We start from the raw sequence: 144,179 nt of genomic DNA, 5'->3' as shown, positions 1-144,179 counted from the left end.
ATAACCCATCTATAGTACCTGGTGGTGATGACCTGGGTCTAAATATTCATCACAAATCATTTCATCTGTATGAGTAAATCCACATGACTTTGCCATTTGTTAAATGCATTTTTGCTGACATATTATTGACTGAGTTCATGTGAATATAATCTATGAAGGGACTTTTGATTTCATTGCTGAATCTTAGATATTTCATATACTCCATCCAGAGATCACACACGTTTCTTTATGCTAACAAATGCAATGTTGTGGAACTGTTACTAGCTTTTTCTATTGCTCAGAGAAGTGATGTCCACTTATTACAAAACTATTTGTAGGTTTTTTTGTTCATCACATTCTCTAAGAATGTTTATCAATTTTTGTGATCCTTCATAATAAGGAAGTGTTAATCTTTTGATAGCTGCTTTAGAGTGATGGGAACTATGTCTCATCTATTTTGTATAGGTTTTTGTTAGAATACTTTCCAGTTATGTCATAGTTTACTTTATAATTCTGAAGGTATACATTAAGACTATTATAAAATATACATATTATATATAATATATATAAATATGTGTGTGTATATGTGTGTGTGTATATATATATATATATATATATATATATATATATATATATATATATATCTGTATATATATTGCTTTAAATGTGTTCTTTCCATTCAGTTTTGATTCCAGAATGCTAGTAAGTCTCAATATATTCAGCCACAGACTTCTTTTTGATCAATATTTATGTTGTGGTGAATCTTACCTAGAAGATACCTTTCACTACCAACAATCCAATGGGATCCTCAGTTGAGAATCTAGAAATATCTCAGTATTATTAAAATCATCTTCATACATTGGTTCAACGTGGCCTCCTAATTCACCTTGACACCTTTATTGTCTATTTTTCCTTGACATATGGTAAGAATTTTACATTTTTTGAATCCAAGTGACATTTTAATACCATTGGAGAAAGATTCAATGAAGTGAAGAGTTATTTAATTTCTTTCCTTCAGTGGATCCATACAGCTTGATGTTATCCATCTACGTTAGGTGGTAAAGAGATATTTTGTTTGGAATCACTCAAATTAGAAGTCATATTTTGCTCTATTTAGGACATATGATCATGTATTTAATGTTAGGCAGAGGTGGAATGGGTTTGAAACATCTCTGAAAAATATCCCATCTTGTATAAATTGTCCTTGAAAATATTGTGTAGGTGGCACATTTATAACAGGGAACAGTTTTCTATGTGGACGACAGATGTTCTAGCATTCTCACTAGACTTGGGTCTATCATTCACTGACAAGCCATGAAAATAGGACTGGATTCTCAACTGAGGATCCATTGGATTGTTGGTAGTGAATTTTTTCCCTAAAAGAAAAAAAAAATCAAGGCACATAACCATTTCCACTTTGCTCCTTCTGGCATGAAGGCCAAATGGCATACTCAGTTGTATAATTCCCCAAGTCTGTGTTACATGAGAAAAGTTTTATTTTAGGAGGGGAAAGCAATGTTTGGTTTACTGTTATTTTTAATATAGGTATCCTAAGTGGGCAAAGTCCTTTTCTCTGTAATTGTAGTTATTTGAGAAAGTCACTTGTTAAATACTGTCATTAAATTGGAGAGTAGCAAGCCTTGATCCAATAAAGATTCTATTTTATGTTTCCTACTTTTTAAAAAATCCAAGCCAAATCTTCAGTCTGTGGCTCTGCACTTCAATAGTCATGAGACCTAAAAGGAGACTCAGTCTTTTATTTTAAGTTATTTTATGTCTTCTTAGGTATTTGGCTTATGTATTTAGGGTTCATTAATATACGCTCTAGTCATATTCCTATCAATGCAATGTCTATTCTAATATATCCTCACACACATATGTGAAGCTTATGGTGGTAGAAAAAACACCAACTCTGGGGTCCAAAGAGCTGGGTTCAAATATTGACTTTGTGCTTGCTTTATGTGAGACTTTGAGAAAATCACTTATTATCTTTGCTCATCAATTAGCTCACCTCTCATATGAAGGGTTTGTACAAGATAACCTTTGAGGTCCCTTTTAGCTTTGAGTTTATAATTCTATGTAATTTTTTTTCTATTTTACCTGTGAGTTCATTGGTTTAGGAGATTCTTGATAAGAAATCTCCCTCTATAGATGTAGATAAGTACCTGCTCTGCAGCTTATAGTTTCATGGAGTCATCTGGAGGCACTGTGAGGTTAAGTGATTTGTCCCCAGTGGTAGCAACAGGAAAGGCAGGCGTTGAGACTAGGTCTTCCTGCCTCAAAGCTGGATATCTACCCACTATGTCCTGCTGCCTCTTATATGCCAAATGAGTGGTGCATTTGACCACCTCAGCTATCTGTAGTTTAGCTCCAAATCTGAAATGGTGTGGGCCAGTATAGGATTGGTACTAGTAGTGGAATAGAGAAACTGAGCTCATGAACAAAAAGATAGAGGGATAGGGTAAGCATAAAGGAATGGGAAAAACAAACTTCCTATTCCATTATGTAAGGGTCTTTGTGGGTGACGCCAACCCTTGGATAGACTCTGTTTTGGTGCTAGCTAGATCTTCCACATAGTCAATAATCAATAAAACATATACCTCAAGGAGCTTACAATCTAATGCGGAAAGAACTGACAAAAGGAAGTTGAAAAGGAAGAGGATGGGGGAGGGAAAGTACTTGGCAAGAGAACATGATGGAGTCCAGTCCAAAAGAATGGAGCCTGGTGGGAAATGAAAAGATAATTGGTCTCATAGCCTTATTTGAATGTAGGCTTTAGGCAGAACTCTTTGCTCTGTGTTTGTGTGAGTTTGAATATGCACACATCTCTCTCTCTATATATATATATATCTTTGTTTCTCTATCTATATCTACTATTGTATTGCATTATTAAGTTGGTTTGGAAAATACTCCTTTCTCTAGCAAGTTTGTAGGTGCAAAAACAGTCACTTGGGAGGGAAGAATTATGAAACTTTTGGCTTCAAGTATGTGTTTGTGTGAGTTTAAGAGGGGGAGGTAGAGCTGACAGCTTTGTTGAGAAGGAAAGGGCCTTCATGAAATTCTAGACCATGTGGAATTGTGGATTTAGTACTCTTTTGAATCTGTAATTTTAAGGTGGTTTTTAAAAATTTATATTATAAAGTTTACTTGACTAAGCTTTTTATGAATGGTCTATGTAGAATGTTTCATTCCTAAATTAATTTTGAGTGACTACATGGATTTTGAAAATGTATGCATCTGAATAGACTAAACATTTTTTTTTTGTTTTAGGCAATTGGGGTTAAGTGACTTGCCCAGGGTCACATAGCTAGTAAGTGTCAAGTGTTTGGTCTGAGGCGAGATTTGAACTCAGGTCCTCTTGACTTCAGGGCTGGTTGCTGTATACACTGTGCCACCTAGCTGCCCCCAGAGTGCCTACTACTTGCCAGAGACTCTATTACATGCTGGAAACTTGTCTATGTGAAAATTTTATTTCTATATAAGAATAAAAGCTATCTGAGTCCTGGTTTTAGTTGGGAAAATGGTAATTATATACTCATAAACTAGGAATTGATTTGGTTCTAAAACATTCATCTTTTTAAAAAATAGCTTTTATTAATATGTTTTTTTTTTGTAAGGCAATCAGGATGAAGTGACTTGCCCAGGGTCACACAACTAGTAAATATTAAGTGCCTGAGGTAAGATTTGAACTCAAGTCCTCCTGACTCCAGGGCCAGGGCTCTATCCACTGCACCACCTAGCTGCTCCATATGTTTTGTTTTTACAGCACTTAGATTGTCCCTGTATCCCTTCTCATCTCCCAGAAAGCCATACTTTATAACAGATAATTTTTAAAAATGTAAAAAAAGAAAGAAAAGGAAAATAAATGACAAAACTGATCAATACAACAAAAACACCTAAATTTCATTAATGTGCTCAACCAATTGATTCCTTTCCTAATGCAAAAGGTATCTTTGCATAGCTCATCTTTGGGGCTGAATGTTATTTCTAATTTTGCAATACTCCCCTTTACTAGATTTCTGGTTGATGCTTTATCTGTTGACATTTATGTAGTTATCCTGTTTATTATTTCCCAGGCTCCACTTACCTTCCTCTGCATCAGTTCATGTAGAATTTCCCATGTTTCTATGCATTCACGATATTCATTGTTTCTCCAAGAACAGTTATATTCCACGACATTCATGTGCCACAAATTGGTCAGCCCTCTTACAATTGCTGGACATCTCCTTTGTTTCAGTTGTTTGTTACAAGAGAAAGAGCTGCTATAAATACGATGGCGTATGGGGAGCCTTTCTTTTTGATGATGACCTCCTTGGGGTATACCACCTATCAGCAGAATCTCTGAATCAGATCAAAGCCTTTGTCTTCTAACGATTTGTTTGGAAGGGTGATAGTGAGGTCCTGCTTTGAGGATACCAAGAAAAGAGAATAAGACCTAGGAAAACTCTTGGAAAGATGCAGATCACAAGAACTGGGCAAAGCTGGGATATAAAAATGAAGTGGCTGTGCAGTGTTTAGAAGCTGTTGGTACCGACACTAAAATTGAAATGTGGCTGTTGATTGCTGCCACTGGTGATATTTTTGCTATCCAAAGGAAGCTTCCTGCGCTGCAGACTGAAATATGAACCATGACAACAATAGCTTATTTTTATACAGCCCTTTAAGCATTGCAAAGTGTTTTCAATACATTATTCCATTTGATGTTTACAACAACCCTGTGAAGCAAGAGCTATTGATGTCTCTATCTACATTGTACAGATGAAGAACTGAAGCCTATAGAGAGGTGCAGTGACTTGACCAAGATCACATAGCTAGTAAATGCCTGAGTTGGGATTTAAACTCAGATCTCTCCCTCCCCCCTCCCTCCCCTCCTCTTTCTTTCTTTCTCTTTCCCTCTCTTGATCTCTTTCTCTCTCTCCCTCCTACTTCCCTTTTTCATTTTAGCCTCAATCTGTCTCTCTGTCTTTCTCTGTGTCTCTCTTTTTACCTCTGTGTCTCTTCCTCCTCCTCCTTCTTCTCCTCTTTCTCCTCTTTTCTCTCTGTCTCTCTCCCTCCCTCCCTCTCTCTTAATTTCAATCTGTCTCTGTCTTTTTTCCCTCTCCCTCTTTCTCTCTTTTACTGTTTCTCTCCATCTCTGTGTCTGTCTCTTCCTCCCTTCCTGTCTCCTTTCTCTCTCTGACCACATATTTGTATATATGTACACACATATGAACATATATCTATACCTATAAGTATATATGTATATGTGTATATGTGTATACAATACTGTTGCTCCCCTGCATGACAAGAGTCATTTTTTTTTTCTTAGCTGAAGTCAGTGTCAAAATACATTGAATTTTGGGAGAACTGACATTAACAATTAGCACTTATATGATGCTGTGAAATTTGTGTAACATACTTCATATATATTATCTTTTTGGTGCCTCAAAAACACCCTGCTTTGTCTCTCTGAGTCTCTCTTTTTACCTCTTTATCTGTTCCTCCTTCTCCCCCTCCCTTTTCTCCTCCTCTCTCTCTGTCTCTTTCTCTTTCCCTCCAATGCTCTCTCTCTATTTCTTTTCTTTTTTTGGGGGGGAGCTAGGCAATGGGATTAAGTGACTTGCCCAGGGTCACATAGCTAGTAAGTGTTATGTGTCTAAGGCCGGATTTGAACTCAGTCCTCCTTAATCCAGGGCCAGTGCTCTATCCACTGCATCACCTAGCTGTCCCCCCATCTCTATTTCAGTCTGGCTCTTGTCTTCCTCCCTCTCTATCTCCTTTCTCTCTTTGACCACAAAAATGAAATGAAAAGGGTGAATTTGCCACCAATGAAGAGGAAATTAAAGTAATAATTAGGAAATATGTTGCCCATTGTATGCCAATAAATATAATAATCTGAGTGAAATTGATGAATATTTATGAAAATATAAATTACTCAGATTAAAAGAAGAGAAATAGAATACTCAACTCCATTTTAGAAAAAGAAATTGAACAAGCTATCAATGTACTCCCTAAGAAAAGAATCCCCAGGGCCAGATGGGTTCACAAGCAAATTCTACCGAACATTTAAAGAAAAATTAATTCCAAATTCTGTATAAACTATTTGGAAAAATAGGTGAAAGAGTCCTACCAAATTCCTTTTATTACACAAACATGGTGCTGATACCTTAACCAGAAAGAGCTAAAAGAGAGAAAGAAAATTATAGACCAATTTCCCTATTCAATATTGACGCAAAAAATTTAAGTAAAATACTGGCAAGGATGTTACAGAAAAAATATCACAAGGATCATACACTATGACCTGATGGGATTTAAGCCAGGAATGAAGGGCTGGATCAATATTAGGAAAGCTATCAGCATAATTAACCATATCAATAAGAAAACCAACAGAAATCTTATGATTTATTATGTCAATAGATGCAGAAAAAGATTTTGACAAAATACAACAACAATTCCTATTAAAAACACTAGAGAACATAGGAATAAATGGAGCTTTCCTTAAAATACTTAGAAGCAGTATCTCTTAAAAACCATCATCAAGCATTACCTGTAAGGAGGATAATCTAGAAAACTTCCTAACAAGATCAAGGGTGAAGCAAGGATTCCTATTATCACCATTATTATTTAGTATTGTACTAGGAATGCTAGTGATAGCAATAAGAGAAATAAAGGAACTGAAGGAATTAGAATATGCAATGAGGAAACAAAACCATTACACTTTGCAGATGATATGATGTGGTGCACTTAGAGAATCCTAGAGAATCAACTAAAAAACTACTTGAAATAATTAACAGCTTTAGCAAATTTGCAAGATGCAAAATAAACCCACATAAATCATTATCTTTTCTATGTGTTATCAACAAAGCCTGACAGCAAGAGAAAAAAGAAGAAATTCCATTTAAAATAACTCTAGAAAATATAAAGTATGCAGAAATTTTCCTGTTCAGACAAATCCAGAAACTATGTGAATACAATTAGGGAACACTTCACACAAATAAAGGCAGATCTAAACAATTGAAAAATATCAATTGCTCATGGATAGGTAGAGTCAATGTAATAAAAAGGGCAATTCTACCTAAATTTATTTACTCATTTAGTGCCATACTAATCAAACTATCAAAAATTATTTTCCAGCACTACAAAAAATAAATGAAAATTCATCTGGAAGAACCAAAGGTCAAGAATATCAAGGAATTAATGGAAAAAATGTGAAGAAAGGTAGACTAGCTGTACAAGATCTCAAACTTTATTATAAAATGATAATCATCAAAACTATCTTGTGCTAGCTAAGAAGTAGAGTAGTGGATCAGTGGAATAAATTAGGTACACAAGACACAGTAGGAAGTGACTGTAGTAACCTAGTATTAAAAAAAATCCAAAGATTCTGTTTTCTGGGACAGGAACTCACTATTTGACAAAAATTTCTGGGAAAGCTGGAACATATCAGAAACTAGGTATAGACCAACATCTTACACTGTATGCCAAGATAAGGTCAAAATGGATACATAATTTAGACATGAAGGGTGATATAAGCAAATTAGAAGAGCAAGGAGTAGTTAGTTTTCAGATCTGTGGAGAAGGGGAGAATTTATGACCAAACAAGGGATGGAAAGCATTATGAAATGTAAAATGAATTATTTTGACTAAATTTAATTAAAAAGGTTTTGCACAAACAAAACCAATGCAACCAAGATTAGAAAGAAAGCAGAAAACTGGGAAATATTTATTTTATTTTATTTTTTATTATGTTATTTTTAGTTTTCAACATTCACTTCCATAAGCTTTTGAGTTTTAAATTTTCTCCTCCTCCCTCCCCACATCTCTCCCCAAAATGGCACGCAATCTGATATAGGCTCTACATCTACATTCCTATTAAACATATTTTCACATTAGTCATGTTTTAAAGAAGAATTAGAGCCAATAGGAGGAATCACAAGAAAGAAGAGACAAAACAAAACAGAAGAAAAAAAAAGGTGAATAGTATGCTTCTATCTTCATTCCAAATCCACAATTCTTTCTCTGGATGTGGATAGCATTTTCCATCATGAAACCTTTGGAGATGTTTTAGATCCTTGCATTGCTGGGAAGAGCCAAGTCTATGAAAGTTAGTCATCACACAATGTGGCTGTTACTGTGTACAACATTCTCCTGGTTCTGTGCACTTCACTCAGCATCAGTCCATACAAGTCTTTCTAGGTTTTTCTGAAGTCCACTTCCTCATCATTTCTTATAGCACAATAGTATTCCATTACTTTCATATGCCACAACTTATCCAGCCATTCCCCAATTGATGGGCATCCCCTCAATTTCCAATTCTTTGCCACCACAAAAAGAGCTGCTATAAATATTTTGTACATGTGGGTCCTTGTCCCATTTTGGTGATTTCTTTGGGATACAGCCCTAGAAATGCTATTGCTGGGTCAAAGGGTATGCACATTTTTACTAGCTCTTTGGACATAGTTCTAAATTGCTCCCCAGAGTGGTTGGATCAGTTCACAACTCCACCAACAATGCATTAATGTTCCAATTTTCTCACATCTCCAACACTTATCATTTTCCTTTTTTTTTTATCATGTTAGCCAATCTGATAAGTATGATGTGAAAATATTCTTTATAGCAAGTATCTCTCATAGAAACCTCATTTGCCAAATATACAGAAAACTGAGTCAAATTTATAAGAATACAAACCCTTCCCCAATTGACAAATGGTCAAAGGATATGAGCAAGCAGTTTTCAGATTAAGAAAGCGAATCTTTCTATAGTGATATGAAGAAATGTTCTAAACCACATTGATTAGAGAAATGCAAATTAAAACAGCTCTGAGGTACCACCTCACACCTATCAGATTGGCTAATACAACAGAAAAGAAAAATAATAAATGTTGGAGAGGTTGTGGTAAAATTGGGACACTAATGCACTGTTGGAGGAGTTGTGAAAGGATCCAGCCATGCTGGAGGAACTATTTGGATCTATGCCCAAAGGGAAATCAAACTGTACATACCCTGGCAATACCACTACTAGGTCGGTGTTCCAAAAAGATCACAAAAAAGGGAAAAAGACCTGCATGTACAAAAATATTTATAGCAACTCTTTTTGTGGTGGCTAAGAATTAGAAATTGAAGGGATACCCATCAGTTGAGGAATAGCTGAAGAAATTGTGGTATATGAATGAAATGGGATACTATTGTGCTATAAAAATGATAAGCAGACAGATGTCAGGAAAACCTTGAAAGACTTGCATGAACTGATGCAAAGTGAAGTCAGCAGAATCAGGAGAACATTGTACACAGTATCAGCAACATTGTATGATGATCAATTATGAATGACTTAGCTCTTCTCAGTAATACAATGATCCAAGACAATTCCAAAGGACTCATGATGGAAAATGTGATCCTCATCCAGAGAAAGAATTGATGGAGTCTGAATGCATGTTGAAGAACACTATTTTTACTTTAAAAATTTTTTTTACAGTTCTTTTTTCTAGACCTGTTTCTTCTTTCACAACATAACTAATATGTAAATGTGTTTTATATGATAGCACATATGTAACATAAATAAAATTGCTTACCATCTTAAGAAGAGGGTGGTGAGGGAGGGAGAGAAAGAGAAAATTTGGAGCTCAATTTTTTTAAATCAATGACAATAATTGTCTTCACATGTAATTGGAAGAAATAAAATACTATTTCAAACAAAGTATTATTTAATTTGATCCTGGGAGATAGGTGATATTATTATCCCAATTTTATAATTCAGGCAATTAAGGAAGATATAGGTTAAGTGACTTGCCCAGGGTCACACAGCTAGTAAATTTCTGAGGTCAGGTTGGAGCTAGTCTTCCTAACTTTCAAACCAATACTCTAGCTACTGCACTATCTAGTGAGCTCGAAGAGTGAGCATCCCCAGTGACTGGACGCTGTATCTGACTAAGGAGGGTTCTTGCATCTTGGCCTAAGTCAGGAATTTAGGTAAGACCTCTGGGAAATAGCTTCCACTCTCTCCTTCACTTGTCGGTGGCTCCTGCTGATTCTCTCCTCTCCTCTTTTCCTTCCTCTTCCTTCTTTCCCCCTCCTCCCTGCTCCTTCCTCCTTTCCTTTTCTCTCAGGTTCTTCCTCATCCTCTCTTCTCTTCTTTCCTCTGCAGTGGGTGAAATTCACTTTCCCACCTCTGGAATTAGTTGTGCATTTATTCAGTATTTATTTAGCGGTGTTCCCTCCCCATCCCACTCACTTCCACTTGGAATGCAGGGTTTATTTTGTTTTGTTCTTGTGTTCACAGGGCCCAAGAAAAGGCCTAGCAACAAAAAGATGCCTAAATTAAGTGCTTGCTAAATTGAGGTGAAGTCATAGCAGTACTTTCTGTAGCAGCAAAGCATTGAAAATAAAGTAGATGATCGTCGATGGGGAAATGATGGAGAAGTTATGGTGCAATGTAATATAAGGGATAAAGACCTGACCTGTGATTTCATTAACTTAGGGAACTCCCTTAGGGAACTTTTTTTTTTTTTTACCAATGCAGGTGGGCACTCTCTCTGTAATTGACTAGTCTTAGATGAAGGCCTACAGCACTGAGAGATTAAGTGATTTGCTGAGGGTCACACACTCAGTATGTGTCAAAGGGGGATTTGGACCCAGGCCTTTCTGGACCTTGGGGGTCAAATCTACCAATTTCTTTTAATTTTTCTTTGTTGAAAATTTTAAAAAAAAGTTTTTTAAAAAATGTGTTTTGTTTTTAGAATACAAAAATTTCTAGACTACCCACATAATTCCTAATTGCTTTGCAGAATGGTTGTGACTATTTACTGGTCCCCCAACTGTGCATTGATGGGCTTACTTTCCTGTAGGACCTGAAAACGCTGATAGTTTTGAGTTTTGGGGGTAATTTTTGCCAGTCTGACACGTGTGAAGTGGACTCTCAGAAGTGCTTTGATTTTTTTTTAATTATTAGTGGTTTGGAGCCTTTTTGACATCTTATTAATTTTCTTCCTGATTTTCTTCCCTTGACAGCTGCTGGTTCATCTCCAGAGACCATTTTTCCATTCTCCATGCAGATAAATATGAAGATTCAGTGATGTATGAGGAGACTTGTATGAACTGATGCAGAGTGAAGTAAACAGAGACAGGGAAGTCATAAATAGAGTGAATTAAATCATGTAAATGGAAATAACAAAAAAACTGAAACAGGGTTGTGCAACGCTAACCACCAAGTCTGTCCAAGAAGAAATGAGAAAACACGCCTTCCTCCCTTTCTTGCAGAGGTAGGGGACAATAGCTATGGGACATTTTCCAGAATGTAGGATGTTAATGAAGTATTGTCTGGCTTTTCTGAAAATTCCATATCTTCTTTTTTGTTGTTGTCATTGTGCATGACTTGGTAGGAGGGATGGTTATATTTGGAAATGAAAATTATGTAGAAGCAAAAGAAATTTAAAAAAAATTAGCAAGAAAAAAAACTTGCTCCCTCCCTGAATAACACCTACTTAGGAGAGAGAGAAGTCAGAAAGCGTATGGAAGTCAGTATGGAAACAAAGAAATCTTTAAGGTTTTCAGCCATTTTGCATTTAGTACAGTATCCTAGTTGTCTTCTGCTAGAAGCCTTAAGAACAGTTCTCTTTGGATTCAGGAGGGTGGCCTAGATGACCCTGGACATCCATGAAAATTCCCTCCAAGGATTTTCAGGGAAAAAAGGGGAGGCCAGGGATCTCACACAGAATTCAGTCACCTATTAGAATACCACACATAGAGACCAGAGTTGAGGCAAAAAAGAAGTTCACTCTGCACTTTATCTCTACTCCAAGCCCTGAAGGTTTCTCCCAGGCAACCTTTGGAGAGAGAGGTTCAATAATACACTTAATGTCTTTCCAAAATGTTATCCTGCCCAGAGGCAGAAGACAGAAGAGATGACCTCAAATAGCTCTTGCTATCTTAGGAGGTTGTTTTTAGAATGACAACCTATCTCTAGCCTTCAGCTGGACATCCATGAAGACAGCTTCCAGGATATACTATTCTTAGCCATGAAGGCTTGTCTCAGCCAGATATCAGAATGCATGTCTGTGCCATTGTATCTATGTGTGTATGTATGGGGCGGGGAGAGTGAAGTCTAAGTTAAACAAATTATGTCTCAGGATTTATAACATACTACCTTCCCTTAAGAAAGAATCAAGATTGAATCCTTGCTCAAGTAAGAATCCTGTGGTGGTAAAGAATTGGAATGCCTTCTGAAGCAACTACATAATTAAGAAGACTTGTTTGTAAATGTAACATTTCTTATTTTCCCCTTCTGTAATCAAGCAACACATGGGAGTAAATAATAGGGGACAAAATAAAAATAGGAGGCTAATGTGGGAAATAGTCCCATATAGTGTGTGAGAATGGGAATATGGTGAAGAGGGGGCTATTCTGAATGGTTAAAGTTATAGAATGAGATCTGCCATGTTAACCCTAGGTTGCTTTAAGATGTTTAATCTTATTTTTATTCATCAAAACATTTTATTTTATTGTTTCTTAAATCAGACCATAATTATTTTGGACTATCACTCAAATGTCACATTTGCAAATCGCATGGAAAGAAGATTTCCCTGAGTTTATAATAGATTTGGGGAGATCCTTTGAATATCAAGTGTTTTTTTGTTTTTGGCCAGGCAACAGGGTTAAGTGACTTGCCCATGGTCACACAGCTAGTAAGTGTTATATGTTTGAGTCCAGATTTGAACTCAGGTCCTCTTGAATCCAGGGCCAGTGCTCTATCCCTTGCTCCATCTAGATGCCCCTTGAATATTCCTTTAAGACATTAGTGAAGAAGCTTTTTTTCCTTCTCACGACTTTGGAGGCTGCTTTGCTGTGCTCAGTGGAGCCTGAAAGAGGGGTTGGGGTTGGGAATAGAGAAGTCAGACTATTATATGTTAGGATGAACTGGATTGGTAAAACTTTAAAATGGACCACTTCTTCCCATTATGAATAATTTCTCCTTTAATAAGAAGAATGGTCTGTTCTGTCAAAATTAGTATCACAGAGAGATGAACTGGAGAGCAGCCAGAGAGGACAATCATGTTGGAAAAGCACCTTGAGTTCGGGCCATAAGAGGATTGGTTGAAGGAACCTGTAATGCTTTGCCTGGAAAAGAGAAAATTGACTCTGGGGTGGGGCATGACAGATGTCTCTAAGTACTTGAGAGACTGTCATGTAGAAAAGAAAATAGACTTGTTCTCTTTGATTCCAGAGGAGAAATAGATGGAAGTTGAAAAGAAATTAATTGAGGCTTGATGTCAGGAACAAATTCCCACTAATCTGAACTGTCAAAAAGTGGAAAGGGTTGGCTTAGGGGATACTGGGCACCCTCTCATTGGTGGTTTCCAAGTAGGGGTCAGATGACCACTTGTTGGGGATGGTGTGGGAATTTTTGTTGTAGAATGTGCTGCAGTGGGAACCTTGTGAAATCCATTTAAATTCTGAAATTCTTTGAGAGAGAGAGAGAGAGAGAGAGAGAGAGAGAGAGAGATTTGGATGTGGGATCCTAATGAGAGATATTTAAACATCATTAATAATGAACAAATGATATGTGGTCTTTAAGGAAAGAGAACATGAAGATGACATTAAAATATCTCTTGTCCCTGAGGTTACAGTAAAATTGAAGAGTTTGGGAACTGAAGAACCAGGGGATCCCAAATAGAGTTCTTAGGAGTTTTCTGAAAGAGTTTACTCTAAAGCAGATTCCTTTTTATTTTTTGGGAGGAGGGAGGCAATGAGGGTTAAGTGACTTGCCTAGGGTTACACAGGTAGCAAGTATCTGTGGCTGGATTTGAACTCAGGTCCTCCTGACTCAGTTCTTTATCCACTGTGTCACCTAGCTGCCCTTAAAGTGAAGGTTATTAGTCTTGTTGATGTTATTGGCCCATTTGGCCACCTGGGGAAGCCAATAGGTCCTTTCTCAGAATAGTATTTTAATGCAAAAAATTAAATAATGGGATTTTAGTAGAAGCCAATTATGTTAAAATAGCTATTAAATATACATAAAAAAATAAGTTCATGCACCCCAGGTCTTAAGAATATATGTTTTGGAAGTATAGTAATTGATATAGTTTAACTACCAGAAAGTAAACAGGAAGCCACATAGACTTTTCTAGCAATAAATTAGGGAAAGGTATCGCACAAAGAAGGAAGGCTAAGTGCCAAAGAAATACAATTAAAAAACAGAATTGAGCCTCAAGGCACTAGGCAGTTGGGGTTGAATTTTTTCCCCTGCATCTGGAACCTTTGCAAAGAATCTCATTCTGGAAAGGAAAGCCCCTTCTAGACAAGGTTGTGATAAAAACATGATGACTTCTAAAATGAGGAAAAAACAACAACCAGAAAAAAGATTCTCCTTAGGGTGTGTTCTTTTCTAGTCTAATGGCTGGGTATGTTAAGGGCTTCTGATTTCTTAAAGAATGGTAATAAGGAATGCATTTGCTTAAAACTAAAATTATATAACTGAATCTACTCATCCTCCTATGAGGAAGGGAGAGCGCTTCATCTAAAAAGTCTAGTGGTGAAACTACATCCTGCTAAAAGGCACTATAGACAATGAAGTAATATCATTACTAAACATATATGTACCAAATGGTGTAGCATTCAGATTCTTACAGGAGAAGTTCAGGGAGTTACAGGAAGAAATAGACAGCAAAACTATACTAGTGGGGGACCTGAACTTCCCCCCTCTCTGCACTACATAAATCTAAACACAAAATAAACAAGAAAGAAGTTAAGGAGGTGAATAGAATATTAGAAAAGCTAGATATGATAGGCCTCTGGAGAAAACTGAATAGGGATAGGAAGGAATATACTTTTTTCTAGGCAGTACATGGCACATAACACAAAAATTTACCATGAACTAGGGCATAAAAACCTCACAATCCAATGCAGAAAGGCAGAAATATTAAATGCATCCTTTTCAGATCATGATGCAATAAAAATTATATGTAATAAAGGGCCATGGAAAGATAGACTAAAAAATAATTGGAAACTAAGTAATCTAATCCTAAAAAATGATTGGGTTAAACAACAAATCATAGAAACAATCAATAATTCCATTCAAGAGAATGACAATAATGAGACAACATACCAAAACTTATGGGATACAGCGAAAGCAGTTCTTAGGGGAAGTTTTATATCTCTAAATGCTTACATAAATAAAATAGAAAAAGAGGAGATTAATGAATGGGGCATACAACTAAAAAAAACTAGAAAAGAACAAATTAAAAATCCTCAACTAAACACCAAATTAGAAATATTGAAAACCAAAGGAAAAATTAATAAAATTGAAATTAAGAAAACTATTGAACTAATAAATAAAACTAAGAGCTGGTTTTATGAAAAAACCAATAAAATAGATAAACCTTTGGTTAATTTAATTAAAAAAAGAAAGAAAACCAAATTACTAGTATCAAGAATGAAAAGGGGAAGCTACCACCAAGGAAGAGGAAATTAAAACAATAATTAGGAATTATTTTGCCCAACTATATGCCAACAAATTTGACAATCTTAGTGAAATGGATACATATTTACAAAAATATAAATTGCCCAGATTAACCGAAGAGGAAGTAAAATACTTAAATAACCCCATCTCAGAAAAAGAAATTGAACAAGCCATTGATGAACTCCCTAGGAAAAAATCTCCAGGGCCAGATGGATTTACATGCAATTCTATCAAACATTTAAAGAACAATTAATTCCAATACTATATATAGACTATTTGGGAAAATAGGTGAAGAAGGAGTCTTACCAAATTCTTTTTATGATACAAATACGGTGTTGATACCTAAACCAGGAAGAGTCAAAATAGAGAAAGAAAATTATAGACCAATTTCTCTAATGAATATAGATGCAAAAATTTTAAACAAAATACTAGCAAATAGATTGCAGCAACTTATCACAAGAATAATACACTATGACCAGGTAGGATTTATACCAGGAATGCAGGGTTGGTTCAATATTAGGAAAACTATCAGCATCATTGAGCATATCAACACAAAACCAACAGAAACCACATGATCATCTCAATAGATGCAGAAAAAGCTTTTGATAAAATACAACACCCATTCCTATTAAAAACACTAGAAAGCATAGGTATAAATGGAGTCTTCCTTAAAATAATAAATAGCATTATCTAAAACTTCAGCAAGCATTATATGTAATGGGGACAGGCTAGAAGCATTTCCAATAAGATCGGGGTGAAACAAGGATGTCCATTATCACCACTGTTATTCAATATTGTACTGGAAATGTTAGCTTTAGCAATAAGAGAAGAAAAAGAAATTGAAGGCATTAGAATAGGCAAAGAAGAAACAAAGCTATCACTCTTTGCAGATGACATGATGATATACTTAGAGAATCCTAGAGAATCAAGTAAAAAACTACTTGAAATAATAAACAACTTTAGCAAAGTTGCAGGCTATAAAATAAACCCACATAAATCATCAGCATTTCTATATATTACCAACAAAGCCCAACAGCAAGAGATAGAAAGAGAAATCCCATTTAAACTTACTGTAGACATTATAAAATATTTAGGAGTCTACCTACCGAAACAAACCCAGGAACTCTATGAACACAATTACAAAACACTTTTCACACAAATAAAATCAGATCTAAATAATTGGAAAAACATCAGTTGCTCATGGGTAGGCCAGCTAATATAATAAAAATGACAATCCTACCTAAGCTAATTTACTTATTCAGTGCCATACCAATCAAACTACCAAAAATTATTTTATAGAGTTAGAAAAAATAATAACAAGATTCATTTGGAAAAACAAAAGGTCCAGAATATCAAAGGAACTAATGAAAAGAAATGCAGGGGAAGGTGGCCTAGCAATTCCAGATCTTAAATTGTATTATAAAGCAGCAATCAAAACTGCTTGGTACTGGCTAAGAAATAGGGAGGTGGATCAGTGGAATAGGTTAAATATGCAAGACACAGTAGTCAATGACTATAGTAATCTATTATTTGATAAACCCAAAGACCCCAGCTTCTGGGATAAGAACCCACTCTTTGAAAAAACTGCTGGGAAAACTGGAAAAGAGTATGGCAGAAACTAGGCATAGACCCAAATCTCACACCATATACCAAAATAAAGTCAAAATGGGTTCATGACTTAGATATAAAGGCTGATACCATAAGTAAACTGGGAGAACAAGGAATAGTTTACCTATCAGATCTATGGAGAACAGAAGAATTCATGACCAAACAGGAGATAGAGAACATTATGAAAAGCAAAATGGATAATTTTGATTACATTAAATTGAAAAGTTTTTGCACAAACAAAGCCAATGCAACTAAGATTAGAAGGAAGGTAGAAAATTGGGAAAGAATTTTTACAACCAGTCTCTTGATAAAGGCCTCATCTCTAAAATATATAGAGAATTAAGACAAATTTATGAGAATGCAATTGATAAATGGTCAAAGGATATGAACAGACACTTCTCAGATGAAGAAATTAAAGCCATCTCTAGTCATATGAAAAAATGCTCTAAATCGTTATTGATTAGAGAAATGCAAATCAAAACAACTCTGAGGTACCACATCACACCTATCAGATTGGCCAACATGACAAAATGGGAAAATGATAAATGTTGGAGAAGATGTGGGAAAATTGGAACACTAATGCATTGTTGGTGGAGTTGTGAAATGATCCAACTATTTTGTAGAACAATTTGGAATTATGCCCAAAGGGCTATAAAAATGGGCATACCCTTTGATACAGCAACAGCACTTCTAGGGCTATATCGCAAAGAGATCATACAAATGGGAAAAGGACACACATGTACAAAAATATTCGTAACAGCTCTTTTTGTGGTGGCAAAGAATTGGAAATTGAGAGGATGCCCATCAACTGGGGAATGGCTGAGCAAGTTGTGGTATATGAATGTAATGGAATACTATTGTGCTATAAGAAATGATGAACAGACTGACTTCAGAAAAACCTGGAAAGACTTATATGGTCTGATGCTGAGTGAAGTGAGCAGAACCAAGAACACTTTTTAGACAATAACAGCCACGTTATGCGATGACTAATATTGTTAAACTGAACACTTCTCAGCATTACAAGGATCTAAGACATCTCCAGAGGTCTTGTGATAGAAAATGCTGTCCACACTAAAGAAAGAACTATGGAAGTTGAATTGCTATCATTTTTTCCCCTTCTGTTGAGTTTTGTTTCCTCTTTCTGATGGTTCCTCCTATTGGCTATAATTTTTACTTGCAGCTTCATTAATGTGAAAATATGTTTAATAGGAATGTAAATGTATAGCCTATATCAGATTGTGTGCCATCTTGGGGAGGGTAGAGGGGAGGAAGGGGGAGAAAAATTTTCAACTCAAAAGCATATGGAAGTGATTGTTGATAAATCAAAATAAATTAATTTTAAAAAAAGAGTCTAGCTCCATCCACAAGCTGAAAACTGAGAGAAATTTCACAGCTACTTGCCCAGTGGAGGTAACATTGACTAATAGCAACTATTGGACCAATGGATGAATATTGGGTTGCAGCCATGAGAGACTTGGGTGGGGAAAGCAAAGCCTGTAACTAAGTGTTCATCAGAGACTACACATCCTGTGGAAACTACATATCTAGAAGGTGCTTCACCCCACAAGAAACCTGCCAGGGGCACGTTAGACAAAAACAATGTGATGATAACATCATTAGAGATGAAAGTTGCCCCTTCTGTGCATGTACTGAGGGTACATGTGTTGCTCATTTATTAATTCCTCTAAATATGTACTCTTGTCTCATTTATTCATATCATATATGTACTTCCATGTGTGAATCCTTGCCAGAGCTCCACATAAAACTTGACCATATGTATTCCCTACAAATACAATTTTCCTCAGTAATGGAGTATGTATTTGTGGGAGAAGTTACCCACTTGGACGTGGGAAAGGATCATGGATCTTTTTCATACTATGTTATTTCATTAAATGTCTTTGCTTTAAACTCATTGTGTCCTCTGAATCCCTAGTGAAGATAAATATATCAATGGGGGGCTCATAAGCTATGACTTTGGAAAATGTAGAACTACAGAGTCTTTTGCATTTGGGTTAAGGTTATCTTATAAACCCATAAATAAAGTAGGCATTTCCATAGGCACCACATTTTAGGAGTTTGTGCTAGATCCATATCTTGTATACCTTAGTATGGCAGGAATGTATTGGGGAAAAATCATATTTTCTTTCTCTTTTATTTTCATGCTATAAGACAATAAGCGTTTCTACTGTGTTTCCTTTTCAAATAAGACTTTTTTATATGTAATCCTTTTTCAAATTAATTAATTAATTAAATTTTAGTTTTCAATATTCATTTCCACAAGATTTTGAGTTCCAAATTTTCTCCCCACCTCACTTCTCCCCCACCCCAAGACAGCATGCATTCTGAATATCCCTTCCCCTAATCTGACCTCCCTTCTATCACCTTCCCCTTCTATTTTCCTGCAGGGCAGGATATATTTCTATACCCCATTGCCTGTATATCTTATTTCCCAATTGCATGTAAAAACAATGTTTAACATTTGTTTTTAAAACTTTGAGTTCCAAATTCTCTCCCTTCCTCCCTCCCCATCCACCCTCATTGAGATGGCAAGCAACTCGATACAGGTTATACATGTGTAGTCATACAAAACATTTTTATAATAGTCATGTTGTGAAAAACTTCATCCTATCCTATCCCTCCCTTTTATTCTATCCTCTCTTTTGACCCTGTCCCTCCTCTGAAGTGTTTGCTTCTGATTACCCCTCCCCCAATCTGCCCTCCCTTCTATCATCCCTCAAGTAAGGCTTTAAAGATAACTTTGGCATATATTTGTGTGAGTACTATTATTTGTTGTATTACTGTGTATATTGAGAATAAAGTTAGGTAATTGGTTGCTGAATCTCAGGGAACCAGTGTAAAATGATATCCTTGGATCTACCCAGAGGACTTTTAGTTGGTGACTGCCTTATGACCTAGTAGATAAGGATATTGACAAGGCTATGTGAGATGCTATAGATAATCTGGGGAACTAGGAAATATTTACTAAATGATACAAAGAGACAAATGAATTTTTTTGGTAAATTATTTGGACAAGTTCATTATTTTAAAAATCTCTGGGTTAAAAAAAGCAGTCTTCAGAGAGAGCTTGAAAATTGATCAGTAGGTTTCTCACTGAGGATAAGAAGACATTATATGGAGCTAAAGTTGTTAATTATAGAAAGAGTATCCAAAGACTGATGGCCTAGATCAGGGATGGGGAATCTGTGGCTTTGAGGCCAGATGTGGTCTTTGGCTGCAGCCTTTTGACTGAGTCCAAGTTTTACAGAACAAATCCTTTTATTAAGGGAATTTGTCCTGTGAAGTTTGGATTGAATCAAAGGGTCCCACTTGAGAATCTAGAGGGCCATGTGTGGCCTCAAGACCGCAGGTTCCCAATCCCTGGTTTAAATTCAAGAAGTAGGAATACATATTTGTTAAGGGCAGACTATGTAACAGGTACTGTTTCAAGTGCCTTACAAATATAAACTAATTTGATCCTCACAATAACTATGTGAAGTAGTTGCTATTAGGATCTCCATTTATAGTCAAGGAAACTGAGGCAGACAGACATTAAGTAACTTGCCCTGGAATAGATATCTGAGTATCTGAGACTGGATTTGAACTCAGGTCTTCCTGACTCCAGGCCCAGCCCTCTATCCACTGTACACCTGCCTGCCTGAGGCCCATGTTTTACTGGCATTTTATTTTTAAATATTTCACTTTATTGTGATTTTATACCAAATGCTTATTTTAATCAAACCAGCTTCTGGGCCTGTAGGCCAGAGGACATCTAGTCAGGGTCATCTTTTAGATGTAAGTTTTCCTTGAGCTTTTCCTGGAGCTGGGAGATACCTAGTTACTCTTCTGGAGGAATTCTGTGAAAGGATGAAGCTTGAGGCTGGGGAGGGCCTATACTGACTTGTACTGATTTGTGTTGGGTTGTGCTGGTTTTTTTTTTTTAAGGGGATGTGAACTATTGGGATTACCTGGATTTGTAACTGTTAAAAAATAATGAAAATTAGCATTTCCTTCCCATTTCAGATCATGGCTTGTTCAAAAAAGCATTGTTTTTATTTTCTATCGATTGGAAGCAATAGAAAAACAAAAGACAAGGATGACAAGATGTAAGGAGACAAAATAACATTCTCTCCCCACTATGTATCATTTAAGGAATTCTTCCCTGGCAAAGATGATCTTTGGGTGATAGCATAATGCACCTTTCTCCCAAAATAGAATTAAAAATTTCATTTCAAAAATTGTTTTTCTAGTTCTATTGCTGTATTCCAGGAATCTAGAGCTGATGAATATTTTTCTTTTTCTGACCAGCCTGTCCTTGAAATCTGATGTTTCTGAATTTAAGAATGTGTAGAGAAGAGAGAAATGAAGGAGCTGAGCCAGTCTCTACCTGTGCCCTCAACAATATTCCTTCTTTTGTTACAAAAGTTTTTTTGATTATCAATATAAGTTTTCTGACAAGATACAGCATATATTATTATTAAAAATACTAGAAAGGTGAGGAATCAAAGGATCTTTCTTTAATATGATTACTAATATTTCTCTAAATCCAAAAAGCTAGTCTTTTACATTATTGTGATAAATTATAGTCCTTTCCAATAAGATCAGGGTTAAAACATATGTCCATTACTATTCAATATAGTGTTAGAAATGCTAGTTATATCAATGACATGAAGAAGAAATTGAAGGTATAAGTATAGGCAAAGAGGAAATAAAAATTTTCACTTTTTGCCAATGATATGATGATTTACTTAGAGAACTCTAGTGAATCAACCAAAAAAACTGAAGCAATTAAAAACTGCAGCCAAGTTCTTAGACATAAAATAAACAAAAACAAATCATTAGCATTTCTGTATATTAACAACAAAATCCAGCAGGAAGAAATAGAAATAAAAATTCTATTTAAAATAGCTATAAATAGCATAAAATACATGGGAGTTTTCTTGCCAAGACACACAGGAAATATAAGCACAATTAAAACACTCTTTAGATAAATAAAGAGATCTAAATAATCATAGAAATATTAATAGTTCATCAGTAATCTAAGCCAATATAATAACTAGGTATCTCACTGTCTAGACAGCAGCTCACACTGCATCACATGCAAGCTTCAAATTGGTAGATGATTTATGCAAAAAGGGTGTCAGCATAAACAAAGTATTGAAGCATGGAAGAAATTACCTATCAGATCTATGGACAGGGAAGGAGTTCATGAAAAAAAAACCAAGAGATAGGGAAGTTCACAGGAGGTAAAATAGATAATTTTGAGTACATAAAATTAAAAGTTTTGCAAAAACAAAACTAATATGGCTAAAATTAAAAGAGAAAAATGAAATTGGGAAAATTATTCCATCAAGTTTCTCTGATAACTATCTTATATCTAACATATATGGAGAACTGATTGAGATTTTTAAAGGATAAAAGCCATTTTCTGTTTGATAAGCAAAGGATATAAATAGGTATTTCCTAGAGGAAGAAATCCAAGTTATCAATAGCCATATATAAAAAATGTTCAGAATAGCTAAAAATTAGAGAAATCTAATTTAAAATGGCTCTGAGGTACCACATGATACCCATTATGTTGGCAATGTTGATAAAAAAGGAAAATGACAAATGCTGGAGGGCCTGTGGGAAAACAAGCACATTAATGCACTATTTGTAGAACTGTGAGCTGGTCTAGCCATTCTGGAAAGTAATTTGGGCCTATGCCCCCAAAGCTATAAAAATGTGCATACTTTTTGACCAAGAGATACTGCTACTAGGTCTATACCTCAGAAAGATCAAAAAAAAGAGGAAAAGGACCCATATGTTCAAACATATTAGTAGTACTTTGCATGATGGCAAATAATTAGAAACTAAGAAGCTGCCATCAATTTTGGAACAGCTGAACAAGTTATTTCATATGTGTGTGATGGAATGCTATTGTGCTATAAGAAAATATACAAAGAGTTTGAGAAACCTGGGGAATCTTGTATGAATGGATGCAAAGGGAAGTGAGCAGAATCAGAATAATTTAGTCAATAACAATATAAAGACAAACTATTTTGAAAGACCTAGAAAGTGTCATCAACACAATGAACAATCACAAGTCCAGAGAAGTCATGATGAAGCATAGTAGCCATCCCCACATAGAGCAGGGATGGGCTTAGAGGGCAAATTGTGGCCTTTCTTTAATGATTAATCCAGGAATTTGTTTTGCCAGAATTTGTGTTCGTAATAGATTTTGTTTTTGTTTTTGTTAAGAGAACAAGGATTAACTTTTTGAAATATCAGTCCAGTTGAGATAAGATAATTCGATAGCATGAATTTGTGGTAGACCAAGTCAATAGAATTCTAAGACTTCTTCCAGTTTTATTTAACTACCTGAGCAGAAGAAAAAAGAGGTGAGTGGTAGAAGTGATCCAAGAGTAGGGTTTGTCAAGGAAGGCAATAAGACAACAGGGCAAGGGATTCAAGGGTGGAGGGAGAGGAAGGAAGAAGGAAATTAGGAGGTAAAAATATAATAATATTAAATTTTTAAAAATCATCAACATAGGAAGTAAAATGCTCTTTGGATTGAAACACATTTATTACTAATAGGAATATAATTCCTTCTCTACCCAAAAGGGAAAAAAAAAGAAGTTCTGGGAATTCAAATTCTGAAGTAACAGATATTTATTTATTTACAATTTCATGAAAGAGGAAGCTTTGATCCCATCCATTCTCATCTTCACCAAAAAATTGTCCCAACTATCATCCCTTCTCTCTCTTTGCTCTTCAATCTTTTCCAATCTTATTTCTTCCTTGCTGCCTGCACACTCTCCTAAGTCTTTCTCAGCTTTGAAAAAGTTCATCTGATCTTACCTTGCCTGATAACTATTATACTATACCTTCCTTTTATTTCTCAGCTATATTTCTTGAAAAAATCATTTAAATTCCATTCCCCATCTCCTAGCCTCTCTCTTCTAAACACTTCAATCTGGCTTCTTATCTCATTATTTAATTAAAATTGCCCCCACCTCCCACATTGGTCACCAATGATCTTATAAATGTCAAATCTAAGGATATTTTCTCACTCTTCACCCTTCTTGACCTCTCTGCAACATTTAACACTGTTATTCACCTCCTCCTGGATACTCTCTTTCCTCTTGGTTTTCATTTCTCTTGTCTCTTGGTTACATTCCTATCTGTGTAACTGCTCCTTTTTCAGGTTTGTTCTTTATCCATGTCAGGCCTACTGACTGTGGATGTACCTAAAGGCTCCATCCTTGATTTTCTTCTATTTTTCTTCGATATTCTATCACTTGACGATCTCATCATCTACCACAGGTTCAACTATCATAGCTATGCAGATATTTCCCAGATATATATGTATCCAGCCCTAGCTCCTCTTAGATAACCTCACATCACCAACTCTCTCTTTGACATCTAGAACAAGATGTACCTTAGACACCTCAAATTCAAAAGGTCTGAAGCAGAACTCATTATCTTTTCTCCCAAATTGACCCCTTTTCCTAATTTCCCTATTACTGTCATCAACATCATCATCTCTCCAGTCGCTCAAGTTTGAAAACTTGTTTTCAACCTTGTCTCCCTTACCTTGTTCATCCCACATATTTAATCAGTTGTCAAATCTTGTAATTTCTTTTTTCACTGCATCTTGTAATTTTTTTCCCTTTTCTCTACTCATACAGTCATCCCCTTAGCTCATTCCCTATTCACTTCTTTCCTGAACAATTGTGATGGCCCTCAGTTTGGTGTTTCTGATTCAGATCTCAGGTCCTGTCTCCAATGTATCCTTCACATAGCTGCCAAAGTAATTTTTCTTAAAGCATGGGTCTGACCATGCCATTCTCTCACTCCCACATGGCTTCCACATGGATTACTACATAAACTTTCAATGGCTTTCCATAAGCATTCACTTAGTCAAGAGGCAAATATTTAATAAGCACTGACTATGTTCCAGGAACTGTGCTGGATTCAGGGGATATAAGCAGAAAGAATGAAACAATACTTACTCCCAAGAAGCTTACATTTGAATGCAGGAGAGAATAAGTACATTCATAAATATAAATATATAATATATATCTCAGATATTTAAAGTGAATGAATATTTACAATATTTACAAAATATTTCCAAAAATATTTATAATATTTACAAAATAGTTAAATATTACATTGTTTGGGGTGAAGGGCACTAGCAGCCTGTACTTCATTTAAGTAGTATCTGGCTGCATCTTGAAAGAAGAAAGGCACTCTGTGAGACAAAGATAAGGAGTGAGTAGATTCCAGGCATGTGGAACAGCCAAGCCAAAGGTGTGGAGATGGGGAATGGAGTGTCCTATGTGATGAACAGGGATGGCCATTTTGGTTGGATTTCAAAGTACAGAAGAAAATAATGTCCTCCAGAGGGAGTAAGGAACCACTGGAGTTGACTAAATAGAAGAGTTATATGGTCAGACCTGCAGTTAAGGAAATGTATCTTGGTTATAGTCTGTAGGATGGCTTTGAAGCAGGGAGACCATTTATGAGGTTGTTTCAATGATCTAGGCCAGAGATGATGAGGGGCAACTGTGTGAACAGGGTAGAGTTGGATATAAACTCCTTTGTTTGGAATTTAAAATACTTTATAACGACCTATTTCTAGCTTTATAGTCTTCTTACATGTAACTTAACAAATGTGTATTGATCAATTGATTGAGTCTACCCCTTCCAAGACCACCCTTCCAGTCTGAAAGTTCTAGAATCTGAGGTGATTCTTCCAAGTAAAGTGTAATGCATGGAGAAGGAAATGATTTATTTTCTCTCTTAGAGGAACATTTCTTCTCCATTAACTGAAATTAAATCCCCATAGGAAAGGAAATCTTGTCTGAATTGCAAGAATTAATTCTAACAGAAATGTAGTTCTTTTTCCATCAGAGTAAAATTCTCAAGCTTCTATGATTAAGGAAGGCTGGACTTTTGAGTCAGGAAAGACTTGGATTTGAATCCTGTCTTCCACATTTATTAATTGTATGAACATCGGCAAGTCACTTAATTTAGGATTGTAGGATCACAGATTTAGGGCTGGAAGGTGGGCTAGAGGCCATCTAGCCCAATCCCCTCATTTTACAGATGGGTGGGAGGAATAAAGGGAGGCCATAGGGTTTGCCTCTCACCAGGAGTCCCTTGCTCCCACTCCAGGCCTTGGGAGAGAGACAAAAATCTCCGTGGGTGAGAACCTCTGATGGAAAGAACCATTAGATAAGAGTTTCTCTCCTTTGAAAAAAAAGCCAAAGCTAGAATTAAAAAGAAAGCATTTTCTGTAATTCCTTCAAGGAAAAAGATAAGAAAAATATTAAATTAAGATGGAAAACATTCCCACATTCACTAGGCAGGAATGAAAGGGGCAATTTGAAATGTTTTAAGTGAGAGAATGGATGTTAGCCTACTAGTGTTGGCCTCCCACATGTGCTTTATTTATTTAAAAGCTATTTAGCTTTATTATTGCTCCATTCTCGGTAGACTTACTTCAATTCTCCCAATCTTCTGTCTTGTGTAGGTTGGTGATCATCCAGGCACAATCCCATGGAGGAATCCTTCCCTCAGTTTACCCTAGAATTGGAGAAGAGTTCTTTCTCCTGCAGGAATTCAGTGTAGGGAGAATTTTTTCTTGTCTTATCAAGGCTATGTTCAGAACTCTGTTTTCCTATGTTCTGTACTTCTTAAAGGAGAGATTCAGGATTGTTGGGATAGGGTGGCAAAATTTGCTGCAGGGATTAACTGTAATTTTAGTTGTTAGGATATTGAAAATGCCCAATAAAAATAACAATCTCATTCATTTGGTGAAACTTTCTTGTAAACTCAAATGGAATTTCTGCAGAGAAATCAACACGTGGGCTACAAATAGCATAGCAGTCTAGAACCCAGTGGAGGAATTCCTGAACAAGAATGCTGGCCAGGAACATCAAGGGACTGAGCCCCATTGTGGAAGAATAAAAGCCTTCACTGGTATTATGAGTAATGAGGACCATGTAAGTCCTGAAGAAAAATGCTCCCTACCAAAGGAGAATGTCGCTAGACTTTCCAGCATTACTTTACCTGTTTTGAGGGGGTGGTAGTATGACATCACTCAAGTCTAGGAAGATAACTGTATAGGCCCTTGGAAGATGTGGAGCTCACCATACGCATGGTTTATTAGACTCCTTAGACTCCTTAAGCCCTTTCTTGATTGAAATTTCCTCAATTTCAGGGCAACACCATAAGTCTGGAGCATTCTATAGTTCATTGGTAGAGGAGAAGTTCACCATAAATAAATAGCTTACCTCCCCATCATTCTCATGGCTCTTTTTCTGATTGAGGCTATAGGCATCGACTCTAGGGTGGAATAAATCTGGGGCCAATCTTTTGCCAATAATGGCAAAAGGAAGTCATGTAATATCAAGGGCTTTCCTTTTGCATAAGTGAGAATGATGCTTCTATGCAAGGGTAGCATTAGAAATCTGAATGACTATACAAATTCCTGGGGGATTTGGAGGCTCATTGGAGAGGAAGGAGAATTGTCTTGAATATTTATGGGTTTGTGTGTGAGTCCTTTGCATTTTTTGTCAGGCTAAATAAAACTTTTCTTTTATTTGATGTCTTATTAGCTTGGGTGGCTGAAGATGGCCCTTTTCCTTTTCTCGAGGGTGACACAGATATTAGCCAAATTTGGATGTTCCAAGAGGCAACTCTGAACATGGTCATGATTCAAGGAAAGTGAGGTGAAGGACACTTTTAACTTTAAACATGATCCACGAAAATTCAAAATTGATTTTTTATGGTTCTGAGCCATGTGCTATAACAGTCATTTGAAAATCCACTATCTTTGTGCAGTCAAATCTTAAACTAGTAAGAGAAAAAAGGTCAAAATTAACACCAAATTTAAAAATATAGAGGAAAAAAAGATAGCACATGCAATCATAATAGCTTCTACTAGGTATATTCAAACAAGTTGTTGACTCTGAAAAATGGGAAATGGATAAAAATAGACATTGGTTATAATTATTAACACTTTTAAGAGAAATTTAGATGATGCAAAACATAATCCCTATGATTAAGTAGTTTAAAGAGTCCAGAAACAAATTTGGCCGTAGTAGATTTGATCTTTCTAGGCAGAGGCATGATAACCCATAGGTAATACTGGTTTAGAATACAAGGGTTTTTTTTTTTGAAATTTGGAAATAAAACATTTAATTTCCTCTGGGGTTTATTTTCAAGATATATTTTATTTCAAGATACTCAAAAGAAGGGAAAGTTTCAAACGAATGTAAAATAAATTATAATCAACATGATTTTCTGAAAAGGGTAGTTGACTTACCTATATGCCTATGTTCTTATCTCTCGAAAATTTGTGTGAGAATGATCTGCACAAGTACGCAGGACCTGTACAGTGCACTTAACTCACAGTACCAATGAAGGGCTTTAATCATGCGTGGTGTGATTTAGCTCATTTGGGCAAGAATGATCTTCGTAAGCATCCAGGAGATGACTGCTAAAAATTTGTGAAGGAGACAAGCAGGCTTTTGTTTATAATTTTCTTTAGAAGATCACGTCTCTTGTCAGGTACTTGAAGAGATATCAAGAACTGGAGATCCCACTTGGCTGTTTGAAGGTTACCCAATGGCCTTTGATTCAGTAGACTAAAACACAATGTTAAATGCTTGTCCCCAAGGAAGTGTTCTCCTTGAATATGAAGATGGAGATAGGTTTGACTCTGCTGAGGTAGAGTGAGTCACCCCAAAATGTAGAGGATCTATTGAAGTATATTCATGGGGACAGGAGCTGGAGTTGGGGTCTTACTGGTGTAGGGAAATCCCACATGAGGAACTCTTTCATGAGGATTATATTCACTGCAAGTCAGTGAAGTGTATAGAGTGCCTGGCCTCCAGTCAGAAAGACTCATCTTCCTGAGTTCAAGTCTGCACTCAGACATTTACTAGCTGTGTGACGCTGGACAAACCACTTCACCCTGTTTGCCTCAGTTTCCTCATCTGTAAAATGAGCTGGAGAAGGAAATGGCAAACACGCCAGTATCTTTGCCAAGAAAACCCCAAATGGGTCCCTAGAGTGTTGGGCAGGACTTAAAAAAATGACTGAATGACAACAAAGCTAAGTCAGGAGTCAAACCTAGGTCATTGGCTTCAACGTTCTTTCCATTCCACCTTTGCTAAACCTATACTTTAAACATTTCAGCTTGTTCTATGAAGGCCTACAATTTCCCAGGGTCCTCTTCATGGCAGAATAAGGCAGCTGCAAAGGACCTTGACAATCATCCCCCTCATTTTGTAGTTGAAGAAACTGAGACCCAGAGAGGTTAAGTACCTACCTAAAGTCACAAGATATTAATCATTAGAAGTGGGATTTGAATCCAGTTTTTCTGATACCGGAACTAGCATGCCACCTAAATTTTATTGGAATTATATCTCCTGAATCTGAACAAAGGGAAAAAGAAAGTTTTTAAAAAGTTTATATGTCTAAGATTAAATTTGGACTTTACCATTATTATATTCATTTGGAAGAAAAATCTTAAATGTCATTGGAGAATACATTTCTTATTTCAGTCTTATTCTTTAATTAAAGTCTTCCCAGGAAGATTATCTCTGATCTTGTTTCATGTCCCTGACAAGATGACTTTTAACTTAAGTACAATTTGGTGTCACTTTCTCCCACTGTGGGATAGTAGAGGAACATTTAGAGATGGACGAAAGATGTCGATGACACTAAACAGGCCAGAAGCTTTCTGGCAGCTTGTCAGCTTAGAGTACTGTGAGCTCTTGAAATTTCTGCCGGTATCACCTTTACCACTCTTTTCCTCTAATAAGTTCCCAGGCAGATTCATACCTTTAACTGGGTCAAGGGAGAGTCAACAAAAGTCTGTATTTATCCTAGAATTACAGAATGAATTATTCATGGCAGGAGAGCATCTTTGGAAAGCAAATAGCCAATGTCAACGTCAGAAGCTCTAGCAGCTTTTTTTTTTTAAATTCATATCCTTACCAAGTGGTGTTACTCTTGACACTGGCTGTGTTTATCCTGGTTAAAGGAGGCAGTGAGTATCATGTATTTTAGAATCATAGACAACAAAGAAAGTCTTGTAATCAGAGTGTGAAGTAAGTGTCCTAGTAGCAAAGATCACAAAGCAAAGGGGTATCACTGTAGAGGAGGAAGGGATCTCAGACTCCCTTGAAATCTCCCCCTCTAGTGACTCAGAACTCCTGCCTGCCACTTACTCATCCCATCTACCTGCTCCCTCATTCCCATCTTTCTCAATCCTCTTCCTTCCCCAATGTCCCACTCCAGATCTGACCTCTCCTTCTGTCCTCTTTAGAATGCCTGCTTCATTGAACACACTTGCTTTTATCTTAACATTTTTCCTTCCTAACTCTATCCATTTTCTGGCACTCATTGAGACCTGACTTCCTCCTGATTATATGGCATCCCTGGCCACCCCTTCTGGTATTGTTTACATTTACATTCATATCCCTCATCTTACCTACAATACTCTTTGATCCCCACTGCAACTTCTAGGTTCTTTCTCTACCTCTATTGTCTATTTCTTCTCTTTTGAGATTCATGGCCTCAAAATTTATCAGCCAATCCTGATCCTAGTGGTCATTTTCTATTGACCCCTGAGGACATTCTTCTTCTTTCTTTAAAGAGTTAAATGCCTTGTTCATTGTCTTTCCTTTCTCCCCTTACCAAGACACTTCAGCATGCATACTAGTGTTCCCACAAGTACCCTAACCTCATCCACTAAGTTCCTGTGACCTTCCTCTCCTCTCCCCCTGACCCAGAGATGGTCATACCCTTGATTTTGCCATCTCCCACAACGGTACCATTTCCATTTCATTAACTCTGAAATTTGCTTTTCTGAGCATCTTTTATCTTTCTATCTTTCTATCCTGCCTCTTACAACTGCTATTCTTTATCTTCACTTTGACCACCAGTCCCTCCGCCCTTCATTTCTTTCCAAGGCTATCACCTTTGCACTGGTGAAGATCTCCTGCTTTCACTATCTTGACTTCTTTATGATTATGGCAATTCTACACTATACTCTGCCCTTGAATCTCTTGACCCCTTATTGTTCTGCCTATCATGCAGATATCAAACTCCCACCTTGAATGTCTCCCACTATTTGCCTTCTTCATGCCTTTCCAAACTCCAACCTTGAATTTCTCCTACTGTGTGCCTACTTCTTCCATTTACAACACTGCCAAATTGAGCTGGAAGAAATCACAAAACATATGCTAAATAATCTTACTTGGGCCCTCACTGCAAGACAGTCCTTTTATACATCATTATTTAATTCCATACCCCAAATCCAACAGTGGCTATTCCAAATCGTTCCATCCCTACTCAAACTTCCAACATCACTCCCTCTCTTTTAGATTCTTAGCTGAAGATCTCACCTTACATACTTCACTGAAAAATTTGAGGCCATTCCCCAAGATATCCCTTCCTCTTCTCCCATCCTCTTCACCTTATATCATTCAGACATCTTTCCCTTCTATTTCCTCTTTCATTCCTATCTCTCATGAAGATATGATCTTTCTTGCCAAAGCAAACTCTTGTACGTGAAACCTTGGTCCCCTCCCCTCCTGTCATCTCTGGCAGCCTACTCTCACTATCATCCCCATTCTCTCTAATTTTCAGACTCTGTTTAGCTACTTGTTTCTGCCCGGATAACCCTCATTGCTGGTTCTTTCCCTCTAAGGTTACCTTCCACTTACAATTCTATATCTTGCACGTCCATTGTGATTTCCATATGTATCCTCCATTAGAATGAGGCTCTTTGAGGGTAGGTACTGCATGCCTGCCTTTTGTTCTATCTCATTGAGCACAATGCCTCTTCTATAGTAAGCACGTATTAAATGTGTATTGATGGTCTAGTCCAACTGCTTCATTTTATTTATTTTTCTATTTTGTAAATAAGTTTTTACTATTATTTTCTGTTTCTTGAATCATTGTAGTTATCCCAAGTAATCCTCTACATCCCCTTCCCAGAGAGCCATCACATTGAATAAATAGTATTTTTTTAGAGAAAAAAAAATAAGTGCAACTGATCAATGCGTTGAAAAAGTCTGAAAACACGCATAATGTACATGTTCTCACAACCTCCCACCCCCACAAGGGAGCAGGTTGGGGGTGTCCTCTAATCTCTCTTCACTTGAGTCCTGCTGGATCTTTATAATTTTGTTACATTTACTTTGGCCTTTTTGGTTTGCGGCTGGTCTTTCAATGTAGATTGTTGTAATTACTGTGTATGTTGCTCTCTTGGCCCAGTTTATTTCACCTTGAGTCAGTTCATATAGATTCCATCTTTCTCCATTCGTTATCCACATCATTTCTCACAGCCCAGTAATATTCCTTGGCATTCATGTACCACAATTTGTTTAGCCATTCCCCAATTGATGGGCATTTACTTTATTTCCAATTCTTAACTATTACAAAAAGTGCAGCTATAAATATTTTAGAGTGTGTGGGGCCTCTCTTCTTGATGACTTTCTTGGGGGTGGAAACCCAGCAATGGAGTATCTGGGGACATTTTTGTCCCTTTATGTGGATAATTCCTATTTGCTTTCCAAAATGGTTGTATCATTGCACAGCTCCACCAACAATGTATTAGTGTGCCTATCAGCTCACAATTCCTCCAACACTGATTATTGCCATTTTTGCCAATTTGCAGGGTGTGAGGTGAAACCTCAGAGTTTTTTTGATTTACATTTCTCTTATATTAGTGACTTAGAGCATTTTTCATGTGGTTGTGAATAATAACCTCCTCATTTTAAAGATGAACAAATTGAAACCCAGGGAGTTTAAATGAAAATGCCCAAGATCACACAAGTCGTAATCATCAGAGGCATGATTTGAACCCAGGCTCTTTGATTATAGAGCACCATATCATGTACCTTCTGCTATCTCCTGCCTCTCTCAAGCCTAAGTGGGAGAAACTTTGTATTTTCATTTGTTTACAGGCACATAAAGTGCAGCTTAACTTTCGACTTCTACATGAGTCCTTTCCTTCTTCACTCTGCTAATGCTCTTTGCCATTTGAACTAAGTTTGCATTGGGATCACAGGATTTAGATTTGGAATTGGAATGGACTTTAGGGGTAATTTTGAATGAACCCCTTTATTTTCCAGAGGAAGCAATGGAGTCTCAGACAGGTTATGAGATTTGGTCAAGATCATGCCGTAAATCCCAGAGCTAGGATTTAAACCCAAGTCCTTTGATCTCCATTTACTTCTCCCACAGCTGTTTCTTATTCTTTGTAAAATACATTTTGTATTGACTTGCTGAGTATCTCCTTTATTCCACTCTTGTAGTAGAATGAAAACTCCTTGAGGGAAGGGACTACATTCCTTTTAATCTTTGTACCCCCATAGTATAGAACTATGATATACACAAACTAGACACTTACTCAAATGTCGAATTTAATGATTAGAAACTAGCGATGTCTTTCAGACTTAGGGAGAGAACACTGCTAAGGCCACCTTGCTGTGCCCCTCGAAACCGTATCTGAGTTTTATGGGATCAAAGGTTAGTCACTGGGCTGAGTGCTCCTGTGTATGTACTATTATGAGTAGGAAGTTGGGAAGTATTTATAAGCAGAGTGAAAGGGGCCATAGGTCTGGAGTCAGAAGGCATGGCTTATAACCTCAGCTCTGCTGTTTATCAGCTCTGTGACCATGGGCAAATCACTCCTCTGGGCCTCGGTTTTCTCACTTAAAAATGAGAGCATTGGACTAGATGGTCTCTAGGGTCCCTTCCAGTTCTAAATCTCTGGTGCTTTTGGAATTGTTTTTTAAAGGTTATATTGTTCAGATGGCCCCTGGCAAAATTGCAATTAGAACAACACTCCTTTAGTGTTCTCTCTCTTACCATTTCAGCCCATTTCTGTCCTCCGAGTGAACCTTTCTATCTCCCAAAACACTCAGTCCTTCTCCCCATCCCCTACTCCATTGCCTAAGCCTAGCTCTGTAAGCTTATTTTATTTTCTAAAGTAGTTGATGACTCCATTTCAGTAGCATTGGTTTCCTTTTCCACCCTATGTATTTTTAATGCATTTAAAATGGATTTTATTTAATGCATTTAAATTTATGCATTATTTTAAGGAATGGCCCATTGGTTTCACCAGGCTTCCCAAGGGATTCAGAACCTGGGGTCTGGAAGTTAGCCATCTGTGGTTATAGATTAGAACTAGGAGGAACCTGAAAGCATCAAGTCATAGGATTATGGACCCAGAACTGGAAAGGATCATTTATTCCAATGCCACTCATTTTATAGAATAATAATAATAATAATAGTAAAAAAAATCTAAGTTTGGATACAAGTGGTTTGCTCAAAGTCACACTGGTTGAAAGTGATAGAATCTGAATTTGAACTCAGGTCTTCTGACTTCAGAGCTCCTTTCATCCTGCCATACACTTTCCTTAAATCTGAGATGCAAATGCTATGGATGCCACCTCCATTTTATAGATGAGACAGGGGAGGTTAGGAGAGAGTCAATACTTTGCCTGAGGTCACTCAGCCAGGGAGTGTCAAAGGGAATTTGAACATTACTCTTCCTGCCTCCAGGACCAGGGCACCATCCACTATACAATGCCTTTTGTCCAACTCCCCTCATTTGATGCTGAAGAGACCCCGTTCTGAAGAAGTGAAATGACTTAATCAGAGGAAGCTAGGGGGTGCCAAAGTGCACAGAACCCTCAGCCTAGAATTAGCAAAACCTGAAATCAAATGCAGCCTCAGACACTTACTAGCTGTGCGACCCTGGACGATTCACTTAATTGCCTTTTATTTCAGTGTCCTCATCTGTAAAATGTTGATAATAACAACGTCTACCTCCTAGGTCTGTTGTGAGGATCAAATGAGATAGTTGATGTGCTTAGTAGAATGCCTGCTACATAGTAGGTGCTATATAAATGTTAGCTATTATTAAATGAGACAATAATTACAAAGCACCTAGCAGAGTGCCTGGCACATAGTAGGTACGATATAAATGGTAGCTACTATTAAACGAGATAATAATTGTAAAGCACTTAGTAGAGAGCTTGGCACATAGCAGGTGGTATATAAATGTTAGCTACTGCTGCTGGCTGTACAGGCAGAAAGTAGCAGAGCCAAGACTTAAACTGAGGTCTTCAAGCTCCATAACCAGCATTCTTTCCATTTCATTCTGTGCTAAAATGTCCCCTCCTACAGGTAGTCTATCCCAATCTCTCTTAATCTGTGCAGTACATAAAGTTTGTTTGGGCCCAGTTATTCGCATGTCATCTACCCTAATAGACTGTGAGCTCCTTGAAAGCAAGGGTTGTCTTTTTCCTTTCTTTGTATCCCTTATGCTTAGCACAAATAGTAGGCACTTAATGTTTGTTGACTGACTGCTAGGTTCTGGGTGGGTGGGGGGATGAAGGGATATGTAAGACACAGTAATACACTCTTAAAGAATTTAAAACCTACTTGTAGAAAGAACATATGCATGTGCACACACAGATACGCATATCAAGATCAATGACAATTCATGAAAGCCAATGGGAAGTAACCATGCTGTTGTCGTCATTGTTTGTCCTTCGTTCTTGAAGAGGACCATGACATCAGGGGGGTGATGCCATGACATTCAAGTGAATTGGAGTTAAGTAAAGGCTGGCTATGCAAAGTCACCAGCCTCACTTTCTCCTTCAGAGCCATCTGGGTCCACTGGCCAAATGTAGATCACAATACTACAGTACCAATTTAAGGAGATAGGTTTGGCTTCTGAGCCGGCATGATTAGGGACTTGTTCTAGATCACCTGTGCGGAAGAATCTCAGATTATTCTAATGGGGAGGAGAAGAGAGTGAATGAAGACAGAACCAGAAAATACTAAAGTAGACACAGGGGCAGCTTTGAGTTGACCAGCATGGCTGGAGCAGAGTTGGTATAGGGAACAGTGATTGAAATACATTTTTGTTCACAGCCATTTAGGGAAATTGTTTTGTTTGACTAAGCAAAATTTGTTAGAAGAGGTTTATTTTTCTTTTCTTCTTCCAATTGGGTGAGGGATGGTACAGAAAAAAATAGATTTCTTTTATTTCCAAAAAATGGAGAAGTGAAGGAGGTGCTGCTCCAGATTTCAGATGAGGTCACTGTTTTATTAGTTTTACTTAATTGTTTTGCTTTGTTACAAGAGAGCTCTCACAAAGTGGGATTAATCTATAAATGTTTGCAATGCAAAAACAGGACACATCAATAAAGCTTAAAAATAGAAATAGTTGGAAAATTAGACTAGAACAGCCTCCAGAAGGCCTTGGGTTCCAGGATCAGGAGTTTGCACTTCATCTTCTAGGTAATGGGGAGCTGTGAAATGTGTATGAGTAGGGGAAGGACCTAAGCTTCCTGAAACCTTCTTTGGAAGATTAGGCTTTCAGTAATGTGTGGTACGAACTGGAGAATGAAAGACAGGATTTGGGAGGCCATTTGTAGGAAGTTATGTCAATCTGCCCAGGAGGTGGTGGTAAGTTAAAGGTAGGACTTGGAAACAGGAGTGAAAAGGAAATGATGGTTGTGAAAGACACCAAGAAGGAAGGATCAGTTGCATTTGGCATCTGGCTCCTATTTCTGTCACAAAACTAGTCCAGGCCACAGTTCCCCTAGTACAAAATGCAGAGGTCATTTGAAGCAAATCAATATAGCTTAATGTTTTAATAATAGACTAATGGTATATTTCTCCCAGGGGCATTTGTGTACCACATAGACTTTGGCCCACACTTCCAGATTCAGGAAAGCTATTGCTGCCTCTCAGGCTTACATGGTATACAGTGATTTACAGGCTGGCTCTTTTCTCTATTGCCATCAGCTATATCCCACCCCCTCTACTCTTTACAGTGAGGTACCACTGACTAGTGCCCTAGTTCCATTTTACACTTAAATTTAATTACATTTTACAAAGAGTTATTTACGTTAAAGATATAGGAAGTGAGAATAAATGTATGAATATTTCCTCCGATTACCTTAGGCACCACACTGTCCACTACACCACCATGGTCTCTGAACTTAGCTCAGTTCCTAGATAGTATTGGCCCTACCAAGTTCATGTCCTCAACTTTCTTTGGCATGGGACTCGAAAGTCATTCCTGAAGGTCCCTACTTGCTCTTCAGACCTGGGCTAGAGGCAAAATTGAACTTGGACCATGATTCTTACATCCTTATGACTTGCTTTTTTGACCTTTAAAAATTCACAATGTCAGAGACTCTACTCCTTCCACCTAGAATAGAAAGGAACAAAAGAAGAGACCAAATATGGAGGACCATTTCTCAGGGCCTCTATGGGAGAAGGCCTCAAGGCCTTTCCCCTTTTAGCTATCTCTTACCAGACACTGAGTGTAAGAGTCTGACTAGAAACAAAAGGGCAAAAATGGCTATGGCAAGAAAGACACTATAGAAACCGACAAAGACCTTTGGAATGTCTCTACAGACAATTAAAGTCTTCTACTCATCATACGATTGGGGAATTAGAAGCAGGTGCAGAATATCCACACATATTCTATGGCCCCTTCTCTTATACTTCATCATGTCTTCCATGAAAGAACTCATCAGCTTTTCCACATGGGGAACTTACATGACCTAAGCAAAATGAAGCACTTTGCACCTGGCCAGACCCTTCCTATGTGTGCACAATCAATCAATCGATAAGCACTTATTAAGTGCTTACTATATGCTATGATGATATAGCAACAAAGATGAAATTATCTGTTCGCTCAAAGAGGTGACATCCTATTGAGATTACAATAGATGACTCCTTGGCATGGCAGCTAGGTTGCTCAGTAGGTAGAGTTCTGGGCTTGGGGTCAAGGAGACTCATCTTTATGAGTTCAAACCCACCCTCAGACACTTACTAACTGTGTGACTCTGGACAAGTCACTCAATCCTGTTTGCCTCCTTATCTGTAAAATGAGCTGGAGAAGGAAATAGCAAACCACTCCAGTATCTCTGCCAAGAAAGCCCCAAATGGGATCAAGAAGTCAGACACAACTCAATCACAAAGAAAACCGTGGTCTTAACCCAAAGAATTATCTTTAATGATTCCATTTTTATTACCATTCTAGGTAGGGAAGACATGTTTTCCCCCAGAGAATGGAGGTGACCCAGCAATCATATCACATGGGAGACAATGTGAGGTACTGGAAGGGATATCACCTTTGATTTGGCAATGGGTGTTTTTCCTGGCTTTGGCACCCACCATCTATGTCGTCATGAGAAAGTTCGTGTGTCTCAGTTTCCTCATCTATAAAACAAGTCTGTTAAGTTATTATATTAACTACCTCACAGTAAGAAAATCACTTTATAAACTTGAAATGTTATAGCAATCAAAAACTTTCAGTTGAATGTGATCTGTAGGACTATCGAGGCCAAGCCATACCTGTCTGTCAAGGCAGTCTATTGTATTTTGGGACAACTCTTATAGTTGGTAAATATTTCTCTTATAAATCTAAATTTATTTCTGAAACTTTCACACCTTGTTCCTAGTTCTTCTCTCTAGGGTAACACTGAACAGTTTAATTCTTCTTTTTTTTTTTTCCAGTGAGGGTTTAGTGACTTGCCCAGAGTCACACATCTAGGAAGTATTATGTGTCTGAGGCTGGATTTGAACTCAGGTTCTCCTGACTCCAGGGCCGGTGCTTTATCCACTGTGCCACCTAGTTGCCCCTGAACAGTTTAATTCTTCCATGTACTCTTCACATACTAGAATAGGAGGTATTGTCATAAGTGATTGTTTGTGTAATAGGTCAGCTCTTGTGGGACTGGCTAGCAACTTCTAGGTAACACAGTGTGGCAGGGGCCACCCACCTGATCAATGAAAATAGAATGATTTCCCTTTCTGGCTCAAAAATCCTGAAACCCTATGGGAATTGAGGTTGGCAGGTATGAGTATGCCTTAGATAGAAAATTTTTACCCTAATGTAAAAAAGACCCTTGGTCAGGTGAAAACACTTTCTGTTTTAAGCATGTTAATATTTTTGTTTTCCTGGCATATCCCACCCCTAAATGAATAGAGCTTTGGTCTGCATTAAGAGGAAGTCCTACTCTACTTTGCCCTGATCATAGCATATACAAAGTATTGTAGCAGTGTCCTGATAGGTTGATAAGAATCCAAAAGACAGCAAAAGGAATGAACACAAGGGTGGGTTTAAGCCAGTGTGAACCCACTCAAAAGAATCCAATGCTAAATTTTCAACGTGAGCATTTACACCTCAGAAATTAGCAAATGCTATGAATCAGGGCTTGAGTTATTATTTTGTTGACTGTCTAGATTTAAGAAAGTGACAGAGAAATTATTAATAACACAGATTAAACTTAAATGTGTGTGTGTTTTTTTTTTCAGAGAGATGCCTGAAGTCCATATATAATATGAGTATTGGTTGAAGGACCTGGTTATGTTTAGGCTGGAGAAGAGAAGATTCAATAGGTGGCTCATGGCCTTTAGCATCAAATATAAAATCCTCTGTTTAATGTTCAAAGCCTTTCATAACCTAGCTTCCTCCTACCTTTCTAGTTTTCATGTATAGCTCATTCCCCATCACACTCTTTTGTCTAGCTCATGGCTGTTCCACAAGCTAGACCCTCTGTGTCTCAGCTGTGAGCACTTTCTCTGGCCATGCCTAATGCTTGGCATGCTCTCCCTCCTCAGGTCCCCCTTGTGATCTCCCTGGCTTCCTTCAAGTACCCACTAAAATCCCATCTTTTACAGGAAGCTTTCCCCAACTCCCCTTAATTGTAGTACCTTCCCATCATTATTTCCTATTTACCCCATATATAGCTTGCATTGTGTATATTTGTTTGCTTGTCTCTCCCATTAGACCATAAGCTCTTTTAGGCAGGGACTGTCTTTGGCACAGTGCCTGGCACAGTGTAGAAGTTTAATAAATGTTTATGGACTGACTGATGGGTGGGTGGGGGACATGATAGCTGTCTTCAAATATTTATTCTGTCATGTGGAATAGGGATGAGTCTTGTTCTGTTTGGCAAAACCAGGAGCAGTTGGTAAAAATTTCAAAGAGGCATATCTAGCTTTGATATGAGAATGTTTCCTAAGAATGAGAGCTATCTGTCCCTTCAATGCACGGCTATGGGAGACTCATGGAGGTCTTCAAGCAAAGTCTGAATAACCACTTGTCAGGTATGCTGTGCTGGGAGCTCCTTTATGCAGAGGTTCTCTACGTGGGACTTGTGAAAGTATTTTTTAAAACATTTTTATAAATGTATTTCAATATTATTGATTTCTTTTCTAACCTGATGTATTTTATTTTATGCATTTAAAAACATTCTTCTAAGAAGGAGCTCATAGGCTTCATCAGACTGCCAAAGTAGTCCATGACATAAAAAAAGTTAAGAACTCTTGATTCTGGGGTATGAGTTCGACTAAGTGGCTGATGATGCAAAATTCCATTCCTTTGCTCCTGAGCATATCTAGCCTCCAACCATCAATTAAATCAATGAATTCAACCTTACTTTTGTTTCTGTCAAGAGTGTTATAATCCATTGTCCTATAATTCTGCTCAAAATACCAGCAATTCAGAATTATAGGCTGCTTAGTCTCATCAGAAGTGGTTCCATCCGCTAACCACTACTTACTGCTTCCTCATATCCATCCATGTCAGCCCCTTCCCTCCAGGGTCCCTAGCCCACTCTACTCCACTGTGACACTCCACTGTGCCCTTTGGAACTCCTGTTCTATTGTTAACAAACTTCTCTCTATATTAGAGTTATATCTTCCCTCTAGGAAAGTACTTTGTATATATTTTGAATTTAATTTTCTCTGTATGTGTTGTTTTCTCCCTACCGATCAGATGCGAACTTCTTAAAGGCTGGAGCTATTGTTTTGTCTTTGTTTCAATGTCATTGTCCCCCATGACAAGTTCAGTGTTTGGTAAATGATAGTCTCCTAATACTTGATGAACTGAATTAAAATTAATAAATGGAGGGTGATTTGGAGGAATACCCTATTTCTGTAAGAGGGGGCTGTAATAATGCAAATAATAATAAGTGACATTCACATAGTGCCTACTGTGTGCCAGGCACTGTGCTAAGCACTTTACAAATTATTATCTCATTTGATCCTCTCAACAACCCTGGAAGGTAGGTGCTCTTATTATCTCTATTTGACAGATGAGAAACTGAGATGGATAGAAATGAAGTGACTTGCCCAGGGTCACACAGCTTGCAAGCCAAATTTGAACTCAGATCTTTCTACTCCAGGCCTGGTGCTTTATACACTATACCACCTAGCTGCCTTGATAGTAGTAATCTTACCTGAACTAGATTACTATTATAATCCTTTAACTGGTCTTTCTGCCTCTAGTCTAGCTCCTTGACAAGCTATTATATTAAGTATAATATTATTGAATTACCTTAATTAGCCTGAATTACCTTCCTAATGTGCCATTTTAATTACATCACTCTTCTACTCCAACAAACCCAGCAATCAATTTAACAACAAGCATTTATTAAATGTCTATTATGTGCCAAGCACTGTATTAAGTGCTAGAGATAAAAATAAAAAAAGAGATACTTCTTGCCCTCAAGGAAGTTATAGTCTATAAGGGGAGACAATGCATACATATATATAACTAGATACAGAATATACACAAGAGGTATACTTGTCCATTTGGGAAGGAAGGCTACTAATAGCATTAGCAAGGGGATAAGGGATTAGGGTTAGGGTTAGGAACAGGTAGTCAATAGTCATACTCTGTTCTGCCCTTGTCAGTCCTCATCTGAGTAGTAAGTTCAATTCTGGGTGCCATGGTTTAAGAAGGACATTGATAAGCTAGAAAGGAGCTAGTAGAGTGTATCCCAGATGGAGAAGGGCCTTAAGTCTCTCACATATGAGCATTGGTTGTAGGGAATGAGCATGTTTAGGGTAGAGAATAGATAATTTGGGTGGGGCATGAGAATTGTGTTCAAGTATTTGACTTGGGTAGTTTTAGTGTCAGAAGAGAGAAGGGGGCATGTAAAAGGTGCATTGGAGGCAAACTGAAAAGACTTTTCAACAGATTAGATATGGAGCTGAGGATGCCACCAAGGTAAGCCTGGGTGACTAGAGGATGGTGCTGGCTTTGACAAGGAAACTCAGAAAAGGGAGTTTAGGAAGTGGACAGAACTGGGAAGGTGAGATAATGAGTTCTGTTTTGGACACGTTGAGATTAAGATGTCTATGGGACATCTAGTTTGAGATGTCTACCAGGCGGTTGGAGATGCAAGTCTGAAGGTTAGGAGAAAGGTTAGGGCTATGTAAGTTGATTTAAGAATCATCAGCAGAGGGATTATAGTTGAATCAGTGGGAGTTAATGAAATCACCAAGTGCAATAGCATAGACTAGGGAGAAGAGAAGAGGGCCTATGGCATAGCCCGGGTGGGGGGATACCCCACTATTATTGAGTGTGTCCAGGATGAAGATTCAGCAATGGAGACTGGAAGGAGTGGTCAGACATGAAGAAGAAGCAGGATAGAGAAATATCACAGAAACCTAGAGAGAAGAAATTATCAAGGAGAAGAGGGTGACTGGGAAGTCGAGAAGGATGAGCACTGGGAAAGTCCATTAGATTTGACAGTCAAGAGATCATTAGTAATTATGGAGAGAGTAGTTTCAATTGAGGGCAGCAAGGTAGTACAGTGGATAGCATGGCAGGCCAGGAGTCAGGAAGACTCATTTTCCTAAGTTCAAATACGGCCTCAGAAGTGTGACCCTGGGCAAGTCACTTAACCCTGTTTGCCTCAGTTTCCTCATCAGCATAATGAGCTGAAGAAGGAAATGGCAGACCACTTCACTATCTTTGCCAAGAAGAGTCAGACATGACTGGAACTACTGAACAACAACAACAACAATGTTTCAGTTGAATGATGAGATTAGAAGCCAGACTGTAGAGACTTCAGAGGAGAATGAGAGGAAAAGAAGTGGAGACATCAATTACAGATGGCCTTCTCAAGGAGGTTGGCCAAAAAGAAACAAGAAAAAAAAAAGGATGAGCTCATCACTTTCAATCTATCATCTGGAAGTCTGTTCAGCTTTGATAGTCAATACCTCAGCACCCTCAATTGCCTCTCGGCTCTGATTGGAAGGCTGGAGAGTGGAGTAACGAACTCTTCCCAAGGCCTTCCATTCTAGAGATCTCAGCTAACTTTATTTACCATTAGCTGCCCTGCTTAGTTTCAATGCTGCAAATTATACCATGTCTCCCGTCCCCTCTCCCCAACACACCTTTCTGATATGTATCCTTTGGTGGTGGTTGTGGGGAGGGAGGTCCCACTCCTTTCCCTTTTGTTTCCTTTTGTGTTTGCGGAACAGTCTTTCTGATTTGTATTCTAGTGCTTAGCACATAATAGGCACCTCGTCATCATCATCATCATCATCATCATCATCATCATCAACATTTATGGATCACATACAGTGTGTCTACACTGTGCAAATCACTTTACAATCACTATCTCGCCTGGGAGCTGGGTGCTATTATTACCCCCATTTTACAACTGAAGCAAACAAACAGTGGTTAAATGACTTGCTCAGGGTCACCTAGCTAGGAAGTGTTTAAGGCTGGATTTGAATTCAGTTCTTCCTGATTCTAAGCCCAGCACTCTACCTACTGTGCCACCTAGTTGCCCCTAGCTAACTTAATAAATATTCATTGACAGATTGACTGAAAAAGGAGAGATATAGGATGAGGAACAATGGAAATGGACTATCAGGTGAATTAAAAATGCCATGGCAAGCCGAGTATTGGAAAATTAGAGTACATTTACTTATCTGTCTCCTCCTACCTTCCCTTAGCGGAACTGAAGTTCCTCAGGGACTGATACTGATTCATTTTTGTCTTTGCATCCCAAGTACTGGGCTCATAGACACTGTAATAAATGCTTGTGGAATGGTATTGAATATCAAATTCTTGTAGGAAAGCAATAGCTATTGTTCCTTAGTCTGTCCATCCATGGTATGTCAAGAAAGTTGCTAGTGAGTCTGCCACACCTCAAATCTGCTGAAGAGCAGGGCTTGTGGGATATTGGTCAATAAAGTATACTAAACCCCATTGAATAAACTCATATTCTTGAATCTCTCTCTCTTCTTCCATCTTTCCATCTTTGTCTCTCTTTGTCTCTGTCTGTCTCTGTCTCTCTTTGTCTCTGTCTGTCTCTGTCTCTCTGTTTCTCTCTCTCTCTCTCTCTCTAGCTTATATGATATTTAAAAGGGACCAGGAAGCCCAGGGGGCACAGGAGAAAATTCCTAACTTTGTACAAACATAAAAATTTATAAAAATGACTCCTCTATAATTAAATTAGAACTTTCAACAATAATCTTAAAATATAAAAATCATAATTGTTCCCAAGAAGAAAATAGAAATGATTAACAAATGATACTTGCTTTATACCCAGTGGTATTTTCCATGCAGTCCCCTGAAAAGGATGGAATTGAATGCTCCTTAGACTGCCACCATGAAGGGATGAGAGAAGAGCCAATATTTTTCTCTCTTAGTCAAACACAAGAGAAAGAAACAAAGTGCTTCCAAAAAATACAAAACAAAAACAAAAACAAAAAAAACTGTATCGTGAAGTCCCACCAAGTACTTCCAGCCAAATCAAGTCACATACTAGGATCCACACCTCCATCTTAAGAGTTAGAGGTACATTATCTTATGCACCCTGAATTCTGCCAGATTTGAAGGCAAATAGGAATATTGCCCACTTTTTCCAAAGATTATATCCATTCAGAATCAAATGGTTCTTGCCCTTTTCATAACAGAAAGCTTCTTTGTCAGTCAGACTTATTGGGGACCACCTCCTGACTGAAGTTGAGTTTAAGAATTCGATTTAATTGGGGGCAGAGCCAAGATGGCGGAGTGAAAGCAGTGACTTGCTTGAGCTCTTCCCCAAACCCCTCCAAATACTCATAAAAAATGGCTCTAAATAAATTCTGAAGCAGCAGAACCCACAAAAAGACAGAGTGAAACAAATTTCCAGCCCAAGACACCTGGATGATTGATCAGAAAGGTGTATTGTGCCGGGCTGGGAGCGCAGCTGGGTGCACAGGCCGCAGCGTGGGCGTGCAGGCTGCAGCAAATCTGGAGCAGGCCTCAGAGGACTGAATTGCGGGCAGCTGTGGAGGTTTCCAGACTCCTCAATCCACAAATGCCAAAGACAACTTAGAAGGTCGGTGGGAAAAGTCTGTTTCTGTAGGTGCTGAGACAGGAAGGCAGGGTTTCAGCTCCATTCCCCAAAAGCGTGGCCCTGGGGGGGGGCAGCTGCTTCCCAAGCTTCAGGCCCACAGACTGAGGGGGAATCCAGTGGCTGATCAGAGAGGGACTGCAGGGATCTGTTTGCCAGTGCTGAGGCAGGAATCTCTTGCTTTGCCCATGTGTGGATCTGGGTCACAGTTCTGGGCGGCAGTGCTGGGGTGAGGAGGAACTCTGGCGTGGTGGAGCTTGTAGTGGCTGTAGAGAGGAACCTCTCCTCACAGTTACGGGACAGAAAGGAATACTTGTGGTCACAGGCCAGGAAAGGAGTAAACATCACCCCTTTTCATACCACCTTGGAAGAACTGAAAATTTACAGGTCCCTACAAGTATCTCTGAAAACAGCTACACAAACCCCTGAAGCTTGGGACAGTATACTCTCCACATTGGAAGCAGACTCTTACCTTAACAAACAGTTTAAAACTCAAGTAATTGGCTGGGATCATGAGCAAGCAGCGCAAAAAGAGTCAGACTATATTATCTTACTTTGGTGAAAAAGAAGATCAAAATATACAACCAGAAGAAGACAACAAAGTCAAAGCTCCTACATCCAAAGCCTCCAAGAAAAATATGAATCAGTCCCAGGCCTTGGAAGAGCTCAAAAGGGATTTTGAGAAGCAAGTAAGGGAAGTAGAGGAAAAACTGGGAAGAGAAATGAGAGTGATGCAAGAAAATCATGAAAAACAAGTCAACAGCTTGCTAAAGGAGACCCAAAAAAATACTGAAGAAAATAACACCTTAAAAACTAACCCAAATGGCAAAAGAGGTCCAAAAAGCCAATGAGGAGAAAAATGCCCTAAAAAGAAAAATTGGCCAAATGGAAAAGGAAGTCCAAAAGATTACTGAAGAAAATACTTCCTTAAAAATTAGAATAGAGCAATTGGAAGCTAGTGACTTTATGAGAAATCAAGACACTGTAAAACAAATCCAAAAGAATGAAAAATTTTTAAAAAAATGTGAAATATCTCATTGGAAAAACAACTGACCTGGAAAATAGATCCAGGAGAGAGAATTTAAAAATTATTGGACTATCTGAAAGCCATGATCAAAAAAAGAGCCTAGACATCATCTTTCAAGAAATTATCAAGGAAAACTGCCCTGATATAGTAGAACCAGAGGGCAAAATAGAAATTGAAAGAATCCACAGATCTCCTCCTGAAAGAGATCCCCAAAGGAAAACTCCTAGGAATATTATAGCCAAATTCCAGAGTTCCCAGGTCAAGGAGAAAATATTACAAGCTGCCAGAAGGAAACAATTCAAGTACTGTGGAAACACAATCAGGATAACACAAGATTTAGCAGCTTCTACATTAAAGGACCAGGGCATGGAATATAATATTCCGAGGGCAAAGGAGATAGGATTACAACCAAGAATCACCTACCTGAGTATAATCCTTCAGGGGAAAAAATGGTCATTCAGTGAAATAGAGGACTTTCAAGCATTCCTGATGAAAAGACCAGAGCTAAACAGAAAATTTGACTTTCAAATACAGGACTCCAGTGGAACATGAAGAGGTAAACAGGAAAGAGAAATCATAAGAGACTTATTAAGATTGAACTGTTTACATTCCTGCATGGAAAGATGATATTTGTAACTCATGAGAACTTTGTCAGTATTAGGGTAGTTGAAGGAAAAAAATTGTATGTATGTATATATAGATAGATAGATAGAGGGCACAGGGTGAGTTGAAGATTAAGGGGTCATATCTGGAGAATAAAATTAAGGGATGAGAGAGGATTATACTCGGAGAGAAGAAAGGGAGAGGTAGAATGGGGTAAATTATCTCACAAAAAAAACAGAAAAGAAAAGTCTCTCACAGTGGAGGGGAAACAGGGGAAGGTGAGAGGGAATGAATGAATCTTATTCTCATAGGATTTGGCTTAAGGAGAGAATAACATACACATTCAATTGGGTATGGAAATCTGTCTTACCCTACAGGAAAATAGGGGGAGAAGGGGACAAGAGAGCAGGGGGTGATAGAGAGGAGGGCAGATTGGGAAAGAGGGTAATCAGAAGCAAATACTTCTGAGGAGGGACAGGGTCAAAAGAAAGAATAGAATAAATGGGAGGGCAGGATAGGATTAAGGGAAATAGAGTTAGTTTTTCACAACATGTCTACTAAGGAAGTGTTTTGCATAACTGCACATGTACAACCTATATTGAGTTGCTTGCCTTTTCAATGAGGGTGGGTGGGGAGGGAGGAAGGGAGAAAATTTGGAACTCAAAGTTTTAAAAACACATGTTTTAAAAAAATGTTTTCACATGCAACTGGGAAATAAGAAATACAGGAAATGGGGTACAGAAGTCTATCCTGCTATACAGGAAAATAGAAGGGGAAGGGGATAAGAGAAGGGAAGGGGGAGAGATAGAAGAGAATGCAGACCAGGGGAAGGGGTATTCAGAATGCATGCCATCTTGGGGTGGGGGGAGGGGTGACAAATTTGGAAATCAAAAACTTGCGGAAGTGAATATTGAAAACTAAAAATAAATAAATGTATATTAAAAAAAAGAATTCAATTTAATTTAATTTGATTCAATACAATTCAATCAACACATTAAATGTCTTCTATGTTTGGCATATTGTGCTAGGTATAGAGGAGCAAAAAGAAAAAAAATAAGTTCATGTCCTCAAGGGGCTTACAATCTACACGTACACCTATAAGCACAAAGTATATGTAATTCAAAATAATTTCAAGAGGTTATAGGCACTACCTCCTGGGAAGAAGAGACCAGGAATGGCCCCTGAGCTGCTGTGAAGACTTCCAAGGGGCAGAGATGAGGAGGAAACACGTTCCATATATGGGGGACAACTGGTCCAAGGCATGCAACAGAGGCATGAAACCACAAATAAGAACCACAAATAGGCCACTTTGACTAGAATATAGAGTATTTTGGGGGAGTAATATGCATATTTGGATTGGTAGTCTAGAGCTTGATTGTAAAGGGTCCTAAAGGACAAACAAAGGGGTTTGCGTTTTCTTCTGGAGTGATAAGGAGTTTAGTGCAGACTTTAGGCAATGCTGGTGAATTCCACCTCTTTATTCCCAATAGCTAGAAGGCAAGTGAGTGTCATCTGTCTGTATGGCCAAGCAGGCTGAACAGACAGGCCCAAGTAGGAGGTCCGGGGGAGGGAGGATGTTGGAGGATCACCCTTTGGCTGGATCTTAGACTCCTACTCAAAGATACTTCCTGATTCACACAGTGCTCAGCTAAAGCACTGAGCTAGAGAAAGGACTTCTTTGAAGAAAAGGAAACATCTGTTTTCCAAAACCAAGATTCTAGCTGAAAAGAACCAACAGGAGCTCAGCAAAGATGAACGAGACTGTCTGCATAAACCATTGAGCTCTCAGAGAGAAAGGTGAAACTGCATTAAAGTCCAGTCCCATTATGATCATCCATCTTTGTTTAGGTCATTGCAGTGGCCTATTCTGCCAATGGGGCTCTAATGCTGAGGATTTATACTTTTTCTCTGGATTCAGTTATGCTCTCAAGAGAGTGACAGGCCCCTGAGTCCATCATTAGAATGAGGCCCCTGACAGGCCCCCAAATCCATCACTAGAATGAAGCCCCCTCCTCCTCCTCCTCCTCTTTATGAGAGGGTCAGTGGAATCTTTTGTTTATGGCTTGTCAGCCTGTTTCCATTAAATGTCAAATAAGAGTTAATTAGATTTCCTTCTGGTAATGAGGCCCATCCCATAAATCTCACCTGCTGTCCAGCAGCCCCTCTGTGTGCCAGCAAGGTGGCATGGCTCTTTGTCTGGGCAGGAGGAGCATCATTTGTCTACTTCAACTTGGCCAAAACAGGGTTTCATCTGAAGCTTCTCCAGGCAACCGAGATTGGTCCATTAGGTTAAATGTATTTAATCCAACTCATTTCACAGTCATTTATTTTAATCATGGAAAGGTCAACTGTCACCACCCAAATGTTAGACTTAATTTGTTTTCTTGATTCACATCATATTTGTAATCATTTGCCCTTATATTTTTTTAAAGTCATTTGCCAATGGGGAACACAGCTAGGTGAGGGCTTAAGGAAAATAAGAGAGGATTGGGCTATGGGAGTTAGGGAAAGTTTCTTATAATCATGACAGAGTCAAAGCTACAGCTTATTATACTGTAGGAGGCTGAAGGATGTCTTAGTTGACCTTTCCTGTCACCTTTTAGCTTAGAGATCTTTTGTTTCTACATTTTTTCTTCCTTGGATTAGAAGCAAGGTGCTGTAGTTGAAAGAACATAGTTTTAAGAAAGAGAAAAACTGACTTCTAGCCCTGGACCCAACATTAACTACCTTCAACAAATCCTGTTACCTCTCTGATTCTCTTAATAAATGAAAAAGTTGGACTAGACAATCTCAAAGGTTCTTTTAAACTCTAACAATATGTGTTCTAATGGCCTTTCCAGTTTTGACATTCTGTTTTCTAAGGTCCGTTCTGACTCTGACATTCCATGTTCTAAGATCTCTTGTAGTTCTGACATCCTGTGGCTCTATGAATCCATCATTCTTACCAACATGAGTCCAAATTTAGGGATGTAGGTGATAGGAATGTTGAGTTCAGTTCTATCTTCCTCTTGGCAAATGTTTTATTTTTCCTCCACAGAATTTCCTCCCTATACCAAGTAGGAGATGCATGGAGTTTTCACATTGGAGTGTAATTAAGAAGAGACAGCAGGTATGGCATCATACATGGGTAATCAAATAGAAACAGCATGGAGACATTTAGCTCTTCCCACTGAACCAAAAATAAGACTTCTTAAATGTAAATGTAATTGGCCTGTAGAGCTAACACTTAATCATTGAGGTAAAAGGCCCAGAAAATGGAATTAGTGGGGAGAGCCTAGGAGGTTATGACGCTTCTCCATTTGTTCACATATCATATTTAATTTTAGCCAAAGACCCTCTTCCTTCATGAATAATTCTGGCCCAAGTTAGGATGGCTATTTAAGGTTTGCAAAGCTCTTTCCTCATAGCAGCTTGGAAGTCGTCGTCTTTGACCTCAAGCTAAGATGCTCCTGATTTCAAGTTTCTGTAGGTTATCCCCTTTGCCTTTGAGCATGTTAGCACTGACTACCTTCATTCATCCATTGATTCAGTCCTTCATTCATTTAAAAAATACTTAAGTTCCTCCTCTGTGTTTTTAAAACACTTTGTTGGGCAGTAAGGCAGATGCCAGGTTTGGATAAGATACATTCCCTACCCTCAGAGAGCTTAGAGTCTAGTAGGAAAATGCAGTAAGATTCAAGAACAAATAATGATAGTATCCGAATTATAAGGTGAACCCATTAAAGAGAATATTCCTTATGAGGCTGAGCAATGCTCCAAAGTGGGCAATATTCTCAGGCTGCCAATTTAAGGGGCATTTGATGAGCATGTATTTCTCTAAAGTAGCATCTTAACCAGTTCAACCATATCAGCTTATATTTAGTGCTTGGAGGGTCCCTTTGAGATTGTTTAATCTTGGGGCAGCTGGGTGGCTCAGTGGATAAAGCTCTGACCTTGGAGTCAGGAGGACCCGAGTTCAAATCTGACCTCAGACATTTGACACTTACTACCTATGTGACCTTTGGCAAGTCACTTAACCCCGATTGCCTCATCAAAAAAAAAAAAAGAGATTATTTAACCTATCCCCAGCCCATTTTACAAAATCGGAAACTGAAGCTTGGTTAAGTGATTTGTCCAAGATTGTACATGTAGTAAATGGCAGGATTAGGATTGAAGCTCATGCCTCACGACTACAATGTCAATCTTCCTTCCATAGTATCTGGGTTGGAGGTGGAGGTTGGTACTGAGGTAAAACTAAAACCACTCCTCCCATCCTGTCGTTCACTCCACCATCAGCTCAGTTGAGTCTTGGGCTTCCTTGTGAAAGACAGGAGATAGGGGACATCTTGGTACTTAAGCTCCGGCCTATGCTAGGGATAGGGAGAAAGGTCAGGTCCAGGCTCAGCATTCTGGTCTTTCTGGGGCCACCTCATCTCTTAGTAGAGTCTTCTCCCTCCCGTCTCTACTATCGACCCAAAGGGCTTTAATTGGGGATAGGTGGATGAAGGGAGTAGGCTAGATGCACTTATGTCCCTGATGAGGGGCTGGGCCTCCTTGGGGACCCCACTGCCTCTTGATCCCTTGTAATAGGAATGATCCTCAACACCCCTATTATAACCATAAGCTTTTCTTTCTCTGGATACTTTGCCCTCCTACGCTGCCGAATGTTGTTGTTCAGCTGTTTCAGTCATGTCTGACTCTTCATGACCCCATTTAGGGTTTTCTTGGCAAAGACATTAGAACGGTTTTGCCATGTCCTTCTCCAGCTCATTGTGCAGATGAAGAACGGAAGCAGGTGGAGGTTGAATGACTTGCCCAGGGTCACGCAGCTAGTAAGTATCTGAGGCTTGATTTGAACTCAGGCCTTCTGCACTCTATCCAATGTACCACCTAGCTGCTCCAACTGCTGCACATTTCCCAAAAAGGGGAATGAATTTGTGACTGGGATGTACTTGCATCCTTAACTGCTTGTCCTGAGTTATGAGACCAGGGGCTGCTGTTCTCAGTGAAAGAGTGCTGGGGTGGGGGGCCAGCTTTTAATGACTTGGCTAAGCATACTCTGGCCAGAGAGGCTGGAGACCTGGCTTCTAGTCCTTCCTTGGGTACTATTTCTGAATTTCTATTTTATCCTTTAGAAATGAGAGAATAGAACAAGGTAACCTCTCAATTTCCCCTGTAGCTGTAATAGCCTGTGATTCTCTAAGATTTGAGTTCACGTCACCTGTGCCTCAGTACAGACTCAAACACAAATAGGTACTGATTTCTTTTAAAACTCAGCTCAGAGAATAGATTCTACATGAAGTCTTTCCCTGCAAATCATCCTGTATTTATTTTGAATTTATCCTGTCACTTTTATATGTACATATTGTCTTACTCAGTGGAATGATAGTTTCTTGGAAGACAGGGACTATTATTATTATTTTTTTTATCTTGACACTCTAATGGCTAATCCAGTGCCTGGCACATAGTACACTTGTTAATCAATTGATGCTTTGGGCAGAGAGGAAGCTCCAGCAGACGTCTGGGCAACCAAGATCCCTGATCACTATACCACAGTCAAAAGACACAGGCCATTGAGCCGGCAATCTCACTACCAGGTATGTGTCACAAGAATTAGAACCAAAGATCTGACACATTTCAGAAAGGTTCATAGCAATGTTTTGTGGTAACAAAGACCTAGAAACAAAGTGGGTATGCATTGATTGGGCAATGGCTGAAAAACTCATGGTACATGAATGTCTCTGTGTCAGGCTATGATCTTCCCTCCCTGGCCCCCATCTCTTATCTGTGCCCATTTCTTTCTGAATGACTGCTGATGTAGTTTAATAACAATATGGGTTCTCTTTCTACTTTCATTGGTCTTCAACCACATAATCTCCAACATGGGAGCCCCATGAATCGGAAAGACTTTGAAGTCAGAAGACGTGGATTCAACTCCTGCTTCTGAGACTCACTTCTTGTGCGCCTTAAGCAAGTCACTTAACCACTCTGGGCCTCAGTTTCCTCCTTTGTAAAAGGATGCAGTTGGACTAGATAGCTTTTGATGTTTCTCCTACCTCTAGATTCATGGTCTCCTTGCTTTGTTTCCTGGCTTTCCTAACACGAGTATATTTTCTTAACATACAAACATAGCTCTGCCTTCATCTGTCCTGTTTCTTTTAAAACTATATACATTTTATTTATGCCAATTCTGTTTTATCACAGTCATTCTTCTCCTCCATCCCTTGCCCCACCCAGTAAATCTTTATGAAAATAACTAAAGAAAATACCACCATTCCAGCTTACTACCTGTGTGATATAGGATGAATCACTTAACCCTCCTCTGCCTTGGTTTCCTCCTCTGTAAAGAGTAGTTGGATTTGATGGCCTCCAAGATCCCTTTCCATTCTGGAGCTCATAGATGCTATGATTCAGCATGGTGATTGTCTCTGACAATGTATGCCATGTTCTATCTTTCAGACTCTCCTCGCCTCTCTCCACCCCCTCAGTTTTCCACTCTGAAGAAATAGCTATGTTTCATTATCAGAAGTACAGGATTTCCATTATTTAAAAAGTTACTCAGAGTTAAGCTTCCTTTCAGTGGTCTTTCCATTTCATATTTTCTTGGTTCTGCTTATTTCATTCTATGTAAAAATTTCTCTGAATTCTTCCCCCCAGGTTTCTTGGAATTTCTCTTAATTGTCACTCCTTACTATGCAGTAATATTCCATTAAATTCATATGCCATAATTCTTTTAAGCATTCCCTACTTAATGGGCATCCAATTTGTTTCTAGATTTTTTTTTTTACCATTACCATGAGTTCTGCTATGCTATTTTGTTAAAGATTGAATTTTGTTTTTTGTCTTTGACTTCCTTACTGTATATGCCCAGCATTGGGATCACTGTATCCAATCTTTTTCATAAAGGGAAATATACTTTTTATAGCCATATTTCACTTATAGATGTTCATTCATTTCAGTTGTGTCCAACTCTTCATGACCCCTTTGGAGTTTTATTGGCAAAGATACTGGAATGGTTTGCCATTTCCTTCTCCAGCTCATTTTACAGATGAGGAAACTGAGACAAACAGGGTTAAGTGACTTACCCAAGGTCCTGCAGCTAATAAATGGCTGAGGCTGGACTTGAATGCAGGAAGATGTCTTTCTGACTTCAGGACCAGCACTCTATCTACTGTGCCACCTTGTTGCCCCAATTCTCAGTGACATTTGTGTCTAGATTTGCTTCTTTGCTTTAGGACACTAACTGAACTTGCCTGTTATTCATGCTTTGTACATGAAAGATCATCACTGCCACCTCTCCTTAGAACTTAGTGGTGAAAGTTTAGCACCCTATAACCCTGTGCATTGAGCCCTGGGAATGGTAGTGCGCTCTCTCCCTTTCTTCCCTTCAGGCTATCTATCTGGCTTCCAGCTGGAGCCCCCAGGCCGCTAGGAGATTAGACCAAATCACCCTAAGCATCTAGGCATCTTTGCCTTCTGACTTACAACTGAAGTCACTTGTACTTGCTCTCCCCCTATCAGAATGGGAATTCCTTGGAAGCAAGTCAATAGGTCAAGTCAGCATATATTTATGAAACACTTAGTATGTGCCAGATTGCTAAGCCCTAGGAATACAAATACAAGCAAAAAGAAAGATAGATTCTGCCTTCAAAGAGCTTACATTCTAATGGGGAAAGAAAAACATAAAAAGGATCCTAGGGAGAAGGTACCCACATTGGGGCGTGGTAGAGAATGTATAGAGGGTCAGGAGTGGAGCCTGCAGAGGGATGAAGACACAGCCAGCCTGGGAGCTTTTTTTTTTTTTTAAATGGAGGTTTTGGGAAGAACCAACCAATCAGAGGAAGGAGCCTGCAGGATCAAAGTATGCCTCCAGTTTGAGAAGTCCAGAGGTACAGGAGACTGCTATGGCAGTAGATAAACATAAGAATTTCATTTTTTAGTAATTTTTCAGTCATATTTGACTCTTTGTGATCTCTTTTGGTGTTTCTTGACAGAGATACTGGAGTAGCTTGCCATTTCCTTCTCCAGTTCATTTTAAAGATGAGGAAACCGAGGCCAACAGGATTAAATGACTTGCTCAGGGTCACACAGCTAGTAAGATTCTGAGGCTGAATTTGAATTCAGATCTTCCTGTCTCTAGGCCCAGTGCTCTATTGGCTGAGCCATCTAGTTGCCCAAGGGATCAGCAGCGGAGCCAGGAGCAGGGGTGGAGCTTACTTTTCTATTTGCAAAAATGATGTAAAATAAATTATAATATGATATAAATTTAAAATGATATAAAATAAATGATATTCACTGAATCATTCATTCATTCATTCATTCATTCATTCATTCATGAGTGCTCGGATTGTACTGAAGCACCCTTGCTTAGATTTTGTGCTCTTTAAACTTCTGCAGGTCTCTATAGCTAGCTCTGCTTGCTTACATCATAGCTATTGACTATCATATTTCATTTCATGGCAGTACATAGGCAATTATTTTCTCTTCCCTTTCCTTTACATTTGCCCTTTTAATTAGATTTGCAAGGCTCCAGGCAAATACATTTTACCTGGACAGGAGCCCATCATTACTACATTTTAAACTGTGGTCCAGAAATCCAAATGCTTTTCTTAGCCACTACCTACTTAATCAGCTCTTTGCTTTCTGAGTATGCCTTTCTCTCTTAAAGCCCTTACCTTTAAATTCACTTCATTTCACTTCAGTTTAATAAATATTGGTTAAGTTGTCTACTATATACCAAAATGTGCTAAACATAATGGGATTTTGGAGCATGTTCAGATCACCTAACATGAAGGCACCTTCCCCTACCACTTGGGTGGAAGTAGACTTTTTCAGTAGACTTTGTCACTGGGATAGACTTTATCTTTAAAAAAAATTTCTTGATTGGGATGTTTGCTGAGTGGCTTTCAGAGAACGCCATAATGTGGGCACTATGAACTAAACTTGGGAGGGGGGAAGGGGAAGGGCTACCTTTCTTCTTTCCATTTTCCTCCCTGTGGCCCCAAGAAACAATCCTGTGGTGTCTGTTTATTTTGCTTCATTTGTCTTTTTCAGGCCCAGGTGAAGGAGGTAGAATTCCCCCAGGACCTGGAACCAAGCCATGGAGATCTTGGAGCCAGGCTTCTAGGCTGAATATTTCCAGCCAGACAGCAGGGAAGCCAGGATGACTGGGACTCAAGCGCAAGGGAGGCTTTGGACTTGGACTTTGGGGCTGTGCTCAGTTAGGAGCTGAATGAAACTCTGAGCCTAATCCCCTTTCCCTCCCCAGTGTATGAGTGGTAGAGTTATGCACTATGTGTTGGGGATATGTTTGTATATTTCTTTCCAAAAGCTAATTGTACTGTTAATGAGTAAATGGAACTGGAGTGCAGGATGCCTTTCTTAGAACTGGGGTGGGGGCGCACCATTGGTGGTGGTTGGAGCAAAGGCAGAGACTCTGAACACCTCAGACCTCCTCAAGGGTGTCAGAGGTCCCTAGGGGACAGGCCAAACATAAGCATTTCGCCTTAGGCAGTTGAGGCCAGAGTAATCACTACCACACAAATAAGCAATGGGGATTAAAAAGACAAAAGTGAAAATCTCTGTCCTCAAAGAGCTTCAGTGGGAATGGGTCAATAACAAGGAATCAAGTAAACAGAAAGCAAACAAAGCAAATGCAGAATAATTTGGAGCCCGCAAGGAGCAATGTTGGAAGGAAGAATGAAGTACCATGTGTACGCCCAAAGTCTGCAGGTGATTGCCCCAAACTTTCGAATCCCTGCATCTCCCCAGGTTTTCTCAGTGGAAACTATAAACCAGGGGTGGGGAACTTGATGCCTCAAGGCCCAGAGAGTGAGAAAATTCCCCTTTATGCCACGCCCGGCTGATGTAAGGGCTACAATAATAACTCACCTTTCAGTAGAGTTTTAATAGTTGCAAAACTTTTTCCTGATGACAAGCCTGTGAGGGAGGTGGTGTATGTCTTGCTATTCTCATTTTACATGTGGAAATACTGAGGCTTACAGAAATGAGGTCACTAGCCCAGGGTCCCATGGTTCTTCTGACTACAATTCTAGCTTTGAGGGCAAAGATGGAATCTTATATATCTTTGTGTTACCCAACCAATTGATTAACAAGCCTTTATTCAGTGTGTGCTGTATGCCAGGCATTGGAGAGACAAAGACAAAAAAAATGAAATAATCCTTGTCTTCCAGGAGTTTACATTCTACTGGGAGAGACAACATACATGTATGTATGCATATACAAAGTACATACGTGATAGAATAAATATGCGTTCAATAAAAACCAAGAGTGCTAAATAGAAGGTGGTTAGGGAAGGGGGACACTAGCCGTTGCCAGGATCAGGAAAGACTTCATGTAATGTTTGAATTGTGTCCTGAAAGAAGTGAGGGATTCTGGGAGGTAGAGAAGAAGTGATGCATTCTAGATGTCTGGGACAGTGCAAAGATATGGAGGCAAGTGATGAAGTACCCTGTGTAAAAATTTTTCTGGATTGTAAAATATGGAGAAGAGATTAATGTGTAATGAGAATAGGAAAAAAAAAGGTTGGTGCCAGATTGAAGAGCTTTAAAAACTGAACATGGGGATTTGTATTTTATCCTCGGGATAATAGGAAGCTCCTAGAGTTTATTGAGTCAAGGAGTGACCTAGAGGCATATTTGAGGAAAATTCTTTTGATAGCTGGTTCCTTTTGAAACTCAACTGTGTGGAAGATGGATTGGTGGAGGTGGGGGAGACAAATTAGGAGGACATAGAAATAGTCCTGGGGAGAGGTAATATGGGCCTGAGCTAAAGTGGTAATTAGAGAGAATGAGGTTGGATCTGAGAGTTGGTGCACAGGAAGATAGATCCAGGAGGATTTGGCAAATTATTAAATGTGTGGGGATCCCTAGGACGGCGTATTGTACGTGGCAAGTAGAAGGTTCGTTGGCTGGTTGGTTGCTTGAATGAATGAATGAATGAATGAATGAATGAATGAATGAATGAATGAATAAACACTGTCTTCAGAGTTCTCTATTTTCCTATGTCAGTTATTCCCTTGTTGTTCCGTCATTTTGGTTGTGGCTGACTCTTTGTGACCCCATTTGGGGCTTTCTTGGCAGAGATATGGGAGTGGTTTGTTATTTCCTTCTCCAGCTCATTATACAGATGAGGAAACTGAGGCAAACAGGGTTAAGTGACTTGTCCAAGTGTCTGAGGCCAGATGTGAACTAAGATGAGTCTTCTTGTCTTTAGGGTTGGTGCTCTTTGCACTATGGTGCCACGTAGTGGCCATATAGGTTCTACATATTTATTCTTAACACTAACTAGCTGTGTGACCCTGGGGAAAGCACTATCTTAACTTCTGTGTGGCTTAGCTTCCTCATCTGTAAAATAGGAATAATAATAGCACCTATTTTTCAGGATTGTTGTGAGGATCAGATGAGATAATATTTGTGAATCACTTTCTAATCCTTAATGCACTTTATAAATGATAGCTATTATGATCAGTATTTCATATTCCTTTCTAGAACATTTGTAGCAACTTACATCTTTACCATTAGTGCATGATTAGTGTTGTCTTCCCATAATGCCTCCAACATATCTCTCTTTTATATAATCTTTTTGCATGTTTGTATGTATTTATGTATATGTATATACACATTTATATGAATCAATCAATCAGTAAGCATATACTGTGTCTATTACATGCCAAAGGCTAAAGTCAGTACTCGAGATGTTTAAAAAATGAAACAATTCCTATTCTCAAGGAGTTTACATGTGGATGTTTTCTCTCTTGACAGATTAGAAATTTGTTGAGGTTCATTTTTGTCCTTGTATCTTCAGGGTCCAGTATAGAGCCAGGTAGATAGCAGGTACCCAGTAAATTCTCGATGATTGATCACTCATCTTTGTCAGCTTCAGTTTATCCTTTCTTTCTTTACGGCAATTTATTTTTTATTTTTTATTTTAAATGTAAACAGGATTTTATTTTTCCAATTACATGTAAAGAAAATTTTCAACATTTATTTTTATAAGATTTTGAGTCCCAAATTTTTCTCTCTTCCTCCTTCCCCAACAATCTGATATAGCTTATACATGTGCAATCACGTTGCCATTTCTCTAAATGTTGAATTGCATTGAAAGCCAGAGATGAGGAGCTCGAGGATGTCTCCAGCAACCATCTTTTTTTTTTTTTCAGGAGCCTTTTTTTATATTCTCAGTAGCCATGATAATGTCAGGGTTCCAGTTTTACAAAAGATGAAAACTCTCCTTCTTCCAGGGCATATCCTATGAAGACTGATAGGAAAGACACTTTATCAAGCCTTGAGGCTCAGCCGAGGAACCCCAGGGGAGTGATTACCCTATCTCTTCCTAACCACAGCCTTTTCTGTGGCTATTACTGTATAAATAAATTTTGACACTTTGAGTCCATTTTAAGTTGAAAAATTTAGTCTCTGTCTCCATGTGACAGGACACGAGCACTCAGCAGCTGCCTTAATTCTCCCTGGGGAGGAAGGAAATTGTCAAGTAATGCCTTTGAAGTGGTACCTACTGAGGGATTTGAGAGCTATCAACATCTATGAGAAACCCATTTTTCCATTTTTTCGAAGTGTGTCTTGCACTGACCTGGGACCTTGGTAGCCTTTTGGAGCTTGTGTTCTTCCTTGAGGTAAGCTTAAGCCATCCTCTCAGAGAACAGGTAAAAGAAGGCCAGATCAATAAATGATGTCGTTATGAAATGGAGAGTTGTCTTGCAAGAAGGAGCAAACAATTCCAATCAAAGAATTTATCTTGTTGACAAATAGGAGGGATGATCAATCCTGTGCCACTCAGAAGGGTGTCAGTTTACTCATGTAATTCTTGTGTTGGGTATTTTGGGTGACACAGGCTGAATATAAATTAACCCCAATAGGCTAATATTACCAATACAACTCTCTTTTCCATACACTTGGATAGCATAAAGATGTCTGATTTTTCATTCATGGCAATCTAAACCCTATTCAGCGAATATTCATCAAGTGGTCTGGCTAGGGTCATATGTCCTCCCCCCATCCTCATCCTCCTTTCTTTCCCTTCCTTCCAAGTTTCTCTCTTATTAGACAAACTCCAACTTGGTGAGTTAAATCAATTTCAAATAAACATTGTTTTAGGGAAGATCTTTGGATCCTGGGTAACTGAGGTATGGATTAGCCTTGGGATCAGAGATGCCAACTGATGGCCTTGTTTCCCAACAGGAAGGCAATTCCATCCAAATTGCCTCCCATCTGCCTCTCCCAGGATGTTGTTCTGACAGTCACTTGTGCTTGGGAGGGAAGCCTCCCTCTTCAGCAGAGAGCCATCTAATGTCTTGCCTATGCTCTTGGGCTGACATCCAGGCAGGAAGCCTTTGGCAAGTCATGAGAGATGGGATCTTTCAAAAATAACCTGCAGATTGCTCTGGTTTGCAAAGTATCTTGACACTGTCAGCCCTTAATTATCTAAGTCTTGCCTTCAGGGACTTTGGAACAGCTACTTTGCAGGCTGCAAATGAGGTCTTTGAGTCACACTGGAAGGGGACTCAGTGGTGCCACCCATCTAGCGGAACTGTAGAGCTGGACAAGGCTTTGGGGATCCTGGGGTGCCATGTCCTTATTTTATGGATGAGGACTGAGAGAGCAGCAGAGTGGGGTGAACTCTTCCCAGACCATAAATTAGATTGTATCCATCCGTCTGGAGAACTCTGGCAGTTGTGATGCTTAAAATATGTCCACAATGTGCCTATTGCTGGTCCTGATTTCTTTTCTGGGCCCCAAAATCTACTGGTCTTAGTCATTTGCAGAACACACACACGCACACACACACACACACACAGAGACATACACATATATGTATATACATACATATATATACATATATATGCATGTATATATATACACATACATATATACATATATACATACATATATACACATATATACATATATATATATTATATATATATACACACACATGCGTACATCTATCAAAAAAGTCTTCTAATAATACAGGTTAACAATAGGAACTCTACCCTTAAAATAAATAAATCACATTTGATCAACCCATACTGCTCTCTGGTCACAAATGGTGAAATAACATGTGAGAAAAATACTTTCTTTGAAGAAAGCAGGAACTATCTTCTCTCATGTATGTGTATGTGGTAGCTTATTTTTGGCCATACACACACACACACACACACACACACACTTATTAAAAAGAAGAACGTGACCAAGGCATGAGATAAAGAAAGCATGGCTCAGTGAAAAATAATACTGGCCCTGGAATGAGAGAGGGTCTGTGTTGAAATTCATCTCTGATATTCTCCCAAGGTCCCTCAAGGACTTAGGAGAGTCCCTTAACTCTCATGGAACTCATGAGGAGTTCAGGCAATTTGACCTCTGAAGTTCCTTCCAACTCTAGGGCTAGAATGTTATCACAATGACCTTGACCTCTGGGCTTAACTTTCATGCATATGCATAGATTTATTTATATCGTAAAAGGATTTGTGTGTTGGTGTGGAGAGGCAAAAAAAAAAATATAGGTCTGACCCATACAACTCTATGAGATGTCTTTGGAGAGTCCTCCTCTAATTGGCTTAGGAGCACAGGGTGCTCAAAAGGGAATCAAGTAGGAGGAACAAGGACTTCCTAACCCTAAGTCAGAGAGTGGCTTCTGACAGAGATCGTGGCCCTGATGAGTAGAAGGGAAATGGTTAAAATGACAGACAGCATGCCTATGAAGATAAAGCATATGGCCGACTGTTTAATGTTTCAAAAGAACTTTGGTATATGCATTAAAAAAGCCCTTCATAGGCAACACTGAAGACTGATAAACTCTTTTAGATAAATAAAAAGCAGCAAAGGATTTTCTCTCTAACTAATACTGGGAGTATTAGTATCAAGATAACTTGTGAGTTTGTGGGGACACCCATGTGTCAGTGGTGGAAGGACACAACCCAACACCCTACATGTGAGTATGAAATGTCTGTGTGTGAATGAACTTTCTACTTGTATTTGGTTTTGGGATACAGTGGAGGTCTTGTTTGGGAGTTGATTTGATTCAATTCAACAAATTGTTTATTAATGTTATCAATTACCTACCATGTACAAGGCAGAAAAGGACAAAAAGAAAGCAATTTTTGTTCTCAAGGAGCTAATGTTCTACTGAGGGATATACTAGGTAGATTACAAAGTGGATAGAGCACTTCCTGAATTCAAATCCAGTCTGAGACACTTACTAGCTGGGTGATCCTGAACAGGTCACTTAAGCCTGTTTGTCTCAGTTTCCTCATTTGTAAAATGAACTGGAGAAGGAAATGGCAAACTAATCCAGTATCTTTGCCAAGAAAGCCTGAAATTGGGTCATGAAGAGTCAGGTAACTGAAAAATGACTGAGCAAGAACAGTGTCAGCTAAGGATTTTAAGAAGCTGAGATGAGGAGAAAGTGCATGTTGGTGTGTAGGACCAGCTATTCAGAGACATGGAGATGGGGAGTGGAATTTAATGTACAGCAACATCTAACTGGCCAGGGTGATTTTGGGATATTTCTGTCATGAAGAGATACATACTTATGAATACATAATCAGCTAAGAGTGAGCAACTTCAGAAGGTGTGTGGATTGATGTAGAAATAGGATTTTAATATTTTCTACTCTGTACCCCAAATTAAAGTCATACTCATTAGCAAAGTAGCATAAATTGAGAATTTAGACATGCTGGAGGCAAAGCCCTGACAGTCAGAGTATGCTGTTTGAACAAGATGAAGGACACGCCCAGAATGAGGAAGATGGGACTCATTAACTGCGGACAGCTCACAGCTCTGCTTTGCTTTGTCTGGATATCAAAAAGCTGTGGCTTATTTGGATTAAAAACAACGAAAACAACAAAATACAAAGAGACTATTTCCTGCTTTCCATTCAGGAAGCTTCATATCTCATCAGAATTCTATCCACTCCTCCTGAGGCCGCTCAAAGGTTTGCAAATATCCTGCAGATGAGGGGTAAATAATTGCAGAATGAACTGCAATTGTTTTTCTATAGAAGATGGACCCAAAATAAATTGTTCCTAATTTCCTTTAAAAACACCAACGAAACACCAACACACAAATAAACCTTTGAAATGTCATTTGCTCATGGTCACCAAAAGAATTTTTCTTGAGCATGGGAAGCCCTGATGATCTCTGTCTGAGTTCAAAGTGGTTCAAGATGGCATAAGATTTGTGCCCTGAACCTTGGGGTGTGTGTGTATGTGTGTGTGTGTGTGTATATATGTGTGTGTGTGTGTATGTGTGTGTGTATATTTTCCTGATGATTATGAATACAATTTCCCTGGAAACTCATTCCCTCCTTATTTGTTTTTTTTTTCTTTCTGAGAGTCACTGATCTGAAAGGCTATTTGGAAAAGGGATGAGATTTTTTTCTGTTTATCTCCAAAGGGCAGAATCAGGAGCAATGGAGAAGGGAGTAGGAGGTGTTGAAGAGGAGAGGGAGAAATTACAAAGAGGTATAGTGAGGAAAAGCTTCCCAATAATGAAAGCTGTCCTAAAACGCAACAAATGGCTTTAGGACATGAAATGTCCCCTGCTTCCCAGCCCGCATCACTGGCAAAGACAAAGACTAGATGATTTTTTTTTATTATTATATTGTACTGAGGATTGTTATGGATTGGATTGGATATTCACTGGGGAGCCTTCTAACTCAGAAATTCTGTGATTCAGCAAACTTATAAAATATTAGAAGGGTGTACCATTAGGTAAGGCAAGTTTTCATTTTTCATGAATGATGGTGGTGGTGTAGATAAAATGCAAAAAGACCACCCATTTTCCTTATTTCTACTGATATCATGACAGCATGTTGCAGTACATAAGAGTGTGGCCTTGATGGTATGACAACCTGGGTGCAAATCTCACCCGGGACATTTGCTAGCTAGGCAAGACACTAAGATTTGGTTTCCTTATTTGTAAAAGCAGGATGCAAATAACAACGTGTACTTCCCAGGGATGTTCACAGGTCAAATATGAGCATGAATAAAAAAGCACTTTGCATACATTAAAATGCTCCACAAATGCCAGATATTATTGGCAGGCTAAATTATCCATCAACGCTTTATTTATTGGATTATTGAGTTTTGCAGTTGTAAGAGACTCTAAGATCATCTACTTCAATCCCCTCATTTTGTAAGGTGTTCAGTTGTTTTTCGGTCATGTCTGACTCTTTGTGACTTTATTTGGGGTTTTCTTGGCAAAGGTACTGAACTGGCTTCTAGCTCATTTTACAGGTGAGGAAACTGAGGCGAACAAGGTGAAATGACTTGACTAGGGTCACCCAGCTAGTAAGTGACTGAGGCTGGATTTGAACTCAGGAAAATGAGTCTTCTTGACTCCAAGTCTGGTGCTCTGTGCACTACTAGCTGCCCTGTATTTTTTTTTAATATACAAACTATGTTTAAAAAAATAATAGTGGCCATTGATATAACTAAACAAACTGGCTTAGTAATGATTTGCTTTTTTTTTCTTTTTTGCTTTTTGGTGAGGCAATCAGGGTTAAATGACTTGCCCAAGGTCACACAGCTAGTAAGTGTTAAGTGTCTGAGGCTGGATTTGAACTCAGGTCCTTCTGACTCCAAGGCCAGAGCTCTATTCACTGCACCACCTAGCTGCCCCTAATGAACTGCTTTTAACCTAATTAGTTTGAACGTATAAAGTAATGTAACTTTGTACTCAATCTAAGTCTCAATCAATCAGGATTATTTATTTATATTTTTTAATAAGCTTGCATTAAGCACATACTATGTGCCAGGCACTGTGCAAAGCAATTTACAAATATTTTCTCATTTGATCCTCACAGAAACCCTGAGAGTTAGGTGATGTTATTATCCCTATTTTACATATGAGAAAACTGAAGCAGGTAAAGGTGCTCAGGGTCACAGAGATAGTGTGTATCTGGGGTCAGATTTGAACTCAGGTCTTCCTGACTCCAGGTTCATCATGCTATCTGTCATGCCACCCATCTGCCTATTTTATTCAATTTTTTCTCGTATTTGGTAGTGATTAAGGAATATCTCATTCTTCTAGTTCTCCTCTACAGCATACCTGTCGATGGTTCATCCTGTCTTCACTTGAACATTTCCATGGCACTTTTGGGTGGCTCCAATTATTAGGACTTTTATGGGTACATTCTCCAGACCAGTCAGGTACATTGAGGCCATCTCATCCTCTTGTATCCCCAGCTGACCAAAGAGGCACTGCTAGGTAGATACACTGTACTGTGATACAAATCCTGTAGGGAAAGACCCACGTATTTGGGTTGACTGCTTTGATCCAGTGGTTTTCATGCATGAGGTTTCCAAGACACATCTTGACTTGTCTAAAGCTACTTCTTTTTCCTTCTTCTCTCTCCTTTGTAGCCCCTGTGCCCATTGCCTAATCTCCATTGCCCTCAATCTGCCTCAATTTTTCTATTCCTGAGGCCACTACAGAACACATCTACTAATAAATTATAATTATCACCAAATAATAGATCTCAGATATATTTTATTTGATAAGTGTTACACCAGGATTTTTATCTCCTTTCCTTAAGTATTCATTATTCTTTCTTTTCCATTCAGGGGACCCTTTTACTAATCAGCAGATTTATATGAAACTGCAGAGCAGCTTTGACCTAATGTTCTAGTAGTATCCCTGGGATATTACAGAAAACCAGAAAGAATTTGTTATCAGGCAGTGCTAAGCATTTCTGGGAGAAATCTTGGATAGGAAAAGTAGTGGCATCACCACCATTGAAGGAAGCTTTAGTAAGCACACCTAGGCTTTTGCTCTGGGCAGAGCTAGTTCTGGGAATTGAGGCTATCTTGGACTTTATTCTTTTTTCTTCCCTTCTTCCAGATACTGGTGGCTAGGAAGTAAAAAGCAAGCAGCTAGGTAGGGGAGAAACTGATGGCTCCCTTTATTTATACTCAAACAGATTTGAAGTTCACAGGCATTAGCCCATAACCATTCCACCTTCCTCCAAATACCAAGGCAAAGGTCTGAGACTGCCTCCACTTTACCCTTTAGCTGTCCTTTGGTTACATCTTTTCTTTTTCTTTCCCCCTCAACCCATTTATAAGATGAAAAGCTAAATTATTGGGGGTGCAAACAACTTTGACAATCTAGTAATAGAATCATGGAACCTCCAAGATGGGAGAGACCTTAGAGGCCAAATAGTCCAATGCATATCTAAATAAGAATTACATAGTATACAATTTCAGAATTGGAAGGGACTGAAATGGACATCAAAATCACTATGAAGCAGAAAAAAAATTCCCTCTACAACATACGTGACAATATCTAACTTTTGCCTGAAGACCTCAGGAAATGGAGAACTCATTTCATAAGTTAATCCAGTCCACATCTGGATCATTGTGTTTGCTTACAAACTTCTCCTTACATTGTGTTTAAATATACATCATTATATTTTCTACTGAAATCTCCTAGTTCTGCCCTCTGTACTATTTTGTTGTTGAGTCATTTCAGTTGTACCTAACTCTTTGCGACCCTGTTTGGGGTTTTCTTGGCAAGGGGTTTGCCGTTTCCTTCTCCAGCCCATTTTACAGACGAGGAACTGAGGTAAACAGTGCTAAGTGACTTGCCCAGGTATATCCAAGCAAAAAAATGAATATCTTTTCAATATGACAAACTCTTCAGATATTTGAAAATACCTATCCTTACCTTACATTTTCTTTTCTCCACAGTAGATCAAAGTTTTTTTCAACTAATACTCATAAAGTATTCTTTCTCAGTCTATATTGACTCATCTTTATAGGATTTTGTCTGCCACAATATAGAAAACCTCTTCACCCTGGAAGCTCACTCCACCTTTGGACTACTCCTCACATGGGAAGCACTATTTACCCTATGACCCCTTCCTCCAATAGATTGATTCTTCTTAGAAGCTCTATTTTAAGGAGCATACCCAGACCAACTGTCTCTATTTCTCCCTAGGCTGCTCTCCTGACTCTCCAGAATATCTATAATGTCCGTGCATCACCCCCAACTTTACCCTTTCCCTGTTTTCAGTGTTCATTTAGTCATTGTCTTCTCTCACTAGAATGTAGGCTCCCTGAGGACAAGGACTGTCTTTCTGCTTGTATTTGCATTTCTAGTGTTTAACATGGTGTATGGCATGTAGAAAGTGCTTAAAAATGTTTGTTGACCTGACTTGAATGATTGCCCTCTCAACATCCCTCCTAGACTTGGTGGTCCAAAATGAATATACTTTCAGATGTGGTTTGAACAGGAGTTTTTAACCAATCAACTGTCGACCAGTCAACAAGCATCTTGTCCAGGCACAATGCTTCTCTTATCCTCATTTGCAGATAGCTACCTTAACCCTCTTTCTTCTCATCTCTAAAATTCACGATCTTTCTTGCCTGTCATTTCACACTATTGACTCACATTGATACTGCAACCTTCCAAAATCCCCAGATCGTTTTTTGAGCAAACTGCTATGTCAGCCCATGTTAACCATATCTTGTGTTTATGACATTTATGCCATTTTGAACCAAAGTTCAAGGTTTTGGATTCATCCCTATTGAATTTCATTGATATAAACCAAGTGGAGATTAGATTAATTGTAATAAAGATTTACATCTCTCATTTCAAAGAGAATGACTAGATGAACAACAACAGTCTGTAAACTGGAGATGACAGCCCTTCATTTTCAGAGTTATTGATTGGAAAGATCAAAAGAAATTTTCTATCTATCTATCTATCTATCTATCTATCTATCTATCTATCTATCTTTCTTTCTATCTATCTATCTATCTATCTATCTATCTATCTATCTATCTATCTTTCTTTCTATCTATCTATCTATCTATCTATCTATCTATCTATCTATCTATCCATCCATCCTTCTTTCTATCTATCTATCTATCTATCTATCTATCTTTCTTTCTTTCTTTCTTTCTTTCTTTCTTTCTTTCTTTCTTTCTTTCTTTCTTTCTTTCTCTTTCTATCCATCCATCCATCCATCCATCCATCCATCCATCCATCTATCTATCTATCTATCTATCTATCTATCTATCTATCTATCTATCTATCTAATTTCGCAAACCTTGAAGTGCGATAGCAATGTGAGTGGTGATTATTATTGAATAATATAATTAAATAATATTACTAAATCATTATCACATAGAGGTAGTGTGAAGATCAAATAAAACAATGTGTATAAATTACTTTGGAAACTTTAAAGTGCTGTATTGTCAACTATAATTATCACTATAAATAAACCCCCCCCAAAGCATTTATTAAGTACCTACTGTATATTGTGGAACAACAAGATGGTGTAGTTGCTAGAATGGCAGGCTTGGAGTCAGGAAGACCTGAGTCTTCTCTTCTTTGTGTTCTTCATGTGGGTTGATAGGGCCAAAGAATTTGTCACTAAGTGGTTATCCTTTGGGCAATGGGACTCTCTATGCTTAGCTATTCTGGTCCTTGGAAAGCAGATGCACTTGGCTGTTGGAACTGTACTCAAAGCCATGCCAGCATTGTAGAGACTGTGAAAATATGTCTGCTGGCAGGCTTTGAAACACAAGACTACTTTTAATTAAAAATAGTAACATTTAAGGTTTAAAAAGAGCTTTACACATATTATCTCATATGATAAGATATGAAATTAAAATAAAAAAATAGTGAGACATTATTAGGGAGATGTAAACAAAGTGCTAAACATCTATGGGGGAAGGTCAGGGAAAATCAGGGAAGGCTTCGTATAAGAAGTGCCCTTTGATTTCTAATGGATAAATATGGATTCAGCAGGCAGAAGAGGTGGGTGGGAAAAGACTGCTTTGGCTTGAGAGTAGAGTTCAAGAAGAATAATAAGTGGGAGAGATTAGACCTTTGATTTCATCCGTATGGGGAACTCCCAAATGAGGAAACTCTTGCTTACCAATGTAGGGTGGGACCTTCTCTGCAATTTGTGGTCATAGGAAGTTGCCTGGAGTGCTAAGAGCTTAAGGGATTTGTCCAGGATTACCCTGCCAATGTGGATAAGTGGCTCTTCTGGCTTCAAGACCAATTCTCTATCCACTCTATTGTGTTGCTTCTCAATATGAGATAAGGTTTGGGAATTATGCCTTTGTCTTTCCATTTATTGTGCTTTCCTTGCCTCAGTTTCTTTATCTGATCTTTAATTCTAGTGATCCATGGTCACACTCCAATATGATGACACTCAGCTGTGGGTTACCCAGACATGAATTGTTACAAACTTCATCAAACTGTTGTTATGTTTGATTGTATATAACCCATTCAAACTGCTGGGCCGCTATTGATTATACCTTTTAGTGATGGGTTGATGCGATTAGATAATTTTGATCATATAAAATTTTTAAAAAGTCTTTGTACATTGTTGCCTTCTTTTCCAGGACTATGAAGAAGACTAGTATAAGAACCTTTTCTTGAATCAGTGATGTTGCTTTACAGAATACCAAAGCAGATTAAAAAAAAAACCTACCAACATATTTTTATTTGTCAACTTAAACATGAATACAAGGACCCTGAATACTTCTGAACACTGAGAAATTGGCTTGCTGGAAAACTTTTTTTGGGTTTTTAATGGGAGGGAATTTTAAGTAGAAACAGTATAGTATGGTTTAGGACTTTGAGTCAGGAAATTCTTGGGTGTGGTTTGCATCTCTGAAACTGATTAGCTGTGTGACAATTGGTGAGTCACTTAACCTCTTTGAGTCTCAGTTTCACAATCTGTAAAATGGAGTCATACTATCTGTAGTAGCTACCTCACAGAATTGTGGTAAGGATTAAATGAAGTCTTATGGAGGGCATCTTAGATTCCATTTAGTCCAACCTCTTCATGTACAGATGAGGAACGGAGGCAAACAGGGTTAAGTGACTTGCCCAGGGTCACACAGCTAGTAAGTGTCTGAGGTTGAATTTGAACACAGGGAGATGAGTCTTCCTGACTCAAGGCCCTATGCTATATGCACTGCACCACCTAGCGGCTGTCCCAGTGCATAGGATGTAAGAAAAGTGACTTGCAAACCTTATAGTTCTAGCTCACTTCCTGTAACAGCTTTTATTCATGAGGCCTGAAGAATATAAGAACTTCATTGCCAGTTAAAATGCCCACATAGGACGCACACTAAGAATCTGACTCACCCCCTTTTACCCCAACAAGGATCTTAAAAGAGCACGAGATTGAATAATGATCAAAAAAATCCAAAGAGGAAGTTCTGTAAACTCCTCAGTTCGTCCCAGAATAGCACAGAAACCCAGTCAGAAGAGGAGAAAGGGGAGCTAGGCCAGAGAAGTCAGCACAAGCAGCCACAGTGGTGCCTAACTGGGGAAGTCACAGGGATGACAGAGATTATCCAGACCCCTGACAAGGGAAACTGAAGGAGAAGGGGGATGAAAGTGACAGCATCCTTTCTGGGGAAGTCCTACAGGCGGCATGTAAGAACACTTCAAACTCTGATCAAGGAAGTTTCAAAGGGAAAAGAAGGCCACTCATCACCATAACTGGAGAAACTACAGAGAGGAAAATCCAACGTGAAGGTGCTGGAGGAAACTGAAGATTATTTAGCCCATTGATAGGAAAAACTCCGGGGAGTTCTGAGTGTACTTATCCTTATCAAGTAGCCCTGATGGGACACAAAGACCCCAGCACCCTTACTACTTCAGAATAGAGATAACAGTGCTACAATCAAGGAAGCCCCAAGGGGGCAGAGAGTACCTAGGATCCTGATTAAAGGAGCTGCTAGGAGTACAGAGGCCACTCAGTGGTCAAGGAAGGTGTGAGGTGTGATTAAAAGATGGCCTTGAATCCTGATCATGGAAGGCTTAGAGGTACAGAAGACCATCATGCATTATGATTAAGGGAGCCTTGAGGGGAGTCAAAGAGCTCCCAGTCTCCTGGGAGAGTCAACTATAGAGATCTGACTTGAGATACTGAAGCCTGCCCACTAGTGTTTTGAGGATAGATACAGCAATTGGAAGTCAACAGAAGGAAGACAGGAAAGTGAGATCAGGACCAAATAAACCCTGGCTATCCCATGCAAAAGATTGAGGGAGGGCAGAGTCTGATCCCTGGAACTAAATCCCAATCCAGGAAGTAATAGGAAAAGTGAATGAAGACAAGAAAACATCAATGATAAAAACAGTATTATGGAGCCAAAGATTCATTTAAGGCATAATCCCCAAAAAGAACAATATATCATCTTCATGCAAAATCTCAAAGAAAAACTTTTTTTTTTTGTCATAAACTCTACTGGAATTCCTGGAAGAAATGAAGAGAGGATTAAATCAGGATAAATGACAGCCCTAGAGCAAAGAATTGGAAGGAGATTAAACAATTTAATAAAGGGACATGGAACTTTACTCAACTAATAGACTACCTCACATTTAGATCAGAAAAGGCAGAGATCAATAATTCTATAATACAAGAAATACTACAACAAGAAATACTAGATTGAAAGATTGAATGAAATATCAAAAAATTAAGGTGTCATTTAACCAAAACTAACTTAGAGAACAGACCAGAGATATAATCTAAGAATCATCAGACTACTTAAAATTGTCAACCATAAAAATACCATATTAAAAAATTCTAAATGAAAACTTCTCAGATCTGTTACAACCAGAGTGCAAAGTGTAAATAAAAATAATCCGCTAGTTATCTTCTGAAAGAAACCCCACTATAAGAGCATTGTAGGCAAAATTTTAAACTTCTAGGTTAAAAAAAATAGTGCCAGCATCAAGAATGAAAGAAATCAGTATGATGGAGTCATATCGAGGATAGCATGATAACCAACGATTAACATTATCAAAGAAAGGAAAGTTTAGAATATATAATATTCCAAAAAGCATTAGATAAAGGCTTACACCTATGAATAATGTATTCACTGAAGCTGAGCATTATCTTCAATGGTTAAAAAGAATATTTAATGAAATAGAGGACTTCCAAATATTCCTGATTAAAGACCAGAACTGAGTCAATACCCTGAAGTACAAATATAGAAGGCAAGAGAAAAAAAAGTAAAAGGGAATCCTCAATGAAGAAAACCCCCCCAAAACAAAAGCTATCAATAACCATATGGAAAAGATGTTCCAAATACTAAGAATTATAGATATGCAAAACAAAGAAATTGTGAGGTTCTACTTTGCACCCACCAAATTGGAAAAGAGGCCATAGAAAGAAAAATTGTAATTGTGGAAATTTATTTGGAAACACCCCCCCCCCAAAAGTTATTAAACTATGCACTTTGACCCAGTAATATCACTAGTGAGACTATGCCCAAAAAGATAAAAGAAAGAGGGGAAAGACCTATATGCACAAAATAGAGCAATTTTGTTGTAGCAAGGAATTGGAAACAAAAGGAATCCTACTCATTTGGGGAATAATGGAACAAACTATGGTTTGGGAATGTAATGGAATATTATTGTGCTATAAAAAAGTGATGAAAGGATGGTTTCAGAGAAACCTGGAAAGATTTGTATGAACTGATGCAGAGTGAAGTGAGCAGAACCTGAAGAACAACTTATATAGTAACACATTGTAAAGTATGTAAAGAGAAACAACTTGGAGAAACATAAGAACTCTGTTCAGAGCAACCAAAGTTTCAGAGGACCAATGATGAGTTGAATACAAACTGTAGAACAAGAAATAAATTTTTGGCTAGAGAAGATGTGTGGATTTGTAGGGATTGATTATGCACAGCTGTTACAAGTGTTGTGTTCCCTCCTACCCTTTTTTGCTGGGGAAGATGGAGGAGCTAGTGAGAGTGTTTCCAAAAACAGAGGAGAAAGAAAAAAAAAGAAATAAAATTGTCATTCATCAATATTAAAATGAACAGAAGGGAAGGGAAGGAAATTCAGAGGGAAAAACAAATTTGAATACAGACTTGAAAACAGCATGTAGAATTTATTATATTTAAAAAGAAAAATAACCTGTAAATAATAGAGATTTTTGGTCTCACATATAATTCTCTTTTTCTTTCCTATTTTGTATATGGAAGTACTCTCTCTGTCTCTGACTATTCCTCTGTCTGAGTTGTTCTGAGTCTCTGTCTCTGTTTCTCCCCTTTTTCTGTTTTTTTTTTTAATTCAGAAGAAAAATATTGGAAAAAAAATAAAAGCATTTTTGTTTTTAATTATAAATGGAAACAATTTGCTAGCACCATCAAGATTAATTACCTTGACTGGTTAATTCTGTCAAAACACTAGAATCTATTGTGTACCCCTGAATATTTTCTTCCTCAGGTTAAAAAAACTCATTTTCTTCAACTCATCTTCATATGAATTCAAGCCTATTCACCATTCTGCTTGCCCTCCTCTGAATACTCTCTGGCTTAGCAACATTTTTTTTTCTCAGTGATGAAGCCCAGAACTGAACTCCAGATGTTTGAAAGAGGAAAGGAACTGAGGGACTAAAGATAACATCATTTCATTCTTCTCCGTCAACCCATAAATATCTTTTCATCTTTCACGTGTTCTTTTTTTCCCTTGTTGTATGTTGAATGATGGTAAGCTGGCTTTGTAGAGATGTCTATACACTGTTAATCAATTAATTACCACGTGACTGTCACTATACTTGAGCATAAAAAGATGCATGTGAAAAAGTCTCTGATCTCCAGGAGATTACATTCTACTGGGGGGACAATATGTGTACACACATGTATACATGCATGCATATATGAAATCATATAAATACATACAAATGCAAAGTAATTCTGGTTGCATGAGCAGCTGGAGAGTTCAGGAAAGGTTTCATGTAGAAGGTAATATTTGGGCTGAACCTTGGGAAAAACAAAAACTAGTGATTCTGTTTCAAGATGCCACATTTGTGTTTTCTGGTTTGTGTGTGTGTGTGTGTGGGGGGGATGGAGGCACAGTGGTATATAAAATTGAGACTTGGAATGAGGAGAAACATGTTCAAATCTCATACCTTCACTGATTGTCTGGATGACCCTGGGTAAGTCTTTTAATCTTTTAGTGTCTCAAGAAATTTCCTGGAATTGATCTTCTAGTTATAGAGGGATGTATTGGTTGGGGAAGACCTTGCCCTGATGAAATCACATGTTTATTTTAACAGGACAGCTCAATATGGGGCACTGTACTTAACCTTGGGAGGGATGGAATGGGGTAGCTCCCTTAAAGAGCCTTTTCATGATGGGCCACACCAAAATGAGTCTGAATTGTTTCCCACTTTGTATATCATCAAGCATTACTCAGAAATAAAAGGGCTCAGTCTCTTCAGCCAATTGCTGGTTATTCTCTCCCAATGATCATTTGGAAAAGTCCAATCAAAGGCATGTCAGCAGCATGGAGTGAAGTGTATTCTCACACTAATTATGAGTCAGTGTGTTTACAGAAAGCTTGTGTAAGGGAGAACTTTCTAAACCGATTGCTGGGTTAACAGTGCTCAGGAAGCATAATGAGAGTATTCAGCAATGAAAATATCGGCCATTTGCATATTTTCCTGAATGTGAGAATGTAATTCAGAAACCTTAGCTGCTGCTGAATGCCAGCTAAAGTTCAGGTCTGTTTTTGTTACTCCATTGTGCTTTAAATAGAGTAAAAAATGCTAGCAAGTTTTTTGAGGGAGGAGGGAGGGAGGAAGGAGGGGCAGCATACTAACATCATGGAGAGGATTCATAGTTCAGGGAAATTACTTTATATCCTGGTCAACTTAACTTACTGAAACTTGAAAATTGAGAATGGATGTTTTTTCTTAATTTACTCATGTTATGAAAGAAGCAATGTGGCATAAAAATAAACAAACAAATAAATAAATAAATAAATACATTTATTAAGTCCCTACTATGTGCCAGGCACTGTGTTAAGCACTGAGGATACAAATACAAAAAGAAATAGTCTCTGCCCTCAAGGAACTGACAATCCAAAGGGGGAAGATGACATGTAAAAGGAAGTTGAACTGTGGAGGGGAGGGAAAGATACCTGATGGGGCAGCACGGTGGAGAGGTCACTCAGAACTGTCCCAAAGTATTGCAGCCAGGTGAGAAATGAGATGTCTGAACTGGAGCTCTCATCAAATGGAGGCATGGCATTCATGGCTCTACCTTCCAATCTGAGAGACAGAAGGTAGTGATGAGAGATACAGGACCAAGGCTGATAAGGTCTTACAAGATGATAAAGTTATTTCTATATTGAGCTTCCTAGGGTATGGCAGAGAGAGAATTTAATCAGAGAAGTCCCAAAGTATCATAGCAAGTGAGAAATAGAGAGTTGGCCTTGGAACCAGGGAGAACCATCTCTGACACATCCTGGCTAAGCTGTCCCTGGCAAGTCTCCCAATCTTTCAGCATTCTAGGCAACTTCAGCCTATATACCACAGAGGGAGGGTGCCATCCCACTTTGGTAGAAGGAATTCCCTCATGTCAGATTTCCCTGCACTGCTGAAATTATAAGTCTAATACCTACCCCTAGCATTTCATTATAAGAATTTAGCTTAGTGGATAGAATGCTGGTTATGGAGTCAGGAATAACCCAAGTCCAAATCCTACCTTACTAGTTTCAGATGACCTGGGACATTCCTTTTTTTCGTAAAACCCACATGTCTTCAGGATAGTCCTTTAATATTTCTGAGCCTCTATTTCCTCAACTTTTCAAATAGGGAGTTGGGCTTGATGGCTTCTAAAGCACCTTCTAGCTCTAGATCCTATGATGTCTACTAAGCCATAAAATGCAATCTACATCTGTGGAGGGAATTCTCAAATCACAAGCCATGGTAAGGTGATAAATTGCATAAAAATCAGTTGCTTCTTTAGAAATTACTGCTAACATCAATAGACAGATATACTGAAAAGGCAAGTTTAAATGATGAATTCATTCATGTTAAGTGGCAGGACTGACCAATGATATCCCAGTTCTTATAATATATATAATATATGCTGCCTGGTGTCAACCCACATGGAAGGTTTGTGCATTTTTTTCCAGGCATATGTAATGGAGAAACTGTCCTCCTACCCGTTCACCACCCACTCTACTTCAAGGCATGACTTTTTCCTGTTGGATTACTGTGTGGAGATGAAAAATATTTTAGTTGGCTCCTAAACTGGAGTTCAATATACATAAGAATAAATAAACGAATGGATAAATAAATAAGGTTTGAACAGATAGTCTCTCACTTTCTTCTCTAGTGTCTTTAAAGTGAAGAGGAGAAAATGATGTGAGTTTTTAAGTAGGGAGAGGACCATGGCCATAGCTGTGGCTGCTTATCTCCTCACTGGACTACCATATGGCTATGAATGCATGCACCATTTTTCTTTTTGTTTCTTCTGTTGTATTTTTTTCCTTCTGGCCATAGGCAATTGGGTATTTGGAAGTGAAATTGACCAGGCTATGATCTTGTGAGCTTCAGAAGGTCAAAAGACTCATCACATATCTCACCAGAGCTGACAACAATCTATCAGTAACCATAGCTGCTGAGTCTGATGAGGCAGGTGAATAGACTGTGTAACAAGCAATAAAACTGACCAAAGCAAGTTAAGCAAGAGAAATATTTGTCCATTAGCCATCCTTAAACTAGAAATGAAGTCCATTAGACTTGTAAAGAAAGAAAAGTTCCTAATTCCAGGAAGTATCATTGGAGATGTTTTATCAACCATTTTAGGTTTAAGGCACATTGTCCCCAGGGACTGAGCAGGTACAGAGATGGGAGAATTTGCCTTCTTTTTTTTGGGAGGTGGGTCTTGTTGTTGTACTTTGGTCTCTGTTATCCTTAACAAATGTCTCCTCATTAAAGCTAATTAATATTAATTGATTAATATTATGGAGATGTTAACTAGTTAAATGATAACTAGGGAGCATATTGGGAATGGGGATTCATGAGTGATAATACAAGAACTCACAACCTTTCAGGGATACCTTTAGAATGTCAGAGGTTGAAGTAGTCAGCCACCTTCTGGAGATCCAACCTATGTATATGAATGGAGTTTGGGAGAGTGAGCCCAAAGCTTGAATTGCACATGCATAGTGTATCTAATCCTGAATTTGGAGCCAGGAGACAGGGTTTAAAATCCGAGCCCCGTCACTTTTTTTTAAACCATATGACCAGGGGCAAGTCTCTTTCCTCTCTGGGCTTTCTTTGGGGATTATATTAGATGACCTCTTAAGTCTTACCTAAGATCTTACAATCTAGCTGACCAAAATTTATTTTCATGCAAACACCATTATTCCTATTTTGAAGAAGTGAAGTTGCTAAGAAAAAAAAATCCTGATTCTTTATATTCACCAGTGTTTCACAACAATATATTTCAATATCTACATAGCTTTAAGAATACCAGTGGGGAATGCAAAGCCAGACAAATTGGATAATGAGTCCTTGAATAATAGAGAGTTCCTAGTATTCCAAATTGGTTGATGTGTAGGAGAGAAAAGGGCCCCATGGAGTAGGCATCTTGAATTTCTAAACAGTACTGCTGTTGTCTATAAAACACTATGTGAATGTTAAGAATATTTCAATGTATGTATTCATCAGTGCATATATTCATGTGTAGACATAGCGTATTTTATAAAACTTACAGCAAACACATGGGAAATATATGGTCCTAGCTGATGCCTGTCTACCCATAGAGGACTTAGCCACCTTTTTACTTATGTGGGCACAAATTTCCTTCATTATCTTGATAGATGGGTTCTAGAAAGAATCTTGCAACATTCTCCACACTATGAGAATATTGCCAAAGGCCTTTGTATTTTATTTGCATCCTTTGTGAGTGTTCTTAAGACTAGAGCACAGATACATGGCATGCAAAGGAATGGGTTGAGCCTTAGTAGATGGGCATTTATAACCCAACTGTGTCACTTGGATGAAGCATGAGGTAATGACCAGAAAGCTGGACTTGAGCTCACGAAGAACAGGATTTAAATTCCACTCCTAACATGTTCTGGGCAGCAAGATGGTGCAGTGGATAAAGGGCTAGGCATGGAGTCAAGAAGACCTGAGTTCAAATGTGGCCTCAGACACTTACTAGTTGTATGACTCTAGGCAAATCACTTAACCCCATTTGCCTCAATTTCTTCATTAATAAAGTGAGTTGGAGAAGGAAATGGCAAACTACTCCAGTATCTTTGCTAAGAAAACCCCAAATGGGGCTGTAAGGAGTTGTACGTGACTGAAACAACAGTAACAATAAGCTAGTACTATGTACTGGGTACAGTGCTAGGCATAAAGGATAGGTACTAAACCTGTGATTTCTTTGGAACCTCCCAAATGAAGAAATTTTCTTTTCCAATGCAGGCTGGCACCCTCCCTGCAACTTAGAGTCTTAGAAAGCTTGGAGTATTGAGAGATTAAATGAAACATGCAGGGTCACGCAGCCAATATATGTTAAAAGAGAGGCGTTGACTTCAAGTCTTGCTAGCTCCAGGGCTAATGCTCTATCCATTACACCAGGCTGCCTCTCAAGATATGAGACAAACATGAAGCAATCACTGCCTTCATGGGGATTGCATTTTTATTAGTTTTACTGGGGTGGGGGGCAGGGCAGCATATGACACGCACATGGATAATTAAATACTATATTATAAAGTAAGTATTATTGGGAGAGTCAAAGAAAAAGAGGGGAGAGAGGAGGGAATAAATATTTATAGAGTATCTAATCTGTCCCAAGTATTACGCTAAGCACTTTACAAATTTTATCTCATTCGATCCACACAATGACCCTATGTAGTAGGTGCTATTTTTAGCCCCCTTTTCACAGTTGAAGAAACTGAGGCAAATAGAAGTTAAGTGACTTCCCCAGGGTTAAACAGCTAATAAGTGTCTGAGACTGGATTTGAACTCAAGTACTCAAGTATTTGATTCACTGAAGAAAGAATGTGACAAACCACTCCAGTATGTCTTCCAAGAAAATCCCATATGGAGGTCATGGAATGTTGGACATGACTGAATGACTGAATACCATTCCATCCACTCTGCTGCCAAGAGGGAAGGGGGAGAGACAGACAGAGAGAGAGAGAGAGAGAGAGAGAGAGAGAGAGAGAGAGAGAGAGAGAGAGAGACAGACAGACAGACAGACAGAGAGAGAGACAGAGAGAGAGAGACAGAGACAGAGAGACAGAGAAAGAGACAGAGAGAGTGAGACAGAGAGAGTGAGTGAGAGAGACAGAGAGAGAGACACAGAGAGACAGAGAGAGTGAGTGAGAGAGACAGAGAGAGAGAGACATAGAGAGACAGAGAGAGTGAGTGAGAGAGACAGAGAGAGAGACAGAGAGACACAGAGAGACAGAGAGAGTGAGTGAGAGAGACAGAGAGAGAGACACAGAGAGACAGAGAGAGACAGAGAGAAACAGAGAGAGATAGAGAGTGACAGAGAGTGAGAGACAGAGAGACAGAGACAGAGAGAGACAGAGAGAGACAGAGAGACAGAAAGAGAGAAAGAGAAAGCATTTATTAAGTGCTTACCACATATTAGGCACAAATTAGACAATCCCTTATCCCTGTCCTCAAGGAGCTTACATTTTATTTTATTTTGTTTTTTAGGCAATTGGGGTTAAGTGACTTGTGCAGGGTCACACAGCTATTAAGTGTCAAGTGTTTGGTTTGAGGCCACATTTGAACTCAGGTCCTCCTGACTTCAGGGCTGGTGCTTTATCAACTGTACCACCTACCTGCCCCAGGAGCTTACATTTTAATAACATATATAGGTGGGCTTGAGGATTGGATCAGGGGAGTTGTGCTTTTTAAAATAAATATAGAAATGGCCAGGAAACAGAGTGGAGGCCTGGTTCTGGACGGGATAAAGTGAAAACTTATCTATCACAGTCTAGAGGTAAGAGGTGGACCCCTGGTTCCTGGTGGTAAGTCAGTGAAAATGATGGCTCTTAGGCAGTGTGGTGTGGAGATGGCTTGGAAATATTCAGCCATTCCCCAACCAATCTACACCTTCTTTTCCCTGTGTTATACCACAGCAAAAATTGCTATTAAGAATATTTTGTTATGTAAGGGATTTTTCTTTCTGTCTTTGACCTCTTTGGGGTATATGTCCAATAGGGTGACTGAAACACAAGTGGTCAGGACCAAAGAATAGCAATGATTTAGTGCCTTTTCTACACAAATACTAAATTCCCCAGAAACATTTCAAAGCCCAGTTGGAGAAATAAACCATTCTATTTCATGGGTACCGGTACCCTCAAGGGAATATTATAAGCCTGTGAAAACAATTTTTGTCTTTTACTAAAAGAATGACTCCAGAGATAAAGCATTTGTGGTACATTAATTAGCTTAATTATCTTGTGGATAAAACTGAAAATGCCCCAGGATGATTCTGAGAGCATTCCGCTCTGGTTATGTATCCTTAGGGCAGCCTTTATCAATTCTGTTTGGAAAGGAAAAAAAAAAACCCTGTATTCAGTAGGTCTTTGAAAATAAATGATTATGGACTCCAATGTGGTCTAAGGTTGGCTTGGAATTAGAGATAATTTGAATTCATTAGTCCATTAATAAATACTCTTGAAAGGTCTCACAAAGCTGGGACCTCAGCTTTGATAATTACTACAGGAATTGCTGGGTAAGAAAATGCCCCAGAGATGATTGTTAATTTCACGTCTGCCATTGATTCCTGAGTTCAGATATTGCCATTCTGTCCCCTCCGCCCTCTGACTTTTGTTGCTGCTGAGCCTTGGTATCTCTACTTCCTACAAATAGAGACATTGGATGGGGAATGACAAGGGACAACTGAGCCTGGAAGCACTTTGAGGTTGGAGGTTAATGAATTAAGATTGGAATACGGCAGATGCAAAGGCCTTGCTCAGCTAAACTGTGTTTCTCACTAAGTTGGCTTCTAAAAACTTGGGGCTGCAGAGAGTCCTGTAGGATAACCCAGACCAGCGGGCAGGCCTGCATTCAGGAGTTTGAAATGGAAACCGATTTCATGTGTACACACAGACACACACACACACACACAGACACACACACACACACACAGACACAGACACACACACACACACACACACACACACACACACACACAGACACACACACACACGACCTTATAAGGAGGGTGTGCATTTGGGAAGTAGTGTGTGTCTGTGTGTTTAAAGTTTAAAAAAAAATGGATAATAACATATGTGAGACACACAGAAAGGTTTGCCTTGGAGCCAGTGTAGTATGGCAGCTCTTATTGGGGTCTAGAAGATCTGACATCCAATCCCGAAGAGCCATTTGGCCTCTCCCTGGGTCTCAGTTTCCTTATAGAAAGAATTAAAGGGTTGGACTAAATGACTTCTGAGGTTTCTTACCATTCTAAATCGATGATCTCAGAATTAATCATCAAAGCTCACTTTCCCCTAGCAGGTTAAAAGTTACAAAGCTCTGTTACATTTCTACTATATCTCACTTGATTCTCACCATATCTTTATTGTGTTATTGTTCCCATTTAACAGATGAGGAAACTGAGGCATCAGAAGTGAAATGAGTAAACCCATGTTCTAGTCTAGAGGTAGGCAAGTGTTGCAGTGGATAAAGAGCTGGGATTCAGGAAGACTTGAGCTCAAATTTGGCCTGACATTTGCTGGTTGTAGAATCCTGGGCAAGTCACATAACTTCATTTGCCTCAGTTTCCTTATGTGTAAAATGGGGAAAATAATATCTCTCAGGATTGTTGTAAGGATCCAATGAGATAATCTTTGTAAAGTGCTTTACAAACCTTAAAGTGCCATATAAATGCTATTGTTGTTATTATTATTATTATTAGTTCTGCCTCTGATACATACCAGCTGTGTGACCACAGGTTAATCACTTAACCTCTGAAGGTGCAAGGCAATTCTTTAAAATTGGGATTATTAACCTGGGGTTGATAAACTCTCTCTCTCTCTCTCTCTCTCTCTCTCTCTCTCTCTCTCTCTCTCTCTCTCTCTCCCTCTTTCTCTGAATCTTTTAGATAATTTCAATAGAGTTGGTTTTCTTTGTAATCCTACCTATTTTATTTTTTTACATTTAAACCATTTTCCTTGGGAGAGATCCATAAGCTTCACCAGACTTCCAAAGGAGATTAGGATACACACAAAAAAAGAGTCAACCCTCCCTCTAAGTACTATGTTAGATGTGCACACAGTAAGCATTATATACATGCTAGCTATTTATTGTTAGTATACCTTGATCTTCTTTAGCAGAGGGAGCTCCTGTGCTAGGAGAGCCTGACACTAAAGAAATCAGAAGTCCAGACCCTCACTTAACTGCCTAATGAAATGAAATATGTCTAAGGTCTGACCAGAAGAAATCCAGTAGGGGCCTCCTGTATTTCTCTTCTGTTTCCTTAAGGTAGTATTAATACTTTGGGAAAAGGCAGCATGGCTGTGATATATCCATATATCTATATCTACAACTATAAATATATCTATCATCTATCTCATTTTTCATATATACATATGCACATACACATAAATACATATATGCACATATATACACATATGTGTGTGTATATACATATATATATACATATATATATATATATACATATATATATATATATATATATGTGTATATACACACACACACACACACACATATAAGCTATTATTCCTATCAGGATCAAATGTAATATTTATAAAGTACTTTTCAAACCTTAAAGTGCTATATAAATACTGTTATAATAATAATAATAATAACAATGATGATGATAATAATAATAATAATAATAATAATAACAACAACAACAACAACATTAATTTTATTACTTCTGGCCACTGGTGATAGCCAGCGAAAATGTCTGGAGCTGAGACTTGGAGTATTGTGTTCCAGGCCTGGTAAGGAGGACAGTGTCACTGGATTGCTGAGGATTTAGAAGGGAGCAAGGTGTGAGAAGATTAGAAATGTAAGAAAGAGTCAGGGTATGAAGAGGTTTAAAAGCCAAACAGAGGATTTCATATTGGTTCTTAGAGGTTATTGGGTACCACTGGAATTTGTTGATTTGGGGGCTGACCAAGGTTTAGCACAGTGCTTGGCAGTGCTTTATAAATGTTTATTGACTGAGTGACTGTGCATTAGGGAAATCACGGTGGCAGCTGAGGGGGAAATAGATTGGAGTGGGGAGAGACATGAGGCAAGAACCAATTAAGAGACTGTTGAAATATTCTGGATGAAAGGTAATGGGGGCTGCCACCTTCACAGGTCCCATCCAAACAAAACAAAACCAAACCAAACAAGAAGCAAACAGACAAGCAAAGAGTAAGCAATCTATTGAGAAGGTCAGCTTCTGATACCTTGTGGGCTTGTCTGGGACTTAGTACTGAGTTCATTTTAGTAAACATTTATTAAGGCACATTGGATATCAGGAAATGTGCCCTGTGTTGGGAATATAAAGTCACAAACTCCCAAGTCATATACATTACAGAGTTGCCCACAAAGTAACCATCAGTTCTATGGCAATTGATGTTCTTTGGTATGTAGGTCATCCCTACTTCTGTTTCACCTAAAGCATCACCCATGAGTTTGAGCATTGGACTGATAGACCTTGCCCTACCATGGTGACCTTTTGTTCTTGTGGCCCTCCTTAGCTGTCTTCCAGGCCCTGACAATCCTTCGATTCTATTGAGGAGGGGGGCCAAATGGGAGGGAATTCAATAACTGTGCACAGATAAGTGAATACAAATTACCTACAAAGGAAACATGATTGTTGGGGAGAGTACTCGTGACTGTGGAGGTAACATCTGAGCTGAGTCTTCAAGGGAACCACTCTCCTGGCCTCTTTAAAGCCCTGTGGAAGATGAATTATTCATCCAATTTATTCTTCCTTGAGCTTTTGCCTTTAAAAAAGAGAGAGAAAAAGAGCTGGGGAAAGGATCAGAGCTGACATACACAAAAAGAAGAAAGGCTATATAAAGAAACTCAAATGCAAGTCAAGGGATGGGAGCCTGCATGCCCAGAGCAAAGGGTGTCCCCAGAAGAGCAAAGTACACAAGGAGTAGAAAAGAAGTAAGAAGTGGAGGGATTTTCATGTATCAGTATTCCATATGAAGTAGAGAAATGGAGTTAGAGATGGGGATCTGTGATTTCATTTGTAGAGGGAGCTCTTGATGAAGACTTTTCCTACACCAATTCAGGAGGGCAGTTTGGTGATGCAGTGGACAGAGTGTCTGGCCTGGAGTCAGGAAGACTCAGGACTTCCCAAGTTCAAATCTGGCCTCAGACACTTACTAGCTGTGTGACCTGGGGCAAGTTATTTCACCCTGATTGCTTCAGTGTTCTCTTCTGTAAAATGAACTGGAGAAGGAAATGGCAAACTGCTCCAGTATCTCTGCCAAGAAAACCCAAATTGGGTCATGGAGAGTTGGACATAACTGAAACAATGCAACAATAAATCGATTCAGGTCAATATCTTCTCCGTAACTTGCAGTCTTAATGAGTTGCTTGGATCACTGAGAAGCTAAGTGACTTAGCCAAGACCATACAACAGTATGTATAAGAGACAGGTCTTTTTGGTCTACCTGGGCAAATCGCTTAAATCCTCAGTGTTTTAGGCAGATCTCTAAGGCAAATTCAATAAATATCCTATCTGAATTGCTAGAAGAAGGAGTTTCCTCTTCTAGAAGTTTCCTATGTCAATGAAATCACAGGTGTATTCCCTAGCCATAACCCAATTATACGTGTCTGCGTGTGTATAACATGGCTCCAGAGGAGAAAGTGAGGCTGCTGACCTCACTTAAATCCAATTCACTTGGCAAGTCATGGAGTCATCTTCCTGAAGTCATGGTCCTCTTTGAGAACAAAGAACAAACAACAACAATCTTGGCAACACGCATTTTTATCCACTTTGTTTTTGCAGTGTGGATGGTTAAATTGATACTCTGACTCTAACTCTTTTGAATTAATTGTGAGTTTCACCGGGAAGCTTTGCAGTGTTTCAGAACTTGAATTTGATACAGTATCCTCATCTTCATCTTCATCACCACAATCATCATCATTTGGTGCATTTTATTGATTCTTCATCTGTTAATAGAAACATCTGGAGAGTATCACCATCGGTAGCTTGTCTGCTGTTTGGACTCTGCTAAGGGCACTCTAATGAATTCACCTTAATTAAAAGTAAATAAGTATATGATAGTAAGAAAAAGGGGCTTTATTGCAAAATTAGACACATAATTTGAGGAGCTCAAAACTCATCACCTCAGACAGTGATTAAAACTCCTTCCCTATTATGTTGAAATGACAAGCAAGAAAGCTTTAGAATTCTTTGGAAGGCAGGAATAATTGAACCAACTCCCCTGGGAAGACCAAACATCAAATGACCAGATGGGGCCCTCATCTGCTCTGATTTGCCTTCTTGTCCTTGTACTCAGTGTGTGTCAATCGAATCTCACCAATATCTCTCCAGTTTCCAGTGCATGGGGAGCACACCTTCATTTTTGTACGCCTGCATTGTCGTGATGGCTGGGATGTTGATTGTTAATATCTGGTGAGGTAAATGTCACTCTTCATTGATTTTCACTAGCCTTCTTTGGGGAGGCGCACAGTTGTTGAGGGGTTTATTGATTCACATTCCAGGCAAGCCGACTTTGTCTGATGTTTTTCCTGCATTCCCCTAGCTCTCAGTGAAAACATATATGCATTTAAAAATAAACACAGGTGTTGCGAAAGATGTTCCGAAACACTCCCTCGTATGTGACAGCTGCGGTCCCAACAGAAATTGCCGCTGTTTTCTTGCCTGTAATTGCTGAAGTTTCCTTCCTGACTCCAAAGTATTAACATTCAAGTGTATTATTACAGAAACTTAGGATGGAAGTAACATATTACTTGGCCCTCCTACAGTATTACCAAGGGCTTACAGAATTGTACTATTGTTCTTGAAAGTCCCGGGGAATAAAAAACAGATGATCTCTCTCATCAGAATGTAGCTCATTGCTGAGCTGAGCATTTGTGTGAATAATACTTTATTCAGAGGCTTTCACATATTCATTTTAACCAGGCTGCCTTGTCTTTTCATGATGTAAATTGAATCCTTTACTTAAATTATAGCAATGAGCAGCCCTGAAATAGCCAGACTCTATTACTGTGGGGTTACAAATGCTGGAAAGGGTTTATGCGTGTTTAAGGGGATACACACATACATTCACAGCCTGCATGTGTTTAAGGACATAAATGCATCTATGTATATGTATATATACACACACCTGTATATACATGCACCCACATGTGTGTGTGTATATACATATATATATGTATATATATATATATATACATATATATATATATATATATACACATATATACACATATATATACACATGCCATTTATTTTGGTTTTAAAATGACAAAAGCAACACAAAGAATGATGATGTGGTTTTCCAAGGTAAATGTCTCTCACTAGACAATTAGGATACTTTCTTATTAATTAATTAATTAATTAATTAATTTAATTTTAGTTTTTAACATTCACTTCCACACAATTTTGAGTTCCAAATTTTCTCCCCATCTCATCTCTCCCCCCACCCTAAGATGGCATGCATTCTGAATACCCATTCCCCTAATCTGCCCTCCCTTCTATCTCCCCCACTTCTCTTACCTCCTCCTTCTATTTTCCTATAGGCAGGATAGATTTCTATACCCCATTGCCTGTATATCATATTTCCCAGTTAACATTTGTTTTTAAAACTTTGGGTTCCAAATTTTTTTACTTCCTCCCTCCCCACCCACCCTCACTGAGAAGGCAAGCAACTCAATACAGGTTATTCATGTGTAGTCATGCAAAACACTTCCATAGTAGTCATGTTCTGAAAAACTAACTGTATTTCCCTTCATCCTATCCTGACCCTCCCCATTTATTCTGTTCTCTACTTTGACCCTGTCCCTCCTTAGAAGTGGTTGCTTCTGATTACCCCCCCCCCCCAATCTGCCATCTCCTTTATCATCTCCCTTCTCTCTTGTCCCTTATTTTCCTGTAGGGTAAGACAGATTTACATACCCAATTGAGTGTGCATGTTATTCCCTCCTTAAGCCAAATCTGATGAGAATAAGATTCACTCATTCCCTCTTACCTTTCCCCATTTCCCCTCCATTGTAAAAGCCTTTTCTTGTCTATTTTATGTGAGATAATTTACCCCATTCTACCTCTCCCTATCTCCTTCTCCCAGTATAATCCTCTCTCACCCCTTAATTTTATTATCCAGACATCACCCCTTCATCTTCAACTCACCCTGTGCCATCTATCTATCTATCTATCTATCTATCTATCTATCTATCTATCTATCCATACATACATATATTTTTTTCTCTCCAACTACCCTAACACTGACAAAGGTCTCATGAGTTACAAATATCATCTTTCCATGCAGGAATGTAAATAGTCCAACATTAACAGTCCTTAACAAGTCCCTTATGATTTCTCTTTCCTGTTTACCTCTTCGTGTTTCTCTTGAGTCTTATATTTGAAAGCCAAATTTTCTATTCAGCTCTGATCATTTCATCAAGAATGCTTGAAAGTCCTCTGCTTCACTGAATGTCCATTTCCCTCCTGAAGGATTGTAGTTAGTTTTGCTGGGTAGGCAGTTCTTGGTTGTAATCCTATCTCCTTTGCCCTCTTGAATATTATATTCTAATTCCATTTAAACTTAATATAGATATTATACAAAACTTAGGAGTCTACCTCCTGAAAATAACCCAGGAACTCTATGAACACAATTACAAAATACTTTTTCACACAAATAAAATCAGATCTAAATAATTGGAAAAACATCAGTTGCTCATGGGTAGACTGAACTAATATGACAGAAATGGCAATCCTACCTAAGCTTATTTACTTATTCAGTGCCATACCAATCAAGCTACCAAAAATTTATTTTATAGAGTTAGAAAAAAGGATAACAAGATTCATTTGGAAGAACAAAAGGTCCAGAATATCAAAGGAACTAATGAAAAGAAGTGCAGGGGAACGTGGCCTAGCAATTCCAGATCTTAAGTTGTATTACAAAGCAGCAATCATCAAAACTGCTTGGTACTGGCTAAGAAATAGGGAGGTGGATCATTGGAATAGGTTAAATATGCAAGACACAGTAGTCAATGACTATAGTAATCTATTATTTGATAAACCCAAAGACCCCAGCTTCTGAGATAAGAACCCACTCTTTGAAAAAACTGCTGGGAAAACTGGAGAAAATATGGCAGAAACTAGGCATGGACCAAAATCTCACACCATATACCAAAACAAAGTCAAAATAGGTTCATGGTTTAGATATAAAGGCTGATACTATAAGCAAACTGGGAGAACAAGGAATAGTTTACCTAACACATCTATGGAGAACAGAAAAATTCATGACCGAACAGGAGATAGAGAACATTACAAAGAGCAAAATGGATAATTTTGATTACATTACGTTGCAAAGTTTTTACATAAACAAAGCCAATGCAACTAAGATTAGAAGGAAGGTAGAAAACTGGAAAAGAATTTCTACAACTAGTCTCTCTGATAAAGGCCTCAATTCTAAAATATGTAGAGAATTAAGGCAAATTTATAAGAACACAATCCATTCCCCAATCGATAAATAGTCAAAGGATATGAACAGACAGTTCTCAGATGAAGACATTAAAGCTAACTATAGTCATATGAAAAAAGTGCTCTAAATCATTATTGACTAGAGAAATGAAAATCAAAACAACTCTGAGGCACCACATCACACCTATCAGATTGGCCAACATGAAAAAACAGGAAAAAGATAAGTGCTGGAGAAGATGTGGGAAAATTGGAACACTAATGCATTGTTAGGGGAGTTGTGAAATGATCCAACCATTTTGGAGAGCAATATGGAACTATGCCCAAAGGGCTATAAAAATGTGCATATGCTTTGACCCAGCAATAGCTCTTCTAGGGCTATATCCCAAAGAGATCATACAAATGGGAAAAGGACCCACATGTACAAAAATACTCATAACAGCTCTTTTTGTGGTGGCAGAGAATTGGAAATTGAGGGGATGCCCATCAATTGGGGAATGGCTGAGAAAGTTGTGGTATATGAATGTAATGGAATACTATTGTTCTATAAGAAATGATGAATAGGTTGACTTCAGAAAAACCTGGAAAGACTTATATGCTCTGATGCTGAGTGAAGCGAGCAGAACCAAGGGGACTTTGTACACAATAACAACCACATTGTGCAATGATTAATATTGATAAACTTAATCCTTCTCAGCAATGCAAGAATCTAAGATATCTCCAGAGGCCTCATAATGGAAAATGTTCCCCACATCCAAAGGAAGAACTATGGAAGTTGAATCGGTATCTTTTTTTTTCTTTTTCTCTTCTGTTGAGTTTTGTTTCCTCTTTCTGATGGTTCCTCTTATTGGTTTAAGTTTTTACTTACAGCTTCACTAATGTGAAAACATGTTTAATAGGAATGTAAATGTATAGCCTATATGAGATTGTGCACCATCTTGGGGAGAGTAGTTGGGAGGAAGGGGAAGAAAAATTTTAAATTCAAATGCGTACAGAAGTTATTGTTGATAAATCAAAATAAATTAACAATATAAATTTTAAAAAAAGAATATTATGTTCTAAGCCCTCTGGTCCCTTACTGTAGAAGCTAATGAATCTTGTGTTATCTTAATTGTTTCCACAATACTTGAATTGTTTCTTTCTACCTGCTTATAATATTTTCTCTTTGACCTGGGAACTCTGGAATTTGGCTACAATATTCCTAGGAGTTTTCCTTTGGAGATCTCTTTCAGGAGGTGTTTGGTGGATTGTTTCAATTTCTATTTTTCCCTCTGGTTCTAAAATATCAGGGTAGTTTTCCTTGATAATTTCTTGAAAGATGATGTCTAGGCTCTCTTTTGATCATGGCTTTCATATAGTCCAATAATTTTAAAATTATCTCTCTTGGATCTATTTTCCAGCTCACTTGTTTTTTCAATGAGATATTTCACATTGTCTTCTATTTTTTCATTCTTTTGGTTTTGTTTTACAATGTCTTGATTTCTCATAAATTCATTAGCTTCCATTTGCTCCATTCTAATTTTTAAGGGAGTATTTTCTTCAGTGAACTTTTGGACTTTCTTTTCCATCTGGCCAATTCTACTTTTTAAGGTATTCTTCTCCTCATTGGCTTTTTGGCTCTCTTTTGCCATTTGGATTAGGTTATTTTTTAAGGTGTTATTTTCTTCAGCATTTTTTTGGGTCTCCTTTAGCAAGGTGTTGACTTGTTTTTCAAGATTTTCTTGCATCCCTCTCATTTCTTTTCCCAGTTTTTCCTCTATGTCTCTTACTTGCTTCTCAAAATCCTTTTTGAGCTTTTCCATGGCCTGGGACTGATTCATATTTTTCTTGGAGGCTTTGGGTGTAGGAGCTTTGACTCTGTTGTCTTCCCATTGTATGTTTTGATCTTCTTTGTCACCAAAGAAAGATTCTATGGTCTGACTTTTTTTGCACAGTTTGCTTATGATCCCAGCCAATTACTTGAGTTATAAACTCTTTATTAAGATAGAAGTCTGTTTCCAATGTGGAGAATGTACTGTCCCAAGCTTTGGGGGTTTGTGCAGCTGTTTTCAGGGATACTTCTAGGGACCTGTAAATTTTCAGTTCTTCCAACGTGGTATGATCAAGGGCAAGGTGTTTACTCCTTTCCTGACCTGTGCTCTGGTCTATGAGTGACCACAAGCACTCTTTTCTGCCTTGGAACTGTGAAGAGGATTTCATCTGTCTACCACCACTACTACTCCACTACACCAGCACTCCTCCTTTCCCCAGTACTGCCACTCAGAACTGTGACCCAGATCCAAGCAGGGGCAAAAGAAGAGAATCCTGCCTCAGCACCAGCAAAGAAATCCCTGCAATCTGCCTCTGATCAGCCACTTGATTCTGCCTTAGTCTGTGGGCCTGGAGCTCCAGAAGCAGCTGCTGCCCTGGGGCTGTACCAGGGACTAGGGCTGGGATGGAGTTTCTCTCTCACTGTAGTCACAGAATTTTCCTACTGAACTTCTAAGTTGTCTTTGGCATTTGTGGGTTGAGAAGTCTGGAAACCAATAGAGCTGCCTGTGATTCAGCCCTCTGAGGCCTGCTCCAGGTTTGCCGAGGCCTGTTTTGTCTGTGCGCTCATGCTGAACTGCATTCCTCTCCCAACTTGGTGTGATAGACCTTTCCAATCAACCATCCAAGTTGTCTTGGGCTGGAAATTTGTTTCACCATGTCTTTTTGTCAGTTCTTCTGCTTTAAAATTTGTTTAGACCCATTTTTTACAGGTATTTGGAGGGGTTTGGGGGAGAGCTCAAGCAAGTCACTGCTTTTACTCTACCATCTTGGCTCTGCTCCCTCTCTCTAGGATACCTTTTAAGAAGATAGAATAGGTGGGAAGGGAAGAGATCTTCCATTGCTTGGGACTATTTCTAGGTGGAAAAATAAATTTCTTCAGAATCAAAATCAGAATTCCAGATATAGAAGATAGCCAGTAGCTTTTTCGTCCTGTCCATAACTGAATAAAAATTGTCTTTACAACTCCCATCTCCCTTTTGTTAGAAAGGACTTCAGGAAACTTTCTAATATAACCCTTATATGAAAAAAAATTCCCCTTAAAATATATCTCATAAGTGATCATCTTCTCAACAAATCAATATGTCAATATACATTTATTTATCACCTACTCAGAGCCAACATGGATAGAGTGTTGGACTTGGAGTGAAGAAGACCTGAGTTCAAACCTGGTCTTGGACATTCATTAGTGGAGCTACCTCAGGAAAGTAACTTAACGTCTCTGGGCCTCAGGGGTCCATCATCTGCCAAGTAAGGAGGTTGGACTCAATGGCCTCTCAGGTCACTTCTAGTTTTAAATTTAAACTCCAGGTCTGACCAAAGCACCTTGTGAGACAATGAAAACTAATTAGACTGTCGCAGCTCCAGCTCCAAGGAAGTACACAGGTTAAAGACTTAATTGATCCAGAGATAGAGAATTATATATCCCACCTCCCACCCTCTATTCCTACCCAGCTTGATTTCTGTGGCATAGCTAGAGTTGTTTTCTGGATCTCAGCTCCTTCATCTGTCATTCCTTTATTTAGTAATTAAGAGAATATTATGATTTCCATGGTCTTGCCTGTCCAGTGACAGGCACCCTATGATGTCACTGGTCATCTTTGAAAGTGAAGGATGATCAACAACAATGCCTCTGGAGACAAGACAGTCTCCGATTAGTGCCTCATTAGCCCTTTGTCTTAAAGCTCTATGGAAGTTGGAGCCTTGAGCAGCTTTGAGGCTTTGGCTAAGAGTGTGCATCCTGTTACAGGTCTGAGCCACAGGTTTGGACTGGGGACAGTCAGGAGTATCTACCTGTGTTGTTCCCCATTGGCATCTGTTCTCTTCCCACAAACACCATACCTGTGTGGTGGTATCAATTCAATTTGAAAAACATATAAGTGCCAACTCTGTGCCAGGCACTGTGCTAAGCACTATAGATACAAATAAGAAAGATAATCCCTGCCCTCAAGGAGCTTACAATCTAATAGGGAACAATAACCCACAAATGGATTACTATTCAGGTACAACTCTGTTTTCTTTTGCCATGATCAGTGAGTTTTAGTGGCTCCCTATCTCCTCCAGCATCCAATGCAAAGTACTCTGTTGGGCATTTTAGAACCTGACACCTTCCTACTGTTTTCAGCATTCTTACGCTTTACTTACATTTCACCCACCCATGTACTCTATGGTCCAGATACACTGGTCTATTTGCAGTCACTCAAACCATCCATGTCCTGTCCAAAGCTGGGATGATCTTATCCCCAATCTCTTCTTCTAAGTTTCCATTGTTTTCTTTAAGACTTAACTAAAGTCACACCTTTTACAGAAGGCATCTTCCCTTTCCCTTTCTCCTAACTCTTAATGACTTTCTCTTATAGACCACCTTCATCTACTCTGTCTATATCTTATCTGCATGTATTAATTTACACCTTGTCTTTCTTGTTAGAATGCACACGCCTTGATGTCACCGACAATATTTTTGTCTTTCTTTTTATCCCTAGTATTTAGCATAGTGCCTGGTACATAGTAAGTGTTTAATAAATGTCTGTTGACTGATAGATTGAGGATATTTTCATTGATCATTTCTTGAAATATAATGTCTACTCAATCCCCCCCTCTCTGAACTAGATAAATCTAACCACAAAATAAACAAGAAAGAAGTTAAAGAGGTGAATAGAATTTTAGCAAAGTTAGATATGGTAGACCTCTAGAGAAAATTGAATGGGGATAGAAAGGAACATACTTTTTCTCAGCAGTATGTGGCACATACATAAAAATTGACAATGTACTGGGGCATAAAAACCTCACAATTCAATGCAGAAGGGCAGAAATATTAAATGCATCCTTTTCAGATGATGAAGCAATGAAAATTACATGTAATAAAGGGCCATGGTAGACTAAAAATTAATTGGAAACTAAATGATCTAATCTTAAAGAATGAATGGGTCAAACAACAAATCATAGAAACAATCAATAACTTCTTTCAAAAGAATGACAATAATGAGACAACATACCAAAACTTATGGGATTCAGTGAAAGCAGTTCTTAGGGGAATTTTTATATCTCTAAATGCTTATATGAATAAAATAGAAAAAGAGGAGATCAATGAATTGGGCATGCAACTAAAAAAAAATTTGAAAAAGAACAAGTTAAAAATCCTTAATTAAATACCAAATTAGAAACACTGAAAACCAAAGGAGAGATTAATAAAATTGAAATTAAGAAAACTATTGAATGAATGAATAAAACTAACAGTTGGTTTTATGGAAAAAAATAATAAAATTGACAAACTTTTGTTTAATTTAATTGAAAAAAAAGAAAGACGAAAACCGAATTACCAGCATCAAAAATGAAAAGGGTGAATCCACCACCAATGAAGAGGAAATTAAAACAATAATTAAGAACTATTTTGGTCAACTGTATGCCAATAAATTTGACAATCTAAGTGAAATGGATGAATATTTACAAAAATATAAATTGCCCAGATGGACAGGAAAGAAAATAAAATACTTCAATAGCCCCATCTCAGAAAAAGAAATTGAACAAGCCATCAATGAGCTCTCTAGGAAAAAATCTCCAGGGCCAGATGGATTTACAAGCGAATTCTATCAAACATTCAAAGAATAATTAATTCCAATACTATATAGAGTATTTGGGAAAATAGGCAAAGAAGAAGTCTTACCAAATTCTTTTTATGATACAAATATGGTGCTGATCCTTAAACCAGGAAGAGTCAAAACAGAGAAAGTTATAGACCAATTTCCCTAATGAATATAGATGTAAAAATTTAAAATAAAATATTAACAAATAGATCATAGCAATGAATCACAAGAATAATATGCTGTGACCAGGTAGGATTTATACCAGGAATGCAAGGTTGGCTAAATATTAGGAAAACTATCAGCATAATTGATCACATCAATAAGAAAACTAGCAGAAACCATGTCATCATCTCAATAGATGCAGAAAAAAGCTTACTAACATGAAAATATGTTTAATAGGAATGTACATGCAGAGCTTATATCAGATTTCATGACATCATGGGGAGGGAGGTGGGCTGGGAAGGGGAGAAAATTTAAAACTCAGAAGCTTTTGGAAGTGATTGTTGAAAACTAAAAACAAATAAATTGATTTTACAAAAAGGAAAAGCTTTTTGAGAAAATACAACACCCACTCCTATTAAAAACACTAGAGAGCATAGAAACAAATGGAGTCTTTCTTAAAATGGTAAGTAGCATCTACCTAAAACCTACAGCAAGCATCATATGTAATGGGGATAAACTAGAAACATTTGCAATAAGATCGGGGGTGAAACAAGGATGTCCATTCTCACCACTGTTGTTCAATATGGTACTGGAAATGTTACCTTCAGCAATAGGAAAAGAAAAATAAATTGAAGGTATTAGATTAGGCAAAGAAGAAACAAAGCTATCATTTTTTTGCAGATAATATGATGATATACTTAGAGAATCCTAGAGAATCAAGTAAAAAAAAACTACTTGAAATAATAAACAACTTTAGCAAAGTTGCAGGCTACAAAATAAACCCATATAAATCATTGACATTTCTATATATTACCAACAAAGCCAAACAGCAAGAGATAGAGAAATCCCATTTAAAGTTACTGTAGACATTATAAAATATTTAGGAGTCTACCTACAGAAAGAAACCCAGGAACTATATGAACACAATTACAAAACACTTTTCACACAAATAAAGTCAGTTCTAAATAATTGTAAAAAAAAAATCAGTTGCTTGTGGGTAGGCCGAGCTAATATAATAAAAATGACAATTCTATCTAAACGAATTTACTTATTCAGAGCCATACCAATCAAACTACCAAAATACTTTATAGAGCTAGAAAAAATAATAATGGGATTCATTTGGAATAACAAAAGGTCCAGAATATCAAGGAAACCAATGAAAAGAAATGCAGGGGAAGGTGGCCTAGCTGTACCTGATCTTAAATTATATTAAAAAGCAGCAATGATCAAAACTACTTGGTACTGGCTAAGAAATAGAGTGGTGGATCAGTGGAATATGTTAAATATGCAAAACACAGTAGTCAATGACTATAGTAATCTACTATTTGATAAACCCAAAGACCCCAGCTTCTGGGATAAGAACTCACTATTTGAGAAAAACTTCTGGGAAAACTGGAAAACAGTAGGGCAGAAACTAGGCATAGAACAACATCTTTCACCATGTACCAAAATAAAGTCAAAATGGGTTCATGATTTAGATATAAAGGCTGATAGTATAAGCAAACTGAGAGAGCAAGGAATAGTTCACCTGTCTGATTTATGGAGAGCAGAAGAATTTATGACTAAACAGGAGATAGATAACATCACAAAATGCAGAATGCATAATTTTGATGATATCAAATTGAAAAGTTTTTATACCAACAAAGCCAATGCAACCAAGATTAGGAGTGAAGCAGAAACCTGGGAAAGAAGTTTTACAACCAGTATCTCTGATAACAGCCTCATTTCTAAAATATATAGAGAACTAAGTCAAATTTATAAGAATACAAGTCTTTGCCCAATTGATAACTGGTCAAAGGATATGGACAGGCAGTTTTCAGATGAAGAAATTAAAGCTAACTATAGTCATATGAAAAAAGTGCTCTAAATCATTATTGACTAGAGAAATGCAAATCAAAACAACTCTGAAGTACCATATCACATCTATCAGATTGGCAAATATGATAAAACAGGAAAATGATAAGTGTTGGAGAAGATGTGGGTAAATTGGAACACCAATGCATTGTTGGTGGAGTTGTGAAATGATCCAACCATTTTGGAGAGCAATATGGAACTATGCCCAAAGGGCTATGAAAATATGCATATCTTTGACCCAGCAACAGCAGTTCTAGGGCTATATCCCAAAGAGATTATAGAAATGGGAACAGGACCCACACGTATAAAAATACTCATAACAGCTCTTTCTGTTGTGGCAAAGAATTGGAAATTGAGAGGATGCCCATCAACTGGGGAATGGTTGAACAAGTTGTGGTACATGAATGTAATGGAATACTATTATGCCATAAGAAATGATGAGCAGAAGGACTTCAGAAAAACCTGGAAAGACTTGTATGGACTGATGCTGAGTGAAGTGAGCAGGACCAGGAGAATGTTGTACACAGTAACAGCCAAATTGTGCAATGAATAACTTTGATAGATATAACCCTTCTCAGCAATTCAAGAATCTAAGACATCTCCAGAAGTCTTATGACGGAAAATGCTATCCACATCTAGAGAAAGAACTATGGAATTAGAATGCAGATCGAAGCATACTATTTGCTCTTTTTCTGTCTTCTGTTTCATTTTGTTTCCTCTTTCTTATGGTTCCTCCTATTGGTTCTAATTCCTCCTTACAACATAACTAATGTGAAAATATAGGCATGTATATGTAGAGCCTACATCAGATTACACTTGGGGAGGGATATGGGAAGGGATCGGGAGAAAAATTTAAAACTTAAAAATGTATGGAAGTGATTGTTGAAAACTAAAAATAAACTAATAAAAAATATATCAAATGAATTGATAAACATTTGTTAAACATCTACTATGTGCCAGGCACTGTGTAAATACTGGGGATATAAAAAGAGGCAAAATATATTCCCTGCCTTCAAGAAGCCTATAATCTAATGGGGGAGACAAGATGAAAACAAAAATGTGCAAAGCAAGCTATACATAGGATAAATAGGAAATGATTAAAAGAGAGAAGGTACTAGAATTAAAAGGTTGGGGAAAGCTTCCAGCCAAAATGAATTTTAACTGGAACTTAAAGGAAACCAGGGGTGTCAGAAGGAGGAATGGAGGAAGGAGAAAAAGTCCAGGCTTGCGAGACAGCCAGAAAAAATTCCCAGAGTTGGAAGATGAAATGTCTTGTTTGTGGAACATCCAGGAAGCCAATGTCACTGGATCCAGGAGTACGTCTAGGTTCTTTTTTTTAACCATGATTTTCAGGGGATTTGATGATTCTTAAGTTATCTCTCCTCAATCTGATTTCCAGGTGAGTTTGTTTGATAGCAGATATTTTGTATTTCTTCTATTTTAATTTTTTGTTTATTTTATTCTAATATTTCTTTCTGATTCATAGAGTTATTAATTTCTGTTTGGCACAATCTGATTTGAGGGGAGTCTGTTACTTGGGTTAAGCTTACCACTTTCTGTTCCAAACTATTTATTCTTCTTTTAGTTCTTTCCTTAAGGGCTTTTATTTTCTATCCCTTGCTTCTTTTCTTTTAGGGAAAAAGGTGAACCGCCTCCCCCTTGTTTTTTCTTTTGAGTCTCTCCTTGCTGTTATGGAGTTATTCTCTCCTTCTACATAGAGTTTTTGGGTATCTTTAGATCTATTATAATTCCTTAGAGCAATCTGAATCTCTTGTCTTAACTCATCTCTTAAGGTTTTGTTCCTGAATTGGCGCTTTGTGCCATGGCCAGGCTATGCTTCTGTACTTTTAGGTGGGAAAGTCAGTCTTGTTTGGTCTCAATCTTGGTCACCTGGATTCTTCCACTAACTTCCATTTCCTGGGTCTAGACCTCCATAAATCTTTGAGTTTCCAATAAAAATCAGCATCTACTATAATATCTCTGGACAGAATACCAGGAACTTCAGTGCCATTGGGTCTAGGCAGTTCTGGTATGAGTGTTAGGGCATAGTATTGAATGCCACTACACCTTATTTCTTTCAAGGTCCTTAGTGTGAGTTTTGGGGTCACCCTAGTGCTTTCCCAGGGAGCCCTCTCAGGGGGCCCCCTCAATGATCTTCAGTGCCTTAGACTAAGGAGCCTTCCAGGCCACCCATATCTCTGGCCATCTCTGGTTGTGCTTGGAGGCTGTTGGTTTGTTTGCTTATACTGGTCTTGCCTGTGATGGTACCCCCTTTTCCTATTACTTACAGACTTCTGGATTGACTTTTGTGCAGTCTTGATTTGGGTTTTGAAAATTGCCCTGGTCTCTTTAGCAGCTTACGTTTTGCTGGGATGGTACTGAAGATTGGTGGGGTGGATTATGAGGAATACACAGGTAAGTGTGACCAAAAGTAGAGAAGAAATGAGAGAAGAAAGTTGCTTTAAGAAAATTTGAGGGAGTGGAGTGAAAGTAGCAACTTGCTTAAGCTCGTCCCCAAACCCCTCCAAATACCTATAAAAAATATCTCGCAGGGTTGGGAGCACAGTGCAGCACGGTGTGGGTGTGCGGGCTGAAGCAAAACTGGAGCAGGCCTTAGAGGACTGAATCTTGGGCAGCTGTGGCAGTTTCCAGACTCCTCAATCCAGGAATGCCAAAGAAAATTTAGAAGGTCAGTGGGAAAAGTCTGTTTCTGCAGTGCTGAGAGAGGAAGGTGGGGCCTCAGATCCAGTCCCCTGAGAATGCGGCCCTGGGGTGGCCAGCTGCTTCCCAAGCTTCTGGCTCACAGACTGAGGTGGAATTGAGTGGCTGATCAGAGGGGGATTGCAGGGATCTCTCTGCTGGTGCTGAGGCAGGAATCCCTTGCTTTGCCCATGCTTGCATCTAGATCAAAGTCCTGGATGGGGGTCCTGGGGTGAGGAGGAGCGTTGGGTTGGTGGAGCTTGTAGTGGCTGTGGACAGAAAACCTTCTTCACAGTTCCAGCACAGAAAGGAGTGCTTGTGGTCACTAATAGACCACAGCACAGTCCAGGAAAGGAGTAAGCACCTTGCTCCTTATCATACCACCTTGCAAGAACTAAAAATTTATGGGTCCCTACAAGTATCTCTGAAAAAAGCTATATAAAGCCCTGAAGCTTGGGACAGTACATTCTCCACATTGGAAGCAGATTCTTACCTTAACAAACAGTTTAAAACTCAAATGATTGGCCGGGATCATGAGCAAGCAGGGCAAAAAAAGTCAGACTATATTATCTTACTTTGGTAACAAAGAAGATCAAAATATACAACCAGAAGAAGACAACAAAGTCAAAGCCCCTACAGCCAAAGCCTCCAAGAAAAATATGAATTGGTCCCAGGCCATGGAAGAGCTCAAAAGGGATCTTGAGAAGCAAGTTAGAGAAGTAGAGGAAAAACTGAGAGTGATGCTAAAGGAGACCCCAAAAAATACTGAAGAAAATAACACCTTAAAAAATAGTACTGTGGAAACACAATCAGGATAACACAAGATTTCGCAGCTTCTACATTAAAGGACCACAGGGCATGGAATATAATATTCCAGAAGGCAAAGAAGATAGGATTACAACCAAGAATCACCTACCCAGCAAAACCGAGTATAATTCTTCAGAGAAAAAATGGTCATTCAGTGAAATAGAGGACTTTTAAGCATTCTTGATGAAAAGACCAGAGTTGAATAGAAAATTTGACTTTCAAATACAGGACTCAAGTGGAACATGAAGAGGTAAACAGGAAAGAGAAATCATAAGAGACTTATTAAGGTTGAACTGTTTACATTCCTGCATGGAAAGATGATATTTATAACTCATGAGACCTTTGTCAGTATTAGGGTAGTTGGAGGAAAAAAATTATATGTATGTATAGGCAGATATATATAATATATATATATATATATATATATATATATATATATATAGATATAGATATATATAGATAGATAGATAGTAGATAGATAGATAGATAGATAGATAGATAGATAGATAGATAGAGGGTACAGGGTGAGTTGAAGATTAAGGGGTCATATCTGGAGAATAAAATTAAGGGATGAGAGAGGATTATATTCGGAGAAGAAGAAAGGGAGAGGTAGAATGGGGTAAATTATCTCACAAAAAAACTCGGAAAAGAAAATGCTCTTACAGTGGAGGGGAAATGGGGGAAGGTGAGAGGGAATGAGTGAATCTTATTCTCATAGGATTTGGCTTATGGAGGGAATAACATACACATTCAATTGGGTAAGGAAATCTCTCTTACCCTAAGGGAAAATAGGGGAGAAGGGGACAAGAGAGCACGGGGATGATAGAAAGGATATTGGGAAAGCGGGTAATCAGAAGCCAATACTTCTGAGGAGGAACAGGGTCAAAAGAAAGAATAGAATAAATGGGAGGGCAGGATAGGATTAAGGGAAATAGAGTTAGTTTTTCACAGCATGTCTACTATGGAAGTGTTTTGCATAACTGCACATGTATAATCTATATTGTGTTGCTTGCCTTTTCAATGAGATTGGTTGGGGAGGGAGGAAGGGAGAAGAACTGAAACCTAAAGTTTTAAAAACATATGTTTAAAAAAATGTTTTCACATGCTATGGGAAATAAGAAATACAGGAAATGGGATACAGAAGTCTGTCCTGCCCTACAGGAAAATAGAAGGGGAAGTGGATAAGAGAAGGGGGGAAGAGATAGAAGAGAGGACAGACTAGGGGAAGGGACATTCAGAATGCATGCCATCTTGGGGTGGGGGGAGGGGTGAGATGGGGGAAAATTTGGAACTCAAAATCTTGTGGGAGTAAATATCAAAAGTTAAAAATAAATAAATTTGTATATAAAAAAAGAAAATTTGAGGCGTCATTTTCAGTTATAGATATCAGCAATGACTTCATGGAAGATAAAACTTGAAATGCTAATCAAGGGTTAAGAGGCATTACATTGGAGATTGTCCAAATGTCTGGAGGAGGAAGAAGGAACAGTGAGTTGGAACCAGATAGTCCCTCACTTTGCTTAAAATGCAAAATGTATGAGGGGAATATTTTGGAATGTATCTGGAAAAGTGAGGTGGAGTCAGATTATAGAAGATAACAAATTTTAGGCAAAAGAGAGGTGGCTTGGCATAGCGGGTTGTGGGTTTGACTTTTAATTGGGAACCCTTGCATTCATATCCTACCTCAGACGGTCATTACCTATATGGTCCTTGGCAAGTCACTTAGCTTTTGTTTGCCACAGTTTTTTTCATCTGTAAAGTGGAAATAATAACACCTATGGCACATATGTGGGCAATGTTCCCTGTGACTGTTAAAGGGTCATAGAATGGCAGTTGAGAGGGAGTATTGCACAGTGGATATAGAGTCAGGGTTCTTGGGTTCAAATCCCACCTCTTACGTAAATTGGCTTTGTGACTCTGAGCAAATCACTTCCTCTCTCAGTACCCCAAGCATCTCTCTATGACTATAAACTGAAGAATTTGCACAGGTTGCCTGCATGCATTGGTAAAGGGATTTTCAACATCCCAAAATTCCCTGTACCCATGAAATCACAGGTTAGGAAGTCAATAAATGTTGCTTATTATTACTCTATAAGATGGGGAGCTAAGGTGGTTCAGTGAGTACAGGACCTGGAGTCAGGAAGACTTATCTTCCTGAGTTCAAATCTGTTCTCAGACACTTATTGGCTGTGTGACCCTGAGGAAGTCACTTAACCCTGTTTGCTTCAGTTTCCTCTTCTGTAAAATTAGCTGGAGAAGGAAACGGCAAATCACTGTGGTATTTCTGCCAAGAAAACCCCAAATGGAGTCACAAAGAGTCAGACAGGACTGCAGTAACTGAACAAATACTCAATAAAATAATCAATAAAAGACAATAGGGATTAACTGGGGTGTGGTTTTTTTGTTTGTTTGTTTTTGAGGTGAAGCTTGATGGAAAGAGTGCTGGATTTGGAGTCAGAGGGTTTGAGTTCAGACTCTGACACTACTTTGTGACATTTGGCAAATCTCTTAACCTCTCTATGCCTCAGTTTCCTCATCTGCAAAAATAGGGGATTGGACTAGAAGACTTCTTAGGTCTTTTCCAGCTCTAAATCTGTGACCTTATGGTCTTCTAAAATAACATGTTAAAATATGTGCTTAAGTGGAATTATTTGTTTAAAAGATGGATGAGACAGTATAAGACTGGAGATGGGGAGATCAATTAGAGAGCTATTGCGACCATCCAAGTGAGAGATGATGAATATTTAGACTAGTGAAGTGTTCATTTGAATGGATAGAATAAATGTGGTGTAGCGGAAAGTTGTTTGGATTTGAAGTCAGAAAACCTGGGTTCAAATTCCTGTTTTGCCACCAACAATTGTGAACCAGGCAAATAAATGAATGTCCTTGAACCTCAGTTTCCTTATCTATAAAAAGGGAGGAGAGGTGGTGTACTAGATGACCTCTAAGATCCTTTCCAGTTCTACATCTATGATTCTATATTGTAGAGTTAGAATGGACAGGATTTGACAATTGTAAGATATGGATAAAATATTCTCTGTTGTGTTTCCTAGCACATCATTAGTCACTTTCCAATGCACCAGATACTTTCCTAAAGAAAGCCGAATCTTCCAAAGCAAGCCCTGTTGGAGCATATTAGGGGATGCTGGGAGTCATCCACCGCACAGTCACACTTGGGCAATTAGCCAGTTAACTTTTCCAGTGTGCCCTAGTCCTAGTGAATCACACTGTGTAGCCATTAGAGGGATTGTCTGGTTAATTGCTCTGAGGTGAATTTAGCCCCAGGGCCACTGCAGCTGGGAAGCCCAGTGGAACAGATGGACTTCAAGGAGATCATTGGAGGAGAACAGGGAGCTGATCTGACACCGGGTAATTATGAGGCTGATTTCTGTCTATGGACACCTGACATATTCATTCATGTCATTTCACTGGGGTAGGCTGCCTTCTCAACTTTTCTCTATATATCTAAATCTTCTCTTCTCTTTAGAATTCAGATCAAGCCCTGCCTCTTCCATTCAGTTTTCCCTTTCAATCTCTTACCTGAGTGATCTTATGAACTCATAACCTTTACTATCTGTGCTACTCACAAGGCAAACACTTTATCACAAACTACCTTGTGTCATCTTGTATTGTTGGCTTATATTTTTAACATTTGAATTTTAAATAATTTTTATTGATAGGTATCTTTCATTTTTTTGCATCACCTATATTTGTCCCTATAGCCCTTCTCTTTCTCAATTCCAGATGACCGTCTCTTAGAAAAAATAATTAAAAAAGAAGAAATTAAAAGAGTTCATTGAAACTAACCAACATTAAATAATCAATGTTATATGTAGCATTCCACCCCAATTGTTCCCTATTTATTCCAAGAGGGGAAGAGAGGATTTTCTCATATGTATTTTGGGCCATATTGGTCACTGTAATTTCAGAGCATTCCATTTAGATTTTTGCTGTTTTTTTTTTTCACTTGGATCATTGTAGTTTGCGTGTGTACGTCATTTTCCTGGTTCTATTCACTTGAGTTTGTATTTCTTTATATAATTCCCTTGATACTTCCTGATCTTCATATTCACCATACTTTCTATCACATGAATATACTAGAACTTGTGTAGCTGTTTCACAATTGAAGGGCAAAAATTATGTTTCCAGTTCTTTGCCATGTCTGCAATACTGCTATAAATATTGTATTGTATATGGGACATTTCTTTTTTTTACTGCTGATGCTTTTGGGGACAGTTTAACTCTTATTTTTCAATGTCTTCTTTTTCTAACTAGACTGTAAGCCTTTTGAAGACAAGGACCATGGGCTTCTTTATGCCTCCCATTGCATCCGGAATTGGGCTATCTACTAATCTGAAATCAATAGAGATTTGTGGGTTGGAAGGCTGGCTGGCTAAATGAATGAATTTTTATAGACAGTTTCTCAGATAAAGATTTCATATTTCAAATATATAAAGAACTTTGTAAAATCTATAAGAATGTGAGCCATTCCCTAATTGATAAGTGGTCAAAGGGTATGAACAGTTTTCCAATAAAGAAGTCAAAACAACTTATAGTCATATGAAAAAATGCTCTAAATCATTACTGATATGAGAAATGCAAATTAAAACAATCTTGAGATATCATTTCATATCTATCAGATTGACTAAAATAATTGAAGGAGAAAGCAACAAATGTTGGAGGGGATGTGGAAAAATTGGATGCCAATTCATTGTTGGTGGAATTGTGAACTGATCAAACCATTTTGGGAAGCAATCTGAAATTATACCCAAAGAGTTATTAAATTGCCTATACCTTTTGACCCAGCAATACCACTACTACATCTGTTTCCCAAGATAATTAGGAAACCCCCCCATATATTCTAATGTATACACACACACACACACACACACACACACACACACACACACACATTTGTGTTTAATGGTAGCCATCTCTAGGGTGAGTGGGAGAGAAAAAAAAGAAAAAAGGAAGTTACATGATAACTCTATTATATATGTAAAAGGTACAGTAAGTTGTACATAATGAATTTGCAGTTTCATGTACAATCTTTTTTTAAATTATACTGTTATAGAAATGCTTGTTTTCTTCCATAAAGTAAATGAATAATTTTTTTTCTTCTTTTTTCCCTTTGGCTAGGCAATGGGGTTAAGTGACTTGCCCACGGTCACACAGCTAGTGAGTATTAAGTGACTGAGGCTGGATTTGAACTCAGGTGCTCCTGAATCCAGGGCCGGTGCTCTATCCACTGTGCCACCTAGCTGCCCCCTCCAATAAAAGTTTTCAAAGAAGAATGTGTATGGAGAAATGAAGGATGAACTTCTAGATTCTTTTTGCAAATTCTTGGGAGCCCTTCATTATTCTTGAAGGGCTCTTATTGTTCTATAGGAAATATTCTCTTGTTAGGTTTTGTAGATGACTTTTGTTTTTTGAAATTTCTTACCACTTTTCTTAAATTTTAGAAAAGATGCCTGCCAATGTCAACATCATAGCATTTTTAAAAGAATGGTCTCATGAAGCATCTCTAAAACAGGTTTAAATTTTTTTCTAAACTAGACATGTTCTCAAGAAAATAAAACTGACCTTGGGTGGTATGAGACTAGACTGGGAGGTGGGAGGTGTGGGTTCAAATCTCCTCCTCCAACATTTAGTAGCTATTTAACCTTGAGCAAGTTTCTTCCCTTTCCTAGGTATCAGTTTTCTCATTCATAAAATGAGGAAATTCATAAGATCATAACTTTAGAGATCTGCGGGACCTTAGGCATCATCTAGTATAATTTCTTTACTTTACAGATGGGGAAGCTGAGGTCTTTCATAGCTCTGGATCCAAGGATCCCTTGGCATTTTGGTTTGGTTGCAAAATTTGCAACATTTTCAGTTTCTTTAAAACAAAAAGCTTTGCCCTAGGGTTCACAAGTCTGTTATTTTTAAAAGTATTTTGATAATTCTAATTTGATAAAATTTGTTCCCTTTGTAAAAAAAAATAATCTGACCTTGCATGTGGTGTTTCTTGGTGTTCCACTCTTTCAATGAAGGGAGAAAATCTATTTCTTCTTTGAGGACAAGCTTGCTCATTTCAAATTCACTTCATTTGATTTTAATAATTTTGTTGTTATTGTTGTTCGTAGATTTAGAGCTGAAATAGGTCCTAGAGACCATCGAGTCCAAACCCCATCAATCTACATAAGAGGAAACTGAGGCACATTGAAGTCAAATAACCTGTCTGGAGTCACAAAAAACTGTCTAAGGCAGTATTTGAAGCCAGGCCTTCTTCACTTTACATCTACTGTGCCTTCCTGCTTCTGAGTTTCAAGTCAATTCAATTTGAATAAATTCAACTCCACAAGTATTTGTTAAGCACCTACTGAGTACCAGACGCTGTGAAAAGTGTTCAGGATACAGAGACAAAAAAGAAATCATTACTGCCCTCAAAGGGCTTGCACTCTACTCGGGCAAGCATTCTTAACTTGGGATTAGTGGTTAGATTTCAGGGATACTATACACTTTGATGAGAAAAAAAAAAAAATTAATAACTGTGTAACTGGTTGCTTTTGTGGTCTCATGTATTTTATTTTATGCATTTAAAATATTATTCTGAGAAAGGATCCATGGGTTTCACCAGACTTCCAAAGGTGGCCCATGCCACAAAAAAGGTTAAGAAATCCTATATTATGAGGAAATACTATGTACGTGGATAAATAATCACAAAGTAAATAAATAAATGATTGAATTAATGAATAAAAAACACAGACAAAAGTTCCCATTTAACATAGAACTTGAAAGTTCATGGAGGACTTAACAATCAATATTTCATTTGATTGAAGTAGATGCTTCTTTTAATCTCCATTTTAGGGTTGAGGAAACAGATCAGAGTTTGGAGAAAATGTTTGAGCTAAGTCATTAACAAAGACTCAAATTTCAAGAAAAGCTAAACAAGCAAACAAGAAAATAAATAACTCTTTGGCACCCTAGCTGTCTGAAAAAAGTAACTGCTGCTATGTTATTTAAGAACATGACATGATCATTCAGCCTCCCTGCCCAGGAAGCTGGCGAGATGATGGCCCTTCCGAGCTGTGTGTAGATGGCACCCACGTCTGAATGCTCAGCCTGGCTTTTGAATAGAGTTCTCTGAAAGAAGTAAAGTACAAAGGGGGAGAAAGCAGAGGGAGGCATGAAATCACAGGCCTCTGTCTCATGAATAAAGCGAAACTGACGTCTCCTTTCATTACGAAATCATACAGTATGCACCACCAATTACACAAATCATCCTCTGTCGGAGAAAGCCAAACAAGGTAATCATGGTTTAATACAAATTAAAACAGTTTACTCTCATCAAATGATTAACTTGCCATAGTCAGAAATAACTACTCCTGGCACCCACCCAGGCTGTATTTAGCAGTTGAGCAGTAAATCGATGGCAGTTATATTTTAATGTGAATTATTTGTATACAGCTTGAGGATTTCATCCAAACACAAACTGTCAAACTGGGAAGCCTTAAAAACTAGAGTCCTGTATAATTAACCAACCAAGAGGAAGCACTCCATTGTGAGGCATCTGAACCACCAATGTTGGGCAGCCAGGAGAGGGGAGGGAGGTGAGAAATGGAGAGGCAATGAGGAGGGAAGCAGTCCAGGCTCTGGCTCCTGATTTGGGGACAATTGAATGGTCTTCTTCCTTTACATTAGTATCCAGGCCCAACTGCTGGGGGCTCAGAACCACACATGGGAAGAAAGAGTTCCAGATACAAGGATGCTCCGGCACTATAGAAAGCCTCTTCTGAAAGATATCAATGTATCGATAATGTCATCTCTGCTTTCCATTCTAACCTCTTCCTTCTATACAGGGTGTCCCAAAGTCTTAGCCCAGTTTTAAATTATTAATACTGTCTGAAGTATTAAAGCTTAACACTGCACTAAGGCTTTTGGGACGTCTTGTATGGCATAAGAAAGCCAAGTATTAAGACCTGGGATCCTTGGTGTCCTTACTGGGGCTTACTTTTTTTTCTCATGTTTATTTATTTTATTTTCAATGTATGGAATAAAACAAGCATTTCCATAACAAAGTGTAATAAAAATATGATTGCACTTGAAACTGCAAAAACAACTTACTATTCCTTTTAAATATCTGATAAAGTTGTATAAATTTCTTTATTTCTTTTTTCTCCCTCTCTCTAGAGATGCCTACCATTAGACACAAATATATGTATATGTATATGTATATGTATATGTATATGTATATGTATATGTATATGTATATGTATATGTATATGTATATGTATATGTATATGTATATGTATATGTATATGTATATGTATATGTATATGTATATGTATATGTATATGTATATGTATATGTATATGTATGTGTATGTGTATGTGTATATATATGTGTATATATATATATATATATGTATGTGTATGTGTATATATATGTGTATATATATATATATATATATGTAAAATTATTTTTTAGGTTAGAATTGTGGACTATATACATCACAAGCAAGGACACTGTAGGGAGAGAAATTTTCTTATTTCCTTTTCTCATTTGTCGATTTTCCTTTACTTAACCTTTTAGAGTCCCACTTTGCTCATCTGCAAAATGAGAGGGTTGTTGTTAGAGGCAGCATGGTGTGGGAGGGAGACTGATTGCAGGCCAGCAAGAGCTAGACCCAATCCTCTCCTCAGACAGTTGATGTGGCAAGTCCTGTAACTTTTCTGGGCCTCGGTTTCTTCAGCTGTAGAATATGGGAAGGAAGGAAATAAGTATTTATGAAATACCTACTCTGTACCAAATACTTTACAAATATTATCTCATTTGATCCTCACAACAACCTTGGGAGGTAGGGATTATTATCCCTTTTTTACAGTTGAGGAAACTGAGGCAAATAGAGATTTTTTTTTCTTCCAATGACTTGCCCAGGGTCACACAGCTAGTAAGTGTCTGAGGCCAGATTTAAACTCAGGTCTTCTGACTCTAGGCCTGGTGCCCTATGTACTATGACGCCACCTAGCCGCCCCGTGATGATGTCTAAGGTCCTTCATAGATCAAATGATGCTTTGATAGCATGGAAAAGAACCACTGAACCCTTATCTTCAGAAATAACCAAAACAGATCGTGGAGCTGCAAAGGGAACATTGCTGAGGAATCAACTGGTAATGACGAAGGGTGACTTTGTGGGACGTGGCTGGAATTTGGGAACTGAAGGGAAAACAGGTTGGAGGGGGAGAAAAAAAAATGAGTCCGAGGTCCTGTGTTGGACTCTCAGCTCTGCTCCAAAGTAGTGGCATGACTGTGGGCAAATCATGTGACGTTTCTGTGCCTTAGTTTCTTCATTTGTAAAATCTACGACTAACCAATCTCTGAGATCTCTTGTTGCTGCAACTATGCAATGCTATCACCCCCAAAGATGATTTCTTTTTCTTCGGGTTTTCACGGTGTTATGGAAAAAACAACAACACTGGATTTGAAATTGTAAGACCCGTCTTTAATCAAATAAATTTGTTCTTGTTGCGTCGTTTCATTCACGTCCAACTCTTTGTGAACCCATTTAAAGTTTTCTTGGCAGAGATACTGGAATGTTTTGCCATTTCCTATCCAGCTCATTTTTACAGTTGAGGAAACTGAGGCAAACAGGATTAAGTGACTTGGACAAGGTCACAATAGCTAGTAAGTTTCTGAGGCTGGATTTGAATCCGTGTCTTCCTGACTCCCTGTGCACTGAGCTACCTAGAAAATAAATTTACTAACAATTTATTCAGGGTCTATAATATTCCCAGCCCTTTGCTAGGTGTTAGGGGGTGAGTGGGTGGGGTGGGTGGATGGGACACAAAAGAAATAAAAGTCAGAACTTTTATAAAAAGCTTGCTTTAAATTTTAGATAAAGTTCTACCTTTTGCAAGAAGTCTTTTGTGATCCCCCTTAATACTACTCTTTTCCTTCTAAAAGTACCTTGAATTTACTCTGTCTTGTATCTTGTATGTATATAGTGGTTTGCATGTTGTTTCCCCCACTAGATTATAAGCTCCTTGAGGGCAGAAATTGTTTTTGCCTTTCTTTGTCTTCCTACAGCGCCTGGAACATATTAGGTGCTTAATAAATTATTGTTGATTTGATTACTCCCACCCACTCCCAACACACACACACACACACACACACACACACACACACGCACACACACACACACACACCCATCCATCCATACACACATATACACAGAAGCAAACTTACAGTAAAGACAACAAGTAATTTACAAAAGGACAGGTGATGTAGAATATGGGAAGGAAGGAAATAAGTACTTGACCAGTACAAGTAACATCATTGCCTAGGTGAGAGACCTTTAGCAAATCATCACATCTAAATATCAGTGTCTCACTTTCTTCTGAATTTCCTTCTGTCTTTGCATATTTTCACATATTATCTTCCATACCTAAAACTCATTCTTTAAAAAATATAGTTTATTTTGTGTATCTGTCCTCCCCCTTTGCCTCAGTTGAGATGCCTGCCTTGAAAATGCAGGTTAACCTGACATATAGGATTAGGCTGTGGAATATGCAAACAAAAAAAAAGACACCCCAATAATGCATTCCAAAGTTGAAAGTCTAATCCCTCTTTCACATGATGACTTTTGAAGTGCTTGAAATTTGTGATCATATCTCTTCTGAGTTTCCTCCTGTCCAGCCTTGGCATCTTTAATTCCTTCAACCAAACATTACATGGTATGATCTCAGGTTGCTTTAACATCTTGGGGCCTCTTTTGTTCTTCATCTAATCAATGTCCTTCCTAAACTAGGGCATCCAGAAATGAAAACAGTTAAGTCAGATGTGGGCTGACTAAGGAACAGGTCAGATGGATTTTCATCTCTTTATTCCTCAAAGCTCTTCCTCTCAATGAAGCCTGAGACTGAATTAGGTTTTTTTTGGAAGCTGAATAATATTAATTAGCAATTATATAGAACTTTAAGGTTTGCAAAGCACTTTGGATATGTTATTTAGTCCTCACAACAATGCTGGAGGTAGATGCTTTAGTAAGCCCATTTTTCAGATGAGGAAACTAAGGCTAGGAGAAGCTAAGCTTTTGCCTTAAGGATCACATAACTAGTAAGTGACTGAGACTTTATTTGAACTCAGATTTTCCTCACTTCTAATCCAATGTTCTTATATACTATGCCATATAGCTGTTCATGATAGTATTGACTCATTTTAAGCTTTAGCCTTGTGCCTAGCACAAGGTTGTGCATATAGGAGGGATTTAATAAATGTTTGGTGAATTGGGGCACATATAGATGTATGTATATATAAATATTGTCAGTTATTTAATCCCACTATCCCTCCAGGGTGCTCGTGAATTACCTATGTCCAAAGCCACATTGTATTATCTCTCCAAACTTTCAATAATAAATGAGTCAGTAGGATGTAGCCAAGAAAGTGTCAGGGAGACCTCAAGTTCAAGTAATATGTCTGACACACCCATTGTGTGACCCTGGGCAAGTAACTTAACTACTCAGTGCCTCAGTCAGCTCTCTGAAGGATGAAAATGACAGCGAAGTTGATCAGAATTCATAGAAATGTTTTTTTCACTGTTTGTTCTCATACTAATTAAATCATAGGACCCATTAAACAAAAATAAAAACACCAAATAGACAAAAACACCCCAAGCAAAATAAAATCCTAAAATAAAGATGCAAAAGTCTGCCTTGAAATATCAAGACTAATGTTGTATACATGCTAATACATTGCCCTGAATTTATTTTAATTTTTCTCATTTCAGGATGTATGTCTCTCTAAAGTGCAAGAAAGAACACACAGTGCCTGCCCTCAGAATCTTTCATCTTTCTCATTGCAGGGTTCAGGACACAGCAAATGCTCACAAATGGAACATAATTTGAGAAACAGCAGGGTAGATGCTGAGAATATTGAACTTGGAGCCCAAAAATATTCATTGCAGACATCTCAAAAACTCATTAGCTGTGTGATCATTGAAAAAAAAAACACCTCCGTGCCTCAGTTTCCACAACCATAAAATAGGATGAGGGGAGGTAATAATACCTATGGTACCTATCTTGCAGTGTTTGTGAAGCTTAAATGTGATAATGAATTTGCAAATCATGAAATGCTAAACAGCTTGAGTAATAATTGGATACCTACTATGTGTCTTGTTCTATTTTTATACTCAAAAGAGGCTATACATAACAACTATACAGTGTGGTCCCTGAGCCCAAGGATCAAACAACCGAGTGTGAGAGGTAGGGCTTTCTTTGAAAAATTATTTGAAACATTATTAACAAAAACAAATGTTCAAATTCACAAAAAAGTATATTTGAAAACATGAACTCCGCTATTTATGCTTTTAAAAAATTAACAAGATAGTAACAAAAAAATTCCAGTTATTTCCATGTTCACATTGTAAAGTGCATTGCAAATTTTCTATTGCTAATAAATGGTAGCTATTATTATTTCCTCAAGTATCTAGTGTGGTGCCTGGCAAATAATGAGTGCCTGTCAATGACAGATGGTTTTCTCTCTCCTCTCCCCTCCCTCTCTGTTTCTCCTCTTTCTCCCTCACTCCATCTCTCTCTCAATATGTTTTTCTCTTACTTCATCCCTCTCTCTGTTCTCTCTCATTCCATCTCTCTCTCTCTCTTTATTTTGTCTCTTTCTCTACCTTACCCTTCTCTGTACTTGTATACAGATACGGATCTGTATCTATACCAGTATCCATTTACATCTCTCTATATATTATCTATGTATGTCTTTCTGTGTATCTAAATATCTATATCTACATCTATGTATGTATGTATGTATCATTTAACTCTATTCATCTATCTGCTATCATCTATCTATCTATCTATCTATCTATCTATCTATCTATCTATCTAATAATCTCCTATCTACCTGTCCATCTATCCGTCCATTCATCCCTCCATCTATCTATCTATCTATCTATCTATCTATCTATCTATCTATCTATCTATCTATCTATCTATCTAATCATCTCCTATCTGTATCTATCTATCTATCTATCTATCTATCTATCTATCTATCTATCTATCTATCTATCTATCTATCTATCTATCTATCTATCTAATCATCTCCTATCTGTATCTATCTATCTATCTATCTATCTATCTATCTATCTATCTATCTAATAATCTCCTATCTACCTGTCCATCTATCCATCCATTCATCCCTCCATCTATCTATCTATCTATCTATCTATCTATCTATCTATCTAATAATCTCCTATCTACCTGTCCATCTATCCATCCATTCATCCCTCCATCTATCTATCTATCTATCTATCTATCTATCTATCTATCTATCTATCTATCTATCCATCATATTTAGTTATCTGGAAGAATGTGTACATGTTTTATGCTTGAGTAGAATGTAAGCTTCTTAAGGGCGGGGGTTCTTTCTTTTTTTTTTTTGGTCTTTATATCCCGAAGGCCAAGCACATAGTAGACAATTAATGTTTCCCTGGAATGATTGAGATGGTGTCTTTTGAACTTTATCCATCTAGCTGGCAGCTTCCTTTTCTCTTGCCTGTGTTTATTTTATAGTGTTTCTTTTTTTCCCAAGAAGAAAATTTAAAAACTGAATTAATGTAGCAAAATTCTGTCAGAGAAGCTTTGAAGCGATAATTCCTCCAAATGCCACACTGAGAAGGGCAAGAGAAGCCAACATGTCCCAACTTTCAGCTTTATTATCTAGTTGATCTCTTCATCTTTGGGGAATATGCCCCTGCTAAGTGAATATCTGCTTCATTTTCTACCCTGTATACGCAGCAGACCACAACTTTTTACCTCCCTCTTTGAGGCTCGATTTCCCATAGAGCCGTCTGACACAGCAAAGCATTCTCTGTCTTTTACAGACTTCCCTTCCTCACAAAAAAAGAGGAGAAAAAGGTGGGTGGGGAGGAGAAAGAACATAATAAAACCCAAAGGATGAATAGGGGACTGACTCTATCTAGGCCTCAGGCTCTTCATCTGTAAAATCAGGGCAGGGTGGGATTTGGTAAGAAGCATTGTGACCCAATAGTTTTGGAACCACAGAATCTGAGTTTGAATACTAGTTAATAATAATATGCATTTTTCTAGCACCGACTATATGCCAGATACTTTGCTAAGCGCTTTGCAAATATTTCACTTAACGCTCATAGCAATCCTGGGAGGTAGGTGCTATTATTGTCCCCATTTTATGGTTAAGGAAACTGAAGCAAACAGATTGAGCTATGTGTCCAAAGTTACAGAGCTAGTACATGTTTGAGGTTAAATCTGAACTCAGGTCTCTTCTTAACTCTAGGTCCAGTGCCTTGTGCACTGCCAGTCAATTTCCTCAGTGATATTGGACAAGTTTCTTAAAACTTCTAGCTTCAGATGCAAAGTGGAGAGCTCAGTTCAGATGCCCTTGGAGGTCCCTTCCAGATCGGAGATCCTTGGATCAGATTGTTTCTTGGGAGGGGCCCTTCCAGCTCTAACATTCCATGAGGTTAAGTTGGAGCTTTGTTAGAAGTTGCCTTTCTCAGGACCTAGATAAAATACGAGGAAAAGATTTGAAAATTTGTTGATGTAAAAATTGCTGAGAGTGTGGTTAGTTTATGATTGGTTCTCCTTCAAATGCAATAGAAATGTGATATTACTGTTGTTATTATCAATCAGCTATAGGACCATGATCTGCCATTAGTGGGCTTTCAGATTCTAATTCTTTAGTAATAATTAAAATATAAGAGGAAGTAACACACAGAAGAGAGTATGGTATAATGGAGAGACTTGGATTTGGAATCAAAGGACCAGAATTTGAATCCTGGTTCAGCTACTTATGGCCAAGACATTTCATGTCTCTGGGTCTCGGTTTCTTCATATATAAGATGAAAGGATTGGATAAGATGATATATGAAAGACTTCATATATCATCTTATAAATAATAAAAGACCCAATAGACTGAGCTTCCTGGGCTGCTCTCAGATCATCATTCTCAGTCTCATCTCTCTCACTGGAAATTTGCCCCTCCCTTTCCCCTCTGGATCCCCAAGCTCTGACAGGTGAGACTTGCCTTGTCTTGCAGGGTTTAGGCCTCCAAGAGACTTCCTGAATACTCCTCAAAATTTCACAACCACCATGCTCATCCTCACCTCCCTCCCTTTGGAACTTTGACCTCAGCTCAGTGTTCTAAGAGATGGAGGTAAAGAGAAAGTTCATTCTAGGCACAGGGGAGGAGTGAGGCAGGCTGTGCAAAAACTTGGAGGTGAGTGATGGAAGGCTTACAGTAGAGAAATAACAAATAGGTCAATTTAGCTGGAATGCTAATATGTGAATGGGAGTCATGTTAAATAAACCTGAAAAGGTGAATGTTGTTGTTTTCTCCCAACCGGACATTTTACAAAGAATAAATGAAAAGACACATGACATTCTCACACAGAACATAAAGCATTGATTTTAAAACATATTTTTTTCTCCAACACAAAAGTATCCCAGAATCTCAGACTCACAAGGGACCTCAGAGGTGTTCTAAGACAACCTGGAGCAGCATAAGAATCCTTTATACAAAATCCTCAGCGGCTGTTGATCATCTGGCCTTCGTTGGAGGACATCCAGTGAGTTTCCATTCCACTTTAGTTCTCACTGGACATTGAGCCTACATGAACTTCTTTGCAAATTCCACCCATCACTGATGGTCCTGTGGGGCCATGTAAAACCAGCCTGGTGACTTTTCAACATGACTGGCCTTCAAAGACTAGAAGCAATCATGCCCACCCCAAGCCTTCTGTTCTCCAGGCTAAGCAGTCCCAGTTTCTTGCATCAAGCTTCTGGCAGGACCTCAAGGCCTTTTGCTAACCTGAGGCTTGTTTTTTTTATGTCCTTCCCAAAATGTGGTGCTTACCGTGATGATTAAAAAACGGTTTAAGAGACATAGTTTCTGGATATTTAATCTTTTCATTAATAAGGCAAGCATGTTGTTAATAAAAGGATGGTCATTTTGGCCATCTCTCTTAGACAAAAGATATTCATGGTGTCGGGCTCACAGTTCATATGTCTTCAAAGAGTAGGTGGTTCCTGAGGGTGGGGATCAACTCTGATCAGGCAACGAAATGGAATGTGAGCTATATCAACATGAAGGGCTGAGAGTGACATTATGTCACCCTTGGACAAAGAAACTATTTCTACATCAAGCCACCCATAGCTTTGGTCTATCTCTTCAAAGATAGCTCACCCAAGCCCACTAAATTGCTTCTACCTGGATAAGGTCTTGAAAAACAAAGTTAGCCCGATCTCATTATCAGTAATGTCGCTCAAGAAACTGAACTTTTAAAATTAGGACTATGGAAGAATGGGAGATCTCTAGATCTCCCCAAGATGTTGGCTGTTAATAATCATTTCTCTCATTACCCTGGACCAGCCTACCTTATTTTCCAACGAGGCGGTGCTTCAGATCTTTGAGGACCAGCACCAAAATGACCAGTGATGGTCCTGAGGGTTTCTTTGGAAGTGAATGAGTTTGCTGCTTAACAGACTCTTAAGTCATAGATCCCCACTCTGATATCATGGTTTTTCTCCATAACTTGTCATAGATCAATCACCCTTAAATTTTATCTAAATCCGTCTTAACTCAAGTTACACTTCCATTAAGCATCATTCGTTGCTTGGACACCATATGCTTTCCTTTAAAAAAAATGTTTATAATACTCAATGACAATATTCTATCTTATTTTGCCTTTCTGTTCTATGAAAATCATTTAAAGGCAGTACAGTATAATGAATCTAACACTGTACTTGGGGCCAGGAAGACCTGGGTTCAAATTCCAACTTGGATAGTTACTAGCTGGATGAATCTGAGCTCAGTTTCCTCTTCTATAAAATAAGGGAGTTGGCTCTGATGTCCTCTAAGGTCCCTTCCAGGTCCAAATCAATAATCTCTTTTATTTGTCTTATACTACTTTTTCTGACTTTTGAGGGCTAGTGCCTTTTCTTGAGTATTGTATAGTTTCCCAGATCCTCCTTCACCTTCTTTCCTAATTTTGTAAATGGATCACAAATGATGAATAAAATGTTTTATCCATCTTGCATTTATTTAAGGCAGGTAGGTGGTGCAATGGATAGAGAAGTAGACCTGGAGTCAGGACCACTTATCTTTGTGAGTTCAAATCCAGCTTTAGACACTTACTAGTTTTATGACCCCGGGCAAGCCTCTGTTTAACCCAGTTTGTCTCAGTTTCCTCATTTGTAAAATGGGCTGGAGAAAGAAATGGCAAACCATTCCAGTATCTTTGCCAAGAAAACCCCAAATGGGGTTGTAAAGAGTTGGACATGACTGAATAACAACAATGGCTGCAGCATTTAAAGCACAAGTCATCTTAGGCTCTGCGGTACCCAGGATGGCTAGTAAAGCTGGTTGTTCATTTGGCCCTTTGGAGCCAAAAGAGTCCTAATTCTGGAATCACAGGTCTTGGATTCCAATTCTACCTCTGATGCTTACTTCCTGTGTGACCTTGAACAAGTCACTTCCCCCTTATGGAGCTCAATTTCTTGAGCTATAAAATGAGGAGGCTGGACAAGGTGACTTCCGAGGTCCCTTTCAACTCTAAAGATACAATCCTTTCACCACTCTGGGTCTCAGCCTCCCAATCTGTAAAATGAGGGGATTGGACTAGATGATCTTTGGTTTAGGTTCTAGCTGGTTCTAGATCACTGATACTATGATTCTGTGAAGAAGAGGGATGGGCTTTTTTCTGTTTGTTCTCTCTTGAACTTGGGGCAGTGAGGGGAAATGACCAAGGTGCCAATTTAGCAACCCAAACTCTTAAGTACAGGAATTATCCCCAAATGGAATGGCCTGATTGGGAAGTGGTAAAATCCCCGAGTGGAAGGTACTGAAATCAAACCTGAATGAGCACTTGCCAGATAGAGTATAAGAAATATTCTTTGGGGGTGTAGGTTGGTCCTACATGACTTTTGCATTTTCTTGCAACTCTGAAATATGAGCTTTGAGAGTGATGCTCTGGATTAAGTACTCTCGAACCTGTCTTCAAAGCTTATGTCACATGCCATGTTGCCTCTGGACATCACTTTGTATATATTTCGTTCCCACTTATCTTGTATGTCTGTTGCTTCCTCTCAGTTGAATGTAAAGTCTTGGAGGTCAGGTGATGTTTCACTTCTGCCTTACCCCTAGCACCAAGCACAGTGCCTGGCTTATTGTTATTGTTCAGCCATGTCTGACTCTTCATGACCCCTTTGAGGGGGCAGGTTTCTTGGCAAAGATACTGGAGTGGTTTGCCATTTCCTTCTCCAGCTCATTTTACAGATGAAGGAACTAAGGCAAAGAATGGCTAAATGACTTGTCCAGGGTCACATATCTACTAAGTATGTCAGGTGAGATTTGAACTCAGGTCTTTCTGACTCTAGGCACAGCACTCTACCCACTGAGCCACCTCGCTGCCTTACATGGCTGGCTTATTGAGTAGATAATCAGTGAATGCTTGTTGAATGTTCCACCATTGTAGAATAAGCCCTCAAATACCTATTACAGCTTTTTCATGACTACTTTATAAACAGATAATAAGTAATGAACACATCTTTTTTTTTTTAAAATCAGTCTTTCAGGTTTAACATTTTTTTAAAGTGGTGTGATAGATGCCTCTTTTTTCAGGGTGATTCACCTGTGAATCTCTAGACTGAGACCTCCCTGCCTACTCCCTACCCTCATCTCCCCTATAGCCAAAGTCAGTCAGTCAGGAAGAACTTTCTGGGAGAAGTTCTGTTCAGGGTGTGTGACAGATAATGCCTGGAGAAACAGACATCAGGAGACTATGAATTAAGCTGTCAGGTTGCCATGGAATTGGGTGATGCTACCAGGAACTAGTTGGCAGCTGCTGAACAACCATGATGGAAGCACCAAGCTGTAGGTTCAGAGACACTCCGATTAGACTCTGGTGGGGGGGTGCTCCAGAAATCAGGGCTATCTTTTTGTTTTGGTGGTTGGGGGTGTTGACATGCTATTTAAAGGGTACCTTTCTCACATGGTACATTCCCCCAACTCTGCTTGAGGACCCTTGATCTCTCTCCCTTTTCCCTTTGTATTTTTCCTGAGAGAATTTTTATTGACTTTAAAGTTTGATTTTCCAAATCCCCCCTCCCCTTGCCCAACTACATTCTGGGGGTGTTTATATGTGTGAGATGAGGCTGCCAGACAAATACCCCTAAGTTTTGAATCATAGGGTAATTACTCCAGCAAGTCAGCAGTCAGGAATAATTGCAAAGACCAGGAATGACTTCTGTGCCTGACTGGCAGCAAATGATAGGCTTTTGTAGGAGGCTGCTTCTTGTTTAATCCTAGAATCTGAAATGACTGGGTTCGAAGAGAAGGACGTTGGGAATCAGGGAGAAGAGCCAATGAGGGTAAAGGGCATCTGCAGTAGCTTCAGGAATGCAGAGGCTTGGAAGAGACTTTATTATTTTCTTACTGATAATTTTTGTTTTCTATCACCTCCATTTCCCAATGCATTCCACCTCACTCCTCTCCTAGAAAGTATATAATAAGATTTTTACAAAATAAGGGTGGGGAAGGGCAAGCTTATTATACTGATACATGCAATATATCAAAAAAGTTAAGCTTATATGCAGTGTTCCACATTGATAGCCCCCCCCCACCCCGCACCTCTGCGAAGAAGGTGGCAGAGGTTACAGGGCATTTTCCAAAACATATCAGAAAGGATAAGGGCAAAGTGTTCCCTTGCTCAGAAGAGATTAGTTAATCCAAAGGCAATATGGGAACAACATATTATTGACTTTGGAATCTAAAGGACTGGATTCACATCCTGACTCTGTCACTTACTCTGTGACCTTGGACAAGTAATTTCACCTTTCTGGGACTCAGTTTCCTCATCTATAAATTTCAGCAATTAAAAAAATATATTTTGGCCAGTAAAATGTCTAGTTTTTTTTTTCAGATAAATTATTGCCCAACCTTCTATTTTTGAAGTCAATTTTTTGAATCCAAGTGTAAGACTTTACATTTGGACTTATTCAATTTTACCTGACTTTATTTGGCCTAATTTTCTTGCTTGTCAATTTTTTTTTGATCCTGTTGTATGCTAGCACTCCTATTTCTTAGCTCTGTGTAAGCTGTGAATTTGATAAAGATGTTATCTCTCCCTTTCTGCAGATCACTGTTAAAAATTGAAGATGATGATAATGAAGAAGAAGAAGAAGAAGAAGAAGAAGAAGAAGAAGAAGAAGAAGAAGAAGAAGAAGAAGAAGAGAAGAAGAAGAAGAAGAAGAAGAAGAAGAAGAAGAAGCACAGAGCCAAGCACAGATCCCTGTGGCACTTCACCAGAGACCTCCCAGTTGATATTGAGGCCATCCAACCAGTTGGGAATCCATATAACTTTACAATAGTTTAGAGTACATCTTTTCATCTTTTCTAAAAAGATAGTGTGGAATATTTTATCAAACTCTTTGATTCTTTATCAAGCTCTTTCTCTCTTTTAATTTCACTATGATCTGGTGTATCTCCTGGAAGCCAGTAAGTGCCTGGAGAATCCCAGCGTTAATGTCACTTCGTAGTCATGATTTTATGCAGCGAAAATGTCACTAGGCTAAGAGACAGGAGAGCTGGGCTCCTGCATGTCTTGGCCAAGGTATTTCCCTGGTCCTTTATTTTCCTGTCTTGGAATTGGGCTAGAGAATCTAAAAGCATTTTTGGTCCAAGATCTCTTCCATCTCTAACATTCTGTGTTCTAAGGGACCTCCCCTTTTTGACATTCTGTGTTCTAAGTGCCTTCCCAGCTCTGACATTCTCTGTTTTAAGGGCCCTTCCAACTCTGACATTTCACGATCCTATGAAAAGTCCTATTTATTCCCAGTGTCTTCATTTTATTAAAGGGCTTTGCTAATTTGCATAGCAGCTTCTTTGGAGATCCGACAGAATCTGGAAGTCAGAAATGGCCTCAGAGAACATCTAGTTCAATCCCTCTCTGTAGTCTATCTGACAAGGGGTCACCCAGCCTCTGCTTAAAGGCCTTCAAGGATGGCGAGCCTGCTACTTCTGGAGGAAGCCCATTTCCCATTTCTGATTGCTCTAATTGCTTAGAAATGTTATATCATGACAGGCTTCTGTGAACCAAATGAGAATGTGAGGAAGGTTGGAATCAAGTCTGGCAGGCTTCACAAGGCCATTGTCATCTCCTCCCATTACAAGATGACTCCCTTGGGGTCTAACATCCTTCATTCAGTAGAAAACATGGCAGATGTCATTTGATTGCTCCAAATGATCTAGTGATTGGGTGACATATTCAGTAATCCACCATCTGGAGATAGATAGGTAGAATACTGTGTGTATGCTTGGAATCTGAGAGACAGAACCATGCCTAGGGCACTTACTACCTGTATGACAACAGTCAAGGCCTTAGTTTTCTCATTTATAAAATGGAGGTAATAGCACCTACCTGACACAGTTGTGTTGGCTGAGCTAAAATATGGAAAAGGACTTTACACACATCTAAGAATCACCCTGGAGCCTGTGATTTCATAATCATTGGGTGCTCTCCACAAAGACATTTTCTGTACCAATTCCAACCTAGCTCCAAGATGACCAATTGAGAACATTAAGCTCATGGGATCTTCAGACCACAGATTTAGAGTTGGGAGAGACTCTATTTCTACCTCCTCATTTCACAGATGAGGAAATTTCATCCCCAGAAGTTGTGATTGCTCAGGGTTACAGAGATAGCAAGTAGCAGGCTTAGGATATGTTTGACCATATACAGTCTTAGAGGGCAAGCACAGTCACACAACTAGTTTATGTCAGAAGGGGGGTGTGAACCTGGTTTATCCTGATTTGAGGCTGTCTCTCTAACCACTATGCCATATAGCCTCAACAAAGAAATATCATTTCTCTGGAACAGTATAACCAGCCAATCAATAAACATTTGTTAAGTGCCTACAGTGTGCCATGCTCTTTGCAAAATTCTGTGGATACGAAGAAAGGCAGAAGACAGTCTGCTCTGAAGGAGATCACAATTCTGGGTGGGGGGAGATAGCAGTAAAATCTTTATACAGGATAAATTGGAGGTAATGAATGGAGGGAAGGCACTGGAATTAAGGTACTCGTAGAAGAAAGTAATTTTCATCTTCATCCTTTCTCCTCACCATCATCACCACCAAATTTGAAAAATAAGATCTATTTGGAGCCTGGGAGTAATTATTTAATTAACATTAATGATTTGCTTTTCTTTAAAATGAAAGGCAGTGCTAGAAGCCAGGGAGATCTGTGTTCAAGTGGTGACTGACTTATACTGTTTGTGTGTGCCTAAGAAAATCTCTTAGTCAGTCAACAACCATTTATAAATAACTACTATTGGTCAATAAGCATTGATAAAATGCCTGCTATGTGCCAGGTATTATATTAAGTGATAGGAACACAAATAAGAAAAGAGAAAGATAGTCTCTGTCCTCATGGACCTTACAGTCTAATGGGGAACATAACATATAAAAGGAAGGGAGGAGGAGGAGAAGGAAGGGAGAAATATTAGAGAGACATCCAGTGCTGTGCATCTGGGTGGGAAATGAAGAGATGGCAGGCCTGGGTTGGGGCAGCTAATGTAGAACACCAGGCCTGAAGTCAAGAAGACCTGAATTCAAATCCAGCTTTAAACACTTATTAACTATGTGACCCTGGGCAAGTCATTTAAGGTTGTTTGCCTCAGTTTCCTCAACTGTAAAATGAGCTGGAGAAGGAAATGGCAAGCTACTCCAGTATCTCTGCCAAGAAAATCCCAAATCAGTTGTGAAGTCAGATACTACTGAAATAACTGAGCAATGATGACTTATAAAGAGTCAGCACCATGCTAGATTCCATCAGGAAGTCTCTGACACTTGTTAGCTGTGTGACCATGGGCAAGTCACTTAACCACTCTGAACCTCAGTTTTCTCCTCTGCAAACTGAGTGGACTGGACCAGGTGACCTCTAAGTTTCCTTTGTGCTCCAAGTTTATGATCTTAATACTGATTAAGTCAGGGACAAGTTGTTAGGATTGTCCATTGTATCCTTAAAGGGAATGGTGGGGAAGACAGGGAGTCATAGATCTATTGAAATCCCCTTGTCTGGACGGATATCCCTGGAAGGCTGAGGCCTGTTCAGCCTTGGCAGTGCTGCTCTGGAAACTGCCGGTCCCTCTGAAATCCACTAACTGTCTTCTGAAAAGGCTGAAAGGGAGGAAGCTGCCACCAGAGCCCGATGGGTTGAGCAGCTGAGGAATCAGATGTAGGAACATTATGCTGAGTTTTTCAGGTCTGCTTGTTTCACAAGGTCATGTCCAAATGTGATTTTCAGAGTGGAGCCTCCTCCTTGCAGCAAGTACAAATAAGACCAGCAGATTATTGGAAATCTATAGGAGGGACTTGTCATATGTCAACTCCCAGACAAAGGACTTTTAATTCTTCCACCCCCAGCAACTGTGAGCCAGCAGGACAAGTGGCAGGGAAGTTTGCTTTGCATTAAGCCTTTAAACCTCAGGGCCCTGGGGGCTGTCTCTCACTTGTACAGAAGCTTCTGAGCTTTGCATGGGCTCGTCGGAGGAGGCAGCTTCCTGATGGATGGGACCTGATGAGGAGAAGGGATAACTAGCCTTATTACTTGGTACTTTCCTGTTTCCTCTCTAACTGGCTCCCCCAGACAGAGGCATTATTCAGCACTGTCCTCGCTCTCTCTTACATTGAGAATTTTCCTGAGCCACCCAAGACTCTATTTTTTTTTCTTGCACTGAGTTAGAAAAGAGGCAATTGCTTGAGACTTTGCATAACCATTCCTTACCTGACCTCTGAGTCATACACATCAGCCTGACCCTAAAGCAGTTTCACAGGCTTATTTCAATTTTCGTCAAAGAGCCCCAAATTCAAGGCCCAATTCATTTTGAAAAGCAAATCTTCCTAGGTACCAGGGGAAAGAGGCATTGTGCTTTAGCTGGAGCTCGGTGAACAATCCTATTTGCAACGTGAAGGCTCCTTATCTTTCTTCTTGCTGAGCCTTCCTGCTTTGGAAAAGGGATAATGTGATCTGTAGCTGCATTAAGAGGGGCAATTTGTCACAGAGTCACCAATTTACAGGTGGAAGAGACCATAGTAGTTAAGTGGTATAATGAATAGAATGGCAATCAGGAGGAGTGCTAAGTCTTTAAGTGGCAGGTTCAAGTCTAGCCTCAGAAACTTACTAGCTATGTGACCCTGAGAAAATCACTTCACCTCTGTTTGCCTCAGTTTCCTTATCCACAAAATGGGAATCATAATAGGACCTGCTTCCCAGGGCTGTGGTGAAGATCAAATAAGATAACATCTGTAAAGCACTTATCTGGCACATATTAAGCACCATATAAATGTGATCTATTATATTATTATTATTATTATTATTATTATTATTATTATTATTATTATTATTATATATGAAGTAACAGAGGGACAACTTTAGGCTCTAATAAGCAAAAAAAAAAATAGTCTGGGTGACGTCAGATGAGTACAAGTGAAAGAGGCTGTCCCAGGTGGTGGTTGTGGGTTTCTACTTCTTTTAGATCTTCAAACGAAGTTCCCTATAAGAGATTCTTCTGGTTTGGCCTTGAGGGCCCCTGAGATCCTTTCCAGAGCTATCAGAAATTTTGTGAAAGATTCTTCCTCTTGTGCAAATCATGTGACCCACACTCCAGGAATGACTGGTTGGGCTGAAGATCCCACACTAATGCCACCTGTATTTCTGAAAGGCTGGACAGCTCCATGGCCAAAGTAAGGGAGTCCATGGCCCAGGATATGGAACCTGTTTCATTTAGGAGGTAGCTTAAACTGAAAAGTTATGTCACAGGAAGAAAAGGAGCCCTCTGAACAAAAGAGGAGAACCTAACATGATTTGGTGGGAAATTTCAAAGAAGCATGATGGTAGGAGAGATTTTGAACAATTAGAGAAATTCCAAAGTGGAATAGGCTACCTTAGTGAGTTCTTCCACGTTGGACATCTTAAGGCACAAGTTGAGTGACCACTCATTATAGCAGAGATTTCTCTCATATATGGGCTGGAAAAGACGACCACTGAATTCCCTTGCAACTCTAAATTCTGTAATTGGAAATGGAGGTGAATGGTCCTCAGAAGGGTGGAATCATAGAACTGGAGACTTGGACAAATTCTTGGGAAGGAGATTTTGAGGCTTTCCTGAAATATTTCTCACACCAAGAAAAGCCCAAACAGAGGAATTTCTGTCTTCCAAATCAGTGTCTCCTTATGTCTTTAATAATAAACAACAATAAAAACAAAAATTCAGAGCTTTCTATGCATCCAGCACCATATCTACACTTGAAGGAGATCACATGTTTAGTAAGATTCTATCTCTGTCCTCACAGAATTTATTGTCTGGTAGAGAGATAACACAATCAATCAATTTAAAAACAAGTATATATTAAACCAAGAGTAGCTAGGTGGCACAGTAGATAGAGTTTGAGGCCTAGAGTCAAGAAGACTCGTCTTTCTGAGTTCAAATCTGGTCTCAGACACTTTCTAGTTATGTGACCCTAGGCAAGTCACTTAACCCCATTTGCCTCAGTTCTTCATCTGTAGGATGAAGAAGACAAAATGGCAAACCACTCCAGTATCTTTGCCAAGAAAATTCCAAATGTGGTCATGAAGAGTCAGACACAACTGAATGACAACAACAACAACAAAGTGTGTGTGCTTAAGTGTGTGGGGGATGGAATATCCAAAGTCCTAATGGTGGGGCTGCTCTATTATTTGCTTTCTGAGTTGGGCTTCTCAGCAGTGCTGAGAGCCTCCTGGTTAGCTAGCCCACCTGAATGGCATTTACCTCCAGGCGACTTCTCAGGAACACTGTTTTTATGTGACAGATAATGAGAAAACCAGTTGCAAATTCCTGGAGGGATGAAAAATAATATTCAAAGAGAGACTAAAAAGTTCCTCTAAATGGGGAAGAAACCTAACCCTTCAATTACGATGAGGAACATATATTGGCTGATGCAGGTTTTAATAGCCATTAAAGACATTTTAATGAGAAAACAATTTAAATGTTGATAAACATGTGTCTTTGAAAATGTTCTTGTTTATCCCAGGCAGACTGCTGTTGCTCATTACTACCAGGTTGCTTATTAGGTCCTAGTGGTGTTTGTAATCTTTTAATGTCTTCAGTTAAGACTCTGGCACACCTGTAGATTCTATTGTGATTTGTAACAAAAGACTCTAATACTGACAGAAAATAATTAAGACATTTGTTTTATTTTGTTTTTAAATTCAACATTCCTTAAGTGCCTACTATGTGCAAAGCACCGTGTTGGGCATGGAGGATACAAAGACAAGACACTTCTTGCCCTCAAGTCCATCAACCAACAAGCATTTGTTAAGCACTCTCTAGGAGATAGGCTTTTTGCTCAAATCAAGGAGCTCACATTCTATTGGATGGGGACAAAAAGGGGAATGGGATCTTTCCACAGAGAGGTAAATACAAGATAATATGAGAGGAAGAGAATACTAACAAAAGGGAGGGACAAGAGAAGACTTCACAGAGAAAGTGGCTTCTAAGCTGACTTTGAAGGACTTTGAAGGATTATGGGAAATGGAAGTGAGGAGAAAGTGCATTTTAGGCAAGAGGAACAGCAGATACACTGGCAGGAAATGGAATGTTCTATTCGAGAAAGAGCTGGTAGATCTATTTCACTGAAATACAGAATGAAGGAAAGGGGATTAAATTAAATAAGAATGGAAACTACCACCACTACTAGTAATGATAGCTATCATTTATATAACGCCTTAAAATTTGCTAGATTGTGAAAGAATATGAATGCCAGTTGGGGATTCTGACATTTTATTCTAGAGGCAATAGGAGAGCAATGAATATTTTTAAGTAAATGAATGATATGGTCGTATCTATCTTGGGAACACTGATTCTGCAGCTTTTTAGAGGATGAAATGGAGAGGGAAGATATTACAGGCAGGCAGATGAATTAGGAAACTATGTCCAGAAAAAAAAAGATGAGGCTGTTTGAGTCAGGAAAACTGCTGTGAGTTTCCAGGTAAGAGGAGGCAAAGAAGTTGTGGTTGCTTTATCTCTCCATTCAGCTGCTGTGTGTCCCTGGACACATGGCCCCCATTTCTTCTGTGCTTATTCTTCCTTGTTGTTATATGAATATATGGAAATGGAAAACACCAGGTTATGACCTTGTGAATTTGAAGAGATGGAAGAACCATCAGAGGTCCCCTCAGAAATGAGAGTTTATAGAAGAGATCAACAAAGTCCGGAGCAGCAGTTGGTGCTGTTGGTGAGGTGACACCTTTGAAATACCTATTTGAAACAGCTCAGGAGTGGTTTTAGACATCATTTGAGGCCATTATATTCTGTTGTTCTGTATGGAGATAGACCAGAAAAGCCAGGGGACTATTTTTGTGTCACTGACATTTCACCTTGAAGTGAATTTGGTGAGATTTCCTGGAGAAAAGTACTCCTAGCACTAGAATTCTAGAATTACCCCTCCACCCAACGTATTCCTTACATGTGTCCTTCAAAACCCAGGGGTTAGTTCACCTCCTAGTTTGCAGGACATGTTATGTCACATTCATGTCCTTGTAACCCTCTGAAAAGGGAGAAAGAGAGAGAGAATGAGAGAGAGAGAGAGAGAGAGAGAGAGAGAGAGAGAGAGAGAGAGAGGAAATGATAGCATTTATGTAGTACTTTGAGGGTTTACAAAGTGCTTTAAAAACATTATTTCAATTTATCTTCACATCACACAGCTAGTCAGGGCAGATTTGAACTCTGGTCTGTCCTGACTCTAAGTCAGTGTGTGATCTACTGTACCATCTAGCTACCTCCTAGCTACTTCTTAATTGCTGCTGCTGCCCTGGACAAGTAGAGCATTTATTTCAGAGATAGGCAGATAGTCAAATCTCTATCTAGCAGCCAGCATCTGAATGAAAACTTAAGCCATTAATTACTCATTCTCAAAGCAAATTTGATATTCAGGATGGGATCCTTGCTACACTGGCAATCACTGTCCCAGTGCTGAACTTAAGTTTTTGATCTGGCTAGTACTCAGCCTGGAGGCCCTCACAGGCCACTTCTAACACAATCTACTGAATAGTGCCAAGATTTATCTTATCATCTTAACTATTAGACCTGTCCCAAAGTAGAAATAAGTTACCTTGGGAGGTGTTGAATTCCCTACATGTGGAATTTCTCAAAAATAGACTGGCTTCTGGGATTTGTAGTTCAGGCACCAGCTGGAGTAGGTAGCTTCTGCCATATTTTGTAACTCTGAGAGTTGATGCTTCTAGGAAATACACTGAGAATTAGTCTGGAGGAATGTTAATCACCTCTGTTCTGACTAACCTGAAATGTGTGAAGATCAAATTTCGAGAGTCAGGTGTGGTTGCAAGCTTGGCTCCATAATTACATTCCCCTGTGCAGCCATTTGAGATCACTGCCACTGATTGACAATAATCAGGGGAGAGGATACTCCCAAGTAGTAGGTAATCCAGAGGTCATTCATGGCTGACTTTAGAATGCATTAGTGGGGCTCTTCTCTCTGTCTCTCTCTTCAGGTTTACTTGCCTAATTGTGTGTGTCAGAATAGTTTACATTCTCAGAACAGATGTCAACTGAGGAAGAGGGAGGGAGTGTATGAGTGTGCTGCAGAGTAGGGAGAAGTCTACCCTCCTAGTCCAGCATAAAATCTGTCTCTTCCATGCAACTTTCCCTGCCTTTATTCATCTCTGTTGTTGTTGTTGTTCTTGTTGAGTTTTTTCAGTCATGTCCAACTGTTTGGGATCCCATTTGAAATTTTCTTGGCAATGATACTGGAATGGTTTGCCATTTCCTTCTCCAGCTCATTTTACAGATGAGGAAACTGAGACAAACAGGGTTAAGTGACATGCCCAAGTTCTTATTCATCTCACCCTACCCCTAAACACATCCTATGATCTAAAGAATCTATAGTATAATAATATTTTTCTTTGTTTCTTTTTTTCATATCCAGTGTCCGTCACAGTGTTTTGCATTTTAGGGGCTTCACAAATGCATGCTGGATTTGTCTGCTTGGACTAGAGCCAGAGGAAACCTTAGTCTGAGTCTATCATTTTGCTGATGAGGACATTGAGGCTAAGAGAATTAACAGAATCTCAGAGCTGGAAGAAATCTCAGAGACTGGATAGAACAAATTCATAACCAAACAAGAATCCTTTCTGCAATATACTCAGGCACTGGTCAGCCAATGTTTGCTCAAAGCTCTTCAAGGAAGAAGAGCAGCCTATTCCCTCCTCAGGCATTTCCTTGTATTTTTGGATAGCTCCAGTTGTGCTGAAGTTTCTTGTCTGTATACCTTTGAAAATTTTCACCATTGCCTTTGGTCCTGTCCTCCAGAGCCAAGCAGAACCAGTATTATCCCTTTTCCATAAGACAATCCTTCAATTATGGAAGTCAACTGTCTTTTCCCCTGACTCTATCTTTTCTTTTCCAGACTAAACATCTCTACTTCCTTCAATAAATTCTCACATGGTATGATCTGAAAGCCTCACACCATCCTTTTTCTCCTCCTATAATATAATTTTTGTCATGTTTTAAGGTTAAAATACTTTACAAATAGCTCATTTTATCTTGTAGGAGAATAGGGAGGTAAGGTGCAATTATTATCTCTATTTTACAGATGAGGAAAATGAGGCAGACAGCAGTTAAGTGACTTGGCCAGGATCACACAGTTAGTAAATGTCTGAGGTGAACTAAGGTCTTCCTGAATTTCAGGTCTAGCATGGAAGTTCAATGTGAACCTAGCTGCCTTTTTCTGGGCCGTCTCCAGTTCATCATTGTCTGCTCCAAAATGGCATAAAATGACTTGCCTAAAGTCACATAACTAATAAGTGGCAGAGGTGAGGTGTAAGTATATGGACTCTAACTTCAATCCAGGCTACTTTCTAATACTCCACGTAATTTCTCAGTGCATGTAGTATTGACTGAGACATTGATTTGTACTCAACATTGTCTCATATAAGTGGCTGTAAGGCACAGTGGGTGAAGGTCACCACCTAAGTCAGGGAGACCTGGGTACAAGTTCCACCACTGCAATAAACTGGCTATATGACTCTGGCCAAGTCACTTAACCTCTCAGTGCCCCAAACAACTCTTTAAGATGCTAAAATGTGAAACAAGTACCAATCTGCATATGGAGAAGGACCATCCTCATCCAGAAGGTAAGCAATGGAGGTAAAAATCCCAAGCACTGGAGAGTTCCAAAGCCATAACTTGATTGACTCTTTTTTTAGGTAATTGGGGATAATACACAGGGCCAGACAGCTAGTCAGTTTTTGAAGCCAAATTTGAACTCAGGTCCTCCTGACTCCAGTGTCGGTGCTCTATCCACTGTGTCACTTAGCTGCCCCTTTGGGTTGACTTTGGAATGAGTCATTGTAGCTCCTGTCTCTGTCTTTGTTGGAGGTGGCTAGAAGGTGCAGCAGAGATGGTGAGTCAGAGAAAACTGAATTCTAACCCTAATCAGTCATTTACTAGCTGTGTGGCCCTGGGCAAGTCACTTAACTTCTGTCTTCAGTTTTCTTGATTGTAAAATGAAGATAATAATAGCACCTACCTTTCTGGGGTATTGTGAGGATTAAATAAGGTAATTGAAAAGCACTTAGCAGAATGCCTAGCAGCTAGTAGGTGATTAACAAATGCTCATTCCTGTATTTCTTTCCCTCCTAGTTTCCCTTCCTTCCTTCCTTCCTTCCTTCCTTCCTTCCTTCCTTCCCTCCTTCCTTCCTTCCTTCCTTCCTTCCTTCCTTCCTTCCTTCCTTCCTTCCTTCCTTCCTTGCTTCCTTCCTTCCTTCCTTCCTCTCTTCCTTTCTTCCTCTCTTCCTCTCTCTCTTTGTTCCTCCCTCCCTCCCTCCAAAATGTCAATCACCTAGTCCTAGTCCAACCTTTTATTTTACAGATGAGGAATGTGAGGCTTGACCAATGGCACAGAAGTGGTAACCAGTAGAGCCCAGACGTCTGGAGTATTGTCTCTCTCATTCCTCTATTGCCTCTGTGGCTCAACAGCTGCAAGGTGTCTCAACTGAGCTCCACTGTGTGTACTCCTAGAGGGTCCTAGGCTCCTTCAGGGACTCAGGCTTCACCTCAATGAGGTGACAGTTTGGGAGCCATCACCACAACTTTAAATCCAATTAGCTTTCCTAAGTGTTTGCTTACTGTTTTTAAGGTGGTGGGAGAGATACCTATTAGACCACAGTGGTGGGGACAATACAGACATTTCTCCTCACTAGAAAGAAGCAAAGTACTCCAATATTCTCTATAAAGGTGGACAGAGACAGCCACAGGGACAGAGGAAATTTTGCGTTTTCTTGTCCCCCTCCCCCCAGGAGCTATATCAGGGCCAGAGGCAAACAGGCACTCTGATTGTAACTTTGTCTCTATACCTTTGCTGTATTCTCTTTGTCTCCATCTCTCTCTATATATTTCCTGGTCTCTCTTTCTTTCACCCTCTCTCCTTTCTACCGACTTGATGACAGAGATGGATGGTGAGGAGAGAGCTTTGCCTGACAGCCAGACCTGGTCATATCATGACCCCATCATTCTTCAGACTTGAAATCTCTATTTTGGGCTGGGACCTAACACCAGCTCATTTCCTTCCCCTTCACCTGCAGGAAATAGGGAACATAAATTATTTATCAAATCAAGAAATCAAGCCAAGTAACCTCTCTGTTCCCTCAAACTCTGGTCTTAGGAGAGGGAGAGAGAGAGAGAGAGAGAGAGAGAGAGAGAGAGAGAGAGAGAGAGAGAGAGAGAGAGAGAGAGAGAGAGAGAGAGAGAGAGAGAGAGAGAGAGAGAAGAGAGATTGCAAGAAGAGGAAGGTAGTTGGGTTATAGTAGAACAGACAGTTTGAAAATCAGGCCCCTTTGGGTGGATATTCAATTGTATTAGAAAAGCTGAGATTATTGGTTTGAGATTCTTTTCTGTGTATGATATGCCAAATGAATATGCAGGGGAAGAAATGATATACAGAAGTCTTAGAAATATGCATGGGGCAGACTAGGAGGCTGATTTCCATCACAAATACAACAAACTGGTTTTTATGGCCATTACTGACATTTTGAATGTCTTACTCCAACTAGCTGCCTTACTAAAATAAGTTATTGGTAATTAAACTTCCATGAGCTCAATACACTAGCTACATATCTTTTACATGGTGTATAGTGAATTTTTTCTCCTCATATTCAACTCTCTCCTCCTATGTCTCCCCCCCCATCTCTCCTGTCTCTTCTGTTCCCTCCACTCCTTCCTCTCTTATTTTTTACTTTCCCTTTAACCTACTTTGCCTTCTCTACTCTTTCTTCCTTCTTTCTCTTTTCTTCCTTCTTTCCTCTTGTTGTCTTCTGTCCCACTTTCACTCTCATCCTGCTCCCTTTCTCCTATCTTCTGCATCCTTTTCTCTCTTGTCCTGTTTTACATTTTCCTTTCTTCTCTCTCTTTCTTCTCTTTCTCCCTACAAATGGGTTTGAATTTCAATTCAGTCACTCACTTACTTTGTGACTTCAGGCAAACCACTTAATGTCTCTGGGACTCTTTTTCTTTATATTTAAAACTAATGGATCTGACTGGATGATCTCTGAGAGTTTTTCCAGTTCTGAATATGTCTCTTCTTAAGGTCTCTTCAATAATAATTATAGCTGTCAAGTTAGCTGACTTGCAACGATACCTGTATCTATACTTACATATAGATATGTATAGCTATATACAAATACATTTGTATGTGTTATATATCCACATATACATACACACATGCACATACTTAGACTTTGACATTCTATTTCCTAAGGTCTTTTCTAGCTCCGATTTTTATATTATCTGTTTTACATTTTATTTTACTATGATATTGTATTTACCAAGGTGTCTTCCAGGTCCAACACATACAGCGTATCTCAAAGTCATAGTACTATTTTAAGCTTTAATACTTAAGTAACTTAACTCTGCACTGAGACTTTTGGGACATTCTATATTCGAAGGTCTGTCTTAGTTCTGATATTCGGTTTAAAGGTTCCTTTCATCTCTGGCATTCTCTGTTCTAATGTCACTTTATAAAATAAAACAAAAGACTTCTGGCATTTTAGCTAGCTTGAAGCACTATGTAGTGCTCCCAGATCTGGTATTGTATGGGTTCTCTCAGCTGGAATGATCTGTGAATCTCTTACAGATACATACAAATCAATTTGCTATATTTTTTCAGTCTATAGTGTGATATTTTTTCTTACGTGCAAATACCCTGTCTGCTTTCTAGTGACATTCTTTAGATTATTGCATTCTGAATCTTCTTTTTCATAATCAATCCATGTACAGATTCTGTCTGGGCTCACTCAGTGCTTAGCCAGAAATCAATATTCATCTTTGGGTATTCTCTCTTTTGCCAATCCATCCATCCATCCATCCATCCATCCATCCATCCATCCATCCATCCACCCACCAGAAAGCACTTATCAAGTGCTTGTAATATGTTAAACGCTATGATAAGTACTGAGGATACAAAGAAAGGCAAAACCAATCCATGCTGTCAGGGAGCTCCTGTTCTAATGGAGGAGGCAACATGTAAATAACTAGGTACATACAAGATATAGAATGAGAAGGTTACCTGAAAGGAGAAAGCACTGGATTCAAGCTGAGATTTGAACCAAGGCAGAGGCGAGCAGGGAGCCCATTTCAGGCATTGCCCTCAAGGCATCTCAATTACAGCCACTATCACTCTTCTCCATAACTCTAGACTTAGTGTTTGTCCCTCTCACAGAACATGATTTTTTTTTCTCCTCTAGACATTCTCCTGTATTACCCTTGTTTCTCTGAGTACATTCACTGAATGTCCTCCCAGCTGTTTGTCCCCTATGTTGTTGTTGTTATTCAATCATTTTGCAGTTGTGTTTGACTCCTTGTGATCCCATTTGGAGTTTTCTTGGCAAAGATATTGGAGTGGTGTGCCATTTCCTTCTCCAGCTCATTTTGTAAATGAGGAAACTGAGGCAAATAGGGTGAAGTGACTTGCCATGGGTCACACAACTAGTAAGTGTCTGAGGCAGGATTTGAAGTCAGGAAGATGAGCCTTCCAGACTCCAGGCCCAGTGTTCTGTGCACTATGGCATGACCCAGCTTATCCCTTGTTCCTTATAGATGTCCTAAAAAGGACCAAGGGCATTTTCATTGTAGATTTTGTCTTGCTGGGCTATAAGTCCTCCCTGTAGAAGGGTTGTTTATTACTTCTAACAGTCCCAACAATCTTGCAACATACCCTAGCATTGAAGCTGCGAGGCCTAAGGGACATGATGGATAGAAGTCTTTTCAGTCTCCTCTGGGACTTCTATGGCTCTCATCTTGTTCTAATGTCAGTCCAGAAGTAGACTTCCATTGTAGAACTTAGTGTAGTACAACCTTCTTGGTTCAGATGGATACTTTGGTCAGGAAAGTTTATGGCAGTGGCATAAGGATATATTGGAGTTGTCTCCTATGACTTCTGAGCTTATTTACAGCTCTCAATCTAATAATCTGTGATCCCATGCATCCTTCTTAGCCTTCCAATGTTCACATCTTCCCTTAAAGGCCCACAACAGTCCTAGCTCAGGCTTTTTGGGTTGATTGTGTGGCCAATCCAAAATGTGATATAGCATCCAGAGGAAATAATATGATCGTGGATGGTATTATGCAAGACATAGCTTCTGAGAACAAGGAGGTGATATGTTCCATCCTATTTTAGTCATTAACTCAACAAGCATTTGTTAAGCACCTCTTGGGGGTGGTAGGTGATGCAGCCCATGGTGTAAGGTCTCACAAATATGGCCTCAGACACTCACTAGCTGTGTGACCTGGGGCACATCACTTAAACTTCATTAGCTTCAGTTTCCTTATCTGTAAAATGGACTGGAGAAGGAAATGGCAAACCACTTAGGTACCTTGGCCAAGAAAACCTCAGATGGGATCACAAAGAGTCAGACACAACTGAAAAATGACAGAAAATGTCTATGTCTATATACATATACACATATATGTATATATACATCTATATACATATACACATATATGTATATATACATCTATATAATTGATTTCCTTTGTAAACATATGTATTTTATTTTATGTATTTAAAAACATTATTCTTCAGAGGAGTCCATAGTTGTCACTAGACTGCTAAAGGGGTCTAAAAAGTTACAAAACTCTACAACAAAAGATGGCTCTCTGGGTAGGGAATAGGGAGGGCACCCAGGTGATACAGTTTGAAAAGAAAGCATGCAAATACATGGTGAATACAGTTTCCTATCATCTCCCTGGAAGCCTGAAAAGGTGCATGTGGTGACTTCTAGGTGAAAATGGTCAGCACAGAGTTAGTTAGAGGTTCCATTAAGTCTAAGAAGCTGGCAAGTAGAAGCTAGGGTAGTTCTTATGATGAGGAAGAAAGGAGTGCTCGAGGCAAATGAAGCAAGCTGGATGCAGGATGTGAAAAGTGAGATAAGATGCAGGATGTAACCAGCCAGAAAAGTGATCAAAGAAGACTATATATTGAAGCTCCCACCATGGACTTATCTGTGTGCTTTCACAAAGTATCCCCAATTCCAGAACAGCTCTTCCCCTCCCCTTTCCTATTCTCTTTGCTTACCTGTATGATAAAAGCACCTCTGGACCACTGATATCCCAGGCATTTTGGAGCTTTATTTGCTCCTCCCATTCTCTTGTCCCCTTTCTCCCCTATTCCATAAAATTGTATTTAAGCTAGGCACCTAACCCCAATAATTGTCTTTGGCTTCTATGGGAAGCAGGGGTGTCTCTGCTGTCTTACAGAAGCAGGGACTGACACCTATGCTCTGTCTCTCCCACATGGGAGCAGGTCTTCTTGGGAGCATCACCCCAATAAATACCTTTAATTTGAAGACTGTCTGAGTGAATTCTTTCAGGACAATGGAACCTGTACATTTATTCCTTATTATTTCAGGTGGCACCCAACATTCTTGGGGTGTACCCTGAACTCATTTCTTCTATACTCCTGGGATATGTGATACCTGAAGGTTGGCACTGAACTTCAGGTCATTTACCTAGGAAAAACTCTTTGTTGGATTGTGTCAGCTTCACTGTGTTTACTTAACCATATCACAGCCTCACTCCATCCCTGGACTATCATTATATCATAATTCTTAAGCCATTAAAGCCCGAAGGGGCTTATAGGTCATACAACTCACATAGCCCTTTTAGGGTCCCTTGGATCCTACCCACCTCACCCTGTAGCAGGCAAGTATTCTAATTCACTCTAAGGTAGTCCAACCCTTTATAAAATACTACTGATTTCTTTTGGGAAACAATACAAGTGAAGAGAAGCAGGAAGTCCCAGGGAGAGAGCAGAATTATCACGGGGGCAGCTTTATGTATTGATTTATTTTTTTTTGAAGGAGGATTTCATGAAGGGGAGTTTGGAAGTTTTCAGAGAAGAAGAGACTGTGATTTACAAATAGTGAGACAAGGGATATAGGGCAAGTCCAAGAGCCTTGTGAGAAGGACAAGAGGGTCATTGGAAAAGGTAAGCTCAACTTCTCCCTTACCCAGTGATTTAGCACCTAGAAAAATGAACTTGACCTAAATCTGGACTAGTCGATCTTTAGAAGACAAAAAAACCCATGAAATCGTGGAAATAACTTAACAGATTTAGTATAGCTGGTTTTTAGTCTCATTCTTTCTATTAGCCTGGGTTAGTCACTCAGTTCATTTCAATTGAATACAACTCAACTCAAAGGTAGCTGAGTGGCATAGTGGATAAAACATCAGACTTGGAGTAAAGACTACCTGAATTTGAGTCTGACACCACACTCTTACAAGCTGTGTGACCCTAAGAAAATATTTTATCCCTGTTTGCCTCAATTTCCTCATTTAAAAATATCCTTGGGACATACGCTGTATCAAAGGGTATGCACAGTTTTATAGCACTTGGGCATAGTTCCAAATTGCTCTACAGAATGGTTGAATCAGTTCACAATTCCATTGACAATGCAGTTTTCCCACATCCTCTGCAACATTCATCATTTTCCTTTTCTGTCATATTAGCCAAGCTGATAGGTGTGAGGTGGCCCCTCTCAGTTGTTTTAATTTGCATTTCTTTAAGCAATAGTGATTCAGAGTATTTTTTTTTCTTATGACTACAGATAGCTTGTATTTCTTTGTCTGAAAACTGCCTGTTTGTATCCTTTGAATATTTATCAATTGGGGAATGACTTGTATTTTTATAAATTTGACTCAGTTTTCTGTATAGTTAAGAAATGATGTGTTTATCAGACATATTATTGCAAATCCCCCCACCTCCATTTTCTGCTTTCCTCATAATTTTGGTTGCATTAGTTTCATTTGTGCAAAAACTTTTTAATTTTATATGATCAAAATTATCTATTTTATATTTTGTAATGCTTCTATATTTTCTTTCATCTTAAAGTCTTCTCTTATCCATAGATGTGACAGATAATCTATTCCATGCCCTCCTAATTTGCTTATGGTATCACCCTTTATATGTAAATCATGTATCCAGTTTGACCTTAATATGGTATGAGATGTCGGTCTATACCTAGTTTCTGCCATACTGTTTTCCCGTTTTCACAGTAGTTTTTGTCCAGTAATGACTTTTTGTTCCAAAAGCTTGGATCTTTGGGTTTATCATATACTAGATTGCTCTGGTCTTTTACTATAGTGTAGAATTATCTCTATTCTTATGTAGCTTCTAACCCACTTAGGGAAACCAAGCTCACACATGAAATAATGATACACTGCATGGTTCTGGAGTGCCCTCCCATCCTCTATCTTTGCCTTTTTAAAATGTTAACCATTGTCCAAACTGGAGTTGAAATTCTACAAATATAATGAAATAGTCCATATCTACTCTGGCCCACCCTCCATCAAACTCTTATAGTTCTTATTGGTTGTTCTCATCTAGGTGATAGAGTGGATAGAGCACTGGACTAGAGTCAGGAAGATCTGATTTTAAATTTGTCTTCAGATGCTTATTAGCTATGAGATTCTAGGCAAATCATTCTTTCTCAGCCACAATTTCCTCCATCTGTAAAATGGGGATAATAATAGCCCCTATCTCTCTGTGTTGTTGTGAGGGTCAGATGGGAGAATATTTGTAAAGCACACTCAAACTTTCAAGCAATATATAAATGTAAGGTATTATTGCCATATGCTATCTTTTCTTTAATTTTCCTAAGTTTTCCTAGGTAACAGCAGCTAGTAGGAACTCTGATTGACTAGGTCCTCTTCCAGCATGTGGTTTTAAAAAAAGAAGTTATAAATCAGGTGGTGGTGATAAGACATGGGTTTAGAGAAGTATGGATGCAGCCTTCTGGTGGATGTGTTTACAGAAAACATAGGGCTTGTGTTGACTCCTCCCCCTTGGCCCTTTCATAACTTTAGATTCAACGAACATTGATCAAACACCCAAGTTTCATTAGGATTCAGTCTTTGATTGTATGAGGCTCATGGTCGAAAATGAGAATGATGCAAACAAACAAAATACAAAATAAGGTATGATTTATGCACAAGAATTGCATAAGCAAAGTACTATAGGAGGTTTGAGAGACAAAAAGGAATCACTGGGGAAATCAAGAAAGGCTTTCTGAAAGAGAGAGAGAGTAGTTGAGATGGGCTTTAAAGGATGGGTAGGAATTTGATTAGGGCTGGTAGGTGGTGCCATAATACATAGAGCATTGGACTTGGAATCAGGAAGACTCATTTTCATGAGTTCAAATCTGGCCTCAGACACTTTCTGGCTGTGTGATCCTAAGCATGTCACTTAACTCTGTTTGCCTCAGTTTCCTCATCTGTAAAATGAGCTGGAGAAAGAAATGGCAAACCACTCCAGCAGCTTTGCCAGGAAAACTCCAAATCGAGTCACAAGGTATTGTACATGACTGAAGAGACGGGGTTCCCTCTCGGTGTATATTCCCACGATGCAGTGAGTTCTCTTTATACCATTCTGTTGGCATCTTGGGTTGGAGGGAGAGGAGAGCTCCTTTCTGCTTTGCCCTCAGACCACATCTGGACTGTGGCATCCTGTCCTGGAACTCATGCTTTATTCACAAAGAGCATAGATAAACTAGTGCTATCAATTAAATCCATTTCAATTCAATTCAATAGGAATTTGTTAAGTAACTACTACATGCCAGGCATTGTGCTGGGGGATGAGGATCACAGGACAAAGCCAATCAGCCTCTGCCCTGGAATAGCTTACACTGTCTTAAGGGGTATGGGATTTGGGAACAACATGGGCACATAGAAGTGAAGTTAAGACATATGTTGTATAGTCTTCAAGGAATGTTCAGAAGTCCTAAGTGAAAGACAGTTTGTGTAAGGGAAGCAACCAGGATGATGAGGGAACTAAAGGCTATGTCATATAAGGTTGGAAGAAATGGAAATATGTAGACTGGAGAAGAGAAGATTGCAGGAGTGGGGGTGTAAAAGGGAACTCAGTTGCTGTCTCTAAATATTTAAAGACTTAGGGGCAGGTGGGTGGCTCAGTGGATAGAATTCCAGGCCTTTAGTCAGGGACACCTGAGTTCAAATCCAGTCTCAGACACTTATTTGTTGTGTGACCCTGGGCAAGTCACTTAATCTCTGTCAGTCTCAGTTTCCTCATCTGTAAGTGGAGATAATAATAGTACCTACCTCCCAGGGTCATTGTGAGAATCAAATGAGACTAATTGTAAAGCACAATGCCTGGCACATAGCAAGTGCTGTGTCAATGTTAGCTATTATTATTTTCATGTGGAATAATAATAGCTAATATTTATAGAGTACTTTGAGGTTTGCAGAGCGCTTTACCTACTCTATCTTACCAAATCCTCACAGCAACTCTGTGAGATAGGAGCAATTATTGTCCTCATGTTTCAGATGAAGAAACTGAGTCTGAGAAAGAGTAAATGACTTTCCCAGAGTTAAAGAGCTGGTAAATGTCTCAATCAGGATTTGAACTCAGGGCTTTTTGCACTTTGCATTCCCTTTTCCTTACACCAACTAGTAATCTTGTTCAGCTGGAGCCCAGAGGGCAGAGCTAGAAGCGATCGGCAGAATTGGCTCAGAGGCTGATTGAGGGTGGATACAAAGGAAGGGAGGGAGGGAACAACCTGATTTTCCTCAGTACCTAGCACAGGCCCCAGCGCGTCTTAAGTGCTCAGTAAATGCTGGTTGATTTGGAAGTATAATAGTATTTTAGAGATGGAAGAGATCAGTGAGGCCTGGAGTCATATGGGATTTCCACCTACTTAACACTGGAGATGGGGGAAACAAGGTGATGAAAATGTTGAACCTGGTGAGAGACAGCACCGTGAGTATCAGATGTAAAAGATGAAAGTCCTCTTTTTCTTCCATCTCTTCTTGCGCTCCAACATCCCCACCCCCACTTTCTTCCTTCTTCCTGTTCTTCCCTCCCCCTTGCTCAGGGGTTGGAGGCTCTGGAGGCCGGGAGGAGATGAAGAAAAACAAACCAGTACAGAGAGATCTGTCCATTTCCTACCTACTGAACCTTAGACACTGATTGTCTAGAAGACAAACTCAAAATTGTGTTTTCAATTAAGGGAAACATTTCAGGCAGACACACAAAACTACCTCCCTTGCCAGGAAAACAACAAAGCGAATCCCGCCAGATTAGCAGACTGTTTGGGAGGCTTTTGATGTCTCTGCCTGGGGGATGGTCGGCTGGCCTCATTCTTCTCAGCCTCCCTCCCTTGATCTGCAGTTATACTCTCTGTATCTGTGTGTATATCACTGGAGGTCGCTCGGATTCTAGGCTGGAATTGTCATCCCATGGGAGATACCCACAATCAGCCCAAGTGTTCTGCTGAAAGCAGGACTGTTTAAACAATGAGGTGGCCCAGTAGATAGAGTGTGGAGTGTGAAAAATGATTTCTCTTGGTAATTGGTGTCTTGGAGACTCAGAGCTCCCCCCTGCCAGCCTTCTGACCAAAGTTCTTCAGAAGGACATCTCTGATGATGAGACCGCATTGAATCTTTTTATCTTGGTCAAACTCCAACCTAGGCCCGAACTGATTTTATCCTACTCAGGTTTGTTTGGAGACAGACTCCCAAGACTGGGGGTGGTATTTCTGTTGATATTGGCCACTGTGAACTAAGTGATCTAAAGCACACACTCAAGACCTCATTTAATATGACCCACCTCTTAGTGTGTTGACCAAACATGGTTGAAATAAATTGGAGTTCACAGGGGTCAGGTGACATGAGTTCAAATCCCAATTTAGACACTTACCATTTGAGTGACCCAAGCCTATGGGCCTCAGTTTCCTTATCTACAAATATGGGGGTTGGACCCTAAGGTCTCGTCCATCTCTAACTAATAACAGTTCTAAATCTATGATTTTATATACAAAAGCAACTTGACTGACTGTGATAAAGACAATAAATAGGAAGGAAAAATTATTAATCTTGTTATTATGTACAAGGCACTATACAAAGTGGAAGCTTTGACACAGTGGATAGTGTCAGGCCTGGAGTCAGGAAGACTCATCTTCATGAGTTCAAATCCAGCCTCAGTCGCTAGCTGTGTGACTCTGGGCAAGTCACTTAACCCTGTTTGCCTCAGTTTCCTCATCTGTAAAATGAGCTGGAGGTGGAAATGGCAAATCACTCTAGTATCTCTGCCCAGAAAACCCCAGAATGGAGTCATGGAGAGTCAGGCATGACTGAAAAAATAACTCAATAATATGGTAAAGTGCTAGGGATACAAATACAAGTAGTAAGAGAGACAGTCCCTGCCCTCAAGAGGCTTACATTCTAATGAGGAAAACAAAAGATAAAAGGAAGATGAAAAGCAGGGGGGAGAGGAAGTGGTGATTTTGAAGTCTAGGGAGTCAGGAACGTAACTGGGAGAGGAGTGAAGGCAGGTCCACCTGGGTGCCTTCACAAAATGAGGGTTTTAGGAGGATCTCACTGATGAGAGAAGTGGGGTGGCCTTGCAGAGGGATAGTTCGGGGTGAGTAAGTAGGCTGCAGAGGTGGTTGGATCACATAGGGCAAGGAGATACTGAGAAAGGCTCAGGATGAGGCAGCAGGAAAGGCATAATTTTGAAATTTAGAAGGCGAGGAACAGAGCCAAAGGAATGAATAGCCTTGATGTTGTTGTTGTGCGAACTTCCACCTAAAAAGGTATTTCCAAGATCCTCACTATAATCCTACTTTTGTAAAGACAGATCAGCAGAGAAGAGACCCCAATTCTCCCTTTTTCCCCAAAATGGGGTAAGGAAAGAAGCCCTAGTTTGGTTGCCACAGGGATCAGTATGGTGCAGAAAACGAGAGAGTTGGGTTTGGAGATGGAGGACCTGGGTGAGAATCCCATCAATGTAGCATTAGGCAAATGACGTAATCTCCGAGACTCAGTTTCTTCCTTTATAAATTGAAGAAGTTGCACAAGATGTCCCCTAAGGGCTCTTTCATCTCTAATTGTATAATTGCTTAACATTAAGTTTGCTTTCAACTTTGTATACTACTGTGATGGTAAAAATGCTGGATTTGGTATGGGAGGTAATGTGTTTGATTACCAGCTTTATCACGTACTGTACATTTGACCTCAGACAGTCAAATAACTTCTCTGGGCCTCAGTGTCCTTTTCTATAAAATGAGTGTTTTGGACTCGATGATGTCTTAATATCCCTTCCTATTCTATGATCCATGAACCTCTGGTTTTATGGAATGTTCACGTGGTAGAGTGTCCTGTCTTCTGAGAGGGCCACTGTGACCTACCTTAATTCAACTGATATTTATTAAGCAAAGAGTCAGATTCAGCTAAATGACAGACTTATTTCAGTGAGCTTCCAGTCCATCACAGGGGAAAAGAGTTATGGAAGCATTCTGCTACCTGAGTTCAAATCCAACCTCAGACATTTACTAGCTCCATGACCCTGAGTAAGGTATTTAAAATCTGCCTGCCTCAGTTTCCTTATCTCAGAAATGAAGATGATAATAACAAAGTTTTTGTGAGGATAAAATGAAGTCGTATTTCTGAAGTGCTTTATACTATAGTGCTTAAAACACTACATAAATGCCAGGTATTACTATTATTATTGATGTTGTTATTGTTACTGTTATTTAAAAAATGCTGCAAGGCAAGATAAATGTAAAGGTCCAGGCAAGTAAAAAAATCATTTTTCACTTGGGATTACAAGGTGGGGAGGCAACTTAGGGAAAACTTGGTGCCAAAGATAGCATTAATGGAAAGAAAAGTGGCTCTGAAGTCAGGCGTTGTTGTTGTTCAATCATTTTCAGTCATGTACAATTCTTTATGACCCCATTTAAGGTTTTCTTGGCACAGATACTACAGTGGTTTTCCATTTCCTTCTCCACTTCATTTTACAGATGAGGAAACTGAGGCAAACAGGGTTAAGTGACTTGTCCAAGGTCACACAGATAGTAAGTATCTGAGGCCAGATTTGAACTCAGGTCTTTCTGACTCCCTGGTACTCTAACCACTCCTCGACCTAGTTAGGACCAAGACTTGATTCAAATCCTGCCCTTTGATATTTAATTCCTGTGTAACCTTGATCACTTCATTTTCCTGGGCCTCAGTTTTCTCATCTGATTCCTTATCTAAATAACAGGGTTGTGCTAGATGGCTTAGGTCTGCATCTAATATCTTCTATTAACAGGGTCTTAAGGAACTGGAGAGACTCGATAGATGAAGATGGGAGTGATTGTTTTTCTAGGCATTGGTGGACTTTATGAGGCTGTGATAAGGCTGAATTGATAAACTGAGCTCAGATTGTGGAGGACCTTGAATGCCAGGATGAGGAGTATATGATTCATCTGCTAGGCATTGGGGAACGTCTAGAGGGTTTTTGGCGGGGAAATAAAGTTCTCAGAACAGTACATTAAGTTGGCCACTCGGAAAGCCTTAGAGGCCAGAAGACCTGCTAGGCCATCAGAGTATTAGCTCACTCTCATCGAAAGGGGACTCATGTTTGAACAAGTAGAAACTGAGAAATGGGCTAAGGAAGTGTTAGGATTGTGAGGATGGCTGAGGAAACGCCAGTTTGAAAGAGTCTGAAGATACCCAAGGATATGGGAAGACAACTCTACCTACTCCTTTGCAGAGGTAGTGGAGGGTCCATGGAAGGGAGCAATACCTATATATTCAGATTTTTTTCCTCTTCTTCCTCTTAAAAACAAACAAACAAACAAACCTCTTTGTTAAAAGGGATGGCTCTCACAGGTGGAAAGGGATTTAAAGAGAAATTTAGGTGGTATAAAAACAAAAGATATTAATAAATTTTATTGTTTAAAGGGACATTTTCCACATTGTAGTGGAAATATGTTTAATGTGATTGTACATATATAACCTATATTAGATTGCTTGTTGTCTTGGAAAGGGGGGTGAGATGGAGGGAGGGAGAAAAATTTGGAGCTTAAAATCTTATAAAAAACAATGTTGAAAACTATCTTTACATGTAAAAAATAAAAGAATACATATGAACAAACAGACAAACAAACATTGTAGGTTGGGAGGAATAAGAGTCATATTGTGCCTGCCCACAACACAATCATAGAACTTTAGGACTGGTCAGCTCTAATTGTGAGGATTTCTCTCAAGCTTAAGTCTGTCTCTTTGCAACTTCTACTCATCATTCCTTTTCCTTTTTCCTTATGACAGCTCTCCAAATCTTGTTAGACAGTGACCACATATGCTTTGAGTCTTCTGTTCTCCAGTTTAAACACACCCAGTTCCTCTAATTGATCCCCATATGACAAAAGTTGGAGGCCTA

Source organism: Phascolarctos cinereus, unplaced genomic scaffold (assembly GCF_003287225.1).
Source record: "Phascolarctos cinereus isolate Bilbo 61053 unplaced genomic scaffold, phaCin_HiC Scaffold_726;HRSCAF=1367, whole genome shotgun sequence".
In the NCBI taxonomy this organism is placed as follows: Eukaryota; Metazoa; Chordata; class Mammalia; order Diprotodontia; family Phascolarctidae; genus Phascolarctos; species Phascolarctos cinereus.
This window is presented reverse-complemented; position numbering follows the sequence as displayed.